Source organism: Rhipicephalus microplus, unplaced genomic scaffold (genome assembly GCF_043290135.1).
Source record: "Rhipicephalus microplus isolate Deutch F79 unplaced genomic scaffold, USDA_Rmic scaffold_15, whole genome shotgun sequence".
Taxonomy (NCBI): domain Eukaryota; kingdom Metazoa; phylum Arthropoda; class Arachnida; order Ixodida; family Ixodidae; genus Rhipicephalus; species Rhipicephalus microplus.
The window spans coordinates 20,364,910-20,509,088 of NW_027464588.1; the positions used below are offsets into that span (position 1 = coordinate 20,364,910).

Sequence of the window (144,179 nt, forward strand, 5' to 3'; positions counted from 1 at the left end):
CCACGCATGCTAATCGGTACACAATCGACACTAAAAAAATTTGTAGAAAACAGTATTCAGTCGCAACTTCATTTGGGACAGAAGTCTCGCGGTCTCCAGCTTATACCACCTGCAGTAGGGGATGTTCCTTTCTCTCAAAACAGAAACTAGTCCTCCCAAAACAGAAGTTTTTCTGATCTGCCGACAGGCGGCGGCATAAATACTTTATCGTTTTACCTTGGCCATGGCTCACTTCTTCTAACAAAGGCGAATTTCAGTCTTCCGTTCTTTCATTAAAGATGGACGCAGATATACGAAAATATTAAATGTATACTTTCTGCTCGACATAGGATTGATTGATATGTGGGGTTTAACGTCCCAAAACCACCATGTGAGATGCCGTAGGGGAGGGGTCCGGAAATTTTCACCACCTCGGGTTCTTGAACGTGCACCTAAATCTGAGCACAAGGGCCTACAGCATTTTGGCCTCCATCGAAATTGCAGCCTCCGGGTCCATGATTCGATCCCGCTACCTGCGGGTCAGCAGCCGAGTGCCTCAGCCACTGCACCACCGCAGCGGTGCTCTGCTTAACAAAAGCTATAACGAAAATGTAGGAGCAAAAAGATATTTTTGTGATCTTTAGGGGATTCGTGATATTTTATTTGAGACTGATCATAGCTTCTGGATTACAATTACAATGGTGAAATTATAAAATGTGCTCTCTATTGTGCACATCGTCAACCTAACAAAATTACAAATAACTGATTCCTAGAGGCATCACGTTTGCGCATTCGTTTAGTTTAAACGCCACAATTCTGCTCTTTTTCACGTACTTTAAAGCCATATTTCACTACGAGGCTATTTTCTATCGAAGGAATTCTAGAGAGGCACTAGTGTGTAATGCATCAACCTCAACGCACGTGATTTTCGGTTGTTGTCGAGAGGAGGCTTAGCAGAATTGATTTTTCCTCACTGGAGTCAAGGCCTGCCTGCTGGCTCCCATCGGCTCCCATAAAATCAATCTTTCGTTTTTGCTAATCTTCCTTACGTTGCTTATAGAGGAAGGAAGCCTATAAGAGCGAATCCTGCGAGGTTGAGTGTCACGTGCGAGGATTCAGAGGGTCAGCGTAATCCCTGTCGAAGTGGGGCCACGTAGAATGCATTACTCCTATTTTTCTCCAGCCTTTTATAAGCACTCCGCAACGCGTGTTTTCTTTGAAGTTAACCCTTTTTAGTGTGACACAAATTTCACGCAGTATGTTGCGAGCAAAAAATTATAAGCTGACACGCCTGAGCAGGGTGATGTGCTAGAACATAGCGTTCACTTGTTGCCTTTAAATTTAGATTTTGCTTGGTAAGTGCGGCATGCTTGTCACCTTGAATATATTATAGATTTGTGTTGTTCTCTAAAGCTCGTCTTCTTGTGGCGTCGCAGCGTGTTTCGTATACTTCAAAGCTAGTGGGTGCATACAGCTTAGCTATTGATGTATTATTCACAACGTCAATGTGATATATTTGATTAATTAACTGGCGCTAGTCTGGGGGCTACTTTATAAAATTGTTTGCATGTTTCACAAAGTCAATATGGACGGAAATAGATTATTGTGTTTCATGTTGCTTTTCGAATGCTGATTAGTTCGACCATGTGTTACTATCATTCAAGCGAGGAACAACACAAGGAGTGAATGTGTGAAGCACATTGCGAAAGGGAACACTTCGTGTTCATTTAGTTAAACATATATGAGCCTAGTGAAAAATAATAAATTACGCATCTTTGCTTGAAGACTCACCCTTATCTTACGCGATTTCGATAGACTAAATATAATTTTTTGTCAAATACCCTTACTGTAGTGGCAGAAATAATTCACTCTATAATAGTCCATACGTTTGGTGACAAAATATTTTGCAAAATAAATGTTCGAAATAATTTTTTATATGTATGATTGATCGATTTGCGGGGTTTAACGTCTTAAAATTATGATATGATTATGAGAGACGCCGTTGCGAAGGGCTCCGGAAATATCGACCACCTAGGGTTCTTTACGTCCACTCAAATCTGAGCACACGGGCTTACAACATACCGCCTCTATCAGTAATGCAGCCGCTGCAGCCGGGATTCGATCCCGCGACCTACGGGTCAGCAGCCGAGTACCTTAGCCATTAAACCTGCGCGGTGGGGCTTTATTTGTATGCGTGGAGGATGCTGTGATTGTAGAATTGAAAGTAATTACCGTCACTCAGAATATGGTGTTTTGAGAGACGCTTTGAAATTTAAAAGTAAAAAAAACGCTGTGAGAGCCACAGCTGCTCAACCTGGTATGCTGCCGAAAAGTTCTAGTTCCTACACCACACATCACTACAATCTTCGTTACGCACTTGCGTACTTTGTTCAGGATGTCCGGTGGTCGTTAAGTGCCTTCTTTTATTTAGTTATAAAATATATCGTCATACATTTGTGTTTACAAATGACACCAGTCATTTTCGTTAGAGTACAAAATATTTATGTCTAACTTAGTTTTATGAGATCTAGAAAAATACACTGCCGAACAGCCGAAGAACAAAAGCAACGTAATATAATGGCGTGTGGTTGCATCTCGCAAATGAATAAACGAGGTTCGGGGCAAATAAGCTGACTACGTATTTAATGCAGAACAATGAATATTGTGTGATGACAAGTGTGTTTCACACTCAACCCTGAAAACAAAAAGTTCAGTCAGAGCGGGTCCGTAAATGAAAAGCGACAATACGTTATCCCCACAAAGCCGATGGTGTTGGAGAGGTCATAGGAAATGACATATGAATATAAGGAAGCAAAAAGCAGCAAAAGTAATGAAGATGCAACAGATCGAACCTATAGCTTTTCCCGTGCAGCTTGAAAGGCTGCCTGGAACTGCACGCAAATGCGAGGGAGCATCCCAGACTAATAACTATATCAGAAAACGCAGAGTAATCTGTTCTTTTATTTTTTTACATATGTGGTCCCACTGTGAGATTGCTGACCCCGCTGCCATTAGGAATGGAACCCAGAAAGCCATCCTTCTCATGTCCAACGCCCAATCTCCTTGTTTTGCCGCTGTATAATGCAGGGCGAAGAGTACAGCACAGCTGAATAAGACTGTAAAAGGCGGTGGACGTTACTCCAGAGAGCTAGGCTGCTGAGATCACAAGAGTATTCGGTGATCGTTATTCAAAGAAGGTAAGGGTGTACATTATTCTTGAGCAAGCCGGAGTTTCATAATGGCTATAGCATTCGTCAAGCGTCATATTCTGCAAATTCTTTCTTTTTTCACAATCTTCCGCAACTAGGTACTTCGTAGTCACATACCATATAATTTGGTTACGCTACGGAAGGAACAAGCCATAACACTTGATAGCTAATGTAAGTCTGGTTTCCGTCGATTGCTATAATTTATTTTTTTTCGGATATATATTTATTGAGCATGAGCCTTTCGGCTCTCAAAATGCGTGACTGCATTAGAATAAAAAAAATTGACCACATATAACCATACAGTTCATTTCAAGACGCAAAAGTATAAATTTATTTATATATTTATTAAATAATTTATTTCTTTACATAATTATTTATTTAAGTATTCATTTACATATTCACGTCCTCTTAAGGCGTGAAGGCACCGGCATTGCAAACATGATTGGTATAACAATATATAATGTAACAATTTTGAAGATAGCAAGTTGTTCGATTGCTAAAATGAACAGAGGAAGGCCGCTCTAGTCCCTACTTGTTTGTGGCAACAAAAAAAAAACGAAAAAAAATGAAGGTAACCAGTGTTACGGTGGCATTTGGGAATTAGAAGTTTAATATCATGATCGAACCGTCGAGATAAGTAACCTTGGGGATAAGGAAACGATTATATTTGTGTGTTGAATTTGTGTGAAAAATTTGTAAACTATAGGCTCCGCCGGGATTACTTGTGGCGTGACTGAAGCGACGGTACACTTAAAATAGCTTTCCTAGAAGAAACTCTCATGAAGCGGGAGAAGTGAGAGATTACAAAGCCAGCTGCGTGCTTCTCAAAGGTTTCAAGGGCTGCAGTTAGTTCAGAGCTAGGTGGATCCGAAATAGAATAAGCGTATTTAAATTTGGATCTAACGATCAATTTGAGTTTTAAATTCATAAAATTTTATGAAAAGTAACGGTTTCAAAATCCAATCGCGCAATTAGTGTCAACTAATAAGAAGTCAAACATGCATATTCTAAGAAAGGTTGTAAGTTATATACCCACAAAAGTAATAGTAACCAGTAACAAGGTTAAACGTGGACCTGTAAAGGATATAGGGAAACTCTTCGATACCTCTGTTTGGATGAATTCATGTCATAAACCCACAATTAGTATTGTTTACTTTCACGAGTCACTTTTCGCATCACTCAGAAACAGTGTCAATGTCAGAATTGTAAAAGTATAAACCTCATGTGGGCTATATAGGGCAGGACAATACACGCAATCATCAGTGAAAAACCTAATGATAGATTTAATTCCAGGAATTAAATCTATATATGAATAAGTAAAAGTAATGTGGCCAATACAGAGCACACAAGTAAAGTCTAATTTAACAGTAGTTGTTTGAAAGTTATTATTGCTGTGTTAACGTTCTGTACACTGTTGGTTAAACAATAGTGAATGCAGTCTTGAAAATAAGGATCTATACTGAGCTTGTTTCCTTTCAAAACTAAGAGGGTACGCAAAACAATGCCGAAGGCTTTAGCGCAATCTGAAAAAAAAAACATGGTAGAAAGGGAAGATGAAAGTTTGATTTGATTGATATGTGGGGTTTAACGTCCTAATACCACGATATGATTATGAGAGACGCCTTAGTGGAGGGCTCCGGAAATTTCGACCACCTGGGGTTCTTTAACGTGCACCCAAATGTGAACACACGAGCATAAAGCATTTACACGTCCATCGGAAATGCAGCCGCCGAAGCCGGTATTTGAACCCACGACCTGCGGGTCAGCAGCCGAGTATAGCCACTAGGCCACCACGGCGGGAAGATGAAAGTTTGCGATGAAAAGCACGTAAATAGGTTGTGTCGAGCCGACCTTTCCACAAGCAAACTTGTCTTCGTGAAGACTAGAACAGAACTGGTTTCTTTAGCCCTAGCGTCTCTACTGCTCATACCATGAGAAATATCCGTGATGGAAATACGTCAGCACAGCCTTTGTAGACCCTGGCATAAGACACTTTCATGTTAAAAAAAACGCCAATTCTGCGCAGATTGCCCGTACAGTCAGATCAAAAACTTGAACAACGGCCTTTAGCGTATGTTAAACACTCTTTGGTTAATTGATACAAGCTGTGCAGGGATCTTACTACGCCATGAATCATCATAAAATTATATTGTTAGGAAAGCACTCGATATGCCATCCTTCGTCATGTTTCGTAGAAGCATGGTACCCGCTTCATACTTGCAAGGAAGTTTGTGCCATTTTATTATGCTGCTGGCTGATGCAGATGAAAAATTATGCCTGAAGCTTTTGCAATATGTTGGAGCATTCGGGGACACTCATCACGCCATTCGCATTGTTTGACGCCAGGTCGTTACTTTTCTGCTGTGAAACGCTTTAGTACTCATATTAACACCATTACTTTCTCGACGACAAGCCTGCCTAACGCCAGTTTACGGCTAAATTTCAAGCATCGGCGTGGCTGTCTGGTAGAAAAATAGGCTGGCACGCATGAAACTCGGGTTCCAATCCTTTTAGGTCAATGTAATTTGGCATTTAGTTTTCTTTCTTTTATTGCGCGCGATAGTGGTTAAGGACACCGGCAGCGGCGACGAACAACGATACGGCGCTCGTGACACTTGTGATCTCATAGCGGCGCTCGCTGTAAAGATTAAGATTTCAGCCGGAATAGAACACAAGAATTCTGCGTGGAAATCAGCTCTTCTATTATAGTGTCATGCAAGTTCATAAAACTGCTTTCAAGAACGGCAACATGCAGGTGAAGGCTAGTGCAACATTCGAATGTGGTTGTAGTTGAGGCTATTTAATGTTTTAAATAAGCAATAAACACTACACGGGTAAACCTACGACGCGGTCGTGATGGTGATTTAACGTCAATCGTAATTCCAATGCTAACTTCACTTTTATAGCTGCTTATAGTAACGATAAAATTCGCAAGCTTTGCTAACTGCTTCGGCTAGCACGCAGGCATGCCACAAGCGCCGTAAAATACGCCTGAAAATAGTGACTGTGTTTGCTGGCTCTATGCAACTTTACTGCTATACCAACCACAAGAGTGCGCTCACGAAAATAATTTAACAGCCACTGAGTGCTATTTTCATTGACCGCGCAGTCTCAGCTTGCCCTTGCGAATTCATTTGCAGCTCTTTGATTTTGGTACGAGCAACCAAATCAGAGTGCGTTGGTGATTTAGGCAATTCGCTTCAATTGTGTTGAAGCCGCCTGGGCAAGAAACTGAGCACTAAGCTATTTCGCTTTCTAAAATGGCTTCGCGAGATAGCTAAATATTTTGCATGTGTTTATGTTAGCATTATGTAAAAAAAGAATGGCGCAAAGCATTTATTTGCCCAGTCGGTGTCCTCATCCTTTGTGTAAACAAAAACTTGCAATACACAAAAGAGGGTGCTCTACTCAATCAATTCCATCGTCAAACTGATATTGGTTATTCTGACATTATGAATTATGCTATTACCACAAAAGTAATCCCACACATGTACAAAGCTTCTCGAAACAACACTTACGTGTTAATCATTGATGCTTGTTAAAGATATACAACATTTTCTAGCATTTCTTTCTCTACACCATGTCAAATGCTAATGTGTTGATGAACGTAAATTTTGTACACCAATACGCGATGAGACACACTAGAAGACACGTGTTGCCAGGTTACCTGAAGATTAGTGGTCGTGGTCCTAACTGCCGCTTTGCGCACCGCTCTTAAATGCCATCAGCGTAGATTTGAAAAAGTAGCTCCGAGCCAGGTGGGGATAACAGCCCGACCAGTAACGGACGGCGTTTTGGCTGCACTGAACTGTCGTAGGTAATGTTTCTTTAGCTAGTGGAGAACAACGCAATGTGACAAAAGTTTATGTTCTTGCCAGTCAAAGTCACAATGTGACTGCCTAAAGTCTTAGCAGTGTGCAACAACATGTGAAATTGACCTCATCAAGCCACATGTTCACGCCAACGCGCTGTCCGACTTCAATTCAGCTGGTCAGGTCCTCCTGTTTTACTATTGTGAACTATATCACGTTCGAGTGATGTTTAGTTTTTTAACTGAGATTGTAAAGCTACGTAGGACATTTTATTTCTTTTACTTATTTTAACACACAAAAAACCCAGGCATTTAAAACGAAAGTTGATATAAAACAAAATTGATTCACGGGCATTTCAAACAAAAGATAACTATGAATTCAAGAATACCTGGTATTGGCTAAATCACTTGGAAGTGGCATTTAGGTTAACTTGGGACAAGAATTTTCTGTAGGCATCCACCCAGTGCGTGCGTCAAACGAGCCTACCATATACACAGAACCATCTGAAACATTCTCATATAGTGCTAAAAAGCTTTTTTGTGAATTTATCATTTTAAATATTTCATATATATTTTTGTTCTTTACCTATAGCATAGGAGACAAATTTGTCGCCTGCTTAGGGGGGATCCACCGAATATTTTGGCGATTCAGAATAAGCCCCAGCTTACTTAATACTTGTGATTACTGGGCTGAGTAATGTGAAAGAAATTACTTATAGCTTAGTTTATTTGGCTACCCATCTAAGTTGTAGCATGACTTCACGCGGAAATAACTACACACTTCTACACTGTTTTAACCGTGCATGGTGTACCCAAAGTACACATAATTCACACTCTGCTAATGGTTGTATCACCATGTACGCTAAATAACCAAGACACCTATAATAAATTTTTGGCATACGCAATGCACAAGTTTTGTTATAGACTGGAGAAACGTCCCTCGCGGGACGACTTTCAAGGCAAATGCGTTATCTACTTTAACAAGCGCATTTATATACTGTATCGTACTGCACGTAACTTCAGATGAGTCACTAATGGTCTCAAACCTCTCATTGTCTTTGATAAACTGCAACAATGCTTTCGGCTTAGACGAAACCTCGTGACAATCGTCGTGCGATCAAGTTGATTGCTGGGTCCCGCCAATCAGTGATTAGGCATAATGCTTCTGGGTGGTAAACGATGGGGCGTGATGCGTTTCGTTACATTCCGTATTCATACCTTCATTGTCCCGCGCATTTCGGGAACCATTTCCCAAATAGCTCGTATCTTCAGAGTAGATGTTTGTTTTAGTCGGTGCTGAGGAGATTTGCTTGTCATGTCAGGTTATATTGCGAAGGAATACGCACGCCTCTGTTTCTCAATTAAGCCTTGGTTCGAACACAAAACATATTTCATCTATTTCATTTATTGCATCTTTAAAGGCCCGAGGGCATTACATAAGGGGGGGCAAAGAATACGCTGTGAGTGTGTATAATTCAAGTTGAACAAATTATTATAAACAGTACAGTTCTAATATGGTGGTTTGGTCAAAAATGACAACAAAAATGAATCAAATAACACACAAAAGAAACGCTTTGGCTGGGAATTAGAGTACAAACAACCGGGCACAAGCAAATTATACATACAGTACGTTGGTAGAATATATTTACAGCCACGGGTTAATGGGTGGAATCAAAGTGGGATTCCAATTTTGCGCGGAATGATGTGCGGTCAGGTGTGGCAACAATGGTGTCGGGAAGGCGATTCCAAAGTGTTATTGCTTGGGGGGAAAAAGGAGTCGTTCATTGCGGATGTACGGCCGTTGATTCGTGCAATGAGGTTTGAATGGTTAATGCAGGAAGAAGTTCTCTTTGGGGGCTGTAAAAGTTCGTGTCTTGATTAGGGTCGGAAAAAGAAACTGTGGAGGAGGCATAGGCGCGAGATGAGGCGGCGCGACGCGAGTGATGGCACTTCAATTGATTGTTTTAGGGCGGTGACGCTGATTTCTCTGGAGTACTGTGAGGTTATAAAGCGGGCAGCGCGGTTTTGAACTGCTTCTAGTTCGCTAACGAGGTATACCTGGAATGGATTCCAAATGGACGATGCGTATTCGAGCTTTGGCCGTACGTATGTTAAGTATGCTAGTTTTTTAACGTCAGGAGATGCTGATTTGAGGTTACGGCGCAGAAAACCAAGCGTACGCAGGGCGTCTGAGCAGATGGACTGCACGTGCGGTGCAAATGAAAGAGATGGGTACATGTGCACTCCGAGATACTTGTATGACGAAGCCGATATGATTATATTGTCAGCACGCTGCCACGACAAACAGCAGAAGGCTACCGAAACTAAACACACCGTGAATGGAGATGAGGAAATAAGCGTTCGTATACTTTAATGTATACAGAGGGCGTGCAAAATATGTCTTTTGTAGATGATTGCATGTTGGGGAAGAACGAAATTATTGCTAAAATGGTCGACGGTATTGTCCTTTCAATATACGAGTAAAAAATAAAACAACTTCCATTTATAAGTGCCACCACTTTTAAAATGCTATTGGGAGGATTTGCCGTTTTGGTGGTGGACAATCTTCAGGATGCGCATATCGAATGCTAACTGAAGCTAACGACGTTTACCTTTACTGTTTCTTTTGTCCTCGAGAATTCGCAAGCTTTGACAGCGTGTTTGTTTTCTCAGTAAGTAAATTATATTACGGTTCCGCTAATGCAACTCACATTGAGGAATAGCTTTACTTGATTAAAGATAAAGAAGCACCACGCATTACAACCGTGAAAATACTCGATAGTTGGTTTGTATCAGTGATTTGCATACGTAATCAATCAGGATTTTTTTTATGTTTCCTTTTGCTACCATGCAGCTACGACACAGGCACTTTAAAACTGACGGGGTTGTTGCATAACCGCATATAACTGATGATTCATTATACTATGATAGTACGTGGGACTGCGTTGCTGTATGAATATTTGTGAGCTTGCAGTATACACGCAAAAAGTGGCATTGCTAGAGGGAAAATATTGGTTTGATGAAATGGGCTCCAAGTACATCCATTTTGTTAGATGCGAAAGCATCTTAAGCTAGGGGCAGTGTCAGTTCTGCGGTGGCCACACCCATACTGCGCATGCTCCAAGTCCCCCCCCTCTCCTCGCACGTGAGGAGGGGAGAGAAGGTGGCATGAATGCTGCCTCCACTTTGTTTCGCATTTGCCATTTCTGTCTATATGCCACAGCTGTGCACTCGTATATAAGCCGGTACTACCTTGCTCCTGTTACTGTCTTTTACAACAGTGCCATGCAAGCTCGCAAACCAGAACGTAAACGCCAACGCCAGCAAGTGAATCTCGAAGCGTCGCGGCTGCAAAAGCGCGCGTCCGCTGCGCTTCTATCGTTCTCTCTCTCTCTTTCTCTTTCTGCGACAGAGTGCGAAACACCATGAACAACGTCAACGTCTCTGCTTGTTACAGCGGCAGCGCCACCACTAGGTAGCAGGGGACCCAAACGTAAACGTCAGCGTTGACAAGTGGTAATTGAAATACCTCGACAACAACCGTCATATAAGTAACATAAAAGAAACGGAAACTCGATGTGCACCCTCAGCGATGATTTCGCATCCCACCTTGGTTGCCCGTGGAAGGAGTTAATGTGTAACTTTTTTTAGGATATCATAGATACGAACTAGTTTCTCTTAATCCCCATTTCTGAACTTGCTTTTTTTTAGCTGTTGAATTACTCTAGCGTGGTGTCTTATTTCTGTGAAACTCTAATATAAATGGTCCCGGAGTTCACTGTATGGCTCGGAAGTCTTGATGTGGCCTTCCTGTTATGATGAGTGCACCGAAAGTGAGAGGCCTACTTCTAGCCAGGTGTTGCCGTTCATGTGGGAAAAAAAATCGACTGCAAAGAAAATATGTACAGCCCGAACATAAGTAACTGCAGCATACTGCTACAAATATGAAACACGAGAACCGTTGTTCTGCGAACATGAATTTTTCAACGCAAAGACAAAAACAGCTGCCCTGGTGGGAAATAAAATGCAGTGTGAAAACTTGGGGGCGCAAGCTCCGAAAGAGAAAACCTAAAAATTCAGCGTATCGCTCGAGCCGTTTGGGCTGCGTACTGATCCCCCTAATGAAAACTGTAACGACCAGCAATGTCTAATGATTTGAAATATTAATAATGTTGCGTGCATTTACCAAACTTCCGAATTGAATTAAATGTGCCGCAAAGCTCGGGCAGATTTGCCTTTTTCCTGCGAAGTGACAACATTTAGGTTCAGGCAATTGAAAGATAAAAGACAACGAAAAGAGCGAAAGCGATTAAGCCACACACGTCTGTGTTCTTATGTTACATTTTTGCGAGAAAAAAATGTCTGCATTTCACTGTTTATCTGGGTGCAATAAGTGTACATTCTCGCTCTTCAACATCATAAAGACCCTAAAACAGTCGCAGTCATTTTCGTAATCCAGATGTTTTAGTCACAGAGTTTCCCTAAATTAACTAGAGGGCACTGTGGCACTGCGATCGTTCAGCGACCATGGGAATGATGGGTAGTACACACATTTGCCTAGTCTTCGTACTTGCGGGTGGCGAATCGTACTTGCGGCTTCGTTTATTGCTGGTTACGGTTTTATTTTGAAGGAAAGAACTAACTCTTTTGAACTTAGTGACTCGATTGAAAATGATAAGCCTGAAAGAATAACGTTGTGAAGAGCAAACGCTGAAAATTGGCTATTTTATTTTTTGTGAAAAAACAGCTCTAAGCAACACGAACACACACGGAGCTAGAATCAGGCCAGAAGTACGAAAATTTGATAAATGTGTGTACTACCCATCATTCCAATGCTCGCTGAAGCGCTGTGCATTGCAGCTTCCTAGCGTAAGAGTTTCCTCTAGTGTATACTAGGAAACTCCATGGAATTAGTATCAGTTAGGCCTTGTTTCCAGTAGAGGATGCCAGTTATCTGTGCCTGAGGAGTTAACTATCGTATCTTAATTTTCGAAAAGATTTAGTACGAATTGTACTATTTATTATGTAAAATGGAACACCTTACTTTGCGACAAGCTGTTTCAGTATTGCCTTTCATTGGGTTATTCGAGAAACGGATTTATTGTGAAAAGGAGAGAACGTTTATAGCTACGTGTATTCTATTAAATCATAGCCGAAGCCTAGGCTCAGTATTAGTATCATTGAACTGATGCATTATTCGAGGGTATGGAGGATATTCATATCCTCTTGTTATGCTTGTAGGGTTTGCTTCAAACTATGTTTCTTTTTGTTATTTTTGTGAATATTCATTGTATTTCCAAACTTCCACTCTCTAGAAAGAGATTAGCAGTATGGTAAATAAACAAATAAAAATTTCTAACAGTGAAACAAACTTGGTGGATTCTGCAGGTGGCCGTCTATTCAAGTGCAAACATTCAATGTTTGTTAGCTGTAATATTGATGTGAATCGCTTCAGGCTTTTTTTGCATCGCACTGCATGAAATATAGCTGTAAGTTTAAAGTCTGACTTCAAGTCGAGTGGGCTTTATAAACTCGGTAAAGTTCTCGTGGATCAGGATGTGCCGGAAGTCCGTCATTGAAGAAGCTTTATACTGTTCGTATGAAGGTGGTGCGCGGGCATTGCTGTATAGAAATTAGGTCTTTGTGATGGTGGATTTTCCACAGGTTCTTTTTCACAGAACGGGGCCTCTTTCTCGCCAAGTATAGTAAGAACGTCAGATGCTACATGTACACTTAGCAAACGATTACTCTGTCAGAGAGTCATTCATCTCACTCGAAAACACGAGATAGTTGATGGCGCATATCTGTCAAAGTGGGACTCGCTACCCACCTTTGCCATTCCTTTTGGTATTCTGAACAGGAATCAGAATATTTGTAGCCGTATTATGGGCGTAACAACAGGGTTTTGGCTTTACGTATGCGATATACGTGACGAAACGTGAGGGGTCAAAGTGCTACTCATTTGTACTTGTGCATTTTCCCCCACATGCTCAATGCTCGAATTGTTTCGAGCCGCAGCGGCGCTCCCCTAAAGTAGAAGAGGCAGACGCATGAATAGATACGCTATTAAATGCGAAACATTTATTTGCCTACTGCAAGCACACCCTTTGTCATCTATCTATCTATCTATCTATCTATTTATCTATCTATCTATCTATCTATCTATCTATCTATCTATCTATCTATCTATCTATCTATCTATCTATCTATCTATCTATCTATCTGTCTGTCTGTCTGTCTGTCTGTCTGTCTGTCTGTCTGTCTGTCTGTCTGTCTGTCTGTCTGTCTGCCCGTCTGTCTGTCCGTCTGTCGGTCGGTCGGTCGGTCGGTCGGTTTGTCCGTCCGTCCGTCTGTCTGTCTGTCTGTCTGTCTGTCAGTATGCGGCTCCCATAGTGAACATAAGAGGCCACCTCTGGTTCAACCCACTCCCTTTCTACCATGTGAGCCATAACCTCAAGGAGGTTGCTACCCGTTACGGCTAAAGCCCCTATATTTTGAAAGTAGCGACACTCTCCTCCCTCCGGCCGCTTTCCTCCTCGGATTTCGCTCTTGCACCGGCCGGCGCGCTGCACACGGCACGCTTTGCCGCCCTCCGCGCTCGAGACGCTGCGGCAGGGTCAATGGGATCGCTTGTTGCTTCGGCGTTTTTACGTATTATTATTAGAACTTTCGCATGCAGACGCCACGATGACTATGCAAAGGTCAGACGATTGTGATGGACAGGTGTTAACCTCTTAACGAAGAAGTGGCGACGAGAAAAGCGGCGACAAACACAGAACCCTGTTATTGTATTACCAGGTACTTTGCCACTCCGTTTGTGGCGCTTGGTTTTTTCGCTTTAGCTAACATTTTATATATTGTACCATGCTTAAAGTGTTTTTATTTACTATGAAGTTTATGTTTCTGTACCCACTCCCCTCTGTAATGCCCATCCGCTTGTGACGATATTATTTATGAAAACGAATAAATACACGTTGATCAGAGCACTCTACGAAAACTCTTTATTTGTACTTCATCTTCAATATAATTAAGACATCATGATGTACCCTGAAAATACTGGACACACATTTTTGGAAGACATGTTCACGAGAATGAAAGGCGCGTACATTACATTTTAGGGTATATACATGTACTTCAAGAAGACAATCAGAAAAGAACACGAACAAGAAAGAACATATATTACTAACAAATTATACAGATTATGCACCAAATAACTTCGCACTCTCATCAAACCTCGGCAACAGCCGCCCGCAAGCCAACGCTTTTACTACCGCATTTGCTACTTTTCATCGTAGCTACTTTTGCGTCTTCGTTCCTGACAAGTATTTGGACTCGAACCTTTAGGAACACACGCAAAATGTCTTCGAGGACGTCATGGCACGTGCGAAAAGAGATGACGAAGGTAATGCTGCTTTTAACACTGGCTTGCAGTTGTGCAGTACTGACCGCATTTTTCAGCAGTGCTTCTCTGTTGGAGCAGAAAAAGTTCTCAGCAATTTTCACAGTCTCTACCGAGGCTTGTGAGGGGTTTGTCAATGACTGTCGCGACTGTGAGAAATTCTTAAGCTCAATTAACTTCGATGGTGCACAGTCCAATATCAAAGAAGCACGGCAGTTTTCACAGCGGAGCTTGGATCGTAGCTTTGATACCACATAGCCCGCCAAGTAGATTACTACTTGCTACACTAATTCAAAACGCCAAGATAACGCATATCGATTGTAAATTATCAGTAGAGGTTATTGTTATTCCTGAGATCACTCACCTTGGTGCAAGTGTGTGCGAATTTCGCATCTTTTGGCGGGAGGTTTTCGTTGCTTCGGAGCCGGCCGGTGCGAAAACAAAGTTTGAACGGTGTTTGGTTTCAACTTCTTTTTTCCATACTTGTGCAGTATCAATGGTTTGAACTGATCTTCAGTAAAATGGAGCTGCAAAACAATAATACGATTATTTGAAACTGTGGTATCTCGAACACTTCTCAAGTATTGGTTTTGACCCATTCCGATTTACAAAAAAGAAAAAAAAAAAGAGCTGAATGATAGCCTCAATGTCCTCCTGTTGTGATTTAGAAGTTTATATTTGCACATGAGCTCTAACCGGTACCTCACGAATGGGCAACCCAGGTAAATATACAAAATACAAATTTAAATACTGCAATATTGAAAAATTACGTGTTGCTGGACATGACTAACATAACAGTAAGCGGCTTTTTGTTTACTATAAAAAAACTTCTTTACAGCATGTTTAAAACAAAATACAGCTGTGCAGCAGTTCTTTAAGACACGTAAGAAAAAATTCTACCGAAATACCATGTCGTTACAGACCAATAGAGAGGGGAAAATAAATGTATCTATTTTTAAGAAAGGTATCTTAAATCCGCGTTAAAGTTGCAATCGATGCAGAGGCGCGCATTTTGCTGTACCTCACTTTGCGGTGTCCCAACCCGCTTCTCCGCAAAAAAAAAAGAGAAGCCTGGTTTCGCAAAAATTAGAAATAGCTGTGAATGTGAAAGAGCGAATTCACCACATTCTATGAACTCCTCGTGCCGGCGGGGAAATACCAAAAATTATAGTTTACCTCACACAAAGAAGTCCTTCTGGTAGGCGCAAAGTCTTTTCTTCCGATATTGTGCAGCCACTGCTTCTTGCGCTGGACATCTCTTTTTTCCCACGGAATGTTGAACAGCGAGAATCCTTTTTCGCTTCTGCTATTACATTGATAGGCGCAGCAGAGCGGCATTGCGATGATAAAAACAAGCGCGAAGAAGCACGTGCGCGCTGAAAGTCGCCGTGGCGACAGGGCGGCAAATGGCGACCAGCGGAAAAAAAAAGAAAAAAGGCAAACAAGTTTGGCTCCGCTCGACGACGGGCGGAGACGTCACGGTGACGTTTTGCTCACCACAGCCAATTAGGGCCCGCGGAAGCCCTGTCGTCTCTCCTCCTAAGAGAGTGTGCGAGGAGGGAAGTGGCGGGTAAGGGAAACGGCGGCAAAGATGCAAGAAAGTCGCTACTTTCCAAAATATAGGGGCTTTAGTTACGGCTTCCCAGGCATTTTTTTTCAGCTTCCAACAAGCTGGCTCAATTGTGGCCGCACATGCGATGAGCCAACGGGCCGCCAGAAGGAGCACAATGAACTTTTTAGGCGCTGGGCACAAGGAGTCAAATATGAGACACCCCTAACCTGCGGCAAGTCCTACATAGGTCACACGGGACGTTGCATCAATGACAGATTGAGGGAGCAAGCTTGTATTTTGGACAAAAGTGATCATGCGCACCTTGCTGTGCACTGTGAAACGTGCGAATGGGTGGCTTCCTCTGAGCATATGGTTACTCTTGGTAGGAGTAGCAACCGAACAGCTAGAGAGCTCTTGGAAGCTTTTTATATAAAAAATTAAGGACCCCATTGTATCAGTGATGCATCTATAATGTTGTATTTCTCAGAAGTTCAGGTTTTCAATAGCTCATTGCCTTGACCATGGCACAGTACGAAGTTTGTTGGCTGTGCATGCAAGCGTGAAATTGTTTTCTTTTTTTTCTATGAGTTTCGCAGATTCTCATGAAGCAGTTGGTAGTTGGCGATGTTCTTTTTCTTTCCTGGTTTCTACGTTTTACGAAATGTATTTTGCGCCTTACTCATTTGCGCCAAGTCTCAGCAGGAATTAAAAGCAGTATTCTGTGTCACAACCAAGTATTCTATCACAGAGCCAGGCTAGGCCTCACAACTGCTTTCCTAATAGACCGTGATTATTGTGAAGCGTCATTTAGGGATCCTGTGGCGGCTGTTCGATTTTATAAACTATACATATTTACTCCAACGATAGAGCCTTGAAGTTGGGTCAAGACCAACTGTAGTTAAGCGCAATACACTGAAACTGATTGAGGGTTGAAATCAACCAAAGAACGGCGTGAGGAGACGTTGGCAATCTCATTTCGAGAGTGTTGAGAAAATTAGGGCATATCCAAGACGGTAATGATGATGAGTGGGGGAAGCTATAGAATATAAGGCCCATAATGTTTACGTTGAAGTCACTGACTAGTACAAAGGACGGACAGATGAAATAACCGGCTCATGGAGGGATTCTCAGGTGGTTGTATGTGTGGGTACGCGGACAGTTGAACCCACGAATGAGCAGACGAAGAGAGGCACGAATGAACAGATCGATGGACGATTAGATGGCGCGGGTGGTTACGTATTGAGCTGTCATATAGTTGCTTACACGCAAAATAAGTTGTTCAAAAATATTTCTTTTGTTTTAAGGGGCGAAACTTATGGCGTGGCGTGTGCGTAACCTGTGACACATACACGCATGCCAGTGGCACACATCCGCCTTCAGGCACATACACGTATGTTCATTTGTTACGAAAACTTCAACGCATATCCACGGAGTGAATGTTGATGAGTGGGGCGAAGCGCCTGTAAGCCCGTCCGTGCTTCCGTCCATCCGCGCGACCAATCGTGCGTCCATTCATACGTCCGCCCGTCTGTTCATGCGTCCGTTCGTGAGTCCGCCCATCCGTCTGTCCGTCCCATTCGTGCATCTTCTAGTTTGCCTGTCCGTCTGTCCGTGCGTCTATCTGGTAAACACTCCAAGTACCACCATATCGCATCCCCTGTGGCACATACCCACTCCGCGCGTCCGTCCTTCCATTCGCCCATCTGCTAGTCGGTCTGTCCATCCGTCCATGCGTCTACCTAGTGAACACTCGAAGTACCAACATCTTCCATCTCGCATCCCCTGTAGCACATACCCACCCTAGAGCAGGTTTGTGCCACCGGTGGCTACGTACGACATCGTAGTATGTACAAACCTACGCCTTAAGGAGCTTCGCCTCTAAAACAAATCACGGCGTCGTTATCACGCTGTCGGTGTTAACAAAGCGTGGACAGCAGAAAGTGGTACGTACTCTCGTTTATTCCTTGTATTGTCCACTGGATGGCGGTACTTGTAAATGATAATTGTATGATAAAAAGAAGCCATATGGCAGTACTTGAAGTGTTCATTAGATGGAAGAATGGACGCACGGACGAACAGACAAACAGACAGACACACGTCGGACGCACGAAGGGACGCACGAACGGGCGCTCGTACGGACGGACGTAAGCACAGACGGAGTGACAGACACTTCGCCCCACTCATCATCATTCATTCTCTGGATATGCTGTGATGTTTTTGTTGTGTAAGTCTTCGCTTTCAGTTTGTGTTCCGTAGGGCGTGATGGGGGCCAACTAGGTCGGCACCTACGAGGTTCACCCCTAAATGCTGGCACCGGCAGCGTTGACCCAAAGAACGCATGGAATACAAGGTATGGTACCAGCAGGGAACCAGCTATATCATTTTGCGTGGCCTTCAAGTATTCTGCCAGAAAGCCATGGTGGGTCTCGGTACTGAGTTTAAGGAAGACAGTAATATTCGTGAAACGTCAATTGTGGTTGCCGTGCTGGCCATCCAATCTTATAAACAATACACACGCACTCCTACCATGCAGCTGTCACGTCAAGTTAACAGCTCAAGTCAAGCGCCATCTACTGAAGCTCACTTATCTAGCAGTGTCCAACTCCGCTGTCCTCGCTGGCACAAGTGCTACATATCTGCTTATTGCTTGTCATCATTGGCGACTTGAATGTACACGATTCAAAGCACAACTAGACCTGGTTCGCACAATACACGAAATACATTTTTTGTGTACAGAGAGCCTGCCAAGATCTCGGGGTCATGACTAGGAACAGATGTGTCATCGACCACTTCCTTATAACGGATATGAACAATTTCAGTCAACTAGACTGTACGCCATACTTCTGTGTACATAGGCTCCTCCTCTCCGCCTTAACGGGGAATGAAAGGAACAGTTATACTTTTGCTTATAGTGCTGGCATTTCACAGTGAGTTGCCCAAGTTAAAGAGGTGATACCAACCAACTGGACGTGCCTATGAATCACCCGTTGACACATGGAAGCTACAGATACCTTACAGATGTACTCGTATTCGCAACGTGTGCACGCGTAACCACCATCCTGTGATAATGAAACATTTCAGCCTACCCCAGCTGATGCTGGTAGTGCGTGACTGCGTGTAGTGTTTGTAGCTAACGTCCATCCACCTGCACGCTTCACATTATTATTAAGGTAAGTGGGATGTTATCAAGGTACGTGGGACTATCAACGTACGTGGGATCAAGGTACGTGGCAAGTCGTACAAGTACATATGTATAAGGTACCCACTATGTCAGAAATAATCGAAACTTTCAAGAAGAAACCAAGCATTCAAAGACGATTACGACTGCCTATATAGTCTTACAAGGCAGCAGTGGAGTTGTGTTAATGGTCAGTAGATGGTCCCGGTCTGGGCAAGACGACTATGAAGTGTGAAGAGACTGGTTTCAGCCTGTTATTGTTGCAGCAATTGGCTGGTTTATTGGCCAATTCACCATGGTGGGTACGAGCCAAGACATATAGAAACAAGCAAGCAAGCAAGCAAGCAAGCACGGCAACCATTATCGACTATGCTTGCTTTCATTTAGTATACTATCGCTAGCAAAAATTATGGTTACGAAAAAATTATGCAAGGGCGCAGGAGGCAATGACTTTGTCTAGCCTGCCCGCCACCATTGTTTTCTCGGAAGTATGAACGAACTCCTTAAGCAGCAACTTTTATTTTATTGGCAATAGTCTTTACCTTAGCTACGCATATGTTTATTTCGGAGAATATCTGATAAATTGATAATTTCTTCTGGCTACTCTACCAGGCAGAGACATGACCTCACCATAACCCCCTTTCCCACACGCAATAATTGCTTTAAGTATTCATTTTTTCCTCGCACCATAGTCGAGTGGAACAAACTAACTAATGCAATTGTTTCAGCACCCTCATTGGCATTGTTTTCGTCGGAATTAGAAAGTGCACTAACCAGTTGAATTGTTGAATCGTATTACATACCACTGTACATGCTTGTATAATTGTAGTCTTCTATTTTCTATTGTATGATATTGCCAGTTGAAGTTTGTATTTGCCCTATACACATTGTATAACCTGTATATATTATATGTCATTGTACTTGCCATTTGTTCATGACTAACTTCATGTACCACCCTGCTAAAATCACCAAAGGTGATTGCAGTATCTGTAAATAAAAAATAAATAAATAAATAAAAATAATAAATAGAGATATGCTGCTGTGTTGATTAAAAATTTAAATCGGTAGTCAGCACTCTTGCCATTTGTTTCTTTCATCTTCGTGTACTTGCGCTGTTTTATGACGAAGCTCTGCGAACTCGCCAATATAGCTACATTGTATCGTGACGGGACCGTCCCATAAAACGGAGGGAGGAGCATGCGTGACCATACACGTGAACACATACATTTATGCGCACAAACATTCACAAGGGCTCCCACCCCCGCTATCGAGAACAACTAGAGAAACGCTTTACTTGTCCGTTGGCGGCACTAAATCCCTCAACTACACCTTGAATTGTGTTTAGAAAAAGTGGTTAACGATTTAGAGTACTGCGAACTCTACTATGGGAAAGCGGAAAGCCGTCCTGTGGAAGCCCATGTTTCTTTACACTGCTGAAGCGAATACCTAGAGCAACGTAGGAAAAAACTTGCTGTTGAAATGTGCTCCGCGAGCCATCGCGTTTGTTCCGGCTCAATCGATCAATTTTCATTATATATTGATACCTAATACGTCTTTACCTTAATTAAACATATGGTCCACTGTCAAATGCATGCGTCAAGTATAACTTCTAACTGTAACTCGAACAGTCGATTACGTGCCAGTTCTAATTTTGAAAACACGTTTGATGAAATTAGGTAAAACCGAAAGCACGGGGTAAAAGTATTCAAGCGTATATACTTGTCGACCGGAAGTGCGCAGAAGAGAAACAAAAATTTGACTCCTTCCACGTGCCATTGATAATGTTATGGTTTGTAATGATGCCGTCACAAGTGAATCATTTCCCGAGAAGCTCTAAGAAAAAGAAGTGATGGTGATGATGACGACGTTTACATTGAAGCATGGCAACTCGCTGGGATTAGCCAGAAATGGGGCAAACTAACCCTATTCATTAAATTCCGCAATCAATATGAATCGGCAGTTTTTCTTCGTTACTACAACTGCTCATTATTTAATAATGTTGATTAAATATGTTTCAACTTTAGAGTGGAAAGGTGAATAGGAAGTTACGAAATGGGTTGGTCGCAGAATTTTTTCACTTAGATAATGCAAGGCACTTGACGTATTCAAGTTTAATGTCTACTCGAATAAATACTCACGAAGTAATAATAAAGTTGTTTTAAAATGTAGCCCAAATTTTCGAAATTGATTGGTTCAGGTGAATGCAGCTATCTATTCCTCTCAAAATTTTAGAAGTCAGTTAATAAAGGAGCTTTTATTTCATAAATAACCGTGCTTTTGGGACGGAGAGCCCCGACCATTATCACTAGTAGTAGTAGTAGTAGTAGTAGTAGTAGTAGTAGTAGTAGTAGTAGTAGTAGTAGTAGTAGTAGTAGTATATTTTGTTTCTTGGAATACAAGAAAAAGAAACCCAGTAAAAAGGCAATAATTAGGCCCGAAAAAAGCCGCACAGTGGTGGCCCAGTAGCTATGACACTCGGCTGCTGACCCTCTGGTCGCGGGATGAAATCCAGGCTGCAGCGGCTGCATTTCCGATAGAGGCGCAAATGTTGTTGGTCCGTGTGCTCAGATTTTGGCGCATGTATAGAACCCCAGGTGGTCGAAATGGCCGGAACCCTCTACTACGGCGTCTCTCATATTCATATGATGGTTTTGGGACGTTAAACTTTGCATATATATCGTCAACGCCTGAGAAAAGCCTCTACACCTGAAGCTCGCCACCAATATACATTTCTTGTACCAACAAAATTTTTCACGTACCACATATCACAAGAGCGCTAACAAAAGAATACAGCAATCAAAATGAAAAAAAAACAAGCAACACGTGATACACTAACACACTGATAAGTGCATTGACGAAATAAGCACGATTGAAGCGAAGCCTAAAGAAAGTGCGAGGAAAGAATAGTTTGAATGTGGGCGCGCGCTGAGCTCAAGAAACGACACTACTGAAATCCACGCCCTCGTGCTTAGCAGTGTGACACCTTGCCTGTCGAGCTTTCACCGCAGGCATGGGTTTGTATCTCACGTGCGGCAAGCAAGAACTTCAGCAAATGTTTTTTGCGGGCTTGTGCGAACAGCCCACGCGCAGGATACATTCAACACATGCACACAAATACACGCACGCACGGACTGACATTTTTCCATAAACACCAGCGTTTTGCGAAGGTAACAAACGTGAGCATTGAATGTTTGTGCACATATAATAATTGTTGTGGTTTAACGACCCAAAATATAGTTATCATAAAGAGAGACGTCTTACTGGAGGGCTGGGGAAATTTGGGCCTCCTGACGTTCTTTGACGTGCACAAAAGTGTAATAACACGAGCGTCAAGCATTTTCGCCTCTTTAAAAAATGCGGCTGTCGCGACCATGATTCCATCCCATTCTATTGGGTCCGCAGCCAGCTGCCTTAGCCACTAGACCATCTCGGCGATTTGCACATATTTCAGTAGCGTCTAAATTACCTATCTTTTATAACGACGTTTGTTTTCTCAAACAAACTTGGGACATTTAGGTGACGGAGATCGTGTCGCCTTTTACGGGTGAAGCTCCTCTTAGTCTAACCTTGTCCTTCGTCAAGCGTAACCAGCCAGACGGACGGATAGACGGACACACAAAGACAGAGAGAGAGGACAGACAGACACGAAAAAACGGTACGCAAGACGCACGGACAGACAAAGAGACAGATGGACCGACGCTTCAACGCACTTAACAGCATTCACTCCTTGAATATGCTGTGATTTTGTTTCAATAATTTTTTTGTTGATTTTGTTCACCAGTAGAAATGTTGAATGTGCTCTAACGCTTCCTCCTGCACAATGGGGTTGCGATAGTTGCGGCCTTCCTGGCCAAATGGGATGGTCCACGATCTTGCGTCAAGGCGTCGCCATGATTGTGGTCCGCATTCGGCACGATTTGTCTCCACGGGAGCAGAAACACATCCTATGGCGATCTGTAACATCACATCATAGGCCACAGCCGCAGTATTCTGCCCATGCAGTCATGCGCATGCGCTTTGGGGCTACCTCGTCGCCGAGCATGCTCGTCGCTGATTACGCGGTGCATCATGCGAGGCTGGCCCGACGAATTGATCGCTGTTGATAACAGCCTGAGCCACTTCCGCTCTCACATTGCTGCGCACAGCAGCGACACACGTATCTGGAACTCGACCGCTACGAACACCACGAGTCAAGGCCTGTCTGTTATTAAGATGTGTTTGTAATGGTTAGTTGGCTTAGTTGTACCAATTCAATGTTCCTCTTGTTTCTTCTCTATGTTAGTGGATTTGCTAATGCGGATACGATGAGTGGTAATTTGGACGAGCACTGTTTGCCCCAGCCTTAGTGTGAAAGTTAACTGGAAAATGTGGGTGGTGGTGCCTTTGCTTTGCGCATTGCGAGAGCCACGCATTACAAAAACCGGATGCTTTTTTTTTTCGAGCCATCGTCACTGGTAGCGTGTGTTGTGCTCGCTTGAGGCTGCAACACGACGTGCTTAAGATAAAAAATTACTAATTTTGCCTCATGCTACGAAGAATTGAATGGAGGCGGAAATGTTGTAGGCCCGTGTACTCAGATTTGGGTGCACGTTAAAGAACCCCAGGTGGTCAAAATTTCCGGAGCCCTCCACTACGGCGTCTCTCATAATCAAATGGTGGTTTTGGGACGTTAAACCCCACAAATCAATCAACGAAGAATTGATTGATATGTGGGGTTTAACGTCCCAAAACTACCATATGATTATGAGAGACGCCATAGTGGAGGGCTCCGGAAATTTCGACCACCTGGGGTTCTTTAACGTGCGCCCAAATCTGAGCACACGGGCCTACAACATTTCCGCCTCCATCGAAAATGCAGCCGCCGCAGCCGGGATTCGAACCCGCTACCTGCGTGTCAGCAGCCGAGTACCTTAGCCACTAGACCACCGCGGCGGAGCATGCTACGAAGGAACAGTACTATTGTGAGTCGAGCTGTGAAGATGAACGACTCCCAGTATTAAGTTTATTTCGATAGTTTTGCGCAATGTCCCATTTACGGCAATGGAGGTCAGGTGGGCGTGTCAAGGAATTCCAGTTATCACCGGTGAGATAGTAACCAGAAAAATGCGATAACTTTCACCAAAGTGGGCAAGCTGATGGCTTCACTCCATCCACGGTAAAAAAGATTGTTTGCCGAGGCAGCCTACTGTGTCGGTATTGTAGCATTTATAACAGTCGCGCAAGAGATAGAGAACGCCAGCTGTCTTTTTGAATTGTCGTAGGCAATTGTAACTTTAAAATAGAAGATGGTCCATCTCATGCAATGGACCGGCTTGTGTTTTGAAAAAAGACAGACGACTTGTAGGTGCTTGGGCTGAGGTGGGTGACAGCACCGAGTTGATTAATGAGGCTTTCTTTTTCAGTATTTATAGGGGGAATACTAGGACATCGTAATGCGACGTTGGTACGTCAATAAGCCCAGGGGCCGAGGAACCACATTTTAAGATTGTCACTTCCGGTGAATGTGTCGCCTTGCGTAAGATGTAACCTGCACGTACTATGCAACCGAAGTGGAATGCTCACCTTCTTTTACAAATATATCAGCATGCGCCAGAAGCAGTATCATGGTGATATTTACCATTTGAAATGACGCCAAAAGTATGCACTTAGGTTGTGTACTTCAGCGTACACAAACAGAGCGGATTCGTCGGTCGCCCGAAACCTGAAACAGCGTGTCACTTCACTCACGCATGTATCAACACTCATTCTAGCATAAATTCAGGCACTCGCAAGGATCGCGACTGAACTAACGTACTTTTGACGTTGGGAATGCAATGAGTCAAAAAACAACTAACCCATTTTGGAATGATTACATGCACCAAGGCACAGCATGTGCAAAACAAGTGAACGGCTCACAGTAAGACCATTTTAGTAATTGAAGCCCCTGGCAGTTAGAAAACTAAAAAAAACAATGACAGATTGCAATATGATGTACAGCCAAACCGTTCGATTTGCCGCACATTCGAGCAGGGTATACCGACTGCGACCGTCGACGAGGAAGGACTCGTATAATCTAAGGCGAAATTTCGCGTTCCCTGTCGCCTTGTACTTTAGAAGAGCTTTGACGGTGGGTGTAACAGTGACGACAAAATAAGGGTGGTCACGTGCCATAACCATAATGACCGAAGGTTTTCGCTTATCTCGCGTTAGTTGGTTGACGGTTATGACGCCGCACTTTCTTGCGAGCGTCAGGGGAAAGGCGAAGGAGAGATATTGCTGCTTACGAGAACAAATCTTTACTGTGGCCGAGACAACGATGTTTCGCAAAACATGAGGGCAGTTGATGTCCCGAGCCCCCATCCTTCTATAAGAAAATTGTAAAGGAAGTTCTGTATTGGGGTGGTGTTCGTCTCTGCCATCGACGAATTGATTTTGTTTGGGTCACATTTTAGACAGATGAGAAGCCTTATGATTAGTGGCGACTGAAGCGGGGTAATTGAGAATTGCAATTGTGACGACATGCGCGCTTCCGAATGCAAGATGGATAGATGACCCAATGAGATAGACAACCCACGTTCCGCTTGTGCAATGCACTGTTTAGGGGCTACATGGCTGCACCTAAGCAAGCACGAAATGTGAGCCTTTTGTTGGAAGATTATTTTTACATCTGTGCAGTGACGAAGTGTCATAACAAGCAAGAGAATCTGTCAACCTCGACTTGAGTCACCTAGTATTGAAGTGGGTAAACGGAAGCGTTTCTAGGAACGGCTGTGGGTAGAGAAAGATTTGCGAAGTGTCGTGGACAAGTCATTCGATTTCATTCCTGTTGCTGAAAGAGTTATAACTAACTGCGAAGACATAGAATATGAGGACAATTGTTTAACTAATGACTTTTTATGAAGGTCAACTGCTTAGATTTGTGGTCTCAATGAGGAAAGCAGCGCAGCTTGTTCAATGACGACGATGCCACGTGCGAGCTTTCATCTATCAACACGCAGTACAAATATAAGCATTCAGTCTGCAGAGCCTCCATTTTCATGAGGACTCAGTAACGCCATCAACGCATAAACTTGTACGAATGGAAGGCTACAACACCGACGGGAATGTGCACTAATGCTGGCAACAGAGGTTGCACGCAAAAGACAGAGCTTCGAGGACTTAAACGTTTTACGAAGTACCGGCGAGAACACGCAACAAGCGTTTATAACCCAACATGCATGGTGTATGTGTCGCTACCCGAAGGAGGATGGGCACAATGGAATTATTTAGCGCAGCACACTGCCTCTGTTCTAGCTTGTGTGCACCAAGCCTTGTCGAACTGAGTGGTAGCAGTATGCAGATATGGCCGCCCACCAATTTCAAAATGGCACATATATAGGTGGGAAGACTCATATTAACAACAAAACAGTGAAATATATTGATGCATCACCCTAAAAAATTTACACCCTAAAAAGTGTAAAACAGGTGTACGCATTAAAAGCAGCCTTATGAACACCCTTTCCACGCCCCCTTTTGAAATTTGAGGTGTTCGTAAATAAAACACCCTCAAAACACCCCATTAACACCCTTATATTTGGGGTGTAATGAGCAAGGCTACAAATAATTGAGTGATATGTGGGGTTCAACGACCCAAAACCACCAGACGATTATGAGAGACGCTGTAGTGGAGGGCAGCGGAAATTTCGACCAGCTGGAGTTTTTTAACGTGCACCCAAATCTGAGCACACGTGCCTACAAAGCTACAAATGCACGACATTTTCGGGCCGTTTTGCTTATACTGTTAGTATACGTTAACCATCTTGATACCAGCAAGGTTCCCACTACTAGCTGCTTGCGAGTCTAATAATGAATCGAAGCAGAAAGTAATGTGACCGAATCGCAGTTTTCATCGATAAAGCACGCAAACTACGATGAGATGGAAGATACAATAGGAGCGACGCTTGCTCAATAGAGTAAGGGCCAATTCTCCTGTACCTGTTCCTTTCATCTGTGTCATTTGCGTAATTAGTCACAAAGTACACAAAGTACACAAAGTCACTCACAAAGTACACTGATTTACCTGAACAAGCTAACGTTGCGCACATTGGTGTAGCGATGCATAGAACACTCCCCCCCCCCCCCGCCGTACCCCATAAGATCGAAGCTTTTAAAGCTGGAGATGAAACAACCACCACCTGCAAAAAAACAGCACAGTTGTTTAGCCATAACAAGCACGTCAGCAAGCCATCGGGTCCCTTAAAAACAAATATTGACTTGATGTATTTTTAGCAGGCACGTTTTATTTAGTTACTCTAGCGATGTTCATCTTCATGTGTCCTTAAGAGTGCGTCATATAAATTAGGAAGAGCACACCGACCATAAAGAAAAATGCAGAATAAGGACATTTCGGTGGCCTTGACGCAGCCTTGCTCAAAATGACGGGAGCCTTGAGGCCTAAATTGCGAACAGAAAGTAGCAGCAGGTCAGTATTTTTATTTACTGCGTGCCAGAGCGTTCCTCTTCTTTCTTTTTATTGCTTGCTGCATAAAAGCGTGCAGATGCGCGTATGCGCTGTCGTCTTCGTCTTCCTAGTAGTACGCACGTGGCAATATGTTCTCATCGAATAGTGTGACGACCGATTCATGCAATGTTGCAATGTATTTACCGAAATGAAAGTGCTGATAAAATATCGCCTGCGTGACCTTGAATGTGCAGTCCCTAAAAACCCATAGAGCTAAGCAAAAAGCATCAGCTTAGCTTTTTTACGTAAATTCACTACATTAGGTCGGTGAAGGTGCGCTAAACATATCTCCTGAATATTACAAATGTGCGTTCTGACTAGTAGCTCGAGCTGGCCGCACTGCACCGTCACAAAATTCACTGCGATTCAGATGCACTGTTAAAGAACGAGTATAACGCAACAAATCCCTGCCGCAAAAAAAAAGCAGCGCCCGCGTTATCAGCAGAGGGCCGGAGCGAGCATTAAACCGCATCTAGCCAGTCTGAGAGCACCAGAAGGCGCCATCAAGTCTCGTCGCCTAGACAACCTTGGCTGCCCGCCTTCCTCCGTGGCTGCCCGGTATTGCAGCGCGCCGGGCGCACAGCGCCGGAAAGGGGTCGACGTCGTCTTACATGTCACTGCGTGCGCTGGCGATAAACCCTCCCGTGTGTGTGCGTGTGGTGCGCGTGGCTTCTCGATCAGTAGAGTATATTAGTCTGTGTTTAGTTTGAAATGTGCCTGCGCTCTGTGCTCCACCAGTGTGTTCTGTCAGTGCTGATTATTGCGAAGGTGCACCATCCTGAAGACTGGACCTGTGGATTCATATTGTGGAGCACTCGAAGTGAAATAGTGAGTAGCGCTCTCACGTTGTTCCGTTCAGCGCTTTGTTAACTGCGTGAGCACGAGAATAACGCCTTCAAACACTTTTGTTTTCATCTAGTTGATGACAAATCAGCATATGTTTACTTAGCAAGAATATTTGTCCGAACTGTTTCACGCGGATGATGGCGAAGTGTGATTGTGGGCAAGTTTTTTTGTTTGTTTAGATTGTTTGGAGTACAAAGCAGAGTGAGTGTGCGCCGCTGAGGTTCAGCGAAGAAATTGAACAGATTTTTGCGGTGCCCTTTGTTGGCAGCCGTTTTTAACGGGGCCCGCTCGTGCTGCACATCAATTTTAGTTTACTATATAATACATGTGTGGGGACGGCGCCTGTTAGCTCTAAGCATCAACCGTATGTAAGACGCATATGCTTGGGCATGTCGGTAGTTCACTTTCTTTTTATTTCTTATTGCACAAAAAGACCGAGAACAGAAAACAAGGGCATGGTGTCCATGTCGTTCTTTTTGGTTCTTTTTCGTTTTGTGCGGTAACGCTACCGTGATAACTCGGGTTGATGCATCGGGTGACAACACAGCATATTGTTTCGCGTTTGGTGCACCTCGCGAAGTTTGCCTACTTGCTAATACATTCAATTTCGTTAAATTTGTCTGCACCGGTATCTTCGTTCACCCGCAACGTAGCGTGACACTGCCGACAGCCGTGTCTATCTAGCGGATCGAGCACTGAAGCTGGACTTTTGTTTGAACAGACCTTTAGTATGTGTGTGTGGTCGAATTGCCTACTTGAACAGCGCAAACGCTTGTTTGAACATAACTGCTAACGTTCGAGCACATTTTATTCAGATTGTTTCCATCATGTGTAACTTTCAAAATATTCTTGTTATTCAGAGTTTTATTGCCATCGCCTCGCTTTGGCAATTAACTTCGCTAAGTACTTCAGACGTTAAATGTATTTTCGCTATGTGAAGCGTATTATTAGTGTTTTGTAGCACAAAAACACTTTAATGTTATACATACTGCGCGGTCTCTAAGCATGTGTTCCAGCCAAACTGTAAGAATGGGCAGCACATCTATCTGGGAACACAACACGCACAGCCACTGAACAGCCTACGCTGCATCGGGAAGGAGTTATGTTTTCTCACCCTGACAGCTTGATTGAAACAAATGGCCCTAATTTAGCAGTATGCAATGGTCATTGAGTGAAGGTAACAGGGTCACTTTATTGAACATTTCCAAGCCAATTTTGCGGCTATGGCAAATGTGTTTGAAAAAAATTCTTGCTGATTTAATGCACTGAAAACAGTTACCTGCTTGAATATTTCGGAGAGAAAAAAGTTTTTGGTCATGTGGTTGCCTTTCAAACTTTGCAGACTGTTGTTTGAGTGTTGTTTGTGAAAAAAATTATTTTACAAGTTCCGCACCTTTTTTTATACCAAGTTTGGTAAAGGGGCTTATGTAAGTTAAGTAAAGGGGCTTATGTAAGGTGTTTCAAACTCAGCCCTAATAATACAAATTTTCGGCCACATACGTCTGCAAGAATTAGCCAAAGTGTGTTCTGTTTGCATTTTCTCATTGCTATACAGCACTTTGTATGAATATCTGAGCTGTGACTACTTACTTCACACAAAAGATATTTTGATGAACAATTATTTTTAGACATCTTAAGCGGTTAACCTCTACGAGAAAAGATCACTCATTTCACAGAATTGTCATTTTTGTCCATATTGAGACGCAATTTGCACCATGTGGTGGTCCAATTAAAAATCACCTTTTACCTAAATTGAAAGCAAATAAACAGTTCTTTGTATGTGACAAGTTCCATCACTACAATTTCTATTTGAAGGAATAAATTTTTTTAATGTTCCCAAACGGCAATGGGGAACTTCGAGGCGTCGGCTGCCAGATGACCAAATGGCGAATGGGGAACTTGGAACTTCAAAAATCATTCAGGGGCAAAGCTCTTAAGGCCGTAGGTCGTTCCTTCCTCTGTAGTCGTACTAGTATTATGTAGCCACTTGATGAGTTGCCCAATAGATAGCGTTAGTGATTTTGACAGCATATACACGGACAAAATCATATTCGTGAAGGGAATCGTTCGTCCGAACATTGTGCTTTCGTCTGTGCATCCATCCGTTTTGGCTTCCATGTGTTGGTCTGTCTCTGAGTCCGTCCATCTTTCTGTTCGTCCATACTGGCGTCAGACTGTCTGTCCATCCGTTTGTGCGTCGGGACGGACGAACGCTACGCCCCACTCATCATCATTCACTCCGTGGATATGCTGCGATCTTTTTCTCAGAACATAAATTTCTATGACAAAATTTGGCACATGAAAATAACTGTTTATTTGCTTCGATTCAGGTACAAATTCTATTTTAATTCAACCACCACGTGATGCAAGTTGCGTCTCATTATAGACAAAACAATTGTTTTGTGAAATTTGCGATTTTTTTTCTCGTAAAGTGTGACAGCTTGAGAGGTCTAAAATATTTTTTCCTCCAAATATACCTTATATGGATCAAGTATTCACTCCTCAAATATCCATTCAAAGTGCAGTATTGATATAGAGAAATGCAGATATAACACATTTCGGCTAAATTATTTGAGGCGTATGTGGTCGAAAAATGGTAATATTACTGAGCTTCAAACACTTTACGGAAGCCCTTCACTTAACTTGTAGACCAAATTCGGCACGGAAGAAGAGATACTTAAGAATTTTTTTCACAAACATCCAGACGAGATTCCGGGAAGTTCAGGAGGCATCCACGTCACCAGTAAATTATTTGTCTGCGAAATATTCTAGCAGTTACCCTCTTTAGGGCAGTAAAATCAGCGCGATTTTTTTAATACATTTGCGGTGGTCACCAAAATGGCTGGGACGTCTGATGTGGAATGACCCAATAGCCAATGCCATTATATAATCGTGTCAATGTGAGCCAGTTCAAGAACACTAGTATCATTTGCATCTTAATACGTAACTGTACATTACTTAATTTTACAAGTTACCTGCACTGTATACCTTCTCAATGCGCATACCGTCATGTATGTTAAGTGGCATTGTGCTTTTTTGCAATACAGATAAAATATGTATGTGTTCTTACGCGTCGTACTGTATTCCTTTTAATAAACTAATCGAATGAGTACCATGGTAGATCTGCAGAAATACACATGCAGCTGTGTTGATGCACACTTAGGCATAGAACTTGACATTCACTTAAGGCCCGCGTACTCAGATTTGGAGGAGGAAGCAACAAAAAGGGAGAAGGCAGGGAGGTTAACCAGAAGGACATCCGGTTGGCTACCCTACTCTGGGGGATTAGGGAAGGGGACAAGAAAGACGAGAGAGAAGAGAGGGAAAAGAAAAAAAAGGATGGGGGAAAGACTGACAGTAATTTCACTGCAGCGTGTAGAACTCTACCGCATGTCAGAGGCGTTCCCACAAGCCTGTCTTTCTCGGGAAACACAGCAGGGCTTGCACTGCCTTGTGGGCTGTCGAGGCATGTTGACGTTGCTGTAACAGCACCTGCACAGAAAGAGGCCGATCATCCAGTCGCCGCATGGCGTTGGCAAGTACTTGTCTATCTGAGGCAAATCGAGGACAATGGCACAGCAGGTGTTCGATATTTTCGTCGGTGCCGCAAACATCGTGCGCCGCACTGTCAGTAATTCCGATTAACGTGGTATAAGCTTTCGTGAAAGCAACTCCCAGCCAAAGGCGATAGAGAAGCGAAGCTGCACGTCGATGTAGGCCGGGTGGAGGCCGGAGTTGTAGTGAAGGGTCGAGCTCGTGCAGTCTTGTACGTCGTATGCTTGGTGTGTTCCACTCAGTCAGTGTGAGACTGCGGGCCAGTTGACGAATCTGCCTCGCCGCATCCGCTCTTGAAAGCGGAATCGGAACGCTGTTCGCTTCTTTATGTGACGTGCGAGCAGCATGATCTGCAGAATCATTGCCGTCTATACCACTATGCCCAGGTAACCACTGAAAGACGATGTCATGGCCTTTTTGTATTAAAAGATGGTGAAGTTTCACGGTTTGGTAGGTCAACTGGTCGTGGCATCCGCGACGGAGAACTGATATCAGGCACTGTAACGCTGGTTCTGAGTCAGAAAACACAGGCCATTTACCTGGTCTTTCTTCTGAATTGATGTGTTCCAGTGCATTGCGCAGAGCCTCGAGTTCTGCCGTCGTTGAAGTTGTCACATGTGAAGTCTTAAAACACCGAGTTACCCCTTGTGATGGTATAATCACTGCTCCACCTGAACTAGACGGCGTAGTAGAGCCATCCGTGTAAATGTGCACGTGGTTACTGTAGTTTTGTTCCAGTAGGAATAGACTCAGTTGTTTCAGGGCATGTGTCGGTAAGTCCGATTTTCTCCTCATTCCTGGAATCATTAAATTAACTCGCGGCCGGCTCAAGCTCCAAGGAGGAAGCACTGGCTTTTATGCAGGTGCGTATGTCTCAGCAAACGATGAACGATGCTTGTAGACAATGGTGCCGTATGTCGTGCGGGGCCTTTCAGCAGCTAGGCTCGCCAGGTGGTGAGAAGGGGTCCTGGCATAATGCCTGCGGTGCATGCGCATTGTCTCGGTAATAATATGCGTATTTATCGAGTGATCTTGAGCGATGGCAATGGTTTCAGCCGTTGAAGCACTGCGGGGTAATCCAAGGCATATCTTATGTGCTTGGGCTTGAATGCTCTGAATTGCGCGCAGGTTGGTCTTGCCGGTGTTAGATATTGCAGGTAAGCTGTACCGTAAGAATCCGATAAACAGCACTCTGTACCGTTACAGCATGGATGGTATGGGCACTCCCCCATTCTTTCCTGCAAGGAATTTGAACATGTGGCATGTTGTGACCAGCCGCTTCTTCACATAGTTCACGTGTTGAATCCACGACAGGTTTCTATCTATTATGACTCCCAAGAGCCTGTGGCTTCTGCTGAACGATATGTATTCTTCATTAATCGATATTCTCTAAGCAGACATTGGTTTCCGCGTGAACGCTACCACTGCACATTTTCCGCAGGACACCTGGAGACATTGTTTACGAAGGTAGCATGACGTCGTTGTAGCAGCCTTCTGAAGGCGGGCGCGAAGCTGAGGCCTTGTCACACCTGATGTCCAAATGCAGATGTCATCAGCATAGACAGAAAGTTCTACAGTGCTAGGTAGCTGCTCGACTAGACCGATGAGAGTTAGGTTGAAAAGGGTAGGGCTTAGTACTCCTCCCTGAGGAACTCCTCGGCTGCTGTAATAATCAGGTGTTGGGCCATTCGCTGTCATCACGTAAAATGATCTCAGCTGTAAGTAGCTGTACACCCACATATATATCTTGCCACCAAGACCTACTGTTTCCAAAGCACCAAGGATGGCTTCATGGGTGACATTGTCGTAAGCCCCCTTAACGTCTAGAAACAGGGTGGCGCACAGTCTCTCACAGGCTTTCTGGTGTTGAACATATGTCACCAGATCAACAACGTTGTCGATTGACAAAGGGCCGCGCCTGAATTCGGTCATGGATACTGAATAGATTTCATAGTGCTCTAAATACTACTCCATTCGTGTTAGAATCATTCGTTCCATCGTTTTTCCCACACAACTGGCAAGTGCGATAGGACGGTATGAGGCAATATCCAAAGGAGATTTACCAGCCTTTAGAAGTAGAATGAGGCGACTTGACTTCCATGCCTGGGGAACCGTACCAGTCTGCCAGGAGTCGTTGTATAGGCGTAAGAGTGCCTTCCGAGCTTCGTCTCCAAGATTACAACGGGCACGATAGGTAATGCCGTCAGGTCCGGGTGCTGAAGAACGTCTGCACAGAGCTAGTGCCGCCTCTAACTCATCCATAGAAAACTGGCATTCCATGCGGGGATCACGTGAGGGCGGTGGGTTGTCAAATGTTCCCGTTCTTGATACTGTGAAATTGGAATCACCGGCAATTTTTCGACAGAAAGATTCTGCGACGTCAATCTCTCTGCATCGAAGGTGAAGTGCCAGAGATGTAAATGGGTGTCGCTGACCCAAGGTTGTGTTAAGACCCCGGACAGTTCGCCATATCAGTGATAGGGGCTTTCGTGGATCCAATGACTCGCAAAGGGATGTCCAACGTCGCCTAGCCAGTTTATCCATGTGCCGCTGCATTTTCTTTTGAATGCGTCTAGCCAGCCTCAAGTCATCCATGCACTTTGTCCGTCGGTACCTTCGTTCTGCACGACGGCGTATTGTGAGAAGTTTCTCAAGCTCGATGTCGAAATCGGTGCGCTTATGATTAGTCAAATGTGTATGCGTGGTATTCTGCAGGACATCCATTATCGAGTCCTCTAGGTTATATGATAAGCCGTTGGTACAGCAGTCTTCCATTAACATTTTGAATTTCGGCCAATCGGTGTACTTGAGGCCTCTTGAGGACTTGGAGCTGGTGAAACCTTCTATACACAGGTAAGTTGGTATATGGTCACTGCCCTGCGTTTCCAGATCTTAAAACCAGTGCACTTTCCTGGTAAGTAAGCGAGAAACCAATGTAAGGTCCAGGCAGCTGCTATAGGCTGATCCGCGTAAATGCGTAGGGCTTCCATTGTTACAAACGCAGAATTCGTTCTCCGAGGCTAAGGACACCAATTTTCTTCCTCTAGAGTTGTTCCAAGAGCTTTCCCATAGGGAATGGTGGGCACTGAAGTCGCCAGTGATCACCCATGGCCTTGGAGTCGATGTCAGAATACCGCGTAAGCGCTCGCAGTCAAGGCGGCTTGATGGAGATAAGTAAGCTTCGATAATCGTGAAAGCAACCTTATCCTTCTTTACAGTAAGGCACACATACTGAATCCCTTCATCAGGCGAGACTCGGTGGTGAACGTAAGTGATGTCATGGCGCATGAATACAATAACTTTGCTGCAGTCTCTTTTAGTGGAGGACATAAAGCACTCATATCCTGACAGCTTGATTGAAGCACACAGATTGGGTTCACAAATCACGATAATGGGGAAGCGGTTCACAAATACAAACTGTCTAAAGTCAGATATGCGCGACTTCAGTCCTCTGGCGTTCCACTGAAAGACAGATGCAATCTTGACTTCCGCTCGAAACGACGCTGCCTCGCTGGCCATGGTTTTACCTTAGAGCTGCAAGCACCGGACTCAGGGTGTCCAGCACATGCAGTGCGGTCTGCGCAGCCGAAGTCTTCATATTACTCAAAAGGACACGCATGGTACTCATCAGCGATCGCAGCAAGCTTATCACTTGATCTCCATTCATCGCATCATTGGTTTGAGGGGTCGTCGAGGGCGGCGGGATTTGATGCAGCTCCGAAGTAGGTTGGCTTCGTGGAAGAGAGGGCCACTGCTCAAAAGGTGCGACTGCTGTCCCTTTCTTCTGTTTGGCAGGATCCGTCTTCAGTGAGCTCGGTGTTTGTGGGTCAGCCTCTTTGATAGAGGATGACATCTCTCTATCGGTAGAGCCGTTTTTTCGTGATGGTCTTCGCCCACGACGCCGTCGTCGGCGTATTATAGCGGCAGCTTCCCTGTGCGTTGAATTGTCCCGCACCATACGCCTGAGTACCGCGTGCTCGTTTCGCACCCGCGGGCAATCTTTGGATGAGGCCTCATAAGCACCGTGGCAGTTTGGACATCGTAGCATGGTGGCACTGCAGGCGCCTTTTGAGTGAGACTCAGCGCATCGCGGACACACAACTTTGCTCTCACAGACACCTTTTACGTGTCCCATCTTGAAGCACTTGTAGCATTGCAGTGGCTTCGGTGTGTAAGGACGCACTGAGTGGCGAACATGGCCAACTTTGACATACGAGGGAAGGCTGTCTCCCTCGAACACAAGCCTCAAGCAGCGTCAGTTGCCGAGTCTGGTAATGTGCGTGATGCGGGTGCCTTCAGTCGCTGGCTTTATTAGTATTGGCAGGTCATTAGCTGAGATGGAAAGATCCACATCATAAATGACGCCTACAGTGCTATTACAACCTGTAGCGACCATTGGCCGAACTTTCACGTTGCCGATTTCTGTTATGTGCCGAAGGCTTTGCAGTGCGCTACGGTGCATAACGTCTACAGCAAGGACATTCTTTCGTGCATTGATCCTCACGTCTTTGATCTCATTCGGTGCGGTTTCCTCGAGAAGCACAGAAAGAACTTGCCTGTTCAGGAGTCGCAAGTTATATGCAGGGTCTTCGGGCATAAACAGCATGGTGTGCGGCCACCGCTGTGGTGCAGTCTTAACGGTGGAAGTACTTGCCGACGATGCCGTCCGCAGCAGTCTTCGTTTTGTAGATCGATTCATGATGACCGTGAAGTCATCATCTGATGACTCAAAACCGTCCGAGTACAAATCGGTTGCCGCACTGTCGGTGTCGCTTGACGCGTTGCTACGCTTCCTGGACGACGAAGTCCGGCGCGACGGTTGCACGCCTGAAACATTCTCAGGTGTGTCCTGAAGCATCACCGCAATTCCAGGAAAACAAATTGAAAATACTAAGACACGGGCACAAGCGTTCTGTGAGAGAATCACTTCGTCGTCGTTCCTACTCAGCATACCTTTTCTGGCATTTCTCACTGCAGTGGAGCCCGATGCCAACGAATATGCTTGCTATGCACTCAATTTATACCTACACATATGGGAGCAGTTAGTTATGCATGGTGCACACTGTATGTTGCACTCTTTGTAAAATTTCAGTCATTCTTCCTTGTGTATTTAGTTCAGGTTTCGGGGATTGAATTTCCTGTACAGAAAAAACAGCTTCGCCCCACTCGAAGGCACCAGTCATCCTAGCAGCTGAAGATGATTGTGCAAGCAGCAGTGACGAGTGGCTTTGCAGTTAGATGGTTTAATATCAAAATTTATACTGCAAGATGTAATATGCTGTAAATGTGACTCTAGAAACTCGCTTACTTTTTCTACGTGTTTTTTTTCTATTTTATAGGTGTCAACCAAATGTCATACGTCTCAGTCGTTTGCCCAACTAGCGCAAATGTTTTTGAAAGTTGTAGAGATTTATTGTATTCAAAACAATGAATTTTTAGTATAGAGAGAAAGAAACTTGGTCACGTGACATTTCAAAATTTTGCAGAATGCCGTCAGAGTCCTGTTTGTTAGAGTTGCAGTTTTTCTATGATAAAGGCAGATGTTAGCATATGGGCTGAATTCTTTTTTGCTTCGGCGTTATGATCGAATGAACCTTACTACTGGTTACTGCTTGCACTACTGTGGTGTGGTGCGTGCGTGCGTGCGCGTGTGCCTTCCGCGTCTTTGTCGTTTACGGCCAAGTCTACGTACACATATATACACTGGTCTCATGCAGCTCATTCAAGACCATGGCACCTTATTTTGTCAGCCGCAGAGAAGGTTCATACATGCTTCTCCCTGAGAACAATTGAGGCTTGGGCCAGTTGGTGATGCACATTTGATAGAATGAAGTGCTATAAATGGCTCTCCTCAACACACAGGTCTAAGCGTCACCTCCTGTGTATCTGCTTTTGTTTCCCGTTAATTGCACTTCATTTGATCAAGTATGCTCATCCATATAACTCCAGCGTTTCAAGGGGGTTTTCAGTGTACACCCCACTCGCATGGGTGTGGCTTCATCACACACCCATAGTTTAGGGGTGTTATAAACACCTATTAAAGTAGGGTGTAACGTTTCTTTACACCCTACGGTTGAGGGTGTTTCTAAACACCTTATTGTTTAGGGTGTTCCCAGACACCCTAAGAGGTTGTTGCCCATAGGACAAAATAAATACACCCTTATGGGTTTAAAATTTAGAGTGTGCCTTGAAAGTGAGACGTGTCTTGGTTGCGTAGTTTGACAATTTCAGGCTATCCAAGTCGTCCTCATTTTGTTTATTAAGAGTGGCGTCACTCTGGTTAAGGCAAATCGAGTTTTGAACACTATGATATCATGCAGCTGGGTCAAAGATGCGATACGCGCGCGAATGCCACAGTTTGGCAGCTGTTGTACCATGAAATATTTTCTGGGGTCGTCTTTGCCTAGAAAGTGCAGTAGACTCTGCATGTCTGGTCGCAGGCCACCCTGAGCCAACACAGTTTTGTATCTGTGGTTTTGGCGTATTGTAATGATGGTGGCAAAAAAACAAAGGAACTGGCCTGAATCAGTTGCGGTGATATCTCCCACTGGCACACAGCTTTTGCGTTATGAACGACGCTGTATACTCCGTAAGTGCAGGGTAGGGTGTATTTTCCTGGGAAAGGTATACTAGGGTAGCTCTTTGAAGAGGGGCAAGTACATTTACGCAAAATTACTAATCAATTATTTGCGAATGGTGTAGAATGATTGACTGCAGTGACACACCGCCATCGAATATCACCAATGGCTCACACATATAAACCCTAGTGGTGGGTGGCGATAGGTGGTTGTCAAGCTCGGACAAGGGTTATCCTCCTCGGCATGTTTCACCACAGAAGAGTTCCAGCGTAGCAGAAGCCCATTGTGGTCGAAATGCCGAAACACTAGCATGGTCTTTTGATTTAGGTGCATCTTCAAGAAACGCCTATTTCTCTGGAGACCAACGCTGCAACTTACCTCCAGACATACTGTTGTACTTTTATGGACACTTCAGAATTTTCAAACTACGCACCAAACTTGACCTTTCTAGCTCCGATAATCTTGGGATAAAATATTTTAACAGGAGGGCCACCTCCCGCACTACATGTAAAAACTAACGCTGAATCCTAATTTACCACTCTGGATATCCGCGTTAATAAACACCCTCGCAATGCACGTAGGGTCTTGAATTCATTCTGGAACTCCCAATTCTGGGGATATGGTTTACTTCTAGAGACGTTTAATCAGTGGGACGATTTTGGCGAAGATTGTTGATGACCCAAGTGCTTGTAATGCCAGTGTAGGTAAGCTTGCATGTTTTTTTTTATTCATTGGCTCATTTTTAGTTGGCTAGAAATTTTCGGGCAGCAACGGACTCTTTCAAGAGCGGCTGCAGCATCCTGTGAAGACGTTTTCTGACTACGCGCTGAGTATATGTGATATTGACCACTGTGATTTAGTTCAGGTATCTTGCTTGCTTACAAAAATTTAGTTATTCACGGTATGCATTGACGCTAGCGGTTCACATTTTTGATCGGGCGCAAATGAAATTCCCCGCGCTTAAAGCCGAATTTAAGCTACTTTCAACTGGAACTTTGCTCATTCCGCTGCCTATTTCTGGATTCGTCAACGCCTTTCTCATGAGCGATGATTACGGTGAGTTCGCCCATTCTTTTGTTCATTTTTATTCTCTGACAAGTCTCTTGTTTTTGCTTTCAGAGCCACCAGCGTTTTTTTTTCTTTTTTCAAAGTTTACAAACCCTCATTATGCAAGTATTGTTGCCCCGCCGCAGTGGTCTTGTGGCTAAGGTACTCGGCGGCTGACGCGCACGTCGCGGGATTGAAGCCTGGCTGTGGCGGCTGCATTTTTGACGGAGGCAAAAATGCTGTAGACCCCAGTGATCTGATTTTGGTGCATGTTAAAAAAGTCCAGGTGGTTGATATTTCTGGAGCCCTCCACTACGGCGTCGCTTTAATGATATGGTGGTTTTGGGACGGTGAACCTCATACATCGTCATCATTATCATGTAAGTATTGACTTCTATAGGACTATGTGCGTGGCCTACACTGCCTGTAATGAAACCCGCCTTTGTGTTTGTCTGCGAAGTGGAAAAACTGAAGTAAGGTTTTTCGTAATACGAAAAATTGAGGACTAATACACGTGCTTGCGTTTGCAAAGTTTAGAGGTCGTGCGATGTCGGCTTAAATCGGACTGAAGCGCTTACATCAGAGCCAACATTACCTTTAGCGGCGATAATTTGCAGCGACATGATGCGGTTAGCACAGCAATTGCTAATTGTAGCCGTTATAATGAAAACAGTCACGTTTACATCAGCGAGTACTGTACATAAAAAATGAACAGTAAGACATGAAAAGTATGAAGCATTTTCACTGCATAGTATCGTTTCAAGCTTATTATCGCTATCGCTATCGCGAAAAATTCTGTCGTGCCGAATAAATATACCTTTCAGAAATACACCTTTAAGGCGTTCTCGATTATTAAGACGCCGCACATGTGAGAACCCACTTACGATTATTCTGCTTGAATACCCTTACGTAAGATAACGCAAAGGTGCTTCTAATCATCCTTGACTCAATTTTTGCACTTGCCCCGCGGTGGTTGTCAAGCAGTTATGGTACTCGGCTGCTGACCCGCAGGTCACGGGATCAAATCCGGCTGCGGAGGCTGTATTTTTGATGGAAGCGAAAATTCTGTAGGCCCGTGGGCTCAGATTTAGGTGCACGTTAAAGAACCCCAGGTGGTCGAAATTTCCGGAGACCTCCACTATGGCGCCTCTCATAACTATATGGTGGTTTCGGAACAATAAGCCCAACATATCAATCAAATAAATTGATTGTTACATTTATCAGAAAAAGTGTAATTGTCGCTGTATTGGTGAATTTCAGCTTTCCACGCAATATACTTTGTTGCCATGCATTGCCATATAAGCAGTTGCAATGCTTTCCAAAAGTTTTGCCCCGCCGTGGTGGTCTAGTGGCTAAGGTACTCGGCTGCTGACCCGCATGTCACTTGTTCGAATGCCGGCTGCGGCGGATGCATTTCCGATGGAGGCGAAAATGTTGTAGGCCCGTGTGCTCAGATTTTGGTGCACGGTAAAGAACCCCATGTGGTCGAAATTTCCGGAGCCCTCCACTACGGCGTTTCTCATAATCATATGGTGGTTTTGGGATGTTAAACCCAGAAAGCAATCAATCAATCGAAAAGATTTTTTTTCTTTCTTTTGTTAGAACCTGAACTTCTTTTCTGCTCACGGCAGTAAACACGTTTACGCCAGTAAGCACAAAAAATGACCGATGCCAGTAAGATATAATAACATCATCGGGGAAGCAATGCCATCTCTGCACACGTGAATTGATGTGAATATTAATATGCTGAAAAGTTGAGTCAAGTGCGGGGAACATACTTTTGGTTTCAGTGCGAACAAAGACGATTACGGGGAAGACTTGGGAGGAGCGCTGACTGTGCGTTGTCCTACAGCCTTTACACACATATTAGGGATTGGTTATACACTTTCAGAACTTTGACTATCTTTTCATACATGTCAAAGTTGCATGTATATATGTTTAGAAAAGCACGTCGACTGTCTCTAGGACCTGAAGTCGTAACAAACATCACTGTCTAAAAAAAGCTCAGTGCATGACTATTTCTTAAAGAGAGCCAGTGTGCCTCTCTAAGAGAGTGCCATATATCTGAGTCTCACAATAATAGAATGAGACTCAGAGAATGCTTTTTTCTTTCTTGTTGTGCAATAAAATATCGTTACTTCAGATATCGTGGGACTTGAAGAACTTTACAAGTTAACCGAGTGCTGAAATACCGATAGTAGAATGAAAACAAGGAACGTCTATTACATCAATGCATTTCGATCAATGCAGTCTGAAGTCCAGTAACTATTTTGCATATGAGCAAGGCAAATGTGGTGATTTTTGTGACTCACTACTTCGTGAACAACGGTAGCCCTCGTGTTTTACCTCGAAACTTGCTTTGAGCACAAACCTTACTATTATAAGTGCCGCTACGCACTTGCAGATAGCGACCTCACCTTTCCGCAAGGGCGCGGCCATTTAGGCTATCCAAGATCGCTGCTTTTGCTCTTTGAGTCCACGTTTGTGCCGGCTCGCACGGGGAATGCTTCGAGGATCGAGGAAATCAACGAAATGCAGTTTATTGCCACTAAACATGCAGAATACTTTTGCGAACATGGGGCACAGCCAACCCTCCGTTTTTTCCTATTAACGAGCATCGAATTAACTAGCATTAACTATAATCCAGGTTCTACGAAGAGCTTGACAGAGTTCATGTGGATTCGAGATTGAAAACACGAGATGAAATTCGAGCGCTTGTCTTGTGTACTCTTACTCCTTCGGTCCTTGTTTTGAACACATTACTACACATTCTTGTTTCGAATACATACTATATTTAGATTGAAGCAGTCATGGCAGTGGAAGGTACACGCAAAATGGAACACGGCTCTGAAAACCACAGGCGCCATAATACACAATAAAAATTTTTACACCCAGAAGGGTGTAAATGAGCTTGTCCCGTGGACGACACCCTAAGGGTGTTAATCAGCACCTTCAAAAAAGGGTGCTATACGATGCACCCTTAGAATCGGATGTACATGTAAAAAACTGTAGGGTGTTACAAAAACACCCTATAGGAAGGGTGCCTTCAATGTCCATCACTTTCTTAGCACCCTCTGTGGAGGGTGCGAGAAGGATGCACAAGGGTGTAGGGATCCCATGGCAGGGGTGGCAGTATTCTTTTAGACTGCACTAATAGATATCAGCATGCATTGATTACAAACTACTTGAAGAAAGTGGTCCTCATTATCGATGGTGCGCCACCTGTCGAGCTCCATTCATTGCGTGTGCGCAAAAATATTGCCGCGTGCATAGCTGCATTTAGCGGCGAGATAGCGACGACAACGAAGAACGCGGATTTGCTCGAGAGGCGCAGCGCAGCAGAGTGAAGACGATTATCTTAGCGGCCTTCTCTGAGAGCGTCTCTACAAGTCCCACTGTTGGTGTTTTTAAATAAACCCCCTGTAATTTATAACCCGCGACACTGGTGGAGAAGCTGGGTACTACCACCTCATGATCAGCACCCCTGTGAGAAGCCCCGAGTCCACCCCTACGAGACAGCCATGCGTGGAGACGCCTGTGCACCGCTCAAGCCGTCGCCTTCAAGGTCTTGAACCAGAATTTGACCTTTTAAAGGGAGCAACGCTTCCGACAACCACCCCTACTCAAGAAATGGCAAGGAGTCCTGCACAAGTGACGGTCCAGAATATGCGCATTCCTGAACCATTTCATTGCCGGCCGAACGAGCATGCGCAAGACTGGCTTGAGCAGTTCGAACGGGTAGCTAAATCGAACTACTGGAGTCTTGATGGAAAGCTCTTCCACGTATACTTCGCCCTTGAAGACGGTGCGAAGACGTGGTTTATAAACCGGGAGGCGACATTGACGACATGGGAGGAGTTTTGTCGACGGTTTCTTGACACCTTCGGTAACGCGGACTGACGCGAAAACGCACAACGCCTTCTGAAGGACGCACACAACAGCTGCATGAAAGCGTCGCCATGTTTGCTGAGGATATGGTGCGCTTGTGCCACCGCACGGACCCCAACATGCCCGAGGCTCGATAGCTAAGCCATCTCATGAGGGGCGTCAAAGAGCAGCTATTTGTTGGTCTTGTGCGCAATCCGCCGACAACAGTGGACGAGTTCACCAGGGAGGCCACCGCAATAGAGCGTGCGCTACAGCAACGGTACCGACAGTCTGATCGCCCGGCCACCGGCGCAGCGGCAGGTGCCACCGCACTTACCGAAAACGACGAGTATTCTCTACGCCACCTGATTAGACAGATCGTGCGTGAAGAGATCGCGAAGGAGAACGCAAAATACACATTGCAGTCACAGGCGCCCCCGCAGCAGGAGTCGACGGTAGCCTCCGTCGGGACGACGCTCACTCTGACGGGAGGGTAATGCCGCGTGCATAGCTGCATTTAGCGGCGAGATAGCGACGACAACGAAGAACGCGGATTTGCTCGAGACGCGCAGCGCAGCAGAGTGAAGAAGACGATAATCTTAGCGGCCTTCTCTGAGAGCGTCTCTATAAGTCCCACTGTCCGTGTTTTTAAATAAACCCCCTGTAATTTATAACCCGCGACAATATAAACGCGTACAATCGTGTATGAACTTGTGCTGGATCTATATATACTTCACAGTATATGCCTAATGCGCGTTACAGAAAATGAAGCCTTGCTGCCCTTGCATATTGCGTTTATTTAATAGGCAAATAAAACAAACTTTCTCTCTGCCACACAACTTTTTTACCAGATATAGGTTCACGTATACGTACACTACACATGCAACACCTCAAATGTTTATTATATTTTTTCAGTTTCACTTTATTGACAATTCTTTGCAACATACAATTACACTGGTTTCAGTATAGTATACTGCTTCAAGTACATAGAGACTACAAATAAAATACACGCTAATATATTTCTATAATTCTTTCAAGTATCTACAATCCCAGTGGTTTCCAGTTTAATACTCCTTCATGTACGCAATCGTTTAATAGGAATGAAATACAGGCAAATATATACTTATAATTTTTTCAAATATATACAATCACCATGATTTCACTATATACGCCTTCATGTACACAATCGTTCCCAAGAAGTGATGCACACAAAAATATATACAAATAGTGTTTTCAAATGTATACAATCACAGTGGTTTAAGCTTTGTATTCCTGGATGCATAACAATTGTTTATGAGAAATGATGTACATGCAAACATATACGGGTTTTCACACATATAACTTTAGCGAATACTTAAGAAACCAATACAATGATCAGAAACACAATAAGCTAAAAACGAACACAAAGCTGAGTCAGGACACAAAAACAAAAGAGGCAATGCATAAATATGGCTAATGACACAGCTGGGTAACTTTATGCCAAATGTCCCAGCCATTTTGGCAACCATCTCAAATGTATTCGAAAAACTCGTGCTGCATTGATAATAGTGAACTTCTGAAATATTTAGAAGAGGAAAAATATTTGGTCACGTGGCTGCCTTCTGAACATCCTGGAATGCCATCTAGGTGTTGTATGTGAAAAATTTTATTTTAAAAGCACCGCTCCTTCTTTCCATACGAAACTCGGTCTACGTGTTACGTAACAAGAGCTTAATTTGGGAGAGTTGGTTCATCGTGGTTGTGTGCTAGTCACAGCGCGACAACTTTAGGAAGAGACAGAAAGGACAAGAAAGAACACCGACTGTCAACTGAATTTAATGAATGTGCTACGAGCGCTTTTATACGGAGTACAAGAACCGTACTCATGCGCGACGACACGTGTGAGCACTACAAAATAATCTTAACTGTGAAAAGAATAATCCCTCTCGGAAAGGTTAAGGGAACGTGTAGTGATGCACTGATCATTGGTTTACCTGATAAAAAATACTTCTACAAACGTTAAATTGGCATTAGGTAAACGTATTCTCATGACGAATGGGGCAAGATTGACTATTCCTATCGCTATTTAGTACACACACTTTTGAAAGCTTGCAAGGGGTGGAAAACAACACGCTAACATCTTATCGGCTGGCTATTTCTTTAATTGTGAGACACGTGATGTGGTATAACATGCAACGGTTTTGGTTGTTGGTTTTTGTTGGTCCTGTCTTCTTTAACTTTACTTTCTGCAGGAAGGTTTTGCAAACGGGTGTGATGATTCTGTTGGGATACCCAGCATCTTTTAGTCTTTTATTCTGGTTTTAAGCCTGACCTCACCCTTGTGCTAACATGACTCCTGAAGGGTGGCCTGAATGCATGTGGTATCTATTCCTCTTTCTACTAATTTTGAATGCCCACTATCAAAAGGCAGAACATTCTTAGCACTCCTGGGCTGATAGCACCAGCCAATACCCCAACAGCATCATCACACTTGTTTGCGAAACCCTCCTGCAGAAAGTAAAGTTAAAGTAAACAGGACCAAAAGAAGAAGAGTATGACCAATGACCTTTGCATATCACACGGTACTACGTACATAAGGTGTCTCACAATTTTAAGAAAAGAGCCAGCAGATATGACATTGTTGTTTTCCACACCTTGCAAGCTTTCAAAAGTGCATGTACTTACAGCAACTGGAATAGTCAATCTTGCACCATTCGTCACTAGAATAGGTTTACTGAATGCCAATCTAATGTGTATGAGATACGCTAACACGTGGAAAAGTAAACATAGGACAAACTAGGTAATGCTTCAATGATCAAGCAAGACAGCATGCTTTAAATGTTAAGAAGGGCTATGGTAGTTTCATGGCCGGACACCGTAAAGAATGTAAGTGTAGTCCTAGGTGTCATAAAACACGGTTTTTGAAAAAAATCAAGCAGAAAAATGAGAGATTTTAGAACTCTTTATCAGGAAGACCAAGGATCAATGCATCAGTACACCTTCACTTATCTTTTCCGAAAAGGAGTATTCTTTTCTCGGTTAAAATTATTTTGTCATGGTCATACTTGTGTTGTTGCAGATGAGCCCTGGTCTTGTGCTCAGTATAAAAACGCTCGTAGCACCTTCAATAAAATTCAGTTGACAGCGCTCTTTCTTGTCCTTTTTGCGATAAGATTTTTATTACAGAAAGAATTTCATTTTCTTGCAGTTTAGGTATAATGATGAGTTTTCATTGTATCGCAACACGGAGAAAATTTCATCTGAATACGGACAAAAATCACGATTTTGTGAAATTCGTGATATTTTCTCGTATACTTCAGCAGCTTGAGAGGTATAAAGATATTTTTTTCTCAAAATCTACCCTCTGTGGAGTAAGTATTCACTGCTCAGATATTCATACAAAGTGCAATATTGCAATAAAAAATGCAAACAACACATTTTGGCTTTATTCCTGGCAACAAAATTGCACTAATATTATTGAGCTTCAAATACCTTATAGAAGCACATTTACTTAACAGGTAGACCGAATTTGCTTTAGAAAAAATAAGCGGTAGTTTTAAAACGAAATTTTCCACAAACAGCACACAGACGGCATGTTGCCAGGAAGTTATAAGCCAGCCACATGAACAAAACTTTTTTCTCGCTGAAATATTCTAGCAGTTCACTGTTTTAAACGCAGTAAGTCAGCAAATTTTTTTCAAATACAATTCAGATGGTAGCCAAAGTGGCTGAGACGTTTGCCATGGAATGGTCCTGCTATATTCAAGCAAAATAACTTACACAAATAACAATATTTGCTCATCAACCATGACCACACTAGAAAAAGTTGTTCAGGCAGTGTGACACTAAAATTTTCAGCGTCGTACTGCCTGAACAACTTCTTTGATAAACTCCAAACTAACGCCGAGAAAAAGCCGTTAAATCACGGTGGTTGTTAAAGGCCATGCGGCCGTAGACAATGTTGAAAATTAAAAAAAATCAACTCATCAGTGCTGTCACTCCTTCTTCGTCATTACTGACACGGAAAGTTTTTTGGTTATCCATGTGGAGGTTCAGGAAGTAGGCTTGCTCTAGGCTGGGGCCGGGGTAGACGACGCAGGACGTCAGCGGCACCCTCTCATCCTGTAATAAGAGCAAATATGACTTCTCATAAATGGATGTGCGTACTGTTCTGGCAGCACCATATATAAAGAATGTGTAGTGTGTATCCTTCGAAATGGCGTGTAATTGACATTACACTGAACTCGAAGCATACAACCCATACATTCCAATAATTTCGTATGGTAAAGATAAGAGTTTTCCAGCATACAGCAAATTCCCAAAATGAGGTGAAGTGTAAGACTACAGCTCAAAAATGGCACTTGCGGAAGCCTGAACTCACCTAAGAATCAAATTCCTTCCACGGTAGTGAGCCAGTGTGAAAAACACTTCTTAAAGTACAACGTTCTGAACATGTATCATTAATCAAAACGCACAAGAAACTTACCTCTTCATGTACAAACAGTGAAGACATGTCTGTTTTCTCTTTTACGTGATAACAAATGACCTTGGGCGTGGAAATAGCGAAGAGGTCTGCAAAAATGTAATAGATTTACTGGCTATAATCACGCCTCTAACAATCTGAGGAATTGTTACAAGTCACCAATGAGTGCAATTCTGACTACCTTTATAAGGGCATCAAAAATAAACAATTTTCTCGTTCTTTCTACCCTCACAAGACGCTCAGTCAATAGTATCTAATCCAAATTTGACGCTGTGCTTCCTATTTGCCTGTTCTCTAGACGTAGGGCTGTGAACATGTGTTTCGTGCACCTAATCTAGCACAGAAATTCGTCATCTATAACTCAATCATCTTAATTTATTATAATTTGATAAAAGATGTGATAGCTCGTCCAGTTTTTAAAGAGTTGCGGGCCTGCAATAGGCACTGCCTAGCACGTATGAAAGTATTTCTTTAAAAAAGTTTTTTCAAAGCTTGCTTTTAGAAAAAGCATCTGGCATATTTCGACAACCAAGCCCATCCTCTGATGGTAATCAGGGGCACAATATTAGCGATTATTGACCACGGAGTTCACAAACGTAACCCGTGCCTAAATACTCAGTTAAACACAATCAATCAAGCAAGTAGGAGCGCTCGAACGACACCAACGCGCGCGGACGCCGTCTACGTTGCAGCAGCCATTGCTTATGCTAGGGCTACCGCACATAGCTCCCACAGTCACGTATACTCTCTCGATTCTGTTATAACGCCGAACGTTATCGCAGATGAAGGCAAAGCACGAAAACAGCAAACAAAAACGAGGGAAAACAACGCACGGCGATGGCCACAACAACGCGCCTTTGGAAGTCTGCTAGATCTTTCCCTGTTGCTGGTTACACTTGTCCTAAATAGCTTAAAAGACCGAGGCGCACGTGCTGGGAGCATCGCGGCATGTCAGCACCTCCAACCATACCGTCTTTAAGCAAAAAAAAGCCATTTCGTACAGTGCGCCTCTGTATATAACTTTTTCTCTCTCTTTTTTTTTTACGCCCCGCCGCGGTGGTCTAGTGGCTAAGGTACTCGACTGCTGACCCGCAGGTCGCGGGTTCAAATCCCGGCTGCGGCGGCTGCATTTCCGATGGAGGCGGAAATGAAGGAGGCCCGTGTGCTCAGATTTGGGTGCACGTTAAATAACCCCAGGTGGTCTAAATTTCCGGAGCCCTCCACTACGGCGTCTCTCATAATCATATCGTGGTTTTGGGATGTTAAACCCCACATATCAATCATTTCTTTTTTACGCTTACACCTACAGAAACACGTTGCACATTTGAGTATTAATAGAAATGTTATTACGAAGTAGCCTAAAGCATAACTTAAAACAATATCAATCACTTTGAGCAGTGTAGAGACAATGTGCAATCAGCAACCAATCCCGCCCTTGTTAAAGGATCACATCACTCACTGTATGAGTGATGCAGGCACTTACACAACATCGCGCATAGCAGTGTGAGCTCGTTAGGTCACACGTTTAATCGGGCATCTGCAACAGGCCCGCGAACGCATGCTGTTGTAAATTGCTGGCAGCCTACTTCGGCAAAGCTGCTTAGCAGTGTGAAATCGTTAAGTCACACGTTTAATCGGGCATCTGCAACAGGCCCGTGAACGCATGCTGTTGTAAATTGCTGGCAGCCTACTTCGGCAGAGCTGCTGCAGGCGCCCAGCTAGCGCTGTATGATTACTACCTACGAAAACAGTACACTCACCATTAACAGGCCCACGTTGTCCGTGTCCGCCACTCCATGAATAGTCCTTAATCCGAGCGTCACTTCGAACACGGTTTCATGCGTGACCACCATTGAATATGCGCCTGTTCGCTAGAACACACACAGCGACCAAGACCCCAGACCAACGCAACGCATTTGAAAGACGATGAGACAGAGAGAGCGACGTTGAGAGAAAGAAGGAGGAGGCACTGGAGGCGGCGCCGCAGCTGTCGAAGCAGGTGTTCGGTGACGCAACTCTTCGCTTATCTACGCCGCCGTTGTGGGAGCAACGCTGGCCGGGGTGGGCGGGGGGAAAGGAGGAGCTGGAAATCCGCCAAGACGGCGCCGAAAGGCAAACGCTATGGCGCATACGGCGGACCGGACGGCCGTTCGACGCGGAATGACTCCTTGTAAATGGCAACTCTCCTTCCAGCCAGTCGCACAGCGACGCAGGTTACTTACCAGCCTCGGGTTCTTTGAGTATTTTGACGGAATGCGATTGCAGTGGGCGAAAAATTGTGAAGCAAAACTTGCGGAAAACAAAGTGCACGATGAAATGGCCAGAAACAATAATTATTTCGTCCTTGGTGGCATTAGCGGGAGAGCATCTCTACACCTTTTTCCAGAGGAATTTCTTTTCGCATTGTCTGTGTCTGGCACTTCCGCGTATGGTGCCGCAAACACTGAATGCGTAGTCGAAGCTTGAACAAATTAATCCACAGTCGCGAATGTTTAGAAGGCTTGTCACGCACCACGAAACGTGCCGAGGTTGTTATAACAAACTCTTTGCTGACCACATGATCAGCACATAATTCCATATGGTTGCCCAATGAGCTAGCTAAGCCCCTTTAGCAAAGGCAGAGCACGTTCTTGTTAAACGTTAATATAAACGATGGTTGTGCATAAGTGCAGTGACAACCTTCCGTGTGAATGGGTCATAACCAACGTTTTCGAGCGTAGAAGCACCTCAGCGGACCTAATCAGCTACCACAGCAAGTTCGTAAGCAACGATCAGGTACGAAAATGTGCAGCTGTTTTCCATGTACTGAATAGTCCATGTACAGTGCGTTGACCACCGTCATTCCTTAAGCCACCTCCCATATAGACTCCCAGTCTGAACAGGTGTGGGACCTTAAACACTTAGAAGCAGTGCCCCCGCACACACACACACACACGAAATTCGAGGGCGCACGGGTTGATACACACGCATACTTATTCACAGGCGCACACACATACACGTATACATACAACACACACACGCAACCGTAAACGCACGCATGCATGGGCGTACACACGTGCACAGGCACGCATAGCACAAGCACGGACTCGCACATACACGCGCACGCACACATGCACGGGTGTACACACAATCGCGCTTACACGCGAACACATGCGCAGGCTCACGCACACACACCCATACTCGGGCAAACATTTTGTTCCTGTATATAATCCACAGCAAACATGTAGCTTATAACCAACACTAAGGTGAGCTTTCGTAACGTGGATTGCAGTTATTTACCATTATAGATGAAACGCGATTTGCTTCTGCTGACATTCTGCTGTGTTCGAAGAGCACCTTCACACATTCTAAGTCTAGGCCGTCATTTAACGCAAGGTCCACATATTCGTGCAGTAGCTACGCTGCTCGGCCGCCAATCCGAAGGTTGCGGGTTCGATGCTGGCCGTGGCAGTCGAATTCAGATGGAGGCGAAAAGGTAGAAGCCTGTGCACTGTGCGATATCAGCGCCCATTAAAGAACACCAAATGGTCAAAATCTCTAGAGCTTTCCACTACGACGACCCTCATAATCATATCGAGGTTTTTAGACGTAAACTCCCAAGTATTATAATTATATGTTCTTCTTATGCTGCATATTCCATCTGATCAATCGTCACCTACACCCTTCTCAGGCTCAAAAGCACCCTTAGAGCCTATTTTAGGGTGCTATCGAGGCAAGCACCCAAACAAATGTGTGCTTTTTTTTCCATCGACCATTTATGGGTGTTAAAGGATGTTGCAAAGGGTGCTTTCTCGTAAAAGCACCCTTTTACACCCTTTTGGGTGTAAACATTTTTACTGTGTAGCCTCTGGTGTAGTCCATGAAAATCAAGAACAATTAAGTGATCGTTTATAAAACCTGAAAAAAAACCGCTTTTCTTTTTAATATAAAGAAGCAATTTTATGTCTTTTCTTTGTTGTAATCATATTTTGCGCACACGCTCTTGGTAAATGAACGTTTTTTCTAGTTTCCCATGGGCTAAATATGGCAGTTGAGTGCAGCATCTGTGATTTCTTGTGCATGCTGTCTCCAATTGTTTGATTTTGCGTAACGATGACTTGGTTTAATAAATAAAGTAAGCAAAGAACAAGTTCTCGTACTTTATTATTCTCAGCTGTTGTTCGACCGGACTCACAGAGGGAGAGCAGACCTAAACGCCCGATCGAAGTGTCAAGATATTTGAAAGAACTTTTCGCGGAAGGGTTCTTCGCAATGATTGTTACTGGCAGTCGAGTCAATAAACCATAATTTCTGGCGTCATTTGTAAATTACTGCTGCTTTTTCGTGTGCCATGCCACCATGTTGGTGACTGCAACGAAGGAAATAAGTTTTAGTGTGTTGTGTGCGTATCGTTGTGCGGCACCCACAGCTCCTCGGCCGGATATGAGTGTTTTGCGTGTGCTATGTCATATCAGGAGCTCTTTTAGCGCTGTTTTTCGGTACCGTGTCACCGCACCCATGCTCCTAGGGAGCAAACTAGTATTTCTAGCTCTATACGTCGCAGCCGCTGCGGCATTTTCGTAAAACAACTTTTGGTGCTTTTTCGCGTACCACCCCGCAGCACGCACGCTCGTCAGGAGTTGTTCATCAGCATCTTTTTCGAGTGCTAGGTCGCGAAGTCGACAGCTCTTTCGGAAGTGTACTTTTGTTGTTTTTTTTCGTACCGTGCCATGGCATCGATGCTCCTCGGGAGGGTTTTTTAGCGTGTTTTTCGAGTGCTTTGTCGCACCGTCCACGGCTCTTTCGCAGGAGCATTTTTGGCGTTTTTCCGTGTACCATGACATTGCGGCCATGCTCCTCTGAAGGAATTTGTTTTAGCGTGTTTTTTGAGCGCCACGTCACAGCCTCTGCGGCTGTTTCGCGGATGCACTTTTCGCGCTTTTACCGCGTACCATGCCTTTGCGTCCATACTCCTCGAGAGGAGTTTTTTCGCGTGTTTTGCAGCGCGACGTCACCGCCTCCGAGGCTCTTTTGCAGAACCGCTTTTGGTGATTTTTCCGCTCACAGTGACCGAGCGTCCACGTTTGTTTGGAGTATTTTAGCGAGTTTTCGAGCTCTATGTCAGAGCGTCCTTGGTTTTTTTGCAGAAGCTCTTCAGCCGCTTTCTTTTTTGTACTGTCCCACAGCATTCATGCTCCTCGGAAAACGTCTTTCCAGCGTGGTTTCGAATGAGATGTCGCAGTGTCTGTGGCTCTTTTTGTAGGAGCTTTTAGCGCTTTTTCTACTTACCGTGCCTCAGCGTCCCCGCTCCTCGGGAGGAAATCTTTAGCGTGTTTTTAGAGCACTAGTCACAGCCTCTGCGTCTCTTTCGCAGAAACATTTTTGACGTTTTTCTGCGTGTCGTACAAAAGTTTCCACGCTCCTCGGGGGGAGTTCGTGTGTTTTACCAGCACATCGTCACAGCTTTTGCGGCGCCATTTGCAGAAACCTTTTTAACGATTTTTCATGTAGCGTGCCAGACCTTCTACGCTCTTCGGGAGGAGTGTTTTTGGCGTGTTTTTCGAGTGCCATTACAGCATGTGCAGCTCTCTCAAAAGTTCTTGTAGCGCCCTTTCACGTGTATACCTTGCCAAAACTTCGAAAAAGCCTGGGCAGAAGTCTTTTAGCGTCTTTTTTATTCACCGTCGCAGGGTCTACGGCTGTTTTCGCAGCTGTGTAGTTTCGCAGCTGTGTGTGTTTTTCGCAGCTGTGCACCACGTCATGGGTTCTCCATAGGACCTGTTCATTTCAGCGTTTTTTGCGCACACTGTGTCAGATCACAGACGGCTGCTGAGCTCGAGTTCTCTCAGCACGTTTTCCCTCCAACGTGAACTTCAGCGGCTCCTGAACAGGAACTCTTTTAGCATTCTTTGTGCGCATCATCTAACAGCGTCGTTGCCTCCTCTGTGGCAGCGGTTGCAGCATTCTTCATTTCTCCGCGTACTATGTGACAGCACAGGCACGATTTGTTGCGGCCGCTCTCATTTGAAGCGCTCCTTTTCATACTACGTGAGAGCAGCAGCAACTAACTTGGGTGGCTACGAGTGAACATACTTACAATAGTGTTTTGCACTCGTCAAAACGCTAAAAGTATGTTACATTGGCGATGACATATGGGCTTTACAGTGCATATGTGACAGGGGACGAGGAAACAGATGGAAGCAATGTGGTTCACGCCTCTGCCCTCGAGCACAGCAGCTAGTCCCTTCACCACACAGTGTACGCAGAAGTGTACTGAGACCACATCCACCAGTTATTCAGCGATACTACAATAAAGACTCCAGCGCCAAGTAGGTTCTTCACTTCATGCAACACTTACGAAAGAAGGCATGATATTCACACTCCTACAAAGCAGCATACAAATTGACAGAACATCAATACTCTGCTTCTACACCGACAGTCTAGAACCTCTGTCCACTTTGAAACATGCTACCGAGGACAAACTTGGATTTGGTGAAGCATGCTGTAGAGCAAAATTTTTGGCCGAGATCCGCAACATTAATGAGAGGTGCATCTACAGCGCTACATGTCGTCTGTCCCTCTCGTGTGTGACTGCCCCACGTAAATTATTATTACCAACCAACTAACTCGGCAACATGTCGTAGCGCCATAAGGCAACAGTCCACGCAGATGCCGCGTGTGATGGCAAGCGTGCTATTGTGTTACTTGACGACTAGCGACAACTAGTCGTGAGGGAAACGATGGTACCTTATCGCGAAGGTTGCTTCACCACATCCCACTCAGCTGAATGCAATAGGGGTCATTGCTTGGCCAACTGAATTGGGACCCTGTTCAACGTCGAAATGTTTGACACATACAAAAGTGCTCGCAGCTTTTTTGCTGGGGCTTTAGGCAGCTTTTGCATTCACTTCATGACAGGGCCCCAATGGCTCTTCTGCAAACCCTGACAAGTCCAACTTCAGAGTAACACCTCTACTCCTTCTGGTACACACTCAGAAAACCTCTACATGCATGATTTTACCCTACGAACTAAGCATGCATCAGCGCATGGCCTCCGAGATCACGGTTTGGAAGATAGACAGTCTTGGAGGCCATGACAAATGCAAGATGCCTGCTGCTGCCACCAGAAGAACACACAAGAGATGCGGCCTGCATCTGTTTACTGCGCTTTCTTTCCGAGTACACTGGGGGCACCGAGCAGCCTGTGTGTGTTGTGCAGTACGCAAGCCTCCTTGTCTTCTTTACCGTGAAACATGGCTGCACTAATGGCGAGCCTACTGTGATATTGAGACGTCCCCCGCTACGCCACCGGTTACCAAAGAGAGGGAAGACCACTCATCCCCTTTTTATCCGGTTCCCTCTTGGATACGTGTCTCAAACACTTCTCACATACAAAGATTCGTGCTGGGGCCGGGAAGTAAGAGACGCTACGACCTGTTCCCGTTTACTGATTAATTTAAATTATTTTTAACTTAAAACATCGTATACCGCGTACATAAACAACTACACGAAATTATAACACAAGATTTGGACATTTGCTACATTCGACACAGGGCAGGCACATAAAGAAAGTAACTGTAACAATACAAGGGGATGCATATAAAAAACACGACGACACAAATGATGAAGTTATCAAGTATTAAAACCGCGCAATGTCTCAATATGCCGCATCTTTTCCCGCAAAGCTCGTTTAAGTAAGGGAGGTGAAGTTCGTCTCACAGAATGTCCATGTAGTCGGGGCCTCGGAGTTCGCTGCTCGAATCGGGGCCGAAGATAAGTTCTTGGCGTCGAGGTCTGATCTGTCCAATTCTCCAGCGTCTTCATCGTCTTCGTCATCGTCGCCTACATCGTGCCTCTCAGTGATTTCCATCTTAGCTTCTCTACCATCTCGAGCTCATCGCATCGTCTCTCTCTGACCTCTCCTCGCATCGCATCTCTGATTGCCCGTATTGTCTCGTAGTCCCTTTTTGTAGGACCCGACTCCGCCCTACCGGGGCACCAGACCAGTCGCTACTATCGACGCGGTATATTTTCTTGTAAGTCGCAGTGTATCATCTTCGACGGCCACCCCGCGGCCCGCACCAGTAGAAAACCCTCTCCCAAACAAAGCCGAGCAAGTAACGATGTACATACTCAAGCCTCAGAGAGAGGGATGGGCGAGCTGTCCCAAGACACTTTAATTACGGGCGAACAATGGTACCGATGCTTCCGGTACTTGATGAGCCGATGTCCAGACCAAGTCTCAACGTTTCCATGCAGCTTGGCGTCTACCGCGAAAATCTCCGTAGCCGCCGCTTCTTCGTCATTCAACGCCGCGGGCGGCTATCTGTGCAGAACACAGTAATGAGTCCTGGAGCCACGGAGGCTGACAGAAGTGAGACCGGACCCGGCACAAGCGCTGTGGCAGGGTCACATTCCTCGAACCAACAAAAGGTGTTCTGCTGCTCCCCCATGTCACAAATCTGAAGGGTGTGCGCGGATTACCTCCACCGTACACTTTCACACTGTCTGTAGACGACAAGGCGCCACCCGGTCCTCGCGTTTGCGCGGGAGAGCCCGTGAGAATAGTAGAAATAATCCTTTCAGGTACTCCACTCCGGAATGCCCATTCGTTACACCAAAGGTTTTCTTTTCCCTTTTTTTGTATGCGTGGCCCCAGTGAAAAAACCTATATAATTTCATACAGGATCCGCATGCTTTAATACAGGGGTTACAGGGGTTAATACAGAAGCTGTGGGAGGACCAAATGTGGTATATAGGGCTTATACAGGACCTTCGTGGTGCTACGTAGGAGCTGAATGGGACCTGGGCAGAACATATAGGGGTATTTAGGAGCTATGTAGGAGCTAAATGGAACCGGGGAAGAACATATAGGGGTATGTAGGAGCTATGGGAATGCTATGTAGGTCACATCTAGCACAATATAGGAGCTAATGGGGCTGAATGGAGGCCATTTATAGGACTTGCATAAGGCTCAATGTCACCCTTAAGAATGAATGTAGAACATGAATAGAACTTATTATACAGAATATTTAGGCAAGTATAACTTTCACTGGTATTGAAGTACCCAAATTTTTAACTTCTTCAGCTTTATTAGTTAGCTGTACAAATCTCAAGAAATCACCAATTTTTATTTGTATATATCATGAGATGCAAATATAAGCTACAGAAAATAGATAAGTATATCATATATATACCAAAGTAATTTCATTTGTGATCACCTTAGTTGTATGCATACTTACATTTGCACAATTTATGTTATGATATTTATGCAAAAGATCATTCAAATGTATTTGTGCAATGAATAATCCTTTCATTAATCTGGTAAATAGTGAATAACTTCCTATTATACACACAATACACAAAAAATATAACAGACAATTCAACCTGAATTAGATTCCGGAGAGGTACGTACACGTAGTCTCACTCACATGCTCTGGCATTGCCTCAAGGCACAAGCAGCCAGGATTACCAAGGAAAAGTGCGAATGAGCTCTATGCACCTCGGATCTTGAGGCACAGCTCTGCGCTATCTATAAGAGGGCATGACACGGTCGTGGGGCAAGGCCTCTCACTTCTGACGTAGCAGCTGCCCTCTGTGCCCTAAACACTGAAAGACCTCAATAATGCCATTCATCCATCTAAACTTCCCCTCAATAAAAAAGCACATAAACTTTATCATAAAATGTTAAAAAAGGTTTTGCAGTGCTAGGTTGTTGAAAAAAAACTACGTCAAATTTTCAGCTTAAGTTTTCACGCAGTGCTTGAAATGGTCAATCGGAGAGTTTCGTTGGCTTGCCACAAGCTTGCTCATTTAAGAACCGTACTTGGCAGTGTTTATTTGTCAGAATATGAATAAGAGCAAATAATTCTCAAACTTTTATTCCGAACTTTTGAAAACAGCTTGTTGAATGTACGTATGCATGTATGCACCAGCCAACCATGTATTTCCAACGGCACTTATGTATTAAAACAAAATTGGTTCAAATATTCAGTTCAAGTTTCAATGCATTTCTTTAAATAGTTGAATGGCGTTGTGGTGGCACAAGCTTGCTTGCTCCTGAAATGTACTTGGCTGTACTTATTGCTTAAAAGCTAAATAAGAGCAAATAGCTCTCAAGATTGTGTTTTGTGTGCTTCCATCTTAACCTTTGAAAAAATGAAGAGCCTAAAAATGCCACATCTCTTAACTCAATTAGTTTTATATATTTTTTTCTGAAATAACTCACGTAAGACATGTATAACATTTCTTTGAAATTAGAAGGGCCTAAAAAGGACCATAAGTTTTTAACTCAATTACTTTTTGGTCCTTTTACATGAAGTAAACAATTTTTATTTTGTATATGTCATGACAATAAAGTATATCCCAAAGTATATAAGATATATTCCCAAAACCTTTTAGTTACATTTATAATTAGCTTACTTGCCCACATTTTCAAGTCAATTCACAAAATTTGTGCTGTCTACAAAAGCCGATTCATACAAATGTTGTAAATGTGCTACTGATTGATGTTCCTTAATCCTAACGTAAAAGAGTGAATTACGCAACCATATCGGGCTAAATTGTGACATAGTTTAGAATACATGTGGAGGGTCTCTGTATAGGTAAAATAGCCTTCTGCCTGCTCTTGATTGGTATATATTTTAGTGTTTGTGTCAGAGTGGAATTTATGTATGTCTATGTTATTTATTATGTTTTATGTCTCATTCATATGGCATGTGAAAAGGTTTTAAAATTTGACCACTTTGTAATAAAGTTTTCATTCCGTGTAGCAAATTGCTTTCCACACAAAAGATTAAAAAACATGTTTCTTTATTTTTACATAAGAAGTGGTCAATTCTGTACGAGTCAGACTCAGGGGACATGCTTCTACTCCAGTACAGTTAATATATAAAATCTCGAAATCAATACAATGCAAGGCAAGAAAATACTAAGATAGCTTTGTACTATTGGTGCAGCATACTCCCCACTCAGTACAACTGGTACATAAAACCTCAAAAATAAACATTGACACTCAGTACAGCTACTACAGAAAACCTCCAAAAACAAACATCGCCATAATGCAAGGCTAGAAAAAATAGCTGCTGCTATTGAGGTTTTCTGCTGCTTAATACAAAATGATGCATGGCTTTAATTACATACAGGCATATATCCACATTCCACAGCAATGGAATGCAGAGCCATCATGTAATTTATTTATTTGTTCATACACACACCACTGCCAGGACAATAGTTGCAGTTACAATGCTGTAATATACAAAAGCACAAATAACAAGGCCATCAAAACGATTACCTTAAATGAAGATTTTAAAATGCAACAAAAAATGAAAGTCAGCTGTTTACAAATCATTGGTTTGCCCGATACTGAAATACACCTAAACTGTTCAGCCACCTCACAGTGTGACACAATTGCAGAAATACCATGAAATAGGTTCATAAAAAAGCAATAAAAGTCATTTACACTTGTTACATTCACATTTTTTAGCTTGATTGCATGCTTATGTTTTATTATTGCAGACATTGAAATGTGGGTGCTTACAACAACGAATTGTTATGCTTCGCAGGATCATTCACACTTATAATCACATTCAGGAACCTCTCTCTTTCATATATTCCAGTGTATGTACAATCTGACATTGCATATGGACTGTTGCTTACCGGTCACACTTGAACTGCTTTAAAAGATTTTGTTCTACTGGTAGTTGAAATCTCGAACTACTCTACATACTGCTTTTCCAAAAGTTTGTTGAGCAAATTACAGAACTACATCACCTGTTAATTTGTTTTGTATTGCCATATTCTTTCCTCAAGTTTTGTCATTGCCCTACTTTACTGCCAGTAATTCTCAACACAAACCGCACCTGCAATGTTCAAGAAGCTTTAAGACTGCAGTAGATCACTTTGTCAAGAGAACTCCCACTTCTGGAACATTGCAGAATATTCTAGAACCTAGGTAACTGCTAACGAGAATGCTAGAATAGTCGATGGCAAATGTATAAACGCTGATGCACCTAACCACTTGCCAGTTAATTAACGGCCAACGTTCTGTTTACTGCTATCAGTGCCAGTGGGAATCGCTGTAATCTGACCTTCAGTTTATGGGCCACAAGTTTAGCCAAATAAACAGTTTCATCTCGCAATCACAGTCTGCTTCCATTGTCCCCGTCACGCCCCCGTGACATCTGGTGGAGGTGCTGCTTCTTTCATTTGCTAGGCTTCCCCGTCAAGCCGTGAACTCATTCTACGTCGCGGTGAAGACGCCCACGCTGGCCACAAGCAGCCAACAAGCCGCAGGCAGCAATGTTTACCACCAGAGTACGAACCTCTGGAAAACAAGGCTCGAAAGACCATAATGGCCGTAGTGCGGGAAGAACTTCGCTGAATGTTTCTGTCATGCCAGCCACAAGTTTCATCGATCGCAGACATTGTCAGACAGAAAATCCGGCTCTCAAATATTCCTGAGACATCGCAACCGCAACCCCAAGCCATGAGCTATGCTGCTGCTGCCCGACACTACACTCCACTTCGACGTCCACGAGAAGAGGCTGCGAGGCTGCGCTGATGCATTTTTGTCACCAGACACCCCCACTGCCATACCGTCCACCCACTGGCCAGTGCTACGCTCTGGCAAAAACCGACGTGTGTTGTGCCCCCGACCTCTCTGCTACTACTGCGAAGAAACTGGTCACACCTACAGCCGCTGCCAGTACCACCAAATAAGGCTGTGTGGTTTCGCTATCGAAGCGCCGGTCCACAGTGGTGTTAAAGAATGCGCGCCATCACCGACTACCTCGCAGCCACACAGTGGACACCCCGAGAGTCTTTGCATTCAGCTTCACCTGGTCCCTACATGTCACCTCACTGCCGGTTTTACACTGGCTAGGCCTGGGGCCGGCCGTTTGGCTCATATTCGGAAAACTAAGCACAGCAACCTATAGAGGCGCAGTTGCTGCAGGACGAACAACCGAAGAACAATCACTGACGGCGACAATACCGCTACACAACTTCAAGAACCCATCACAACCTCAACATAGTTCCGACGTGGAAACTTCGCGGCCAGAAGATCTGATGACGCAACGTCGAAACAGTGGTACAAACCATCGTAGCCGTGATTTGATGCCATGACCCAACCTCAACACCAGGCAACGAACTAGCAACCTCGACGTCCTCATCAATGGCCACAGCGTCAGAGCTCTCGTCGTCATGGGAGCTGACTATTCCGTCGTCAGTAGGACGTTCGCTGTGAGGTTGAAGTAAGGGACTGGTTTCGGGGCTTAAGAGGGCCCGGAAACCTGTACAGCCACAGGTCACCTAGTGACACCGACAGAAATCTTCGGCCAAGTTCATCGTTGAGAACATCGTCCTTTGACATGGCGCTCCAGAGCTTCTCATCACCAACAGAGGTACAGCATTTACTGCTGACCTGACTCAGGCAATCCTGAGATAGAGCCAGACAAGCCACCACCTTACAACTGCATGCCACCAATAAACCAATGACTGAGCGTCTGTTTGGTTATATGGTTCATGATAAATTTGCTACCCACTTCTGCTACTTTTGTGAACAGAGACAATACTTCTAAATAAAATAAATCAGAGGTCAGAAAAAAACAAAGCCCAAAGTGGGCTACCATCCTGATTTGAAAGCAAATCACTAATGAAGACTCTGGCAAGGAAGGGCTTGCACATAACCATTGTACCATAAAACACCACCAAATATGTCAACATAATGCATGTCACATTTCATGTCAACATAATTCATGACACACCGATTGGGGATACCAACGACAAAAGACTACTACAGTAAACTCTAGTTAAACGGACCCTGAAAGGACAAGAAAAATATGTTCCATTTATTAGGAGTTAAGTTTACTGACCGATCACCAATGTTGCAACTGAGTTTATACCTAATCATATTAGACGCATTTGTTCCTTTTAAGCAGCAATTTATTTTAGGGGAGACACTGCTCTTAGATGTTTCTTAATTCTTGATTGAGTTTGATGCCACGGTCATGTCTCTTCGGATGTCTGCTGATGTCCTCTCCACATCAGGTTCTGCATTCAAGTATATTAGGCACGCTGCAGTGAAATAGAGCAAAAACAAGATAAGTATTTCACTGAGTAAATGTAATAGACATTCCTCAAGGACGCAAGCACCACCAAACAGGCGCACAAGCTACTTGTTCATGGGAAAGTGAGTACGCCACAACAACTGCCATGACAAGCACACTGCCTTCACACGTTTACTTTTGAACCTGTACCGTGTCAGCACTTTTGAAATCAAGGTAATTTTGCAAGGTGCAGCATATTGCAGTGTATTCAGTCGTGAATTTCTGTGTTCACCTTCAATGATATCTGTGATTTCCACTGTCAAGTGTTTATGTGTGCCACTGTTGAACCAGCTGAGTGTTTCTGAATTATCGTTTTTGTTTTGTTTTTTTTTTCACCGTTTGCTTTATGGCATGAATTAAAACAAAAAGATTCAAGTTGACTGATATGTGGTGTTTAATGTCCCAAAGCCAACAAATGATTATGAGAGACGCCGTAGTGAAAGGCTCCGGAAATTTCGACCACCTGGGGTTCTTTAACGTGCACCCAAATCTGAGCACACGGGCCTACAACATTTCCGCCTCCATCGGAAATGCAGCCGCCGCTGCAAAAAAGAGGATTCAAGTCAGCTTTCTAGATAATGTCCAGAATCACTCAATGAAATTCACGGATTCATTTGGAATAAATGTTCATGAACACTCAATGAGCAAAGGCGAGGTTCCGTTGAGAATGTGAGAGGGTACAGTTTCAATTTATTAAAATGAGATACCTAATCTAGACAGTTAGCTTTCATCCCCACTAGAAGCAACAAATGATGACCATCTACCACCCTCTGTTCGTTTTAACAGCAGGTGTTGGATTTTACAGATGCCGGTGGTGTTGTGAAATGTTTGTGCAAAGGTGACCATAATACCGTAGATATATGTACTATCATAAGCTATATGAGATGCAACACTAATATTACTGTTTAAACGCAGTTGGTGAGTGCAAAAGTGTTCATGAAATTGACTGCTCTATAGAGAGAAACGATATCTTTAGCAACGCCATAGTGTCACAAGTTTGATCTCAACTGCAGTGGTTGCATTTCTAGGGATGCAAAATGGTAGGGGCCTGTGTGTTCCCAGTGCAGGTTAGAGGAACATAAAATGATTGAAATTTCCACAGCCCTCCATCACGGCATCCCTCGTTTTCATATGGTTTTTTAGGATGGTAAATACTACATGTACTTATATTTACTGTTAATATTATTGCGCTTCCACACGTCACATTCACCTCTACAAGCTAGAGGGTGGAGCACTGGACCTGTGCACCATCGGCGAAATTTTATTTTGTTGTGGCACAGAACAAAAAATTACCATTTCAAAAATGTGAGTTTACTACCTTCCCTCCTTCCAAGAAATTTCTGGCTACGCCTCTGTCATTGACTAAACATCAATTTGCTATTCAAACTAATATTGCTCACAATGCGTTTTGACAATATTGGCACAATGAGCACATACTGCTCAAATGCCATATTCGACATACATTCTTTCGGTAGTACCTGCACTGACTGAATTATTTTTTTCAAATTTTGCGCACAGAGAAGACACATGTAGGTGCATTTGTAAGAATATTCACTAAATGGCAACATGCTCTTTCTTTTTTGCACTCCCACAGAATGAACGAGCAGTGAGCAACTGCAAAGTCTACTTACGCCACACAAACACTTTTCCTCATACACAACTATAGGGCATTCTCGAATTGCCTAAAAAAACACTGGTGACGATGCTGAAGCATTATGAAAGCTTGTTTAGGCACTCGGCTTTATGAATTTTTGTGCACTTACCCTCTTGGCTTTCTCCACAAGCCAGGCACCACGGGCAGCCAAAAAAGCCGTTGAACTGAACTTGGTTGCCAACTGCTGCCCTCGCCGGTGCATCAACACAGACACAGATGGTGTAAATCTTGCTGTGAATAACAGTTGAAGAGCATTTCCAAATAAGTTCGCCAGTCCTACACAAGGATTCAACAAACTTCTCCAGAAAGACCAGCATGTTGGGGTGTTTTCTTCCATACCATAAGCCTCCGAGAATAACATTCTATATCTGTAGGGCGCAGGAAGTTCATTTATTATCATTTGTATGGGCCATATTGAGGATCTAGATGATTTGTATGAAGGGCTGCCATCCGTGTTCAAGGTAATAGTCAAATCGCTCCACTTTAACACACCCTTTTCTCGCAAATTGCGGTGCATCATGCCACTTGTGATGTCACGAATCAAGTGGCACCCGACTTCTGCCTGCTGGTTCAACTTGCTGAGGTTCTCAAACAAAACACCAGAGAGACTTTCTATAGTGCTGGAAAGTTGCATTCCAACATCCAGAATGGAAAAAAATGTGCCCCCGCTTTTAACATCCGACATCTTCACAGTACTCCAGCAGACATTCAAGTCAGGTGGATTTTGTCGCTAGAAATGTCGAGCAGCTTGCCACGCTGACTACAGCAATAATGGTATTTGCTGACGGAATCGCATTTCGCGGACCACAATTTTCTCAGTAGGTATTTTGACTGCGGCAGGCCGCACTTTTTGAAACCGAACAAGGCTTCCACAAGTTTCAACAAGTCGTCCACAGCAGACAAGGAAAGGCCGTGAGCCGCTATGAACGACATTATTAGAACGATAGCGACTGCAATTGTGGTTGCTGATCCCGGAAGTGTTTTTGTTCCAAAATTCGTGACGCATCTGGCAAGCAATTTTGATTCTTTGAACGAGGGCACAGAACTACGGTCGCCAGAAATGTCTCCTTCGGCTCCAGGGTTTTGGTCTCGATCTACAGAAGCGCCATCTCCACAAAGGTAGTCGCCACTATCTTCTTCGGTTCCGGAGCTTGGGTGTTGATCTGTATCTCGGAAAGGTCGAGTGTCACCGTCTTCACTGTCATTTTCTGAATGATTGCTTTCGTTGTCAGGGCATTCTTCGGGGCTTTGGTATGCATTGTCACCTGCGCCATGCGCGCTGTTGAAGGAGTCGTCGCTTCATTCTGGCACCTATGTTCGTACTTCTATAGAACTCGTGTCAACAGAACAGCCGTCCGCGAGACATCAATCTCCTGGTGATGCCCGGGAAGCGTGAGAACTGTCTGGTGGCGAGTTCAAAACACCCGCGAGACGAGTCGTAGCGGTTGCCGAAGCACTGCTGGTCGACTGCTGGCTGTACCATCGCGTCGAACGGGGTACTACAAATTCAGTGTCTGGTCCTAAATACAGCTTTCGACGTTTCATTGCAGTTAGTTGACTCATGACTAGCTAAACAAAGCACAACTGAAGACCACGATACAATGGTGGAGGTAACGATACGGATGACGACGGATGAATGACAGCATTAACCCACAGAACACCTACCAGTTTAACAGCAGTAGCATTATAGTCGGTATAGTGCCTGGAATGCAAACGTATGAAAAATGAACATAGTGGCGGAATGCAGACAATGTAAAAGCAAAACATGTGACGATCGGCAACCCACTAAAGAAAAATTGGCGCTGTCGTCGACAATGGTGTTTAGACTCTTGCAATTGACGTGTACTTTTGCTATGTACAGCACGTAACAGGTGGTCATAAAAGTAGTCGCTTCAAGGAATGCAATATTTTTGTTATCTGCAAGTTTATCACTGCACAGACTTTTTTTAACAAAGGACGGGACCGAGAGATTGTCTGTCCGTGGTTAGAGTTTCATAAAATAATGGTCTGCTCATAACTGTTATTATAACCCCCTGATGCGGCTACCTAAAAGTACTTTCCTTCATAAGCCCATCATTGAATGCCTCTGTATAAAGAGCCAGCTCCGAAACGAGAATTTTACACCGGCAGTTGTCGATTGTCGAAATTTGTCATATCTCAACAGCACTTTCCGGAAACCTGACCCCAAAGTTTATCCGCTGAATCAACTAAGAGAGCCGGAAAAAGGAAAAAGTAAAATCACTAAACACTACCGATCGTGTGTATCCGTCTTTTCTCCATGTTTGCAGTTCTCTGAGCGCAATGCTTCAAGCCCACATATCCGCTTTCCACGCGCTCGAGCCACCCCAGGTCACACCTGCATTACTACCATGCAGGTCACTGCAGTAGCGGGGGGGGGCGGTTCAATCTCCTGCCCCCACCCCAAAAGAAATCTTTGGCTGCATCCTGGGTCCTGGGTACAAGTAGACACCTCGGATAACCTGAGATAGTAAACACGCTGGAGATTGACCTAAGAAAATGTTGCCGCTTATAGTTGTTCTCAGCGCACATGCATATATTTGCATTCATTTAACACGCAAAGATGCAGACATGATTGCTGGCCAATGTCGACATGCAACTCTTTCAATTTTAGTTATGCCGCAGGGCACCATCGAATGCTTCAGCATTACTGTTGGTCCTCCTTTGCCGATCTGAAGTACATGTACATGTTACGCACATGAGTATACTCACGGGATAAAACGGGCTATTATTTTTTTTTTGCTTTGACGACTTGTACGCGCAAATACTCAAGATAGAAATATTATGTTGTGACAAATGTGGTTTCTATGAAGGCAATGTTGGCTCTGATCTTCGCGTCCGAATCGAAACTATATGCCGATATTGCAAGACGAGCTCATTACTTAATAAACAATTGTATCGGATCAGTTGATATGAATCCATCTTAGTAGAAAGCGCAGTCACTATTACACAGAACAAACAACACAAGCGCTTAAGAAACGTTAATAATGAAGAGCCCGCCGAACTATAAATGTAAGTCAATAAACAATTGTATTGGGCCAGTTGGCATGAATCCATCTTGGTAGGAAGTGCAGCCACTATTACTTAGAACACACAACACAAGCGCTTGTGTTGTGTGTCCTGTGTAATAGTGGCTTCACTTCCTACCAAGATGGACTCATTCTTTAGCCCTAAATTAGCCTAATACAGTCCCGAAGGTGGACATTCACATGCCGTGTGGTATGTGAATCAATTCTTTCCCGTTGCTCCACTGCTGCTCCCGAAGGTCTGTGTTTGAATCCGAATTTCTAGTAGAGGCGAATATGCTTGAGGCCCTTGTACTTAGACTTCAGTGGACGTTTATGGATTCCATGCGGTCGCCGCTAAGGCGCATGTCTCATTCGTAATCGTTTTCGAACGTTAAACCACAACATTTATATTGTTATTGCGAGTGTTATCATTCCACAATTACATTTCTAATATGCAAATACCTATTGTTTCGATATTTATAGCAAGCCGTGCGCTTTTCTTTTTTATCGTGTCGTTCAGTGAATATCGCATAACAGCAGTGCAGTGGTTTATAGGTTGGTTCTTCATTAATTGATTGGCATTCTCTTGTCGCGCCTGTATATTCATAAATAAGATTAGGGGTGATGTGTAAAACACGCACGTCTACCAACGTTTTTAAAATTAAGCAAGAACAAAAAAGATGCAATCAAGTACATTTTATTTATTCCTCCAGTGTCCTGTTAAGTGGTAGATGTGGCATGTGTTCGCATTTTGGATCTGCACAAACCACAAGTTTTGTAATGTTCTAGCTGGTATCGTAACTCATTTCCTCAAACATAACGCTACCTTATAACATGTTTGCCCCACGAAACCACCAACCCCCCCCCTTCAAAATAGAAGTAAAAAACACCCTCAAGAAGCAATACAGGTGAGTAAACTAAAAATACTAAACAGACCTTTCGAGTTGAATGAGTTGTAATTACATTGTTCTACAACAGTCCAAATCATCAAAAATGAAACACAACCCTTTTTTTAAAAAACTCACTAGCATGTTGTGTCATCTAGTGACAGAAACACATTATTTTGCGCGTACATTTACTTTAAAATACACATATTATGGTATACCTTCTACAGATTAGGTGGCGCAACAATCACTAAACGTTTTACAAGTCAGGTTTTTAGCATGTTTATTTTAGCCAATCCAAGTGCAGTACACTACAGTTGAAGTACTGGATGTTTTGGATGAGTCCCATGAGACGTGCCACGGTAGTAGTCCCTGCAGTCTTTCTTTTTTGTTTTTGGAGTCAGTGTTGATTTTGCGCTCCCACTTAATTATGCCGGCAGCACCGAAGGTGGCCTACGTCGTTTACGACGACGGTTACCGGGCTATAGTGAGCGTGAAGCTCATAAGGACATCAAGCCAGCGAGTGTGGCTGACTGCCAAAAACACAAAGAAATATATTGGAAGAGCAATGAAGCAGGGCACGTCGACGAAGGGTATTATCGAGGAGACGTCATCCTCCTTGGTGGTGAGTTCTGTCTTCTTCGAGGTGCTAATTTTGGTGGCGTTTAGGAATCTGTTTTACAATACAGGAAAAATGCATGGCAGACGTCGCTGCTTGCACGTGTGTTATTCGGCGCGTATTCAAAATAAGACGCACGAAATATCTTCTGTGTTTTTCAGTGTGCCTTATTTGACCCATTGGTGGTGGTTGCGCAACCACTGCTAAGTTGTTCATGCTTATTAGCCCACGTAGCTTTTTTTCGTGTGCACGTGGTGGTCGTCTCGGGCACTCAATTTATGATTTGGAATACGGTATGACCTTGCGGGCTGCTATACAAAGAGGCAAAACATTTTTCATGTATACTCTAAATGTCATTGGAATGTTTCACCAGTCTTTCAGCCCACAAACGCACCACAATTGGGCTTAATCAAAACACGTGCGTAGCAGGAAAAACAGCGAGCAAGTGATCATTCTGTAATCTAGGAAACTACACTCTAAGCCGAAAAAGACTAAAGTGGGGTATGCCATTGGTCCTTTAGGGGTCTAAATGCGCTGCCACAGATTTTGAACCAATTTCGGACCAACTGCGGGAGTAACTCCAAGGGCTCAACTGTTACCCCAAGCACTTACTCCACTTGGTTTAAATGTTGGCCCAGTAGAATGCTCCAGTGGGACTAACAGTTGAACCGTCTGGACCAATGGCAAAAAAATGGCGACACTGCGTTTGTGCAGTATATTTTATGTTTATTTCAATTTAATCAGCACTGAAGATCATAGTATGTTATTCATGCAACACACACACACACACACACACACACACATTCATACGCACTATTATTTCAAAGTAAAACACCGCAAACACTGACGGCCCGCGCTGTACTACAGAGAACAGACTCTCGGGTATATATACCACAGTATTTTGCCCTCCCATCTAGTGCCAGTGGGCGACTTTTACTAGGCTTAAGAAAACAATAAATATTGACACCGTAACGCGAAAATTTACATGGGCTTATTCGTAGCACCGATGCGCATCGATCTTTTAATATGGATCCATCTAATCTTCAACATGCCTCCAGCCCGAGAATACGAATTATCAGCTGGTATTCGATCATGTCGGCCGAACCAGCGTTCGCAGTGCTGGCGCACGAGTCCGCAAACACAAACATAGCAGCGGCGCTTGTGCGGGAAAGCCGGCGAAGCAGCCGCAGGCGCCCTGCCGATGCCATACCGTGTCGGCTTGCCGACGGCGTCGCTAGGCTTACGACGAGTACGGCTCAACGACCGCCGGCGATCGCAACATCCGGCTCGCGTGAAATTTTCGTCGTCGTTATTTTATAGTCACAAATGAACAATAGGTAAGTGCCCCATGTTCGCTGTGTCTTACGGAGTGATGTAGATATCTGTATACTTACAGCGACGAGACCGTTCGCAGGCACGGTTCTTTCATCGTGCTGGTAAGGCACAACCCGTGTACCGCTGGCTGCACGATTAGTCGTATCTGCGATCGCCTACACGTTGGATTTTTGATAACGATTGTCGCATGGATAAAAAGACATAAGCTTGCCTGAGCTACTATTTTTGTGAACTTGTACGCGACGTTTCCTTCGCTCGTGCCGGCAATGCACTCACACCGGCAGCCCGCTTGATACCGATGACTTACGAAGCCTACTTTTCCTATATATCGCTTTGAACTTGTGGTCACTGTGTGGGTAGACGACCGCTGATGAATAGCTTACCTTTATTAGCATTGTCAGTGTTCACCGTACTTCGAACTTATTCAGCACATTAAAGCGAGTTCTCGGCATTGCCCGTGTTTGCGGAGACTTTCACTTGGCTTCGGCTCGCCCGTGCCGGCATGGTGGAAACGCGAGGGCACTTGCTGTGTGCACTGACAGCGTGTTGTACTACTTTCCTCTCATAACATCTTCTATTCGTTTCATAGTGCTTCACTTTCACAGTGGCGTATAGCCTATTTAACTCGTTTTCATGATCGCCGACCACGCCGAGCATTGCAGTGCAGCATCGACAGGAGGCGATCGCGGCGCAGTTGCCCTCCCCGTTGGTCCCTTCATTGCCGGGCGTTTGCGCAAGACACGCATTGTCACACATTTAGTCCCTGTTGGACGAACCGTTCGTCCATTGGTTTAACGACTGCAGTTAGGCCAACTTTGCCGAATTTCGGCTTAGAGTGTAGAAGACAAATTGTGCACTTATTCACAGTGACAGTCATCCTGGTGGACGCCAAGATTAATTAGAATGTCCGTGGAATGTTATAATGTGCAGCTGGTCGAGTAATTTAAAGCGTGCGGTCCGTCGACATATAGGCAGTTCAGGCGGGTTAGGCCTGTTCGGTAATGCGGGTATATACTATGTCTAGTAACAACGCCATAAATGTCATCATCTGCCTTTCAAGATCGTATTATTGATCATCTTCAACGCTAAAACAACTCTTTTTGCTTATTGTTAACCTAAAAACCCCACCCCTTATGTAATTCCCCTCCTAGAAAGGGGGGCCTTTAAGATAATAAACTGAACTGAATGCCCAACTTGCGATCAGCTGAGCTACAAATAATTTCTGATTATCTTGTTCTAGTTTGAACTTGATGCAATCTTTGCAACTAGACATTTCAATTGACAAGATCTTTGAACTGCTGCATGTTGAAGCTACAAGTATATGGCAATGCCAAAATTATTTTGACGAGTTAAATGTAATTAGATATTTTTTTCTCTGGAATAGATTGCATTGGTAATAAAATAGCACTTCAAAAAGCTACTGCGGGACAGTTAATAAGCATTCCTAAGAATGGTGTTGCTCACACAGACTGAATTACGTTCAAAAGCTTTGACTAATTGTTTTGATGATGTGTGTTCCAATAGCTCATATGTAATCACCTGGCAAATAATTGAGATTGTGCTATAACTAGCAACATGTGGTTTGTCTCAAGGTTTAAATACTTGCATAACTCTTACCATCAGCCATTGTCTTGCATCATCTAGAAGTGAATGCATGTACAGCGCAGTTTTTTTTCTGCAGAACGAAACTTTTGTGGTAGAATAGATATGTAGTTGTACTTTGCATGCATTTGTGGTCTTCATACCACATTGGTGCTTAAGTGGCCTGCTGAAATTTAATTTCGTTTGATAATTTCTGTAGCCACCTTCAGTGACCTTGTCCAGAAGATGGGGAAAAAACGGCTGTCGTTTCCTGACACTGTATTTTATGACATAGACAGTGAAGAAGAGACAACTGAAAAGGTAACACACATGAAACTTTTTGTTTTCTTAAAATCGTCCGTGACCTGCATCAGGCACCTGGGCAAGAAGTGACTACATTTTCAAATATAGGTGTTAATACTATGCTGCCAGATTTGGTACTTATAGCACTTATAACTGTATTAAAATGGCATATTTCTAATTTTCATGAAGCTGCAAAACAAGGACGAGATGTTCCCCCGTGACTGTGTTTGGCCGTTTTATAACAGTGGAAGCTGCTCAGAAGTTCTTTGAAAGGACAAAAGTCTTGGAGGGCTCTTCTTACGGGGCACAATGTGTAGATAATGCAGCTAGTGTACACTGAGCATCAGTTTTGAAGTGGTGATAAAGTTACAGTTTCTTGAATAATCGCTCTCCCAGTGGACAATTGCCATTTCGCGGTTTTACATCGAGCAACAGTCTTCTGATGTGTACGGGACACAGGAGATGCAAAGTCAGGGTTGCAGCACTCTTGCAACCGATAGGTGGCAAAACATACTGAGAAACTCTCCCATTGCTTTCGAACAGTTGAGAAGGCCTTAAGGAAAGGAGCATGCATGTGCGGTCTGTTGTGGCCATTGACTGGCAAAGAGGGGAGGGGGGTCCTTACAGGGTATTAGGACAAAAAGTGCTGTAGAATACTGGTTATAACTTGATTATTTATGAAAAAAGTAAATGATAACTGGTAATCAACGACCAGTAAACCTAATTGAGTTACCCATAATGTTAGTTTTGGAAAAGTAATTGATTACTTAAAACTCTTTGTATATAAATCTGATCAGTGTACAGTAAGCTAGGTAGGCATAATATGGCTGCTTGTTACACAAATAGTAACTTTGCCTTGCACAGAGTGACTTTAGAGAGAATAGCAGGCACAGAGCAGCAACATGTTAAATTTCACAGATATGCATTTGTAAGCTTTTTAGATGACATCGTGTGTTGGTGTTGTCGCTTTTATCCTATTATGTAGCAAAAGTTGGTATGGCATAGTTGTTTTTGTTGCAGTCACGGTAACTATGTGTTTATTGATTTTGTGATGCAACTAAGAATTTTTCTAGACAATTTAGCGCTAGTCTGGTGGGGGGTGGAAATCGTACTGTTTGAAATCGAATATCACTGCAACTGTGGTGGCTGTGGTGGTTATCGGGACGCCTTGCAATGTGAAAGATGTTATACCCTTGTCACACGGCAAATTCAATGCCATTCACAACAAATTACATTGAGCGGACATAATTTCATTTTACCTGCGTGCTGTCCCATGACAAAAACAAATGTCGTTTTGAAATGATGACCCCGACCTCAGCCCTCCTGACCCATGGCTTTGGGAAAAATAAACATATAATAAAACTTGTATGTAACATGCGTGTGTCCACAAAAATAATTTTTATGGGTGGAAAGGTGCACCTATAATAAAAAAGTGGCAGTTTGAAATAAAACACTTGCCACAGCTGCACGACACACTCGAATATCGTTGGCCGATGGTATGACCGGGCATGAGTACAGTCAACTGAAGCAGGGTGCACAACCTACTCCCCCGCTGCAGAAATGAGACAGCAGCAACGATTTCGTGTAGTCACCACCTTAGTCACCACATGATTAATATCCACAATACAGGCAATAATGACAACAGGGAACAAACAAAACATGCCCTGCGTTCAGCTGCTGTCATGGAGAGTAGCTTCTTTTTAACGCTATGGCATTAGAAAGCGCGATTTGCAGTAATCCCGGCATAGGCATCATTGGTTGTGAGCGAAAAAATCATCTTATACGCTACTGAAAAAACTGAGAATGATGCAAATAAAATAAACAATAAAAATTCTTGAGACGTAGTTCATTTGCATGGCAAACGGATGTTCTACCACACGGCCACGCATCTGTTTGGAAATACAATGAACGAACTTCCTCTGCTTGGAAATGCAGTGAAAGTACCTTTCATACTTAACAAACACACACGTCCTGTATACATGCTTTACAATGCAACATGAAATATAGCAGTAATAATGCGTGGTACAACTTGCCATTTCTAGCGGGCGTCATAACATGTCATTATCATAATGGCTTGAAGGTTTAAAACCGGTCACCCACTTCCAAAGGCACACGCGCTACTGTACCTATTTCCTTAAGGCCTCGTAGTGGATGCGTAAGAAGTTCAAAAAGGTTTCATGCACCAAGTGTTCGATGCACGTAGTAGCAACAGGATATCCTTATCGCCTTCAACTCCTAAAAACAAAGCTTTAGGGTCCCTTAATTTGTTTTTTTTTAACTTTTGCACCTGCCATTATGTCATCAAACCAGTAATAAGTTGAGCTATTAAGGAACAAGATCTTCATAAATTATAAAATGTATATATATATACATATATATATATACAAGTATATTTCCCTAAAAGTCCCTGACATTGAGACTACTCAGTCAGAAATCGAATGCGATTGCGTTGCAGGAACTCGTTCCACAGAAAAGGTCGTTTTCATCAAATGGCATTAGTTTCCCCGTGTGACAGCAAAGAAAGGACATTGCAAACGAAGGACTTAGCTTTGCCGTGTGACAGGGTGTTACAATGCTCACTAGTCATGGCTGGAATATGCTACATATCATTTTAACATATGGTATAGTAGCGCAAATTTGATGGGAACACTGAGGACAAGAAAACACTGCACTCGCTAATCTCACAAACAGTGGCGTGTTTTCTTGTCCTCCGGTCCCAGTCGAGGTTGCGCTACTATACCATATGTTGAAATGATATCTCACCAACTAGCCCAGCTTTCAACCTTACTGAACTTCATACGCTAGGTAGTTGCTATAACCTGAATTATGTTTGTATCAATGGAGCGTGGATGTTTCCTGGCATATTTGCTCGTTTTCGGCTTCTAATCAGTGATGTTGTCTTTGGGTTGATGTGTTTATTTGCTAGCATTCAAAAAAGAAAAAAAGAAAAAAATCTGCAACCAAGAACAAAGAGGCGCCGAAGCAGTGCGAGTTCCGAAGAAGAGCTTGTCGAACTGAGTCGGCTCGAAAAAGAGAGGAACCTTACGAGGCAGCTCAAGAAAAAAAAAACAAAAGACTAGAGGAAAGAATAGAAATACTTGAGAAGAGAAATGACAAGCTGCAAGACATGCTGCAAAATGAACACAGTAAGTGATATTTATTCCATGCTGCCTTGTCAAATGTAAAAAAATGAATTTTTATGCAGTCAGTGAGTGCTGTGGTTATGTGTACCCTAACACATTTTCTTTGGCCTCTTCATGGTATTTCAATGCTTTTTGTTCCACAATAAGGAAGTGGTACCTGAAATAGCCCTTTGGATTAATGTTCTACAGTCGACATCCGATTTCGTGGACACTCAACGGATTGCGAAAGGTCCGGAAAATCAGACAGTCTTGAAAAACGAATGAAGAAAAAATACACTTTTTCAATAGGTATTTTTCACTGACGGAAAGGGTCACGGCAGGAGTACAGGATTCTCGTTGCAATTCAGCAAATGCATCATTTAGGTGTCCTCGAAAAGAGCCGTTTGTATTATAAAAAGCGAAAAGAAAACATTTGATGTGACCGACGCTACTGCATTTGTGAAAATTAAGCGCTAAAAGGACTCGCTTATTTAAGTTTGCACGGAGTTCCACTTGCCCCGAATATGTTTGCCTCAATATCAGTTGATGTCATGCTGTCACTGTACACCTATGACGATGTCATGCTCGCGTCAACACCGAACTTGTTGCCCGTGTAGGCTCTGCCTCTTTGATCTCTGTGTCGGAGTTGTCGAAACCTTTAGTAACTTGAATGATTTCGTCACCGGTAAATTCCACACACAGCTCAAGATTTTCGCTAGCGTTGGCAAAGCCCTCCAAGGTTATCCCGGCTGAAATCGAAACACCAGCACCGTGTGGGTCGTTGAAGCAACGACCACAGTTGGAAGTTCTTTACACACGCTGACCTCTCTAGGTGAGACTGCCGTCTCGGCGTACATTTTAAAGCTGGCGTGGCGAAAACAGTTCCTGGGAGTCTGTTGCGCTACCGCCTTCTATTAGCCGGGAAGCATGCCGACGGCAGACTATAGTTCAACAGCGTAGCTTTCCCACCGGAGCACAGCCTTATAGTAACATTAGTAACAACATCATGCAGTTGTGGCCACAGGTTTGTCTAAGCCACGGCTGGCTACAAATTGGCGTGCGCTAGATTCTGGCATTTGCGGTGTCGAGGGTACGGCAGCCACGTCACAGTGGGTTCGAGGGTACGAAAAGAACCGAAATAGTGGTGCTGATAGTGACTTCAAGTCCGCTGTTAGCAGTAAAAAGTTAGCCGTGAAATTGGACGGTGAAAGCTATAAATGTCCGAAATTTTGGACTTTTTAATACATTGACTGTATGGGGAACTTGATGGTGCCACAGATCAGTCCGGGAAATCAGGCATGTCCAGGATTTCGGTAGTCCGAGAAATCGGACGTTAACTGTATGATCAGAGTTAAAAAAACCAAGACAATGCAGTCCTTTATGGAATTAGTTTTTTGTCAGAGAGTGGCCACTTAGAATGAAAACAGCTGTGATAGTTGCTGAATGGTGTTTCCTTCTGCGACAGTGCAGTGGTTACAGCAGCACTAGTAGAAAACAGCAGCCAGCAAAGCATTTGTTCTCTATGAATGGACTCCGCTCCTCCTACCCTTTTTCACCAAACTGTAGACGGCTCCAGCAAGGTAACAGATAAAATTGTGGCTTTAGGCACGATGCCATCAGACACCACCCATCAAAGTGCATTCTTTCTCATTATATTGATATGTACCTGGGGGGGGGGGGGGTCAGGCGGCTTAGCAGAGGAGGAACATATAACGTCACGACCCACCCTGCTGGAACTATTACCTTTCTTCAAAAAAAAACTGTAACCAAAATGCATCTCTTTAGCAGGAATCGACCATTAGAGAGGACTGCCTTTGAAAACTATAAGGAACAGTTTGAATTGTCTGACACTTAAAGGAGTTGTTAGTGTACAACTGTCTCAAGAGCAGGGCTGGGCGGTATTGCGATAGTATTTCAGAGATACTTTTCAGTGTCTGTACTGCTGTATCGAGATACTTCTTAAAAATGTATTGGTATCTCAGTAGTGAAATACTTTCACGATGTATCGCCCGTATTGCAATACTATCCAGGGCATAGGTATGTGGTTACTTTTTTTCGGAAATGAGCTTAGACGTGTTTACAATGGCAAAAAAACATATGCTGTGACCTTAGCATTGTGTGGCGAGATATGCACCCACCATTTCTACATTTATTCTCAGGGGGTAACTGACTCCAACCTTCTCGATAGTGAGCTAGTTGCTTTTCTACCTGCATTTCATTGTGCATGCAGAACTGGAATGTGTTTGAATAATCACCTGCTTGGGAGCTTGCCAATAATGTTATACTGCCATTTTGAATACCAGCAGTTAGGAGCATTGAATATGGCACATTGGGCGCCAAACAACAGCGTCGTTTTTGAAATGTATTTCTCATGCCAATTTAACGAGCAGTGCTTCTTTTTTCTCGTTTTTTGTGGCATCCATTTTAAAAACGGAGCTTATCGAGGAAGCCACAAACTACCCAAAAAATTTGGTGTGTGGTGCCGTGTGCCATCAACGATACTTCTTTCTCCAAAGCATTTCTGGAAGACAGCAAGTGCGGCCACACGCTTGCTAGTCCTAGTCAATTGTGACCAGTGCAGTTTGAAGTTTCCCGTCTACAGAAAAAAACACACAACATCAGGTACCGGCATTGACTTGGTGCAATTGACAAACCAGAATATATCGGTGGTTGTTTCACTTGTCGCTAGAACCAATAGCATCTGCACAATGCAGACTAGCAGGGCTGCTGACCTACAGCAAGTGCACAGAGATGTTTTAGCATCCGGCTACTCGAACTCTGGTTAAACTCCAGCTCTTTCAGCCGCAAAGATCTGATCGTGTGTTCTCAAGAAAACGTGCCGCTATACTGTACGTGTCTGATGCGTGCGAGCCAGGCACTAGTTCAAAAACCATTACGATGTCCAAGTAGTTCCGTTCCTACAAATTGCATTATCGGCTGGTAAAGATGAAGGACAAAAACGAAAGGTATCTTGATGCCTATTGAGTACCTTGTAGACTGTGATTGTGTATATATCAGTGAGACTGGAAATTTCGAACATAAGGTCAGACAGCATGTCAATGATGTCAACGAGGTAAAGGTGTCTTCCAATGCCTTGGCAAAACACCCTGAAAACATGAGCAACAAAATAGATTAGCATAATGGCATAAGCTTAGAAAAAAAAACTCTTCAGGACACCACTTGCAATCAATGCTGATTCAAACAATGGATACACATAACACATGGAACCATTGATAACACATGGAACATTCTTTCTTATCTACACTCGTGGTTTTGTGTCACTTGTGAAGTCCTCATAAGCATATTTTCACTCCATCTAGTTGTCACTCTGAACAAGACTCCCATCATGAGAGCTGAAATGTCTTATTTGTATTCCTTTTCGTGGTTGGTGTCATTATTTATCATGTTCTCACCCTAAGGGGCTTCAGTGAATATCTACACTTCACCCATATTTTTGAGTGGAATGTATACTACACCATGGATGTGATTAATATCCTTTTGTTTATAACACGTTTTCTAGATAGTAAATTGGTAAGGCAACTTGGTTGGAGAAGTTCAGAGTATGAAAGAGTTTTATGGCACCCGAGGATTTTAGCAAAAAGCACTCCGGTAAAATCGGAAAAAATATCAGCCTGACGCGCTGGTGTAGTTTTGAGCAAATACAACATAATTATGTTTGTAATAATCAGGTTGTAATAAATTGAAGTTCTGAAAAAGCAATGCTTCGTTCAGGACGCAATTAAGAAATGTGCGCTCTTTATTTTTCACATTTGCTCTCTTACAGAAACATTGGCCAGCCGTTCCTGTTGCGGCCACCAATGCAGTACAAGCACATCTACTAATCATGGTGCCTATAAATATGAGGCCACCCACAGGAGCATTCAAGAGAAGGTATGAGCAAATGACAACGCATTAGGATGCTTCATCAAGTTCGAAAAGTGGCCGTCAGCTACAACAAAAGTGACAAATTTTACCTTGTGATGCCATCATCGTGGCATCAGAAATAAGTTTCTCAAATTGGTCATGTTATCACGACGTCACATGATGTCATTGCTTTTTCTAAGGTTGCCTATCCCGGAGGTATTTGCGAAACAACTGGGAGTGCAGAAAGCTGTTGGGAGTCGTGGCGGGTCAATACAATCGACTTAAAAGAAAAAGATTTTCGTTATCTATTGTTTTAAAGCAGCCGTGAAGAGGAATAAAGCTGTGCCCAATTGTTATTTTCCTGCTTCAGTAATGATTAGACACGCCGATTTCAAAACATTTCGATGCAATATTCAGTCAACCATGTGCATCATCACACATTGCTGCACAACGTATGAAAGAGAAAATTTCTTTATGGTGGCACAATCGAACCAGTATGGTACTACAAACCTCACTCAACTATGGCTTGGCAAACATGGCTGCGCTGCCATGTTTTGTTAACGGAGACTTCTCATAGGTCGACTTGAAGTGATGTCAGCAGTACAGTTGAGGCAAATGTGCGAGCTGGAGAATGAAAGTTGCCGACCTTTATTGTTGGATTACTGGTCCAGAAACCTCTTGTGCCAAGGAAGTGCTTATTTTGAAATGAAATTATGTTGTAGTGGTCTGCGTCAGGTAGCGCACTTTAATTTACCCGCCTCTAGAAGCGGAAAGTCTCACGTCACTGTTGCTGTGCACAACGTTGCCCGGCTTTTTACTGTACGGTCGCCGACACTACTAGCGAAACTAAAGCACCAGGAGCCGCATCAGCAACAGCGGCCATCGACCAATTTCCTAAAATAGGTTCCGAAATGGCAGACATGTTTTGGCTCAATTGGGCCCCGCTAGATGGCACGGCCTGTTTAGTTTAACCAGGAAAAAGTTGAATTTTCTAACATCTTGTGCCATTCTCCATTGTAACTCCCGGCGGTTCTTTTTTCATGAGAAACAACTCAACAAGCAGCATTTTTTACGTTCTTTGATACTTGCAAGGTTCTTTATTTAGTGAGCTAGTTGGATTACTCGTGATTATTTGTAGGCAGTTTGTCTGACGTCATAAGGATCATTTCGCGAACGTCCTACTGCAGCGCATTTGTTCCCGTGCATTTACCTTAATTTCTCGGTAAGTAGGGCACTGCTGTTGATAATACTGTCGTTTTAGATGACATACATTGAGCTTTCACTGTCCCGTGAATTGTTATTTGTCTATTAAGCGTGTTTGAGTTAATGAGATTTCACTGTATTGCACCAAAAACAAAGCAACAAAAGCATATTGGAGTGAGTTTAGACAAGTTAGATCCAATTATAAAACTGACAAAAAACAAATTCGATTCAACTTGCAAAAAGAAAGCTGTATGCTTCAAAAGTGTAATACAGATTTTTTTTGCATTTTCAGGCAAGGCAGTTGCAGTTCATGCAGCCATCGCTACACGCATCGCCACCGTCGCCACCACCACCGTCACCACCACCACTATGGCCGTGCTCGCCATTGTCTCCACAAGGGTGGTCAGCAACGCTGCTTTTGCCACCGCCGCAGCGCTTACTGCCTTCGTCGCCTTCTTCAGAGCAGCCACGGATGCAGCAATGCCCATTGATGCTACCGGTACCACACCCTGGAACAACGTCAAGTGGTTCTCAAGAACCTACCAGCCAGGTGTGTACTTTATAATTGAAATGGCTGTTTGTTTGTTTTTTTTTCAATCCGATTTAGGGGTTATATTGTCAGGCTAGCCTGCTGTACCTTTTCAGTTTGTTTGTTTAATCAATATACATCTAGTCATTTTTAGAGGTATGCAGACAAGTATTTTAATGTTGAGCAAATGCAGTGTGAACATCTGTCAATGTCGAATCGCACTGGTTGAGCAGCATAAAAATTTTCTCGCCGGGTTCTCCTGGTCAATTCGGAGCAATTTCCTGCTTTCTACTGGCATATTCAGAGCAAACCACTCCGCAATGGGGCTTCCATGTTGTTTCATCTGGCAAAGGTAGACTTTTCTGGAACTCCGGCAATGCGGGGCTGTCATTTTTGGTACGAACGGGGAATAAGGTTGTCTTTACCGTTTTTTTAGGTGGTGTCTCATCACCCTATGGATTTCTTTACAATCTAAAAATGGCATCGTTTGACTTTGCTGGATGAACTGGCGGTAAAGTTTTGACAGTTGTAGCAGCAGCGACCACAAACCGTGTGTGGAAGTGATTTTTTAAAAAAAGTTGCCTGACCGGCTGTGCAGATGCCCGAAGATCATCGGCTACGTCGAAAAAGTTCGGGAGCCGGTTTAAGTGTCGTATGCATAAACAGTTTCTGGACACCTCATGCACATCATTCATGTGTTCCAGTGGTAGATTTGGCTTGCTGTAAGACGTTTTTAGATACTGTCAGTTGGGTAAGCACGTGCTGCCGCAGCCGCGAGTACTGCCCCCTCTTGTATCCCGCGGAGGCGGCGCTGCTATCGCTTTGAGATTGGTGAAGGAGCGTCATCTGCTACCTCTGAATGTGAAACAGCAGGAAATTAGTTTCTAAATTGCGACAACAGAGGAGAGGATGCGGCGGAAGGGCGACCTTGAAAACCAAAACGCACGGGAAGGAGGCAGGTTGGGTAGCTTGCTTGATAGGTCCGCGAAACTCGCATGTAGAAAAACTTGGAAAGAGTACCTGCGCGCGCAGATGTCAAAGCACGGCCGCCTGGATCAGTGCGCGGGGGTGTTCGAACAATCGGCGGCCGTGGTCAAAAAATCTTTTTGTTGCGCCGGCGAGTTTGCGTGGCATCACAAACTTCGATATTTCGTGATTCGTTCCGCGCAAATTAACAGCCGTTTTCGCGCTTCCGCACGTGCGCAGAAAGCATGCCGAGTCGAGTGCGAAGCGAGCGAGAGAACAAGTCCTTAACACGAAACGAACCACAAATTATCAGAGTAGGTGGGGTAGCGTACACCCGTGCACTAGACGCAGACTATCGGATACAGTCGGTGGCCGACGATGTTGGCAAATGGTCTGGTCACTCTAGGCCGGCGATGCCAACGACAGTACCAGCGAATAAAAACAGGGTAGATGGCCGACCGATCTTCGAAAGATCGGTGGCAGTGTGAAAACACGGACCTCGTCTGGCGATGCGGGGCGCTCAGAGTAGCGGGGGGACAAAGGGCGGAGGGATGCATAACAAAAAGCAGTCGGCACTTTCCTTTCTTCATGGGTTGGGGAGCAGCAACTAGAGGGTCGCGGAGGTAGGGTCAGCGTTTAACAATAAGAATGTATGGGCACCTCGCCGATGCCTGATCGGGGGTCGAAACTGGCTTCCCGGGAAGTCGGGAGACCGCTAACTGTTCGCTGTAACCGATCAGCGGCGCTCGGAGACGTTCGTTGTAAGTGCGATTTTGTGCCAATGAACCAATATATATTTTCATGGTCACGCGGATATTGTTCGTTTAAAGCGAAAGTTTGTTTTAAGTGGGGCCGTTATATGTGGGCTCGACTGTACTACTTAGTGATAAATAAGGTTCGGGCCTGTATCTAAGAGATGTATGATTATTTATGTATGTTTTGACCATTACCTGCAAGGCTTTTCATGGAATAGCAGCTGTTCAGTCCTTGAGAACTGCAGGGTAATTTGGGGGTTTGAAGAAGTACTGCTGATCACAAGTGTTTTCCTCATAGGCATAGCCACTTGACAGCCCGGCGCACTGAAGGTCGGCATGTTTACTGTGTTAAACTGCTAATTCACTCAAGCTTGCTTGATTGTTGTGTACCATGTGAAATACGATTTGCGTGACAGAAATCTAACCTTCAAGTTCCCGCCTCTGTAATCTGAGCAAGCAAACTAATAGGAAAAAACAAATTCAACGCTGCCGCGGGAAGCCAGCGGTAGCTCGTTCTCAAGGCTACTTTAGCACCACGCCCCTCGAAGCGTGTACGAATCGGTGCCGCCTCCATAGTGGGCTTTCCCAACTGACAGTACCTAAAAACGGTGTAAGCCGTGTGCTCGCTCCAAGACTTGGGCGGCTGTTCCAGATCTCTCTGTCGAATTCTACATAATAATAGTTGTACACGTAGCTTTACTCACCATAAAACCTAAATGTAAATTTAGAAAGATTTTTAGGCTAATTGCATATGCTTTTTGCATGAATAAACATTCTTGACAAGCTAGATTTAGGAGAAGAAATTCTTCAAGTGTGTGAAGTAAGTCCTATAATTTAATCACTGTAAAGTAGGATGTCATTCTGCCATAGTTGATGTATGTTTAGGTGTAAGGAAGTTGTAAATATGGGCAAACTTTGCACAATTATTATTTTTGAACATTTTATAAAAACTCGGTTCATACAAAAGCTAGTATGAATACCGTTATGATTAAGTGATAACAAGTCAGATGCCAGTAATATGAAGTTAGCCTAGACAAGGCGAGCAGCATTAGAGTAAATAGAACTCTTGGTAAATATGTGTATGCCCCGATTCTGAATGTTCTCTATTGACAAAAGATTATTGTTATGCATATTTGCCCATGTAATAATGCCATAGGTGATTTGACTGTTTATGAAAGCAGAACAACAATAAGGCATCATAGGAGATAAATAAAGAAGATTTAATGAGGGCTCGTACACCGAAGGCAGTTTTTGTTTAGCATAAGCATTATGATGGGTAAACTTCACGTTAGGCTCAATTTTTCGGCCTAGAAAACACACCAAATTGCAAGAATTAAACTATGGTAGTCAAATAATAGGGAGCTTTGTTTTAGAAACTGTATAAACCATGAACTTAGTTTTAAGTGGGATTAAAATTAGGTTGTTTTAAAAACACAATGTAGAACACTGATCAGTTCGTTGTGCAGCTCAGTGATTGGGCTTTTAACAATTTATGGAGCATAAGCTGAAAAACAATAGGGATAGAAGTTTCAGCAGCTGTTATTGGGCTGAACAAAGCACAAATGAGGACTGATAGTTATGTTGTGTCTGAAAATAAAAAAAAAGTTTTGGAAATGATGCATAACTTTCATACCTGGAAGCCATGCTGGCATATGTGTGCCTAATATTTTTTATAGCTGATCGACTTTTCCTTTGTTCTGCCTTTTAGGGTATGGGCGCCAGTGATGAACTGCCGCTGTTTTCTCAGGTTGACAATCAAGTAAGTAGCTTTACAGTAGCTTGGATGGTTAGGCTAGTTGGTATTCGTTCTTTTTTTTACTGAATAAGGGCACGTACAGACACTTGAACACCGATTATGTTGTGTGGATTTTCTTTTTCTAGTGTCCGTCTCTGTGTACTTGCCTTTATTCAGTTGAACGACGAGGTAGCTCTACTTTTTGTAAATTTATGTTTATTCAGTGCAATACTTTCACTACTGGGTTGAATACATAGTTATGCAACTTGCATTGCACTTTCACTTCTTTGTATGTTTATGCCCAGTTTATTCATCTAATACGGATAATTTTGTAAATTATGACCTGGACTGGTGCATTTAGAGATTCAGGAGGTTAATTCACGAATGACCAGTGCAATCTTCTGCATTACTTTTTTTTGGAATGTCACGGCATTCAGTACAAGCTTTATACATATTTTTTTGTGACAAGTCCTAATGTCAGGAAAAAGTGGAATGAATTTTTGATTCCCGAGTGCCTCATTATTGGACTTGAAAAAAGAAATTTTCATCTGCAATGTGCCAGAGCACTTTTTGTCAGTGCCAGCTCTAAGTGCTTTTTAGGGTGTCTGGTGGTCTCTTCTACTTTAGTAGAATATTATGGACTCAACATTACTAACAACTGTAACGCAACTGTAATATATGTTACATAGTTGTTAACTTACCTTCCACACATATCTAGAGCACTCTAAATTGTAAATATTTTTCTTTTTAAAATGTCTTACAGTTTCTCACAAACTGTTCAGGTGAGACTTAAAAACAGCAATGATGTATGTGATTTGCTTTTCATTGATCATTGAAAGGAATGCTTTTTTGTTTCGCTGGAGCCACATTAGTGTAAAATTTCTAAATAGGGATTGTGTTGATGTTTTTCTAACTTAATATGCCACCCCACTTTTTGCCCAGTCTTTTAGTATATAAAAATTAAGGATTCTCCTTGTGAAGGCTGGTGTAGTATTGCCATTAATGAGCAATATATGCATCTGTAGACTTACATACATTCTGTGAACTGTACTTGCTTTAGAAAAAGAATATTAGGATAACGTTTAGTATGCCAGTGTTATACAAGTTGGCATGCAGTTGCAGAAGTGAAATGTAAGATTCATCAGAACTATTTGAATACATACGAGCAAAACATTACTCGCACGACCAAAGAGCGCAACTAACATTTTCAAAAACAAGATATCTCTTGTGTCTTTTATTATGATTCCACATTTTTTTAGCGCAGATTCACCTAACAAACGGCATATTTCTGGAGCAGGAAAAATGGGCATGGCTGCTTTCGCGTCCGAGAGACAGCTTGTTCTGTAAGGAGGCGACCAAGTTTCTGTGGGGTGTGAGTGCCCTCCACAACAGGAGCATCACAGGAGCCCCTTGTCGGCGCTACGTGCGTTCGGAAAACCAGGCACCACCCAGAAGGGCACTCACGCCTAAGAAATTGGAGGCTGTCGGAAGTAAGTGTTTCATGCTTAGTATATTTGGCTGAATTTAGGGACAATAAAATTTATCAACTATATAAACCAGTAAGTTCCTAATTGCTACATATTCCTGCTCATTTTTACAGATGCCTTCAGCAAGTACATTGCTGGGAGACCAAGTGAAGTGGCAGCAATTGAGAGGGTAAGAAAAATGAACAGATTCATTGCTGAAATGTTGAACGACCTAAATAAATGAGTCGTCAAAACAACTCTAGCCTTATTGTGTTTATTTGATATAATTGCAGCGTACCTACATTACATTGTTTATTTTACTGTGTGCTTCATGAACTGACATGCCTTTCTTAATACATTCTTTTACTGCATGTTAATTTTGACCCAAATAGCTAATCCAACCCATAACACCTGCATAACCTGTAATACCGATATATTCGTTACACTTATACCACCTATATGAGCCGTACCACCTGTATGACCCACACCACCCCTATGACCCGTACCACCCGTATGACCCGTACCACCTGTATGACCGGTAACACCTGTATGCCCCGTATCCAATAACATCGTATGTGCATGTCCTGTACATGTAGGAATTTTCAGTAGAGGGGTTTGAGAAACGAGCGAAAAAATCTTGAAAGGACCGGGGTTCAGTCCGTGTTTGCGGGAACGTCACAGTATATATTTGATACACTTGGGCCGAAAACATACCTGGGAGGTCGTGCGATATGTATATTTAGTAACTAAGCTGCTGGTGGGCCACCCTGGTTGGCTATATGGCCAACCAGGTAATGCAATCTCTCTTCACCGCACCAAAGAAGGAATGGGAAAGAGCGTGGCCTTGTTGTAACGGTAATGGATGCAATATCCCCCACGGTACTTCTTGCCGCCCGTAGCACATACGTCTGCTTTACGTTGTGTTGAGCTTCCGAAGAGTTCGGCCTGTCTTACCGGTAGACGGACGGCGGTGTGACTCTTGAAAATCGGTTCTCGACATTCAGCTGACAACTATTCGAATATACTGCCAAGCAAGCTCATTCCGCGAAGATACTATGCAATGTCTCTTAACTACTCATCTGTCGCTTCGGGAATTTTGAAGCTTTTGCGACTTATTAAACAGGCCGCAACATCTAATTTGAGTTCACCACCCCACATCATATGGTCACGTGGTGGCCAATACAGACCCGGAACAAGGCTATAAATTGCCAACACCAATGCCAAAAAATTAACTTTATAGAAAATAATACAAACTCCAGAAACAACTAAAATATAATTCCTATAGTTCACCTATTATTGCGCCTTCAATTATTCAATTTTGTGGCAGCACTGCAACACCTTTCAATTAGCACTCTAACAAACTAGCCCTAATAGCCGCTCTTTGTAGCGACAAAATCTTTCGGAGACATCTGGCTAATACGCTAGGCAAGAGAAGACTCCACCACCACGGCGATCTCTCAACAGCTAAGACAATATTTAGGTTGTACGCACTTCTGCTGGTTTTTGGACACGTGACGCTACTTGAAGAGATGATCTAAAACAGAGCCACTACATACGTAATAATATTTCCGCAAGATTTTGAGAGGAGGATTGCCTATGCGAACAAGGCGGTGGTATTGCAAGCTCGAAGGCACATATTTCGGCCAGAAAACAAAAGTGATTCGTAATCCCAGAACAGTGTTCGCGCGAGCCCTCATAAGGCAGGAGCACTTCTTTGGAGCAAGAGTAATGTCCTTGTAATGTGCATCATGAAGCAATTAAAAGTATGTTAAAATCGGTCTTCATTAAGCGGGCTTTTATTCATTTTACTTAAAAAGAATTCCTTAGTTCACCCTACCACGAGCACATACTTCGTCAAATACACTGCCATGGCTACGCCCTGCTTGAACGTTTTGATACACTACAAGTGAAGGCTGCACATTAGTCGTCTTCAGGTGAAGTGTGAGGTTCTAGATAGGGGGTTACCCAATATTCTTTCTCGCAGATTATCCATCGTTTACTATGCTGTCTGGGATAGGTTTCTGCTCTCCCATAGTATGAAGTACCAAGTACTCTAAATTGTTTAACACTTCTAAATACATTTACTCTGCAGAATCAACTTCGGCTCACTTATAGAAGTGAAATGTGTGTTTCATATGCATTCCGATTTTTATTCAACAATAGCAGATTAACCGTGAGGCGAGGATGCCTTCTCAACTTTCAATTGAGATGGCGCTATAGTAAATAGCATGGCGGACGAACCTAAGTTGGAGACCTCGGAAAGTATTACAGCGCGCTCAGATTATTCATGTCTTAAAGCTCAGCAAGGTACTATAAGAATTAAAACATTTTTACACCGACTATATATTAACAGGCACCTCCGAAACACAATTGTGTGTGATAACCTGCCGTGTGCAATATTTTAGCGTATTCTACTTCCCACCTAAACTCGTAAAGCATTCATAAAAAATCGGTGTTGCCTTCTCTACTCGCTACGGTGTCTAGAGCACGGAGCAAGAAGTGGTCTAGAGGTTACGGCACTTCACTGCCGATCTGAAAGTTGCGGCGAAACCTTGCTGCAGCGACTGCCTTATATGTGATAGTTAAAGTGCTCGAGGCTGGTGTACATATACTTATGTGCACGTGAAGAAACCCCAGATGACCGAAGTTTTTGAAGCCCTTCAATACGGCATCCCAAGTATTCATATAACCGTTTTGGGACGTACAAACGTACTTCAAAAATTATTCCTGTATAATGCGTGGGTTTAGCACATATTGTTTAATGCGTCCCTCATAATCATATGGTGATCTTGCGACATTAAACCCCACATATCAATGAATCATTAGCACATATTGTTTGCATTCGTCAGATAAAACTCGTTCGGACTCCATATCTCATCATATCTGTACACTGTGGGCTTTATATCGCATATTCGGAAAGCCTCGACAAAAACTGCATATCTGTAACACTTTTCAGAATGCTCTTTTCCCGCCTCGAGGAACGTCTCTTTTTGAGCACATTAGGCATAACTGCAGCGAAGTTGGCGACAAATGTAGCGTTAACACGGAATTCAAGCACAGGGATCCCTTTTCTCTGTTATTACTCTTTTTTTCAGCAGGCTTGAATAAGTGTCAAGCGGGTTCAGCTTCGTCGGTACAAGTGGCTACTGTACTCGGCTGCTGATTCAAAGGTCGTGGAGTGAAATCCCGATCGCGGCAGTCGCATTTTGATGAAGGCGCAATGGAAGATTCCCGTGTATTGTGGAATGTCAGCGTACGTTAAAGAACACCAGATAGGTAGAATTTTCGGAGCCTTTCACTAGGACGTCTCTCATAACGATATCGTGGTTCTGAGATGGAAAGCCACCATTATCACTTTCAAGCGCAGCTATTGTTGTGCAGTCGGCCTTCGTATGCTCCGTATTTCTGCGCTTAGCCGTATCATCTGTTCTGGCAAACTATACCGGAACCACTGTGAGGCCACGGACACATTTTCCTGGTCTGCCACCCATCAGTCTTAACGCAGTTATACACTCCCCGCTATGACGATGTATCACTTATAAGGCACGCGAGAAAAATGGTTGCAGCCAACGTCAACAAATGTGACCGAGTACTCTTATGGCGAGCACTTGATATATTTTCTTGACAATCATCGCAGTTTGATTATTTTAACTTGACTGATTTTCTTCTTGCTCAAAGGTTGTGTAACTATGCTAAAGTACATGGTTCGAACTGAGCGCCTTTGTGTTGCTTTCATACTATGTTATTCCGCCTATTTGCGCTTTAATATTCTGCCGTTTATTCATATTGGATTCTTTTTAGTCACCCTTCATTCTTCTATTTTTCATTTTAAGTTATTGCGCACTGAAAACTTCATTACCCACTGTTTATAAAAATGGGTTCAATCGTGAGAAAAACGTTACTTGTAAGACGGGAAAACGAGAAACAAATATACGCCGTTCCACAGTATTACAAGGCGCATGTTTTCCTAAAAGAGTCCTAACAGATTCTTAGTGCGGGCAGCATGTTGACTGTGCAGGGTGGTTCGTGAGCGTTTTCTGCGCTTTCATAGCGATGAATGCAAGGCCGATTGGAATAAGCATCTAAATACGAACTGCGGGACGCCAACAAGAGTGTGGTGCATTGAGGAATATAGGTACTTTAGTAGAACCTATTGCCCAGCAAAATATCTGAGATATCGAATTTTCGTTTTATTTTCACTGACGTCGTGGCACTTGTACTATTACACAAACTTAAAACGACGGCCTTCATGATAGGTCGTCTCTGTTATGTTATCACCCTTTCGTTTATTCTTTCGTTGGTTGGTCTTTCTATGCCTGGCACAACGCACCATGGGAGATCGGTCATGAAACGAATGGTATACCTTATCTTTAAACAACATTGGTTTACCAGTCAAATACATTTTAGTTAGAAAGCATTGGCCTTTCTATGTCTGGCACAGCGCCCCATGGGTGATCGGTCATGAAACGAACGGTATACCTTATCTTTAAACAACATTGCTTTACCAGTCAAATACATTTTAGTTAGAAAGCACACTTTGCATATAGTATTGTGGCAGACATCGTTTTCCTATTTCGGCGCACAACTAGGGTCCTTAACTAGTAGTGGTGACCTCCTTGAAAACGAGGAAGTAGTTGTAACACTAGCGTGGCTCAGGGCTTCAGTCACACGAACACCTTTGATGATGTTTGAAGTTACCTTAATAAATTAAAAGTTCACCTCTAAATGATAGCTCATATATGTATTCTTATAACATAAACTAGCAGAATGCAAAAATAATTTTCGTTTTGGGGGATAATGCGGTAACCTATATTCAAAATAGAAACAATACCTTCTGGTCAAAATTGTGAAAAAAATTGATCGAGTATTTTTGCAGAGTACGTACTGTCCTCTTTGGATACAATAATATATTTCACTTCAAAGACCTCAAAATTTATATATATACTTCTCCTATAATCCTCAGTGGGTGTGAGTGATGATTGACGCATTATAATCATTTCAAACGGTGATGAAATAATAATAAATCACTGTTTTCTTATATCGTGCTTAGGAGTACATAAGTGACTAATGTTTGTGCAGGTAACAGGCTCGTGTTATGCAACACCTTCATACTTGTCACTTTTAGGCAAGAAATGCGGCTATTCCAGTCTACATTTTTAGCGGCTTTTAGGTGACCGTGAACACAAAGCCAGTGCCATTATTCAGGCACTCCAACGAAGCTACCGGCCACCGCTGCGAGAACTAAACGTGAACGTCCGGGCACTCAGTCCTTTAGCCTACTTTGTTTAACTTGGCTTTGACTAAACTCCCTTCCTTATTAGAATAGATTCTTAATATCTCGCATGCCATCTCTGCCGATGATATTACTATTTGGGCAACGAAAGTATAAGACGGAAACATTTAGGACGCCCACCAGGAAGCTGCATATGTTATTTAGGACTATGCTTCGGCTTGCAGCCTTAAGTGGTCAGTGGAGAAGTCGTAGTTGTTAGTGGTACACAAGCCGTGCCACAAGACGGCTGATTCTCCTTACAGTTCACTTTGATTTGATGGCCGTATGATCTCCCAGGTGCTTCAACTTCGTATTATAGCCTCTACGTTCAGTATGATGGCAAAGCGTCAGATACTACACGCCTTATGGCTCAACAGATAACTCAAATTACACACATGATCCACCGCATCTGGAATCGCAGGAGAAGACTCTGTGAGAAGAATGTTCTCCGCTCAGTACAAGCACTCATTGTCGGCTCCCCTATCAGCTTCCCTATCATAATCTAACACTAGCTCAAACCAAAGAAGTTGGACATCTCTTCCCTGTCAGCTCTGAAGACGGCTCTCGGCTCGTCTCCACACACATCTACGCAACGCTTCCTTCAACTCAGTGTGCCAAACATCGTAACCGAACGGCTCGAAGCCCAGCACATTAGTCAGCTCTAACGGTTCAGGCACACTCGTCAGGGCTGCGCCATAATGCCTCGTCCGAGCTACCCTATTTCCGCAACACCCACACAATTACCGCAACATAAACTTGCCGCTACTCTTCATACTCTCATGAAAGTGGCTTCGATTCCGCGCAACTAGAATCCCGCGTGCCACGCCGGTAGTCGACGTGCCCGAGGTCAAGCCATGAGACGCGTTTTTTGTGATGGTACCGCAGATTTCCAACTGCTCTGCATCTGCACTGATGCAGCATGCTACCCAGAGAATCCAGTCATGTGTTTAGCCGTCTTAGATGACACAGACGCCATCGTAGTGTCTGCCACACTATGCACTACGAACAGTAGTTCCACAGAAGCAGGAGGTCTCAGTCTAGTCACTGTTCACGCTAAGATATTGTCACATGACTCTCTTGTCACTATAGTGACATAAGCTGCTTACCGCGACTTCACTCAAGGACTTGTGGCTGCACACACACACACAGAGTCCTTCTCTCTCGCCATCGCCCCGTCGCGGTGGTCTGGTGGCTAAGGTCTTCGGCTGCTCACCCACAGGTCGCGGGATGGAATCGCGGCTGCGCCGGCTGCATTTCCGATGGAGGCGGGAATGTTGTAGGCCCATGTGCTCACATTTGGGTGCGCGTTAAATAACCCCAGATGGTCGAAATTTCCGGAGTCCTTCACTATGGCGTCTCTCATATTCATATGGTAGTTTTAGGACGCTAAACCTCACATATCAATCAATCAACCCTACTGAAAAATCCTATACAGGTAGGACCCGTATTATACGATGTTATTGGATACAGGGATTACGGGCCATATGGGGGATACAGGGCTTATGGGGCATATGGGGTATATAGGCCATACAGGAGTTATAGTGTTTGTGGGTAATCTAGGTGATAGGGGTCCGAGGAATTCTCCGGTTCCTGCTGAAAATCATAATATAGTGCAAAAAAGAGAGAACAGTCGCACAAAACCACACACCATATAATTTTAAGCAAGCATAAACTAGCCCAAAAACAAGTCCTTCAGCAGAACAACCCCGGTTACTTTGGGCAAGTAGTAAGGGTCATAAGTAATGTTTGCCTAAGCATGGTAATAAGGCTATGCCAGTTTATAAAGTGTAATAAATATGAATATGCCACAATGGGCAATTTAATGGTGCTTCGAAAGTGCAGTGGATTAAAGGGGTGGAAGCGTTGTATGTAGTGTAGTGTCGGGACATTTGAGAAAAACAAGACAAATATTTTTGCATCCTCAAATTTATTTATATGATTAAACATTTTGCAAGGCAGTGTGTTTATCTTTCTCAGCCTGCTATGTGCATGCATATCTGCTGGCTGATTCACAAATTTTGCAAAACCATTTGCACAGTACTGGGCAAATACATGTAGCACTTACTAAATACTTTACTTATTTGTTTAACTGTAAGTTAAACATAAAGCAAGATACCTTAAAGAGTACTGACACAAAATTTTGTGGCTACTATAGCCTGCGACATAAATTCCCTTGAACATGCGTATATCTACAAATTGGATGAACAAAATATAGCTCAGATGACCCAATTATATGAATATTAAAGTTTGCGTGCCTGAACCAGTGCTATATGCCGCATCTCGCATCATTGAATCACTGAAAGTTACCTGAAGCTGAGTTCCAACTTTCAGGTGCCACCATTGTTGCCGAGCTCAGAGTTGGCACAGCTACATTATTGACATCATAGTCGTTGTTGCCTTTTGGCCCCACTTGTTCTAGCAGGCTACTATTCAGTGACTGCTGTGTCCATGCCTAATGTAAACATGTGAAGCGTGAGGATGCCCCAAGAAAATCTTTGCACCCAAACGAGAACGATCAACTTGACGACAACAACATTGTGCTGCATATGCAGCAGCAAAAAATGTGAGCACATAACGCAGGCAGCACGGAAGTGCGTCAGTGTTCTGTGTTAAGGAGGAAGAACAATACGCCATGGTGGGCCATCTCTTAAGCCAGAAGCGCCGAGCTGGAGCTGTTTGCCCCAGCGCCTAGATTACTGTGTCGGTTGTCACCGCCCACTTTCACTATTGATAGACCTGCTGTGCAAGTGCTTACACCTGGAAGCCCCGTTTTATGTGTACCATTTAGTACACTAGCTGGCATTTGTTGCATTCCGTGGCTCGTGTTCTCAGAGCTGTGCCAAGATAAAACTAGTCTGTATTAAACAGACAGCAATTGTCCATCTGTCCCATGCTGCAGCAAGCAATCCGCCACATTGTGACTAATAGGCTGTCAACAATGTTAATACTGCAAGACAAAAATTTGCTTCAGTACCTCTTTAAGCAATAATCACTAGCCACAACCTCCAAATTTCTCACTGTCAGGGCCCCGTTCAGCGGCACCTGTTTGTCCTCTTGATGCACAAACACTCCAACACGGGGCTACTATGAGGCTCTTGTTCTGAAGCTGAAGGACACTCCACAGGAGCTTTGTGGCCTCCTTGCATCACGACCGCAGCCAAGCCCACTGCTCCTCCTTCTGCCTCTCAAATGAACCTGCAGGGGTAAAATGTCTCTGTGATCCTTTTTTCTTGTGTGGGAGTTAACATCGTTACACTCACTCTCAAATTTTTGCTTTAACACTTAAACTTTACTAGCATAACTACTTGAAAGAATAAAGTTTCGATAGTGAAAATTGATCTAAGAGGTTTCACAATTTTGAATTCAAACAGGTAAATAGAAGGTCTCACAGAAGAATATGCGTGGAGCTCTAGGCACGTGCATGAGTTGTGATCTGTGGCCTTAGCACAGCATTTAGAAGGGCACATGTCTTTTCTTTTGAGAACGAAAAATGTGGTGAAAAATGTGAAGTAAACAGTGAGTAGGGGATTTGCAAATATTCATATTTTTGAGTATCTTTTGAATAATCTTTGCTATTCGATTCAAATCGTACTGCAAATTTTGCTATTTGAACTATTATAACTTACCAGAGACAAAATCGGGTCAATGTCTGACTGAAAGGGACCCTCCAAATTTTTAATGTTTCACCTCATCACACTCGTATTGCGTGAAAGCTGCCTTTCTGGCTCTGCTACGGTCACAAATGTACTGACTAGAAAAGGCTGATTCTAACAAGGAGATGATAGGTGTGGCAGAAGCAAGGGCTTATTTATAGTGGTTTGTGACCTGAAATTTGATCAACTCCTCGGCTGCGTGAAATCGTGCATATAAACACATTCGAGCATACATAAATTCAATTGTGCATTGCCTTATTCTTTATAAGGCAACTACGAAACGCCACCCTACCAACACTTATCAATTTTGCCAAAAGAAAGACTTTCATCTCATAAGAATAAACTTTGGAAGCCCCTCCAACTTTTGTCTAGAATTTCACATGAAGTATTTGAAAAAAATTCTAGAAGTATTCAAGAAATTTCAGAAAATTATTCAATTTGCACACACACTTCATTATTAGAATTCACTTTGGCACACATACTATAACAATAAAGTTCAAGAGAAGTGGAAAAACCAGAAATAGTTGAGCATTTTATCGCACACTCGTGCCACAGAGAATTATTCTTCTTGTTCTTCAAGCACTTTGATGATGTTGAAGCAGGCAAAACCGTATAAAGCATAGCCAATTAAGGGCACACTTGCACCAGAGAGACCTTTTCCTCCTGTTTTTCGAGTGCCTTGACGGTAACATTTAATGTCCAGCAATTTAAGGGCCTCGATCATCTACTGTCATCACTTAAATTGTTTTCAAATTGTTCTTATAAAGTGTAGCAGATGGCAGATATACTGGAATTAGGCATGCTAAAATGGGCATTTCTTTCACAAATTCAGTATAGTATACACAACACTCTTCATGAAGCAATTTAAATGGCCCAGCAACCCTTTTCGAGCATGGTCAGAAAATGCTGCCGAGGGTAGTCGAGGCACCTTAGAGCATGTGAGACAGACATAATACAGCAACAGGCAGCCTGTTATTCATAATTTATTATCAGTCACCTGAAAAACGCTGTTTCCCCTGAACAAATAAGGCTCCAAATTCAACTGACTGCGCTTCAAGTGCAATGTGTACAACCGAAACCGGAGGCTGCCAAATGCCCGTGCACCTGTTTGTGATTACACTGAGAAGAAGCCCCATGTTTGAAGAAAAAAAAGGGGGGGAATAAAAATAAAAGAGCTCAAGTTCAGAACGCACGTTGATAAATAGGCATTGCTTCTTGACCCCCAGTCATGCCCTCCTGCGTGGCTTTGAGTGAGCTCACTCGAACGAAAGGTGAAAGAAAGCACATAAAGCATGTGACGAATTCCTGTAGGTCCGCTAGTACTTCGCAGATTGCAAAATTTTTTCCAACAGTCGATTTGGGATGAATAAGTTTCTCTAATGAAGACATTTGATGATTATTTGGAAAGGCTTTTCAGGGCTTCTTCATTACAAGGCAATGCGAACATGTGCCTGTAACATGAAGGTAGGAACTCTTCAACCTGATATGGTTTTGTTATGACACAGCGTAGTCATCACAATTCCAGCTTCCAGTTTTCAATTTAGTCGACCTGTTCCAAAACTTTACCCACTGTACAAACCACACCTTTAAATCAGTAAATTATCCAAAAATGAAGAAAATGCAATTATTATGTGAGCAAATACAGTGCATGGATATAAAAAGATAAGTGCAAGCAGCAGGAGTGTAAATGGCATATTCAAGCTGCATGAGGAATGTCGTGGAACTGGTAGAGATGAGTATTAATACATCAACAGCAAACAAAAATTTTCAAAACAAAGCACAGCTGCCTATTTTGTTATTTATGAGGGCCAGAACTGTAAGCGGCAGTCCCCCCACTGGGTGCTGCCCCCCGAAAAGCAAAAAAATTTGATAGTTAAGTCAGCCATAAGATAAGGTGATTCCACACAAGCATGCAACCACAGCTGACACAAATGAGCACTTAAACAGCATTAAAAAAGAAGCGCCTAAGCACAGCCCCTAATGAGCCATTTGCAGCCACACGAGCTATCTATAGGTGTTTCTCTGAAGCATGCATGCTCCTGCACCCTCCTCTGAAAGAAGGCACCGCACAATGGCCAGCATGCTTCACACCAAATGCTGGTGCAAAAGCCCCCCCCAAAAAATGAGAACTCAGGACACAATGTCATGTGGAAGCCGCTACAGTGCTACGAGAAAAGCATGCAAGAAACTTATTCATTTCAAGGCTTTGCCTTTGTTTTGCTATGCATGGATGAGTCATGTCAATATTCCTCGAACCAGGGTGAAAATGGCAACTATTGGCACCCTTGTTCAAGAATTATAGCAATTGAGAATCGATATTAGCAGTTACCTCTTTTGGATTCAATCTAACTTAACTCTACAAAACAAAACGCTGGTTAAAGCAAATGTGAGTGCTCCCAAGAGTGAAGGGTTTTTGTGTTGTTAGTGACCAATGACGAAGTCTGGTGAGTCAACTTACGAGTCCGTTAAAATATGATTATCTTTTTCACCTATAGTTTCAGTGGTCCATAAAAGCAATATATTGCATAATAGGTGCACCAGCTGGCACCTTGCAGTGTCTCGTGGCAGTGTAGCGGCCTCTCTGCACATGGAATTGCGCCTTGAGCTCTCAATTTTCACAGCTCACACATATCTCAATGCACAAGCATTTGTGCACCGACTCAATATTTATAGCTGAGAGGCCAGAACTACAAGGAGGGGAGGGGTGGTGGGAGTCGAGGTTCTTTGACATGCCCTCCTGTGAATTTCTTCCCGGGACATTCTCATAAAATATCTGAGGAGCCATCTCTTTGAATAGAGATTACCTTACTGGGTTGCAGTCACTATATAAAGGTCTGAGATTGAAAGGCTGTAACGGGAGCACCAATTATGCAACACATTGCTGTTAAGAAGCATTGAAACCATGTGTGGAAAAGATCATCAACTAGAGCACCGATTATACAACATATATCTATTAAGGAGCATTGAAACCATGTGTGGAGAAGATCATCATATTTTAACGAGCCCGGAAGTCGACTCACCAGACTTGTCACACTTGCATTAAGCTGCGAGTCTGAGTCTACTAGTAAGGCCTAAAGAAAAAATATATTTTATGAGTGAGTGTGAATGATTCGCAGATTTCTTTTTAACCTATGCAGGGTGCTGCTCAATATAAGCACGCAGAGACAGGGTAAATGCAGAAGTGGTTCAGTTGGTAAGGCAATGTGTTATGATATAGAAGAGTTCTTCGGTTGTCCAGAGAAGTGTTACATTATTAAGTAGTACCATCGATCATCTTACATCGCTGCCGAGAAAAACACTGGCCAGCAAAAATTTGAAACAATGCAGTGTGATGTTTAGCATACCAAACAGCTCCTAATAGCACCTTATTAGGGCATCAGTCAGTCAGTCTATGATGAAGATTTTATAGATGATGCTGTGCAGTCACTGAGGAGGTGTTTTGAAACAGAGTCTCACACAGTGACACTGAGGAGTAACAAGTATTCACCGACTGCAGCAGGAGAGCCCCTGGTCAATACTGCAGTCTACATGGAGGGACTAGTCGGGGTGGTGATGAAATCATTGCTTGAAGGATTGAATATTCTGGAGTGCCTTAGCTTCATGCTTGTGATGAGCAATACTTCATTGTTTCACAATCATTGTTAAACCCATTTGAGTTGTCCAGTGATTTAACTAGCCATTCATTTAGAATAAAATATTGCAATGGCAATTATATGAACACTTTCAACAGCTGCTACCATTGAACATAAGGGCGCAGTTACGAGTGCTGGTGTGTGCTATTTGGATAAATATCGCTACACGGCTTGTTTACGTGGTGTGCTCTCAGCACTTTCTATTCGTTGAGACTACCGACAGCACAAAAACCCACTCACTCTCAGCAGCACTGACATTGACTTTAAGCAGTGTTTCGTTTTGTTAAATTGAATCTGAAGAGTTAAGTGCTAATCTTTGTATAGCATTCCAAATCGCTCTTATTTCCTTCATTGTTTCATGCTTGTAACAAAACTCTGAGCTCAGACTTTATCTTTGGACTCCAACCGGCATTTGCTGGCGTGCTAAAACATGGGTGCAACAGCCGAAATACCATTTGGAGCAATTTTTGGAGCAGCAAAATGTAACTTTTGGAGCACTAAATTCCAAGTTCGGAGCTGGTTATGGAAATAAAGAACATGCATTTTTATCATGACATAGCGAATTTGGAGCACTATAGAAAAGGCGGCTTACATTTAGAGAAAAAACATGTATAAACAATTCAACATAACCTAAATTATGTAGTGTGAGCATAGTATTTACTACTATTTCAATGAAGGTAGTATTTTGAACCACCTCGCTAAGGAACCAATATAATGTCCATATTAGCGTTTACTGCACCTGTTAAATCAATTGACAAACTCTGAGAATTTCAATATCAATCTGCCGATATTGTGAGCTTGAAATTTGGAAGATTAGTAAAAACGAGAACTAGAGGTGGTGAAAAAAAATTGCGCACAATTTAGTTTATTTCTGTAGAGAAGCCTAAATGTCACACACTGCTTCAAATGATTGCCAGTGGCTTATTTATACGTCGGTAATTATACTGGTACTCAGAATTTAACGGTGTACAAATGAATGAGTAACTGAGCAAAATATGAAGTGTCCCAGTATCACGAACAGCCCCTTGTAAATCTCAACACGATTTTTGGCGGGCACCGGTCTAGCGCGGCAAAGGTGACTCAAGCAGCTTTAGAACCAAAGTCAACAAACTTTCTAACCACTCACCACCCCCCTCCAACCCACCTTTTTCAGCCAGGGGCTATGTGCCGCTTCAGCTACCTTGCAAGACGAGTTTGACCAGATAAAGTAACAACGGCGCACGCCCGTTGCCCCGGCGACGGTACTAGATATCTATCGCCAAGACCGTGGCAAGGACTCAGCTTCCAGCCAAAATTTGTTATGTGCCACTGCTAAGGTAATCAACGCCGGCATTTGCAGCACGTCGAACTTGTTCGAGCCTTAATAAGCCATAGCCGCGTTTCTGGCAAGAGAACTTACATTTTTCGCGAAGGGTTGGTGGCTACACCAACACATTTTTGTTTTAAAGTTCTGCCGTCCCGCCGATACGTATCTGTTGTGGTCAGCAGACCGATAGGCATGCAGTGTTGTTACTTTATCTGGTCGATCACGTCTCACGAGCATAGGGTGGGTGGCAAGATTATTTTAGGTATATTCTAGGCACATTACTTCGGGTCTGCGCGCTTTGACTGATGGCGCAAAGCTGCAGGTGGCCGACATGGCCTGCATCGCTCACCACAATTAGTACACCTGAAAAAAAATTGAGGCTGGCTGGGCATTTTGGCGCAGCGTGGTGCAATTTTAACAATTTCACGGGTTTGGCGCAGCTCGCTGCAACAATCGGGAATTGTATCAAATTGGCGCGATTGGCGCAGCTGTTGCACCCCTGCTAAAAGGACCTGATGTTAAACTGTTCAAGTTTTAGCAGTGCATTTTGGGGGCTGTTAAGTCAGCCATTGCAGTCTACCCGGTTACTGCCTCCAATGAAGGGGTAGCGACAATAACTTTTCTGCACCATGTATCTACTTTGCCATTATTGAATAAGACAGCTCTGCGGGTGTATGTAAACACTGCCTTATTTCAGAGCACTGTGTCGATTAGAGAAGACCGGCTAGTCCCGGACTTCCACGTATTTTTTACCCAATTGTAATCATTTTTAAGCATGTAATAATGATAGCAACGAGAAGTTTATACTAATTTGTTCAGAGCCTTGTGTTCTATTGACCGAACCAAAGAATGGTTTATTTTATTTAAAAAATTGCATTTTTTGCTCCTGTACAAGATTTTGGACATTTTGCACACTTTCTTTTAGATCGAATGAAAGTTATTCTAAAGGATCAAGTTCAGTTCAGTTCACCACCATGTGTTGCTTGAGTATGTGCACAATCAGCATGACATCCTTTGCCATTTCAAAATTATCATACTGACATAACAAAAATGCCATTTCGAGAAGATGGAGCTCTACTTATGCAATGAAAATTGCAGTTTTCTCTGTGCTGACCTATTTTTTTACTGTGCCACCTTATCTATTTCACTGTGTCTGACTTTGGTAACTGCGTAAACATTGCTAGTTGGACAGCTTTTTCTAGCTTTTTCTTTTCGCTAAGAAATGCTAAGCTTCATGCTTTTCGTCAGTTTACAAAGAAAATAAGCTACAAGTATACCATATGTAAAAGGGCCATTTGCTTTCAGGTCGCTTTTTTCAGTTGAATAAAAAAGATACGTAGGATGAGGACAATAGTGTAATATCTCAAGCAAGCGCCCCCACCTAAGCGAGTTCCATCCTCTCTTTTTCAAGATATTTAAAACATGCATGAACAACTGAGCAAGCACTCCCCCCCCGCCTTCCTGCCATTTCTGCAGTTTCCTTCACTTTCTTTATTTAGAAGCGCAACGAGGTTGCAGAATCATAGTGAATTCATGCACATTTATGAAAGTGTATCAGTTTCGTTGGAAGCACATGCGACTTTTTCACCACAATCTTGATTTTTGATGCAAGACCGAGAAAGAACCCCCCCCCCTCCAACTCTCGTCACCTTCACCATAGTGGGAGCACTTGCTCAGGATTGCATAGTACATGAAAATTGTGGAAAAAGAATCTGCTTTCATATCTAGTAAACAATGAAAAAGTACTTTCTTCTAATTTTTGCTTGCCCTGCTTCCTTCATACACAAAATTAATAACATAACCCTTACAAATATTATTCAGTTCTGCACACCATTTCGCAATGGAATATGCTGCCCGCTGATATTGTGAACTCCTCATTTGTCAAATTTATGAACAGAATTCAAAACTTATATGAACACCTTGCTTACTGTACAATGTGCATATTTATCGCTCTTACCTGCTTTGTAGATAAGGTCTATTTATTTTCCTCACATTTTTGTGTATTCAAGTTCAACCCATTCCTGCATGGGCCCGAGAAGGGGCCTGCAATATTGTAAAATAAAATGAAAATAAGCTACTTTGAAATTCACCTACACTTGGTTCCCTACACTGACAGACACACGTAGGTTCAACCCTGTTCAAGAAGCATGAAGTTGGCAGACTTGTCAATATTTCTGCCCATTGAAAACATCAATGCTATTGAAAGCTAAATTTCTTAACAGTACACACTTGCCTGATAGCTTCCTTTGGAAGCATGTGAAGCCCTGTCAAAGTGAGGCATCATTGGGAAGGACTGTGGTAGTGGCTCAGAAGTTGTAATACTGGTTGTGATGCAGCAATGGCTGAAGTGAAATATTGGCCGTGGTGGTGGTAGCAGCAGCTGCAGTGTTTGTGCCGAAGGAGCCTGACCAGTAGGATATGACTGAAACCTAAGGGGTGACAGATAATAGGTATTAAGAAATCATGAAAAAGAATGTTCACTACATTATAGAAATTTGCAACTTAGAGTGATGGACAGCTGAGCTTGTTGGTAGAGATTTATGATGGACTTCTGTGAATTTAATAAGCGAGAAGCGTAGCATGTAACGGGCGTGTCGTCGGTAGTCCTTACATTCATAACATAGCTCAGGGGCTAAAGAAAGTGATAAATAGACACAACATCAATGCATTATGGCCACCAATAGACTAGGTACTAGGCGAGATATAAAGTAATGCTGAAAAACAATGAGAGGGGACAAAAAGCTGGACTCACATTTGTTTCGTAAACACACCAAAAAATTTGTTGATTACCATACAGGCGTAAAGTAAAATGTTCCTTTTAGCTTCGGCCATACCTACATAGGGCAGATCGACCAGTGTTAACTATAGATGAATGAAAAAAGAAGAGAGCGCGAACTACAGGCTCACCGAAAATTCTATCTTTAAATTGTCGAAGGTGTGTTGAAAGCAAAGGCCGACCAAAAAAAATGTGAAGCTCACTCAATCACAAAATGTATTTGCACATATGGCTCATTCAGATTCTCATTTATGGCCCAATCCGAGTTTGAGTGACTCGGCTTGTGAGGGAGTTTGCCGACCTATGGCTGAGAGGGGTTCTGAAGTCTGCCATTCCTTTCCTCCAAAGCCTCTATTAGTTGCTCAATCCACTCGTTCCATTGTAAAAATTTTCTGGAGGAGGCTCAATCAAACAAGCTTCTAATTGCCAGAGCCATCTTACAGGGCTCTTTTTCTTTCTTGAATCGCTGCCTTCTGCGACTTTTTTTTGGAGGGGTGAGGTGGGGGGGTCTTGGGAGTGTATATATAAACCCAAAATATTACCACTCAGTAGAGATGGTCTAAATGCCATAAAATCCAGAGTAAGCACTCCTAACAGAGCAAGCACCTCCCTACTTTCTTCAAGAGATGGTAAATAAGTAGCCTCTTCTCCTCTACCACCATCTTCACTGTTTCTATTTGCCGAGTGAATGCGAAATAAAGCCGTGTATGTATGGGCATTTAAGAAAGTGCTTAAGTAGACGCACAGATGTGAATTTTTTATTCTCAGTGATTCGTCCACTTTCACGTTAAATATTGACCAATGACTGAGCAAGGGCCTACTTTTCAAACCTTGTCGAATTATCATTCACACTCCAGGAGCACTTGCTGAGAATATTTCGATAAACGCAACATACTACGATGTCTGTACTTTCCAGTAACACGTACCTCAAAACTAGAGTGGCATTAACTACCTTACTAAGTCATATATTACTTCATAGGTAGCCGTGAATATTCACTTGAATATCATACTGTCTGCTGTGTTGCTGACCGCAACAGCTGCATGTGCTCCTTAATTTATAACTATGCAATAGTTGCACATCATATTTGCAGACTGATGTTTATGCAGCGATTTAGGCACATGAATTTATGCAAATCATTACAAAATTAACTGCTTCATGAACGTAACAAACATACAGTCAGCATGAGTATAACTTGAGAAGCTTGCTTTGGAATGTTGACACTCCAGAGATACATTTTTAGCTCATAAAATACAATGCCTACAATTTTCAAAGTCAAAATGGCCCCCAAATAAAAAGCAATTAAAATTTCATGATGCCACGCATATGTGTTGTACGATTTCTTTAGTGTGCCTGTCTATCTATGAGGTCACAGCTTTCAGTTCTTGACACAAAGCACCCATGTAAGCATGCCTCGGATAAGTGTGAAGTGTGAGCTAGAATTTCACTTCAGGGTGCTGAGCAGTGCAGTGCAGCTGAAATTCATCGAATATTGAGCAATGTGCACAGCACCACTTTCAATACATGACAGCAAAGCACTGCAATAGTGTAGGAAATTAGAAGCATGATGCACAATATTTACAATGCAGACTGACTGGGAATGAAGCAAGTGTAAAACAATGATTTTGTTCACTGAACGGATCAGATAGTTCGGGAAAATGATTGGGTCAGAATTTTTGGGCTGAGTAATTCATTTCCCAAAATATTGCAGTCAGCTCAATACAGCACAGATGGTATACCATGGTTGGACACAGAGTGAGACTCTAGTGGTGCGAACGGCGTGCAGTCAGTTCCTAAAATGCTGACTGGTCATGAAAACAAAACGATAAACGGGTGTCATTTTGACATTTCTCTGGCACTACCATGATGTACTCCAGAACTGAAGGTGCAATACAAACAGTGGAAGCATTCCGATGAGCGCAAAGAAATTCAAGTGAACCTTCTCCAAGAAGAAGTGCATGGCTGCTATGTTTGGGGAGATAAATGGTGGTGTTTCCTTCATGAAATAGGTGAGGCATAAACCTACAAAGACTCATGAGATTTGCCATCTGTATTGGCTCCTAGTTAAAGATATCCATGGCACGCTGTTTCGCTGGCCACGCTTTTGGAGACGTAGACAGGGCTTTTCTTTCAATTGTGTTGAAATCTAGTCATTGGCACAATCATAGTCGGCTGTGCAGCTGTCGAAAATAGTGCCGAACGGGAAAAAATGTTCAGATTTCCTTGGAACAAAGATATAAAATTGAAGTGGAATTTGTGGAGAGATATGGTGAGTGGTATAGCCTTTGGATGCCTAGCGTAAGGTAAGTAATATTTATCGACAATCCTGAATGGATGGTTTCGTTTGATACATTCGGTATTTATGTACAGGCGCTCCAAGAAAAGATCCATGGCAGGTTGACTACGTGCCATCAACATATTGACACGTCAAAAGAGAATCTAAGGCGCCAAGACTGAAGTACAAAAGTCATTTGGATGTGTAGTTTTTATCATCACAACCACAATCACTATCTACACAGCTACGACAAGCATGCGGCATTTGCTTTAAAATGCACGGCCGCTATGCAACGTGCAGCCAGCTCTGAGCTTGATACAGAAAATAACAAGACAGAGCAGCCAACAGCCACACAATATCATGCCAGGGGTGACACCGTGGAATCCACGGCACCAATCGCAGTGATGTATACACAATTAGTAGTGGTTAAGAAGGCGACGACTTTGCACCAGTTGGAAAAAATGATGTGTCAGTAATGCTATGCAGACAAGAAAGGGCGCCCTACTATTCTATTTATAGAACAGGTATACAATGTATTGCTAGTGATTTCAACGGTTTCTCCAAGGATTCATTCCGTAGTAGTCAATTTATTCATACCTGATCTGGTGCACATGCGAGCAGGACAGGTAACAAGGCTTAACAAACACGGTACCTGACTGTGAGGTGAGCATCGCCTAGACCAGCTTGTTCACCAAAACGATGCAATGCCGAAACGCCTAAGAAGCTCGACTTTACTAAATAAAAGTCGCTGTCATTCATGCACATTTGAACATTTTACCAGGCCGTCACCGCTGAACACGTAGTTTTAGTAACATATGATACTCATTGCACATGGTGAACGTTGATACAAGATACTATATATCCAACAATCTGAGACAGCGACACAGTGTTTCAATTGCAAATGCAAAAACAGCTGAGCGCCCTCACTGAAGCAAACACGTAAAAATAAGCACATTAGTCGGTGATGTGCATTAATATGCAAGTGTAAAATTAGTTCAAAGACGTGAAAACCAAGGCCACGCCACTTAAAAGAAAACAAATAATTGTGATAGCACATACAGTCGGTCGTTCGCCACTTCAAATTAAAATATTATTTGGCAATCACAGCACATGCTTCTCTTTTGTGGTCAGTCGTAGGTGCGGCCGTGCTATTGTTTGCTAGAAATTTGCAGCATATGCGTCGGGTTACCACGAAGAAAGCGAGTGACACGGATAAATGCCAATACTCAAGGAGTGATGCAGCACACTGAGAGCCATTGAAATGGTAGCTGGTGCAGACTGCATGCATCCCATGAGCCTTTGCAAGTTTATGCTTCACTTATGGCATGAGGGACATGGCATGACCCTCACTGCAGTATTGTAGGTCTAACTCTCAAATGTCTACAGAACACAATTAAGAATAAGCAAAGAGAGATGTCATAAGTGACACTGTCTTTTTTTTCATGACAACATGGGGCCACAGAGGAAGCAGCGGGAAGTTCAGTCGCCCAACACCATACAGACCTAACTTAGCTATCTATGATTGCCATATTTTTGCTAACATGAAATGCTGGCTAGGAGGCCTGTGCTTTCACCCAGTCCTGTTCTTCGCTCTGCTGCTTGATGCAGACTCGCTTACTGAACTTCTAGGCGGAGAGTAAAGGAAGTTGCAAGGCAGACAGTTCTGATGAAGCCCTTGATCAGCATTTGTTGGGCTGAATACTAAATCACTGTGACTCTTACATTACTAAGTCAAAAGTGTGGTTGCTAACTATTAGTGCTGTTCTTTTTCTTTGTAAGAATCATCCTGGCAAAACTGACCTATTTACGTGTGGTGCCAGTATTGTTATAGATTATTTCTGTACCATTCTCCTTTCTTGTAATTCCACTGCAGCTTGGGCTATGCTAGGCTGCAGTATTGTGAATAAATAAATTATTGAGTGGCTGCTACACACTGACAAAAGTCTGAGTCAAAATGGCAAATATGTACAGATGTAGCTGGTATAAGTACCTAAACGTTTCAAATGAAGCAGTCTTCATTTTCGCTCTGGTTACTACTTTACGACCGAACAGAACTTGGAAAAAAATGCAACATAGAATGAGTGACCCTTGCCTAGCCAATTAGCACAAATGTACTTGAATGAGCGACTATTGTATAGACGTGCGGCTAGTGAAAGCAACCAGGACATTGGAAGTTAGCATTTTGTATATGTTGTTACAATCAGTTTTACTATTAAACCACATTTACCTTCCAAGTTCGGACGTTCCTTTCACAGTCACTCTGGTAGAAAAGATTGTGTTGCACGGCGAGTCGTTTTTTTCTCCATCTGCACGAGGTCAGTAAATATAGTTTAATCAGAGAACCCATAAAGTTGGAGAGCAGGCTACTATAAATAACCACACAAAAATGAAAACGTAGAATGCGTGACTATTACATGCGAACAATAAATAAATGCAATGTAGTGCAGGTTGGCCATCAGGAATAGCGACGTCAACTTGTTCATATAATAATAACTCTACCGGTGTCACACCGGACATTTCCAGCGCCATCAGGGCCGACCCGAATGGGGTTTTTGATCGCGATCAACAGTGCAAGCTACAACTTATGTCACTCTGCAGCCGCACATAATACATTTTAATCCAGATCGGTCATGATTGCGATCGAAAGATCCCATGGGACACAAGCGTGCGGTATCAGCTGCAGCATGCCAACATACACAACACACGGATAAAATGTGCCACATAAAAAATAAAACAGATACGCACTCAAACATGTTTTCGTTGTGCCTTCCTTTGTTCGCCTAAACGCACGCCAGCGAAAACGTCATGGAAAATAAAATGACACTCACCTCAAAGAAGGTGGACATTCCTGTAATAGCAGCTCTTTTTGATGTCCTTACCCGGCTCACTTTGCCGATAAAGGCCTTTTTTGCCATACCGGCAACGCTCAGCGAAATGAAGCATTTCTCGAGGTTGTCCACAACGGCGCGGTAACCGTCTCCGCAAACGACGAACGTGACTTTTGGTGCACCCCGCATTTCAAATGACTGTTCACGGTTTTACTGAACCACATCTGTTTCACACCTGCCACACAGTTTGAAGAGGCATAAATACTGCACACAGGAAACGTCTAAACCCAGTAGCACAAGACAAGCAACAAACTCCATCGCACAACTTGCAAGCGCCATACTGACGACGAATGACTCCGAAATGGGCTTGTCTTGGCCGCTTGTCGTAAACCGACTCTCCTGAAGTTACAATGAAAAAAAAACTCGAAGCTGGCGAGAAAGAGAAAACTCGTTGACACAATTTCAAAGTCATAAATTCACGTTTTTTTGCGCGCATAAAAAGCATGCAGTAAGTTTTATTGGTCTCAATATTTTTTTTCGCGCAACCAAATATTTGTATTTTGGCTTCCGTATTGCGGCTGTCAGGTAGCGTTGACTTATGGCTCGTAAACATCCGGTCGCGCAAAAATGCAAATGGCAGTTAAGCATTCTGCAATGATCCCGTTGATTCTCATCGACGCAGTAACAAACTGGACCTACCTACAGCGGAGAGCATGTGAAAAAAAAAGCTTTTTTGAACTTCACTAAGCTTCCCAGCGGATTATTGTTCAGCAGCATGCCGTGACGGCATAAGTTAACTGGCGTACATAAGCAACATAATCGCCAAAAGAACACGACCAGTACATCCAACTTCGAGGAGACCAACAGAATAAAAAGCACATGAAAGATAAAATTTATCCGTGTTATTCTAGATTAACGACTAAACCATAAAGCGCAGATCTGCGAGATGTTGACTATTTTTTGTTCAATACACAGGGTAATGGTAGAGATATTCTCGTCTGGGCCCCGTAATTAGTGTGTGGTGTTCAGAACTTTTTCACGAGCCGTAATTGTTACATAGATGAGTATTCAGCTGACCTTACTGTATCTGTAAGCATTAATATATTCTTTATCTTGTATATGCATATGCCAGAATTCAGCGTAAGTAGTAGTGTAAAAACAGCTGAGCTGTGGAGAAGAATTATCTTTGGCTAAGTTGTAAATTATGCGTAAAGCTCTGTTTTGAATAACGTGGAGCTTCTTTAAAGTGCTGCTAGTAGGAAGAACAATTAAAACGTGAGACAGCTTAACGCACGAGACTGGCCTGCACATCCCTCAGCAACTTTTATGGCAACCGAACACCGAGAGTTTTACATGGCTGGCACAATTTTAATGTTTCTAGAGCTGCAAGTCAGTGATTCCTGTCATAGCACATGCTTTACCCCGTGGCCAAAAAGGGATCCCTCTCGTATTAGCCACAACAATTTCTAGTGCACTTTTTCCAGACACGCTCCATTTTTACTAACCAAAAATTCTACGAAAGTACGATATTACTTAACGCAAATTCTACGCACAGCTTCTTGTTAAAGCAATGCTAACTGCAGCCACATGCACTTCGCAGTTGTAGAAACATAACATTCATTCGCTACATGTTGCCACTAAAACTGCCAGTGCTTAAGCTTCACGCACACCACTATGTGCGTTCAAGGAGCCGCGAACTAAGCGGAACGCCTTCAGCCACTTTACGACAATCGAAGCCTGCCGCACTGCATGCGCACAAACTTCACCCATAAGGAACGAAAGCGAGGGGTGGGGAGACAGCCTGCGTGACTGAGGAAGAAAACGAGGCTGCAGTCGCTCTTGATATCTACAGACTCCGCGCTTACTCTCTCGTCTTCGATCTATCGGTTACGCCTCCAACGCAGACAGCGAAGCCGCATGACCCAGGAGCACGTGCCTTGAGATCAGCTCTCACACAAAACTGTATTATCGGTGCCATAAGTGCATGGTCATCGGCAGCATTTTCTCTTGAGCGGTGCAAATGGCTGGTGTAGGGCGAAAGCACTGCCATAGCTTGAGTGGGTGCAAGTGCTAGTAAGGCTAGCGGGGGACGACTACCCCATTTTTCCCCCTTACTGATGCCCATGCATAAGTGTGCAAAACAAAATGAGTAATAGATACTAACAATCTTGGTAATAATAAGTTAAACAAGAAACAACCCAGTATGCTTCTCTATGTGACTCCTAGCTGGCGTAGGATCCAGTTTTTCTCATGAGTGCTAATCAATATTAACATGCTGATGTCGAAGCGACGCACAAGAATTCACAAGTTATAAGACTCGATTGCCATCATAATACGGAAATACAAGCTTGAGAGAAAGTATTTCTTGGTTTTGTTTTATAAGTGTAAGACTTCCTTAAAGTAAATAAAGAGGGCTAACACTAGACACTTTTCTTCAATTCATGGAAGAATGAATTCTCTCAGCAGTTACACTACACCAACGTTTTTTTTTAAACCATGCTTGCATGGCACTGCAAGATTGCATCCCTCAATAAAATGAGAGAGATGTCTTCAAATGACGTTTTCTAGGCCTTTAAAGAAAACTCAAAATGGGCAAGCAGAAAATGCACAAGTTTGTGTCACACAATTACTCAGATAACACATATCAAACAATGCACATTCATGCACCATATCATTCGAACTGAACAGCTAATGGTCACAATACTGTTGACTTGCAAACAAGAGGGGCTCAAGTTGTTTTGAGCTTCCATGCATTGCTTTGAATGGTTTATCAGTGTGTTTGGTGGCACAAGCTCTCTTCTTCCTGATACTTGGCTGGGCTATCTCAGAGAAGGCGCACAATAGCAAATAATTCTACACGCTTTGTTTTGTGCACTTCCATCTGAACCATTGAAAACGGCTTGTTGCACGCTCTCGTGTACAGCATCATCCCCATTAGATAGCTATTTGTAACGATACTCACGTCACAGCACATGAGCATCTTGTGCACAAAGCAAAGCGTGGAGCATTATTTGCTATTGTGCACCTTCTCTGTGATAGCACAGCCACGCATCAGGAACAAGAAAGTTTGCGCCACTAAACACTCTTGTCAACTATTTTAAGCAATGAGTGGAAGCTCAAAACAACAACTTGAGCCAATCTTGTTTGCAAGACGTAAGTACCGTGACCATTAGCTGTTCAGTTGGAATGATGCGGTACATGAATCCGTACAACAAGCTGTTTGCAAGGGTTCAGATAGAAGCACACAAAACAAAGTGTGGAAAATATTTCCTCTTGTCCACCTTCTCAGTGATAAACAGAGCCAAGTATCACAAAGAAGAATACTTGTACCTCAAAAACATTCTCATCAACCATTTAAAGCAATACGTGGAAACTCAAAATGAAAAATTGAGCCCCTTTTGTTTCTAAGACAAGAGTACCGTTGCAAATAGCTGTCCAATCGGCATGATGCTGTACATGCAAGCATACAACAAGCCGTTTTGAAAGGTTCAGATAGAAGTGCACAAAACAAAGCATGGAGAATTATTTCCTCTTGTCCACCTTCTGAGTGATAAACACTGCCAAGTATCACAGACAAGCACTCTTGTGCCAAAAAACACTCTCATGAACCATTTCAAGCAATATGTAAAAACTCAAAATGAAAAATTGAGCCCCTTTTTTTGCAAGACATGAGTACCGTTACAAATAGCTGTCCAATCAGCATGATACTGTACATGCAAGCATACAACAAGCCGTTTTGAAAGGTTCAGACAGAAGTGCACAAAACAAAGCATGGAGAATTATTTCCTCTTGTCCACCTTCTGAGTGATAAACACTGCCATGTATCACAGACGTGCATTCTTGTGCCACAAACACACTCTCATGAACCATTTCAAGCAATACCTAGAAACTCAAATTTGAAAAATTGAGCCCCTTTTATTTGCAAGACATGAGTACCGTTACAAATAGCTGTCCAATCAGCATGATGCTATACACGCAAGCATACAACAAGCTGTTTTCAAGGGTTCAGATAGAAGCACACAAAACAAAGTGTGGAAAATTATTTCCTCTTGTCCACCTTCTGAGTGATAAACACTGCCAAGTATCACAGACAAGAATTTTCGTGCCACAATAACATTCTCATCAACCATTTAAAGCAATACGTGGAAACTCAAAATGAAAAATTGAGCCCCTTTAGTTTGCAAGACATGAGCACCGTTGCAAATAGCTGTCCAATCAGCATGATGCTGTACATGCAAGCATACAACAAGCCGTTTTGAAAGGTTCAGATAGAAGTGCACAAAACAAAGCATGGAGAATTATTTCCTCTTGTCCACCTTCTGAGTGGTAAACACTGCCAAGTATCACAGACAAGCACTCTTGTGCCAAAAAACACTCTCATGAACCATTTCAAGCAATATGTAAAAACTCAAAATGAAAAATTGAGCCCCTTTTTTGCAAGACATGAGTACCGTTACAAATAGCTGTCCAATCAGCATGATACTGTACATGCAAGCATACAACAAGCCGTTTTGAAAGGTTCATACAGAAGTGCACAAAACAAAGCATGGAGAATTATTTCCTCTTGTCCACCTTCTGAGTGATAAACACTGCCATGTATCACAGACGTGCATTCTTGTGCCACAAACACACTCTCATGAACCATTTCAAGCAATACCTAGAAACTCAAAATGAAAAATTGAGCCCCTTTTATTTGCAAGACATGAGTACCGTTACAAATAGCTGTCCAATCAGCATGATGCTATACATGCAAGCATACAACAAGCCATTTTGAAAGGTTCAGACAGAAGTGCACAAAACAAAGCATGGAGAATTATTTCCTGTTGTCCACCTTCTGAGTGATAAACACTGCCATGTATCACAGACAAGCATTCTTGTGCCACAAAAACACTCTCAACAACCATTTCAAGCAATACCTGGAAACTCAAAATGAAAAATTGAGCCCCTTTTGTTTGCAAGACATGAGTATCATTGCGAATAGCTGTCCAATGGGCATGATGCTGTACATGCAAGCAGATAACAAGACGTTTTGAATGGTTCAGATGGAAGCGCACAAAAGAAAGCGTGGAGAATTATTTCCTCTTGTCCACATTCTGAGTGATAAACACAGCCAAGTATCACAGACAAGCATTCTTGTGCCACAAAAACACTCTCATGAACCATTTCAAGCAATACATGGAAACTCAAAATGAAAAATTGAGCCCCTTTTATTTGCAAGACAAGAGTACTGTTACAAATAGCTGACCAATGGGGATGATGCTGTACATGCAAGCATACAACAAGCCGTTTTGAAAGGTTCAGTTGGAAGCACACAAAACAAAGCGTGGAGAAATATTTGCTAATGTACACCTTCTCTGTGATAGCCCAGCCAAGTATCAGGAAGAGGAACGCTTGTGCCACTAAACACTCTTGTCAGCCTTTTTAAGTAATGCATGGAAGCTCAAAACAACAACTTGAGTCACTCTTGTTTGCAAGACATGAGTATCGTGACCATTAGCTGTTGAGTTGGAATGATGTGGTATATGAATGCGTACAACAAGAAGTTTTCAAAGGTTCAGATGAAAGCACATGAAAAAAAAATCTTGAGAACTATTTGCTCCTATTTAGCTTTTGAGCAATAAACACAGCCAAGTATTTTCACGAGCAACCAAGCTTGTGCCACCCAAACACTTATTCAACTATTTAAAGTAATGTGTTGAAAGTTAAACTGAATATTTGAATCAATTTTGTTGTAAGACAGGAGTAGCATTAGAAATACTTAGTTGGCCAGTGGTGAAGATACTTTCATGCAGACGTACAATAAGCTGTTTTCAAAGGCTCAGATAGAAGCACACCAAACGAAATTTTGATAATTATTTGCTCTTATTCTGATTCTGAGGAATAAACACAGTCAAGTACCGCTCACAAGTGAGCAAGCTTGTGCAAAGCCAACCAAACTCTCAGATCGACCGTTTCGAGCAGTGCATGGAAAATTGATCTGAATATTGGATGTAGTTTTGTTTTAACAACACCAGTATTGCAAAACCTTTTTAATGTGTTTGTATGTAATTATTTTGTACTTGTACAGATTAAAGACTTCATCGATATCTTTCAGTGTGTGTGTTTAGACCAGAGAGCGCAATTGCTATGTCATAACAGAGACGCCTTGCCCCTCGACTGTGTCGTGTGCACTTTTTCCTCGAGGTCCAAGCTTCGTAGAGCTCATTCGCACTCTTTCTTGGTAGTCCTGCATGGCCCCTTGTGCTTTGTGCCTTGGTGCAATGACAGAGCACGTGAGCGAGGCTTGGTCTATCTCTCCTGAATATAAGGATTAATTGTCTTTTATCTTCTTGTGTATGTTCATATAATAGAAAATTACTCACTCACTATTTCCTGTTAGAGATTTCTCATAGAAAGATTATTCATTGCACAAATACATTTAAAATATTGTTTTTTTTTCATAAATTGAACAGCAATATTTGTGCAAATATAACACGTGTACAACTAAGGTGATCAAATGAAATGAAGTACTTTGGTAATTATCTTATATACTTATCTGGTATACTTTTGCACATATTTGCATCTCATGATATGAACTAGTTAAAATTGGTTATTTCTTGAGGTTGTGTACAGCCAACTAATGGAGCTGAAATCTGAGTATTTTAGACCTTTCAACACAAAAACAAGAAAAATTTTATGCATGCCTAGGTCTAATAAGTTTACTGATGTACTACATTGACTATCAAGGTTGACATTGAGCCCTATCAAGTCCTATGTATGGCCCCCATTCAGCCCCATTAGCTCCTATATTGTGCTAGATGAGAGTCCTACATACCAAACCCATAATGCCTATATAGCTCCTACATACCCCTATATGTCTTGCCCAGGTCCCATTCAGCTCCTACATACCACCATATAGCTCCTGTATAAGACCCATCTACCCCCATTTGGTTCCTGTACAGCTCCTTTATTAGCTCCTGTAACCCCTGTATTGAAGCATACGGATCCTGTATGGAATTATATAGGTTTTTTCAGTAGGGAAACCTGTCTCGCCATCAGCATTACGCCCGATGCGTATCGTCTGGACTCCTGGGCACGCCTCTCTTCATAATAATGAACGCGTTCTTGTGGTTGCCCGAGGTTTGACCAGCCGGGAACCACTGGAAGAGCTGTCCAACTCAGATAATGCTCAAACACAGCTACTAGACTAAAACAGGACGCTGGATTACTATGAACAGCGCCCCTATACATATCCTCATTATTCACTTAACACAGCAAAATACCGCACCCCTCATCGTCGGTGACAGCCGAGCTAGCAGCGATTGATGTCGCCCTTCAGTACGTACAAGAAGGTTTACCAGCATCGAAGATTGTCATCCTCACCGGCTTTCGTGGTGCCCTTAGCAGACTCACCAGCAAGGAGACGAACAGCCGTATTCTGAGCCACATCATTGTATTCATTATTATATTCTGTCACGTGGGGTATGCCTAGCTGCACAGTGGTTACCTTCGCACGTGGGTATTGTGGGCAATGAAGAAGCGGATCGCCTTGCTTCGTCATGCAACCATGATGACTGTGACTGTCCGAGAGTTCTATGGACGATGGACAACGCTGGTATGCTATTACGCCGATACCTTCTAAAGCAGCACCCAGACTAACGTGTGGCGAATGGATCGTTCCCTCCCCGTGTTCATGGCCATGGCTTGTCTCGTAGTTCCTGAGCGCTGTTGTGCAAACTCAGAGTGGGCTCTGTGCTGGTGCGTGAACGATTACACCGTCAAGGGCGTGTGGACAGCCCGTTGTGCGCAGCTTGTCGCTCCTGCGAAACACTTGAGCATCTATCCTGTCCCACACTTTCTACGCAGCAGTCTTTGCTGAATAAGGAATATAAATTCCTAGGACTGAAGTGCGCGACCCTAGACAACTAACTGTTGTGGAGTAGTAGTGCTTTCTGACGCGACCAGGCCCACCGAGCTCTCCTTACATTTATGAACCAAATGGACCTGGCCACCCGTTCATAGACAGTCTTTTTTATTCTTTTTTATTATTTTTATTTATTTTTACTCACACTTGCCAAAGTCTACGTCATTTTTTTTCTCTCTTCCTCATCTTTCCCTTTCTCTCATCTAATCTTTGTTTCCTCTGTCTCTTCCCTTCCCTCGAAAGAGTGTGCAGGCGTTGTGCCCCTCCAGGTGGCAGTCGCCAGCTTGCTCTCTCTCTCTCTTTCCTCTGTGTCCTTGTGTATCCATGTATGCAAATCAAGTAACAATATTAATAAATGTGAGGAATAATTTTTGTTCCTTTGAAGTTTGGCGACCTGACCATCACGGGCCTGACTGACGTGCGTGGCCACCCCGCTGCCATTGCTGCCATCAAGACTTCGGTTGAAGCCTCTGGACACTGCCGTCCATTACGCTCTGTGGGTGTTGCTGGCCCAGGAGAGTAATGATGGATTTATCGAATGCGTAAGGCTAGCTACGCCACATCTGCACATAATCGGCCATTGCCATGTAAAAATTCAAGGAAAATGACTGTACAAGGGTACAAAAATGCAAGTCGGAGGTGAAGTAGAGGAAGATTGGAAGAATCTAAATAAATGCGTGACGGTAAACTACGTTTGATGAAACACTATATTTGGTGCAGTCGATGACAGGTTCCGGAAGACGCGGAAAATCTTCTACCTCACACAGCAGGATGGCCACCCGCTTATTGCAGGGTACGAACTGTACGGCGATAACTGTTGCGCGCCAGAAGTGATGACGACAACAAGCCAGATCGAGTCTATCGCCACCAGCGCCCGACAACCAATCAGTGGCGTCATCACCAGAAGTTCTGTAAAAGAATATTATACCACACGCAGAGTTAGAAACTTGAAAAAAAAACTTCACGGCAAAATGTCGAGCCATTCCGACGCAATCGTCAATACGACAATGTTGTCGAACGTGCTTATTCAGTTTACTATGTTGCGAAAAATAGAGCTGCGGCAGACACAAGCACTCTTAACGATGCTGACATCATCTAAAATTAGTCATATAACATTAAACCCAGACACTTTTGATGGTAGTTCAAGTGTGGATTATGTGTTGAAAGCATTTGAGTGTGCATGCGAGCAGAATCTCTGGTAGAGATTGCGACAAAATACGAAATATGTTGGCATGCATTTCTTGTTGGCATACCAAAAATATGTTGGCATGAACAATGACGGTTTAGCTTGCAGTTTGCTGAACACAAACACGATGCATGGTGATTGATGGAAAGACAGCTTTGTCAGTGCGTTCTAAAAAAGTGCAGTTCTAAAAAAAGTGCAGTTTTAAAAAAGTGCAGCCCAGTGGAATGCGGGGAGCCATCAAAGAGGATACGTGGTGTTGATGATTCGTCTCGTTGCTTGGTGGAAACCATAGTGAAAACGTGAATTCACGCGCAAGTCTTCGATGATTACTGGCTGCATCGGTCCGCGAAAGTGGTATGGCTTCTTCTCATGTTCCTTCAAGAGCTGCCCGCACGGCAGTATAGGCCTGTTCATTCCCTATGACGCCGCAGTGACTTCCTAGCCACTGAAACGTCACATGATGCCCCTTCTCGTGTGAAGTGTAGAGAAGGCACCGAACTTCAAAAACAAGCTGTTCTTACGGCCCGCGACGCAGTGTTGAGAGCACAGATTGTAGGGCAGCCTTTGAGTCGCTGAAAATTGACCATTGTTGCTGTAGTTCCTGATTGACCACACAAAGTGCAGCGCGCAAATCAGCTAGTTTCGCTTCTGTAGATGCTGTGGAGTGGTCAGTCCTAAAGCTTATGGTAACACCTCTTGCTGGGACAACTACCGCACCTGACGAACACTGGCGGTTCGTGGAGCAATTGATATATATATGTACACTGTCTGAATATTTCTCGTGCAAAAGAAGAAGAGACCGTTATTTATGCGCGGGCGATGAAAGCTCAGATTTTGATCGGATCCCTGGTAGACTAAGATGCAGTGTGGTTAGAATAAGGCACCAAGGGGGTATCGATACTTTAAATGCAGGAGTGAAGCCCGAGGGTATCATGTGAATGTTTTTCATTTAACTGTATGTGATTTTTCATCCATTTCTGCATTGACCCTTGTAGGGTTAACCCTCCTAATAGGCAAACGAGGGTGCTGAGTTTCTGTTCCAGTCGCCATCTGCGTCTCATGTTTGAGACAGTCTAGCAGCAGGTGACACACATCCTCGTCACCTTGGGCGCACGAACATAAATGTTCAGAATGGTGCAGGCTGAATACAAAGTAAGTCCTTTGTGTGAGCAGTTGCTAGTCTTAGCCGATGTATGAGAGTCGCAAATATAGTTTTTTAACCTGTACTAATAGTGCACAACACAAGCATCGAGCATTCCACCTGTATTGAAGTACGTCGTCAGAGTTCAAAATGCGACCGCTGACCCGCGGTCTTTGCTCCAGCGTGGCTTACAGGGACACATATTTGAGGAAGCATAGGGTTTTCATTCTTTATATTTAATATGTGTTTATATGAGATGCTGTAGGAGGGGGGTGAAATGTTTTTACGCATGGCTGTCAATGCATGCTCCTGAATTCATTCACCAGTATGTGGAATGAAAATGTTTTTTTTTCACTTTATTATCCAGATGCTCAGATTTATTGATTTTTATAGACGCTATCACTGACATCTTCCATATAAACTGCGCGGAAATTAGTAACACAATTTAAACTTTCCGACTCCTATTTTCTCAAATATAGTCTCATGAAGTTACAAATTTGATAGGAGACATAATGCCACTGATCGCGTTCATCAGTGTTACGTAATGCTTTGCAGAAAAATAGACACTAGAAGCTAATCGATGAAACACAATTAGCAAAAAATATACCAAAAATTTCTATATGGCACCCGCGCGGTCTACAATTCACAATAATAGTCATGAATTCTGGAAAAAAGAAAAAAAAAACGTGGCGAGCGCAGTGAATATAGGTACACCTTAAAACCTAAAAAAATAACAGCATATCCACGGAGTCAAGGATGATGTGTGGGCGAAGCTACGGAGGGAATCTTCTGTAAACCGGAAATCCTCCGTGTAATTCGCCGAGTCGATCATCATCTAGAAACGTGGGGAACGCTGTGTGTGTATGGCGTGCCGCATGGGCCCCCCGCTCTCGTACGGCAGGATCTTGGTAGCGAACGAATTTTGTTACAACGCTCCCCATAGCCTACGTCGCCGCACTAAATCGAAAGATTAGCTTCCACCAATGACAGGCGTCATATTAGACGTCATTTCTACTATAACATCTCGCATCTTTCATTATCAACTACAGGTACCGCCATCTAGTGAACAATCCAAGTGATGTCATGTAGTTTTTTTACATGGCCTCCGAGATTGCGGGTGCGCCGCGTTGTTCTCTCCGGCCGTTCCAATTACCGCACTGCCCAGCAAAACCAGCGAATCTCGCCTCACGTGCCCGGCTACTGCTAGAGGGCGCGTTTAATGGGGGTTCCCCGAGCAGCAGAAACAACGGCAGAAAGCAGAGCGTGCGAGATGTCAGCGTGCGTATCTTTTCTTTTTCTCGCGTGTGAGCAAAAAATTAACACCAACAAATCTTTTGGCTGCACTGAGGGCAAGTATTTTTTCTGTTGCTGCTTTTATTTTGGTCAAATCGGCGACTAAAAGCATGGCAGCTGCTAAATTTTTCTTGTATAGATCATTGTAAGGAAGCATTGTGTCGCCTGTGACAGAAGCATTTTTGCACTTGTCCTTTCTGGAGACGCTTATATAAGCGAAATCTGGGCTAATTGTCGTCATTGAATTACCTTGCCTTCCTATCGTTTGTGGTGTACACGTATCCTGAAGGAGAACGGCCACCAGCGTGGGTCCGGTCTTAGCGAGCCGCAGGGCACGCGTTAACCGTCGCCTTGGCGAGAACACGATATTGCTCAAAGTCGCAACACTTTATTGTGGCAACACCAAACGCAGTACAGCCCGTTGCAAAAAGGCGCGGTGGGACAGCAAGTAGGCTTATACACGCCACGGGCACAAAGAACTACACAGGGTGCCACGAGCACGTCTCCGCGGTAAAGGTGATCCACGGAGACACCGGGACCAAGGCCCGGTTGCTCGAGCGAGGGCAAAGGCGCTCGCGTTGGCTTCGAAGGGAGACGGGTCGGCGTAGCTAGGCCACGCACTAGGAAACCGTACCACCCCTCGGCCGTGCGTACGCAGCGGGGCAACAAAAGGTGAGCGTTCGCCTCGGGCGCGAGGCGCCGTCAGCGAAGTCCGACGAGCCCCTAACAACGGGAGTCGACGGACGGAAAAGATTGCGTGCTCACCGTTTGCTGTCCCGGAGAGTACTGCCTGCCCCTGACGCAGCGCGCGAAAACCTCGAGGCCCCCCGCGCGGCGCCACAGTCAACATCCACTACCGGGTGAGGGAGTTAAAAGCCACTCCGCCCTTTCCAGCGCGGCAGACAGCAAAGCAGGGCAGACATGTCGGGACATGAGAATGGCATAAAAGGCGGGAAAGCCCGCGCAAAGGCAGCGGGCCAGCCTCAATTCTGACACGTTAGAGGTCTTATTACTATTTTATTGCGTATAGATATTTATCAGGTGGTCTACCGAATTCCACCTATGCTCTAGATAATGAAGTGCCGTGATTGTGCCGCATATTATTGTGATAACTAGTTTTTCCGGATTATTGTGAAAAGCTACGTTAGCCGACCTACATTTACTCCCCACGTCCTTCACAATGAAAATGCTTGAGTTATCATCGTTCCGTTTTTTTGTCATCTGTCTTTTATGTTTTGGTAGCACAACGTCATTATCAGTATCGTGTTCATTTACAGTAATCTTGACTGCATTCAAATCAAAAGAACGCATATGTGGGCGAATGGCGTCTTTCAGAAAACCAAGTATTCGTCGAGATAGACTACTGAAGAACAAAAAAGTATCAATTGTCACTGCTACGCAACGCGCAGCGTTTCATGCCAGATACATAAAACTCGGAACGCGTGCGGCGTTCTTCTGCAACAAGCGAAACACCTCGATGTTCGTTTTTACATTCCCCGACATATCCACTGAACACCGTAGAACTCGCAGTGCAAATGGCCGACCATAAATGACCAAAGCGTTTCTGTAACCAGACCGTGGTCGTCGCAGAGCCGGTGACGTTCAGTCTAGACGTAATCTAGACCTCCTTTCCGTCACCTGCTTCTGCAGCCCCTCGGGAGGTAGTTGAAAAGAGAAACAGGGGAAGCCTCGCGGACGTGTGCGAAGCGTTGTACGCTTTGAGAGCACGACTTTGGCGCCAGACTTGACGGCGCCGGCACGTTTCGAGGAGAGAGCAAGACAGTTACTTATGCTGAGCGCCGAGTTTGGTCGGCTCAGCGACCGTTTCTCTAGAGCAGGTAGTATTTCTTACTGATGCGCTCATGCTGCGGCGTTCGCGTGGTTACCTTGCGTGCATGCGTCGTTGGCCATCTGCATAGAGGAGAGACGATTTTGGAGTGGAAGTCAAAATTAATGTTTGATTCAATAGTAGCGATCTATTAATTAATCGCCGACCGGTTACGGTTTATACAATTGATGCTATGTCAATGCTTTAGTTTTTTTTTTCTGTTAGAGAAAGTGACGTCAAGTCTTCCATGGTCATAAGGGTTGCAGCCCAAGCACGAAGGTGCTAGAAGAAGCGTGAAACGAAAGACGAGGCAAGGAAAGCAAAGAGGACAACACGAGCGCTGACTACGAACTGATTTTATTTTTCGCGGCACACATGATAATATATACAACAGGCAACCTTTTAACAGCAAACGTGAGCAAAGTGACATATGCTGGGGGCTTAAGTTGTCGGTAAAAAGAAAGAAGGCACAATAATAAAATGACTAACCCCTATCTAAAAGCGCGATCTTTTTGTTATGCAAGGCCACCGAAGGCTGGCTCACGGATTTGTCACCACGTTTTCTAATATGATATGCCTCAGCTATTTCACGGGTTAATTTGCCCACATGGCGTACCAGTGCCCTCACGCCCGGAAATCGAGGCTGGCACCCGCAGCTTTTACAGTGCAAAACAAGGTTTGAACTTATTCCTTTGCATAAATCATTCATATGCTCTCCCTACCTTTTATCAATGCACCGCCCAGTTTGGCCTATATAACAGCGACCACACGTTAAAGGAAGCATGTAGACAATATCAACTGGACGCTTTATAAATTTATTTATAGAGTGTGCACTGCCCTCGTTACAATGTGTTTTACGGCGCATGTGCAACTTTTTGTAGTGATTCCACTGAGGCACTCCTCCGTCATTCTGCAAATCTGGTCTACTTTGAACGGGGCTGATAAAACTACATCCCCACAATATCTCGAACCTACCTATTTCAAACCATGAGATATATTGTGGAAGTATGGATTGACAGCAACTCTTTTTTGCTCTTTTTTTCGACCTGCCTTTTCTTGTTTTTGTTTGATTTTCTGCAGAAACGTTTCGCACACTGAAGAAAAAACAAATTTTGGAAATCTCTCTGACAGAAATCTGTTAATCTTCATTGTTACGCTATCAGTTATCTTCTGTAGGCAAGATTTAGATAAGCCAGCACTTACAGCCGATGAAGCGATAGCTCTCTTGACCAGTTTCGTGTGGCATGAAGCATAGGTCAACAAGGGTTTTACACTTTGCGGTCGGTATTCCCAGCATACGTGATTTGAAAACAATGTAATAATATTATCTTAGAACCTCAACGATCCTTGTTGGGGAACTTCGCAAGTGAACTCTAGCCCACCCCTATGTGTTTTAGAAAGTTATGGAAGGCTGCAGCAAAATTAAATAGTCGTCGACATATCTGAAGGCAGTTTGTACCAAATCTACGAGCTTTTTTTGAGGATCGTGTCAATCTTGGCAAGAAAAATGTCACTCAGAACCGGGGCGACCCTTGACCCAATCAGACTCTCTTACGTTGTCTATAAAGAGAGCCGCCCCACGAAACAAAATTGGACCTTCGTGCTTGCACACCTTCGTGCTTGCGCTGCAACCCTTATTACCATGGAATTTAACCAACTAGCTCAAATGGTTGGTGCAGAAGATTGAGGCGCAAAAAACATATCGTGAAGCAGGAAGAGCAGAAGCTCTTCCTGCTTCACGATATGTTTTTTGCGCCTCAGACTTCTGCACCAAGTATGCACCAACTAGGCCAAAAAACAAGTCCTTTTAGCCCAAATAGCCGTTCTACACCACGTCTTGTTTCTTCCTTTCAACTTCAGGAAAATGTCACAATGATGCGTGCCCTCCTGCACATTAAATGAAAAGAAAAACTTGGACAGAACATGCCAGCATGCACAGTGGCAGCGTCAATGGCGCCGCCGACGCTTGATTTGCAGTCTAGGGTGATTAGAAAATGCTACACATTTAAAAAAACACACAACCCACTCCACAAGCGAAATCAGAATGCCGTAGTCTGCGCTCACGGCTTGCATGTAAAAAAATGGCAGCATCTCTACGGAGTGAATGATGGAGAGTGGGGCGAAGCATTCATCCGTCCATTCGCTCTTGCTTCCGTCTACCCATGCGTGCGTCTGTGTGGCCGCCCATGCGTCCATCCGCCCGCCCGTGCATGCGTCTGTTCGTGCGTCCGCACGTTCATCTGTGGGTAGGTCCCTGCTCTCGTCCATGCATCCGCCCCTGCGTCCATCCATGCGTCCATCCGTCCGTGCAGCCATCCGTGCATCCGTCCATGCATCTGTCTGTGTGTCCGTTCGTCCACCTATTCAACACTCCAACTACCACCATCTCTCATCTTTTCATCATATATTCCTCATATAGAAGCACCGCCATCCAGCGGACATTCCAAGGACTGAACGAGAGGAGGCACACGCACACTTTCTTGCGGCTTGCGCTTTGTATCTACTTCCCACCTTTAACCATCTCGAGTTCATGGTATATACTTGTTCACTGCATTCATGGCACTGCGGCCCAACGCTCGCTAAACTTTTCTAAAGCCTAGGAGGTTACGCCCAGCGAGTATAACGTAGCAACCCTTTCTTGTAAGATAGGGCTCAATGTACATTCCAATGGCTGCTAAGGGGGAATGAAAGACAGGAGAATTCGGCTTTTAGTTAAGGCGTACACTGCGAATTTTTTATTGTTCAACAACGCACAGAATAAATGTCTCGCCGGCACTACCTTGGAAGTCAAAATGTAAGACTGGTTACACACTGCGATTAGTACTGCTACTACGAGGGACGAACGGGTGCCGCTATAAGGAGCTTCGGCGTTCCAGTCTTCAACGCGGTCAGCGTTCTGGCGGCGTTGCTGCCGGGTGTCCACTCGCGACTTCGCCAGCCAGTTTTTTGAGGCCTAATCCCATCGTCGTCAGCGCCTGCCGGGATCGTCGTCAGCGCCTGCCGGGACCAGCGAGGATGGCGTCAAGGCCTGCGGCGCTCCCCCTCAAGGAGCACTGCTTCAACTTCACCGTCCCGGAGGGGACGGCATCTGTTGACGAGATCATCGATGGCCTCGAAGACGTCATGGGGAGGGAAGGGGTGCTGTTCGTGCAACACCTTGGAGCTTTCGTAATTGTGGCTTGGTCGGCTGCACAAGCAACCAATTTGGTGGTAAACCAAGGATTCAAGTTACAAGGTCACAAGGTACAAGTTGAAGCAGTCGGGGCGCACAGCGTACAAGTCAGTGTGTTCCGCCTCCCGCCGTACGTGTCAGATGACGCAGTTAATTCAGCTATTCAGCCATACAGAAAAATGAAGGGTATCACATTTGTTACCTTTCAAAGGCATCAATCAACGTACACTGGTACCCGCATCGTCCAAATTGAGATGGCCAAGCCCACCCCTAACTTCCTACCAATTAAAGATCACTGCGTGATCTCGAGTATCGCGGTATGCGCAGAGTGTGCGCAGGGTGCAGCAGAGAAGGTCCTGTTGCGGCTACTTGCACAACACCCTTCTGTCAACGACGTGGCACCTTCGGCCATACATCTGAGGATTGTGTGTCCAAGTGTAAGCGCTGTAATGGGGACCACGCGACGAAAGATTGCTTCTGTCCCAATTCATACGCAGACACAGTGCAGAGCACCTCACAGTCACTGAAAAAATTGCCCGAACTTGGAGAGTCTGCTTTGAAGAGAACAACCCAAATTGCAACCTCCAGACACATGAAAGTTTTGCAATGCAAAACCAAGCCACGGCAACAGAAGATTCCAGATTATTGGTATGAAGACAGCGCAACTGACACAGAATTTTATGACGCCAGGACAGAAGATGCCAGCGGCGTTGATGCCGCGTTGCCATGCACAACGAGTGACAACCACGTTTCTGCACTGACTGGGGACACCGCAGCGTTGTCTTCTCCGACAACGTCGTCAGAGGAGCCCAGCAACGCTGTGGAGCGCCGAGTTCGTCTGCTACGTCTTCATCAGTGGAACTCAAGGTCACAGAAAACGAAAAATCCTCGAACGCATCACCACTGGAGGAAGCGGCTCAAGCATTTCGGGGCGCTGGCCAAACGGGAAAATTGCTCCGACCTTCGGAGGCAACAAGTGCAAGTGACGAGCTCCACGAACGGCTACCTGTGGGCCTGGAAGGTAGCGTGAAGACGACGCCCATGAAAGAAATAATGACCACGTCTTGAAGGAAACCTAAAACGCCTCGCACACACACTGTACAGGCCCAAGAAGAAGCATCCGACAAGACATCTAGACATCGTAGGAACCGCTCACCATCACGAAAATTAAAGAGTGACAGATTTCCGCAAGTCTCGCGATCAGTATCTTTGTCTCCTGAAATACGTGTTCTCCCGACAAGTTGTATAGAGCCACAAACTCTCAGCGTCACACCAAGCCTGGTAGTTCAAGCAGTGGAAGTGATGTCACCACATCCGGAACATCCGAAAAGCCCCTAGTGGATTCGCCGAACCGAGATCGATCACCTGATGCGGGTGAGGACTCAATGTTTTTTTTTTCAATTTGTGCTGCACACAACCATTCTTTCCGCTTCCTGTTGCCTGTATCATTGCTATGCTTGCTTCCCAGCCGTACAACCACTATGCATTTGTTGTCTCAGATGCATGCAAACTGTTTAGCATTTTATATGTTACTGTCATTCACAATGGAGCCTTCATGTGCCAATATGTGAGTGCTATGCTGTGGCGACTATGCCCTGTTATAGTAATTGAATCATGGGAGTTACTTTGCATGCTGCGTGTACTCGTTCTGTTATCATTGGGGTTGCTTACTGGGTCGATTCTGTCTTTGCGCGTGAGTAAATCTCAGCAGCAGTCCTTCGAGTGTCATCACGTTGACTACATCTACTGCCGCTTGACACAGGAGAGGCCATGCCATTCCCTTACACATTGCTGTTTAAAAAAGAAAAAAAACTATTGTTTTGTTTCCCCCAAAATTTATTTTAAATGGATAGGCTATCTTTCATGACTTTCAATGTTCGTGGATTCAAAGATGTTGTAAAACAACAGGAGATAATGAACCTTGTGCGCTCGCTCGGGGTCGACGTTCTTTTCTGCAAGAGACCAACTATCGAACACGGCAAGACGTCATGGCCTTCCATGCTAGATTTTAGGTTGAAGCCTTCTTCTCCTTAACGCAGACGAAGTCGCGTGGCACTGGTGTCGTGTTTCTCAATCCGAGGTTCAGGCGGGGGGCACATTGTCTCTTCGATAATGAAGGCCGTGTTATTGTGGTGGACATGTAGATAAACGACCAGAAAATCCGATTCACCAACTTTTACGCGCCCGTGGATAGGTCTCTTGCCAATGACTTTTTTAGAGGTGCCAGGTCATTCCTGCTAAATTCAGCACCGTGCGTGTTGTTTGGTGTTTTCAACTGTGTTTTGGACTCAATTTGAGATGTCAGAGGCCCTAGTCAAAGACAAAGCACATACCATTCGAAAGAGTTGCAGAAAATATGCAGAGTTGAAGCTGGTCGATGCATGGGCAACGCTTCACGAAAACACCTTTGAAGCCACGCGCGTTCAGAGTACTTCTCAGAGCAAGATTGACAGAGTCTATATCCCAAACGAGCTCGTTACAAGTTTAGAGACATGCGATGTCACTTCTTTAGCGGCTGGGCAACGCAAGCTCAGCGACCACATGCCAGTGCTGTTCACCTTGAAGGCTTAGCTAGAAAGGCATTGCTCCAAGTTGTAGCGAATGGATTCATCAATTTTAAATGATGAAGTTTGGTACCTGAAATGCGCATTATATCTATGCATCTTTGGAAGACACACTGCCAATAACGCCGACAGCATGGGATCTCTTGAAGGCCAGATGGCGTGTGATTGCGCCGAGGCTGGTAAAATGCGCCATGCACGTCTAACATCACAAATGAATGAAACATTGAGGCGTATTCAAATCTTTGAGCGCACAGGTAATGTAACAGGCGCAATTAAAAAGTACAATGGGGCCAAAAAGGCTAAATACGACTTCTTGTTGAGGGCAAGGTCCGGGGCTTTTAAACGCGGAGAGGAACTGCACCTGCCTACGGATGAACTAGGTAACTTGGCATACTCACAGCGAGTAGGGGTAAGAAAACACCAGCCCAGTATTATCGATGCAGCATGGACAGAGTGTGGGAGCATAGTCACAGATATCAAATCAACCAAGGAAGTCTTTAGGGCGCATTTTGAAAGGCTCTGCTCTGCAGATCATCGCTCCCAAGACGGCAACCAGCATCAAAGAATCGCAGACTTTTGTGAAGGTTTGCCCACGCTTTGTCCTGAGGCGTCTGATATGCTCTGCGCTGAGGCGACGAAAGATGAAGTTAGGCAAGCCTTGAGGAAAATGAACACTAACACGGCTCCAGGTCGAGACCGAATACTGACGGGGTTTTATATAACTTTCTTCGACGTCCTAGGCGACGCACTTACTGACATGGTTAACGGGTTCATTGTTGATGGGCAAAAGCAAAGGTCTTTCAGTGAGGGCCGTGTAGTCTTACTGCCAAAGGAGGGTGTGGATCCTGACGATCCATGGTCATGGAGGCCGATTACCCTCCTTAACACGGACTACAAACTTGTAGCTACGATCCTTGGCTTTAGGCTAAAACCTTTTCTGCCCGATATAGTCTCACCCACGGAAACGTGTGCAGTGCCGAGTAAGTCAATTTTGCAAACACTTACTCTGATAAGAGATTTGTTCTACTATGCCAACGCCAAAAACGTTACCGGTGCTTTCGTGTCATTGGATCAAGCTAAGGCTTTCAACAGGGTCAAACATGACTACCTCTACTGCGTACTTAAAATGTTTGGTTTGCCTGAGCAGTACTTTCGCTGAATTAAGCTTTTATACACCAACATGACCAGCCGACTTCTCGTCAACGGCGTGGAGACAGCAAACTTTCCAGTGACAAGAGGTTTTTGCCAGGTGTAACCATAACAAGCGTAACCATATCAGTAACCATATCAAGCGTACAGAGGTGCCTGAAGGTCAACGATAAAGAAAAAAACGAGCAACCAAAGACTCCCTAAGTGCGCCATTTCTCCTCCTCTCGAAAGCGTAGTTCGCCGACTAACCTTCTCACATCGTCGGCCGAGCAAGCCCTGAAAGGTTCTCGTGGGAAATGGGCGTGGTGATGCAGAGTTGCGTCATGTGTCGCGGACGGCCCTCGAAAGGTCTCGCGCTTTCCCCAGCCTTCGCTGAGCATCGCGCCGACGGAAATGATGAGAATTTTCTGGAATCTAGCGCGTAGGGTATTTAATCGAGCAGCAGAGATGAGAGATCAGGAGAAGAAGGGATTTCACGCCAGTGTGCGTTGGGTGTTTCCGCCGTGTCTGTCGGCGAAGCCTTTTGTCCTCAGTGACAAAGGAGGAGAAGAAGAAATTTCGCGCCCGTGTGCGCAGGCAGAAGATGAAAATTTTGCGCAAGTGTGCGTAGGGTCTTTCCGCCGTGTGGGCGAAGCCTCTTGTCCTCAGTGACAAAGGAGGAGAACTAGAGGATTTCCACCTGAGGGGTGAAGACTGGTGCTACAGGCAGAAGTGTGTGTCTACCACCAGCGAGTGAAGACGCGTGGCAACAGCTGTGCATGGGAAGCCGACGTGTTACCGGCGAAGAAGTTTGGTGCTTGGGGAGCAGCCAATTGAAGACGCGAGGTTTCCTGGAAGAGATACTTCGGGGGCAGTGGAACGACAACAGCGCTGGACTTTGAGCGTGTGATTCTCGGAAGAGTATCATTCAGACTTTTGTTTCAAGGACTTTGGACTGAAAAGGTTTTCAAACTCTTTAGTCTTTAAGTGTCTTGGTTGTTCGATGCATGCGACTGCATATTAGTGCATATTGTTGTTTGTGTCCGTTGTTTCGAGTGTGGCTGATTGTACTGTGTAGTACTTTGTTTGATTGGTGACATATCGTATTCAACTATTGTCGAGTGTGAGTATATGAGTAAGGTAAAAACGCAGTATACTATACTAATGGGAGACTTTAATGAAAAGGTAGCGAAGAGGCAGGCTGGAGACCAGGCACTAGGAGATTATCGTATCGGTTCTAGGAACGCCAGACGAAAGCTTCTAGTAGAATTCACAGAACGCAATAATTTACGGATTTTGAATACCTTCTACCGAAAACTAGAAAAGCGCAAGTGGACATGGAGAAGCCCTAATGGCGAAAATAAGAACGAAATAGACTTTATAATGAGTGCACACCCACGCACTGGGCAGGATGTGGAATTGGTTGGCAAGGTACAATGCAGTGACCATAGAATGGTACGGTCTCAATCTACCTAGACTTGAAGAAGCAACGACAGAAACTGATACGCAAGAAGCCAATCAATGAGCTAGCACTGTGAGGGAAAATAGAGGAATTCAGAGTCTCACTTCAGAACAGGTACTCGGCTCTTTGTGAGGAAACCAACCTTAGCATAGGTACAATGAATGATAATCTGAGGAGTATCATTATGAAGTGTGCAGTGGAAGTTGCAGGCAGGGTAGTTAGACAGGATACTGACAAGCTTTCCCAGGAAACAAAGAATCTCATTAAGAAGCGTCAAATCATGAAAGTCTCAAGTACAACAAACAAGATAGAACTGGCAGAGCTTTCGAGGTTGATTAATAGGCGTACGCTATGCGATGTAAGAAGGTATAACATGGAGAGAATTGATCATGCTGTGAAAAACGAAGGAAGCGTCAAAGCAGTGAGGAGGAAACTTGGGATAGGCAAAAATCGGATGTATGCACTAGGGACAAAGAAGGCAAAAAACCACCTATATGAAGAGGATCGTTAAAATAGCGGAGGTGTTTTACAGAGATCTGTAAAGTAGCCGAGACAACCACGACCTGAACACTAAAAGAACTAGCAGTAATCCAGTGAGACACCCCACCAGTAATGATAGGAGAAGTCGGAAAAGCTTTGGAGAGCATGCAAAGAGGCAAAGCTGCTGGTGAAAATCAGGTAATATCAGATCTGCTGAAAGAGGGAGGACAGAGTGTGTTGGAAAAACTACAGGTTTTCCCGCTCAATTTAATCCAAGCGCCAGCCAAATTAATCTAGGCGCCAGTCAATTTAATCCAGCCGCCACTGAAATTAATCCAGGTGCCATTCATTTTAATCCAAGTGCCACTGAAATTAATCCAACCGCCAGCCGATTTAATCCGGACGCCAGCGAATTTAATCCTGATGACATTGTGACTTCAAAACGACCCAGAATTTTCGGGAATGCGTGAAGTGAATAGCTTTGGAGTGAATTTAACAGGGAAAAGCCATGAATGAGTCACTGCATAGTGACACATTGCGACTCGCGCGACTTTATCACGCCTATCACCCGCGTAAGCACTATTCACACCTTCGACATGCATATCAAAGGTAACGCCGTCCACACAGTAATAAATTGATAATTATTAACCAGGCCAATGATCTCATCACGAGTGACTTAGGTGACGTCCTCACGCATATCACCCACGCACGCACTGTCTTAACCTTCCGTCACGCATATCAAATGAAACGTCTTTGAAAGGGCGGGATCTTGATACCTAAAACTCGGCCAAGTCACCTGATAACCAGTTCCTCAGGGGACGTCATCACAAATATCACCCGCACACGTAATTTACTCGCCTACCGACATGCATACCAAACGAAACGTCTTTGAGAGAGCGATAACGTGTTACCTATGACTCGGCCAACTCACTTGATCACTTGTGATTTAGGTGACGTCATCACGCCTATCACCAACGCACGCAATGTCTAACCTGCCATCATGTATACCAAACGAAACGTCTTTGAGAGGCTAATAAATTGAACGCTGTCAGTCGGCAGAGTGACGTGATCACTAGTGACTCGTGTGACGTGATCGCGTTTGACACCCACGTACGCAGCGTCTAACCTAAGTTCATACATATCAAACGAAACGTGTATGAGAGAGTAATAACTTGAACGCTGTCACAAGGCCCAGTGACGTCATCACTAGTGACTGGCGTGACGTCATCTCGCCTAAGACTCACGCAAGCACTCTATTATGTGCCTTCATGCATATCAAACAAAACGTCTTTGAAAGGGTAATAACTTGAATGCTGGCACTAGGCCGCGTGACGTCATCACTAGTGACTCACGTGACGTCATTAAGCCTATCACACGCACACGCGGTGTCTAAACCTGTCTTCATGCATATCAAACGAAATGTCTTTGAGAGAGTAATAACTTGAACGCTGTCACAAGGCCCAGTGACGTCATCACTAGTGACTGGCGTGACGTCATCACGCCTATCGCACACGCACGTGGTGTCCAAACCTGTCTTCATGCATATCAAACGAAATGTCTTTGAGAGAGTAATAACTTGAACGCTGTCACAAGGCCCAGTGACGTCATCACTAGTGACTGCCGTGACGTCATCACGCCTGACACCCACGCACGCAGTGTCCAAACCTGTCTTCATGCATATCGAACGAAATGTCTTTGAGAGAGTAATAACTTGAACGCTGTCACAAGGCCCAGTGACGTCATCACTAGTGACTAGCGTGACGTCATCACGCCTATCGCACACGCACGCAGTGTCCTAACCTGTCTTCATGCATATCAATCGAAATGTCTTTGAGAGAGTAATAACTTGAACGCTGTCACAAGGCCCAGTGACGTCATCACTAGTGACTGCCGTGACGTCATCACGCCTGACACCCACGCACGCAGTGTCCTAACCTGTCTTCATGCATATCGAACGAAATGTCTTTGAGAGAGTGATAACTTGAACGCTGTCACAAGGCCCAGTGACGTCATCACTAGTGACTGGCGTGACGTCATCATGCCTGACACTCACGCACGCGGTGTCCAAACCTGTCTTCATGCATATGAAACGAAACGTCTGTGAGAGAGTAATAACTTGAATGCTCTCACTAGGCCTAGCGACGTGAATACTAGTGACTCATGTGACGTCATCACGTCTATCACACACGCACGCGCTGTCCTAACCTGTTTTCATGCATATCGAACGAAACGTCTGTGAGAGAGCAATAATGTTATACTTATGACTCGGCCAACCGACTTGATCACTATTGACTCACGTGACGTCATCACGCCTAACAGTCATGCAAGCACTCTCTAACGTGCTTTCATGAATATCAAACGAAACGTCATTGAGAGAACATTAACTTGAAGGCCGTTGCAGGCAGCGTCTGCTAGTAAAAAACTAACTTCTCGCGCTGCACAGCCGTTCACCCGCTAACCGGTATAAGTAGGCACCAGATAGCGGGTTTCGAATTCAGTCAAAGGCGTCTTTACATGGCTTTTGTTTGACGTGACGCTTTTCTTGACTCGTGTAGATGCGATGGAAGCAACAGTACCTTCAAGCAGCAGTGTGGCACAACCCAACAACAGTGTCACATCGCTCGTTGAGGGCAGCGCTTCTCCTTCATTCAATAAATAGAAATAATGAAGTCCAAATGACAATTAAGCATTTTACAAACCATACTCAATTACGCAACATTCAACCGATACCCTCACCTCTCTGCGACACGTTTACTCCAGATCGTCGTGTGGGTAGATGTACGCGTCTTTTTTGTTGCTTCTCGTGTTTCGTAGAATGCCTTGAAAATGCGGGCAGCCAGGCCGCAATACTGTGAACGGACAGGCGTTCTACACTAAACAGGCACGCTTATTCCAAGCACACTAACCTATAAGAAACGGCGTGGCGTAGAATGTAGAAAGGAAGGCACGAGTAAGCCACCGCATTGAATGGCGCATCAGCAAATGGCCAGTTGCAAATAGCAATAGTATATATCTCAAGTATGGGGACTGCCCTCTATTACAACGAATTTGTTTCCCAGGGTAACCAGATGAAATAATTGTTGAGCCGAAGGAGTGGTAGACAAATCTTTTTGTAGCAAGCTTTGGAGCAGGCATACCGTGCGTCTTATGCTTGATTAAGGATATACACTGTTATGACTATAGCTGAATTATATGCAAACGCCTGTTTCGTTTCTTGTGCTCATATCGCGTCATTTTGACACGTGAGCACAAATTAGAGGGCGAGGAGAGCTTTTATAGTGCTTTTATAGTGCCTATATATACCTATTTCGGGCGTTGTAGCCTCAATTCGTATAGGTGCCTGTAAATGTCTGTTTTCAAAATCGATGCCTATATAAACGCTATTTAACATGAAATTTTGCTTTCAAGTACCACTGAGCCCGGTATTCATGTTACCGGGCAAAATATAGGTTTCGGGACACTGTGTGGTGCAAACTACTCTTTATTTCACGAGTTACGTTTAGAACTGTCAAACTCAGAAGGCATTTTAGCCAAGAGGGAGCTAGACTAGCCTCTACACATGTATACCATCCATGTCGCGTCGTCTGCTCAGCCTCTTTCCAGTGTGCGCTCAGATGCGTAGGGAGCAGCAGGTGCCTCTGTGCAGCGGCAGGAAGATGAAGAATGAATGCGAAACTGTGGAGAGTAATCAGGGGAAGCAAGGAAGTAGAGTGCAGATAAAAAAAGCAATATCTATGTAGTTTTTGTTTTTTGTTTGTCATTTACATGTGGTGCTTCACTGGGTCACCTGAAAATATTTATTTAGGCAGTGGAAAATGTTGCCTGCCCAATGAAAAGGTTTGTGTCACTAGAAATTTTAATTTGATCATTAGAAGCGGCGAAAGCATAATCTCAGGAGGTGAGCTTGAAACCTTCGCCACTAACTCTAAGAAGACTTCGTAAGGCCAATTCCTTCCCCGCTATTGGTATGAAATTCACTCGGAGCTGGAGCATCACACGACGTGCATGAGCACGTCATGCGCGCGTAACCTACACTCGCATGAGATGCCCACGTCAGCCCGTGCGTGCAAGCGGTGTTCTGCCGTCTCGATGTTCTTTTGTATTGTACTGCGAGTTTTTGTGGGATGGATCCCTATCTCCGCGCACGTTTGGAGAGGCTGGCTTGGATAACGTATCCTTACCCCGATACACAGCGTCACACCGCTGCATCTTCTGCTAGGGACGATACACCAAAACCACGCCCAGCGTTGTGAATGCTGGCCCCGACACAATGCGCAAACTGCGAGAACACCAACGCAAACAAAATGGAGGCACCTTAGTCTCGCGTCTCTCTCGATATGAAATTAAATAAATAAGGCGAATAGATTTCGCCTGTGTGTTCTAACATTTTTGTAAACTTTCATGCTTCTATTTAGGCAACAGTTTGTACAAATTACACACGTTGTCTCAAATAGTTATCGCAGTCTCACGTACTACTTTGACATAGGCAGGACCATTCTATCACCTTCATCGTGTTGGGGCGCACGCCCATGAGATGAAGGTGAAGCCGTGTTCAGTTTGGCCTATCACCTCTTTATGCCACGCGTAGTACTGGAAATCTTGGTAAATGAGATCTTGAGCACTCAGTGCATTCATTCCTTTACGCTTCTCAAAACTCTTAAGTTTGTGTAACGACCCTTAAAGTGTTCACAGACAGAGGAAAAATTGAGCCTGTGTGGTTAGGCCAAGTTAATACGCCGCAAAAAAAAATCCTTCTGGCGCCTGGCACTCTGACTATTTGCGCATGTATAGCCCTTCTTAGCTATGGCACACAGAAAGAGACCCAGAAGCATATTTCTACGATGGTGCACACTTAACTGACCATGCTGAACTAGAAATGGAGAGACCGTATTCTGCGAATCCTGCGGAAAAACGCATGTTTATGCTAAATCATTACCCGTTTGTACAATTATAAACTAGAACATTTTTGCTTGCTTTCATGTCGTAGAGACAGATACCACACCTGTTTATTGGAAAATTTGAGTTTTGTCAAAGATTATTCTGCCTATATTCACAATTTTGGAAGCCTGAAAGAGTGTTTTGGGCACCTATTATTGGTGCCTAAATCCCGGTTTTTCAGTGCCTATAGAGCTGGCCTCTATAGTTGCGACCTACCTGACAAAATTTCGCAACGCCGAAGCAAAGATGATGCCCGCTTAAAACATCTACCGTACCTCAAGAAAAAAATTGTTGTTCTGATAACGTCGAACTCGTCAAATTGGTTATGAAATGGGTGATGAAAGAGAACTGGGGCAAGTCCGTGCGAAACAAAATTTATTATTATACAGGCAAAGCAATTTTCATAAACACGCACCCATAGATGTGCTGCTGAGCAGTGTTCTACATATCAAGGCAGTCGAGGGCAGCTTGTACAAAAGTGTAATTGTGCCTATCATAAGCGGCCCAGTCCACACGCTGGATGTGCTGCATAGAGCACCCCGCGGCCTCAACCAGCAGAGCACGGCGATGTTCTTTCTTGGAGATCCCTTCCGGTGTCGTGAGGAGATCATCCCTCCGCTCGCTTAGGAATCCCTTTACACCTGCCTTGAACTTTGAGAAGAGCTGCTCAATCAGATTGAAGAAAGGGCTGTATGGCGGTAGCCACTTGACTGTGTGGTCGCTTGTCGCGAGGACAGCCTGTTCGGCGCGGCGGTGCGCTGGTGCGTTGTCAAACAGGAACACTACCTGTATTCCTGGTTCCTGCTGTGAAACTTTACTCGACACTTCTGCAAGAAAGTCGTTGAAGACAGCCCAGTGGACCTTGTCGGCCATTGTCCAGTGGAGAAGGCCATTTGCTGACATGCAGGCTATAACATTTACATTCGCCCCTTTCGCACTAGTTGACAAACGGCATGCTGGAGCACCTCGTTTCGCCCTACCGAAACTGCGCGAGCACCATACGTTGAAGTTGGTCTCGTCGATGTAGTATCGTGTTAGCGTAGTTCCCTCGCTCTGAAGCCACTGGGCATATCGGCACCGCAGCTGTTTCACGTCGGCGCGATTTCTATCTACTGGGCTCGGGGTCAGCAGCTTCACCGAATAACCATGGCCATCGAGAAGCCGATCAATCGTCGACGTGCTCACTTCAATGTTAGACATCTCATCTTTGAGAGCTCTCTTTATTTGTTCCAGTGTGAAGGATGGGTTTCCCTGTACGATTCGTTGCAGGGCGTCCACCACGTCCGGTCCAAATTTCCTCGACGAACCACCACGTGTTTTAGTTGTGTCACGATCACTAGCGGCAATAGAACGCACGGTCTTTATATTGATTTTGAGTGTTTCGGAGAGCACTTCTAAATCGCCTCCGCGCTTGTGAACATCTATTATACGGCAACGATCTACAGGAGAAACGCGAGAGTACTTTTTCTTCGGTTCATCAGGCGCCTTCCGTGGCCTTCCGGGCCGCCGAGAGTCTCGGTCTTCCATAGCACCAGTAGTCGAAGCGCAAACTTTCACTTATTCTCGGGACTGCAAAAGCGTTCACCTAACGATGACTTGGCCGGAAACTTGAAAGTACGCCGTCTTGTCGCTTGCGTCGCACAACGTCGTCCTGTCGTCTGCCCGAAAGACACTCGCCGAAAACAGCTACGACACAATGTCGTCTGCTTCAGTTTTACTTAGAGCAAAATTGCTTTAATTCATAAATAACCAGCATTAGGATATTGTAACACGAATTAAAACGTATCTTCAATTCTTCGATTCATTATTTCGTGGGATTGTCATCTGCATTGTAGAACGTCTGCCCGTCGTCATGCAGACGACGGTGCAGACGACAATCTGACGGTGCAGACGACGCTGCAGACGACGACAGACGACGGTGCAGACAACGGTGCAGATGACATAATGAATCGAAGAATTGAAGATACGTTTTAATTCGTGTTAGAATATCCTAATGCTGGTTATTTATGAATTAAAGCAATTTTGCTCTAAGTAAAACTGAAGCAGACGACATTGTGTCGTAGCTGTTTTCAGCGAGTGTCTTTCGGGCAGACGACAGGACGACGTTGTGCGACGCAAGCGACAAGACGGCGTAGTGTCAAGTTTCCGGCCAAGTCATCGTTAGGTGAGCGCTTTTGCAGTCCTGAGAATAAGTGAAAGTTTGCGCTTCGACTACTGGTGCTATGGAAGACCGAGACTCTCGGCGGCCCGGAAGGCCACGGAAGGCGCCTGATGAACCGAAGAAAAAGTACTCTCGCGTTTCTCCTGTAGATCGTTGCCGTATAATAGATGTTCACAGGCGCGGAGGTGATTTAAAAGTGCTCTCCGAAACACTCAAAATCAATATAAAGACCGTGCGTTCTATTGCCGCTAGTGATCGTGACACAACTAAAACACGTGGTGGTTCGTCGAGGAAATTTGGACCGGACGTGGTGGACGCCCTGCAACGAATCGTACAGGGAAACCCATCCTTCACACTGGAACAAATAAAGAGAGCTCTCAAAGATGAGATGTCTAACATTGAAGTGAGCACGTCGACGATTGATCGGCTTCTCGATGGCCATGGTTATTCGGTGAAGCTGCTGACCCCGAGCCCAGAAGATAGAAATCGCGCCGACGTGAAACAGCTGCGGTGCCGATATGCCCAGTGGCTTCAGAGCGAGGGAACTACGCTAACACGATACTACATCGACGAGACCAACTTCAACGTATGGTGCTCGCGCAGTTTCGGTAGGGCGAAACGAGGTGCTCCAGCATGCCGTTTGTCAACTAGTGCGAAAGGGGCGAATGTAAATGTTATAGCCTGCATGTCAGCAAATGGCCTTCTCCACTGGACAATTGCCGACAAGGTCCACTGGGCTGTCTTCAACGACTTTCTTGCAGAAGTGTCGAGTAAAGTTTCACAGCAGGAACCAGGAATACAGGCAGTGTTCCTGTTTGACAACGCACCAGCGCACCGCCGCGCCGAACAGGCTGTCCTCGCGACAAGCGACCACACAGTCAAGTGGCTACCGCCATACAGCCCTTTCTTCAATCCGATTGAGCAGCTCTTCTCAAAGTTCAAGGCAGGTGTAAAGGGATTCCTAAGCGAGCGGAGGGATGATCTCCTCACGACACCGGAAGGGATCTCCAAGAAAGAACATCGCCGTGCTCTGCTGGTTGAGGCCGCGGGGTGCTCTATGCAGCACATCCAGCGTGTGGACTGGGCCGCTTATGATAGGCACAATTACACTTTTGTACAAGCTGCCCTCGACTGCCTTGATATGTAGAACACTGCTCAGCAGCACATCTATGGGTGCGTGTTTATGAAAATTGCTTTGCCTGTATAATAATAAATTTTGTTTCGCACGGACTTGCCCCAGTTCTCTTTCATCACCCATTTCATAACCAATTTGACGAGCTCGACGTTATCAGAACAACAATTTTTTTCTTGAGGTACGGTAGATGTTTTAAGCGGGCATCATCTTTGCTTCGGCGTTGCGAAAACATGTCAGGTAGGTCGTAACTATAGAGGCCAGCTCTATAGGCACTGAAAAACCGGGATTTAGGCACCAATAATAGGTGCCCAAAACACTCTTTCAGGCTTCCAAAATTGTGAATATAGGCAGAATAATCTTTGACAAAACTCAAATTTTCCAATAAACAGGTGTGGTATCTGTCTCTACGACATGAAAGCAAGCAAAAATGTTCTAGTTTATAATTGTACAAACGGGTAATGATTTAGCATAAACATGCGTTTTTCCGCGAGATTCGCAGAATACGGTCTCTCCATTTCTAGTTCAGCATGGTCAGTTAAGTGTGCACCATCGTAGAAATATGCTTCTGGGTCTCTTTCTGTGTGCCATAGCTAAGAAGGGCTATACATGCGCAAATAGTCAGAGTGCCAGGCGCCAGAAGGATTTTTTTTGCGGCGTATTAACTTGGCCTAACCACACAGGCTCAATTTTTCTTCTGTCTGTGAACACTTTAAGGGTCGTTACACAAACTTAAGAGTTTTGAGAAGCGTAAAGGAATGAATGCACTGAGTGCTCAAGATCTCATTTACCAAGATTTCCAGTACTACGCGTGTCATAAAGAGGTGATAGGCCAAACTGAACACGGCTTCACCTTCATCTCATGGGCGTGCGCCCCAACACGATGAAGGTGATAGAATGGTCCTGCCTATGTCAAAGTAGTACGTGAGACTGCGAGAACTATTTGAGACAACGTGTGTAATTTGTACAAACTGTTGCCTAAATAGAAGCATGAAAGTTTACAAAAATGTTAGAACACACAGGCGAAATCTATTCACCTTATTTATTTAATTTCATATCGAGAGAGACGCGAGACTAAGGTGCCTCCATTTTGTTTGCGTTGGTGTTCTCGCAGTTTGCGCATTGTGTCGGGGCCAGCATTCACAACGCTGGGCGTGGTTTTGGTGTATCGTCCCTAGCAGAAGATGCAGCGGTGTGACGCTGTGTATCGGGGTAAGGATACGTTATCCAAGCCAGCCTCTCCAAACGTGCGCGCAGATAGGGATCCATCCCACAAAAACTCGCAGTACAATACAAAAGAACATCGAGACGGCAGAACACCGCTTGCACGCACGGGCTGACATGGGCATCTCATGCGAGTGTAGATTACGCGCGCATGACGTGCTCATGCACGTCGTGTGATGCTCCAGCTCCGAGTGAATTTCATACCAATAGCGGGGAAGGAATTGGCCTTACGAAGTCTTCTTAGAGTTAGTGGCGAAGGTTTCAAGCTCACCTCCTGAGATTATGCTTTCGCCGCTTCTAATGATCAAATTAAAATTTCTAGTGACACAAACCTTTTCATTGGGCAGGCAACATTTTCCACTGCCTAAATAAATAATTTCAGGTGACCCAGTGAAGCACCACATGTAAATGACAAACAAAAAACAAAAACTACATAGATATTGCTTTTTTTATCTGCACTCTACTTCCTTACTTCCCCTGATTACTCTCCACAGTTTCGCATTCATTCTTCATCTTCCTGCCGCTGCACAGAGGCACCTTCTGCTCCCTACGCATCTGAGCGCACACTAGAAAGAGGCTGAGCAGACGACGCGACATGGATGGTATACATGTGTAGAGGCTAGTCTAGCTCCCTCTTGGCTAAAATGCCTTCTGAGTTTGACAGTTCTAAACGTAACTCGTGAGATAAAGAGTAGTTAGCACCACACAGTGTCCCGAAACCTATATTTTGCCCGGTAACATGAATACCGGGCTCAGTGGTACTTAAAAGCAAAATTTCAGGTTAAATAGCGTTTATATAGGCATCGATTTTGAAAACAGACATTTACAGGCACCTATACGAATTGAGGCTACAACGCCCGAAATAGGTATATATAGGCACTATAAAAGCACTATAAAAGCTCTCCTCGCCCTCTAATTTGTGCTCACGTGTCAAAATGACGCGATATGAGCACAAGAAACGAAACAGGCGTTTGCATATAATTCAGCTATAGTCATAACAGTGTATATCCTTAATCAAGCATAAGACGCACGGTCTGCCTGCTCCAAAGCTTGCTACAAAAAGATTTGTCTACCACTCCTTCGGCTCAACAATTATTTCATCTGGTTACCCTGGGAAACAAATTCGTTGTAATAGAGGGCAGTCCCCATACTTGAGATATATACTATTGCTATTTGCAACTGGCCATTTGCTGATGCGCCATTCAATGCGGTGGCTTACTCGTGCCTTCCTTTCTACATTCTACGCCACGCCGTTTCTTATAGGTTAGTGTGCTTGGAATAAGCGTGCCTGTTTAGTGTAGAACGCCTGTCCGTTCACAGTATTGCGGCCTGGCTGCCCGCATTTTCAAGGCATTCTACGAAACACGAGAAGCAACAAAAAAGACGCGTACATCTACCCACACGACGATCTGGAGTAAACGTGTCGCAGGGAGGTGAGGGTATCGGTTGAATGTTGCGTAATTGAGTATGGTTTGTAAAATGCTTAATTGTCATTTGGACTTCATTATTTCTATTTATTGAATGAAGGAGAAGCGCTGCCCTCAACGAGCGATGTGACACTGTTGTTGGGTTGTACCACACTGCTGCTTGAAGGTACTGTTGCTTCCATCGCATCTACACGAGTCAAGAAAAGCGTCACGTCAAACAAAAGCCATGTAAAGACGCCTTTGACTGAATTCGAAACCCACTATCTGGTGCCTACTTATACCGGTTAGCGGGTGAACGGCTGTGCAGCGCGAGAAGTTAGTTTTTTACTAGCAGACGCTGCCTGCAACGGCCTTCAAGTTAATGTTCTCTCAATGACGTTTCGTTTGATATTCATGAAAGCACGTTAGAGAGTGCTTGCATGACTGTTAGGCGTGATGACGTCACGTGAGTCAATAGTGATCAAGTCGGTTGGCCGAGTCATAAGTATAACATTATTGCTCTCTCACAGACGTTTCGTTCGATATGCATGAAAACAGGTTAGGACAGCGCGTGCGTGTGTGATAGACGTGATGACGTCACATGAGTCACTAGTATTCACGTCGCTAGGCCTAGTGAGAGCATTCAAGTTATTACTCTCTCACAGACGTTTCGTTTGATATGCATGAAGACAGGTTTGGACACCGCGTGCGTGAGTGTCAGACATGATGACGTCACGCCAGTCACTAGTGATGACGTCACTGGGCCTTGTGACAGCGTTCAAGTTATCACTCTCTCAAAGACATTTCGTTCGATATGCATGAAGACAGGTTAGGACACTGCGTGCGTGGGTGTCAGGCGTGATGACGTCACGGCAGTCACTAGTGATGACGTCACTGGGCCTTGTGACAGCGTTCAAGTTATTACTCTCTCAAAGACATTTCGATTGATATGCATGGAGACAGGTTAGGACACTGCGTGCGTGTGCGATAGGCGTGATGACGTCACGCTAGTCACTAGTGATGACGTCACTGGGGCTTGTGACAGCGTTCAAGTTATTACTCTCTCAAAGACATTTCGTTTGATATGCATGAAGACAGGTTAGGACACTGCGTGCGTGGGTGTCAGGCGTGATGACGTCACGGTAGTCACTAGTGATGACGTCACTGGGCCTTGTGACAGCGTTAAAGTTATTACTCTCTCAAAGACATTTCGTTTGATATGCATGAAGACAGGTTTGGACACTGCGTGCGTGGGTGTCAGGCGTGATGCCGTCACGGCAGTCACTACTGATGACGTCACTGGGCCTTGTGACAGCGTTCAAGTTATTACTCTCTCAAAGACATTTCGTTTGATATGCATGAAGACAGGTTTGGACACTGCGTGCGTGGGTGTCAGGCGTGATGACGTAACGCTAGTCACTAGTGATGACGTCACTGGGCCTTGTGACAGCGTTCAAGTTATCACTCTCTCAAAGACATTTCGTTCGATATGCATGAAGACAGGTTTGGACACTGCGTGCGTGGGTGTCAGGCGTGATGACGTCACGGCAGTCACTAGTGATGACGTCACTGGGCCTTGTGACAGCGTTCAAGTTATTACTCTCTCAAAGACATTTCGTTCGATATGCATGAAGACAGGTTTGGACACTGCGTGCGTGGGTGTCAGGCGTGATGACGTCACGCCAGTCACTAGTGATGACGTCACTGGGCCTTGTGACAGCGTTCAAGTTATTACTCTCTCAAAGACATTTCGTTTGATATGCATGAAGACAGGTTTGGACACCGCGTGCGTGTGCGATAGGCGTGATGACGTCACGCTAGTCACTAGTGATGACGTCACTGGGCCTTGTGACAGCATTCAAGTTATCACTCTCTCAAAGACATTTCGTTCGATATGCATGAAGACAGGTGTGGACACTGCGTGCGTGGGTGTCAGGCGTGATGACGTCACGGCAGTCACTAGTGATGACGTCACTGGGCCTTGTGACAGCGTTCAAGTTATTACTCTCTCAAAGACATTTCGTTTGATATGCATGAAGACAGGTTTGGACACCACGTGCGTGTGCGATAGGCGTGATGACGTCACGCCAGTCACTAGTGATGACGTCACTGGGCCTTGTGACAGCGTTCAAGTTATTACTCTCTCAAAGACATTTCGTTTGATATGCATGAAGACAGGTTTAGACACCGCGTGTGCGTGTGATAGGCTTAATGACGTCACGTGAGTCACTAGTGATGACGTCACGCGGCCTAGTGCCAGCATTCAAGTTATTACCCTTTCAAAGACGTTTTGTTTGATATGCATGAAGGCACATAATAGAGTGCTTGCGTGAGTCTTAGGCGAGATGACGTCACGCCGGTCACTAGTGATGACGTCACTGGGCCTTGTGACAGCGTTCAAGTTATTACTCTCTCATACACGTTTCGTTTGATATGTATGAACTTAGGTTAGACGCTGCGTACGTGGGTGTCAAACGCGATCACGTCACACGAGTCACTAGTGATCACGTCACTCTGCCGACTGACAGCGTTCAATTTATTAGCCTCTCAAAGACGTTTCGTTTGGTATACATGATGGCAGGTTAGACATTGCGTGCGTTGGTGATAGGCGTGATGACGTCACCTAAATCACAAGTGATCAAGTGAGTTGGCCGAGTCATAGGTAACACGTTATCGCTCTCTCAAAGACGTTTCGTTTGGTATGCATGTCGGTAGGCGAGTAAATTACGTGTGCGGGTGATATTTGTGATGACGTCCCCTGAGGAACTGGTTATCAGGTGACTTGGCCGAGTTTTAGGTATCAAGATCCCGCCCTTTCAAAGACGTTTCATTTGATATGCGTGACGGAAGGTTAAGACAGTGCGTGCGTGGGTGATATGCGTGAGGACGTCACCTAAGTCACTCGTGATGAGATCATTGGCCTGGTTAATAATTATCAATTTATTACTGTGTGGACGGCGTTACCTTTGATATGCATGTCGAAGGTGTGAATAGTGCTTACGCGGGTGATAGGCGTGATAAAGTCGCGCGAGTCGCATTGTGTCACTATGCAGTGACTCATTCATGGCTTTTCCCTGTTAAATTCACTCCAAAGCTATTCACTTCACGCATTCCCGAAAATGCTGGGTCGTTTTGAAGTCACAATGTCATCAGGATTAAATTCGCTGGCGTCCGGATTAAATCGGCTGGCGGTTGGATTAATTTCAGTGGCACTTAGATTAAAATGAATGGCACCTGGATTAATTTCAGTGGCGGCTGGATTAAATTGACTGGCGCCTAGATTAATTTGGCTGGCGCTTGGATTAAATTGAGCGGGAAAACCTGTAGCCACCCTGTTTACGAGGTGTCCTCTGACGGGAAGAGTACCAGAGTCTTGGAAGAATGCTAACATCATCTTAATACATAAGAAAGGAGATGACAAAGACTTGAAGAATTACAGGATGATCAGGTTGCTCTCTATAGTATACAAGCTATTTACAAAAGCAATTGCTAACAGAGTAAAGAAAACATTAGAATTCAATCAACCAAAGGAACAAGCAGGATTTCGAACGGGCTACTCAACAATCGACCACATTCATACTTTTGATCGGGTAATTGAGAAATGTTCAGAATATAACCAACCACTATACATAGCCTTCATAGATTACGAGAAGGCGTTCGATTCAGTAGAAATATCGGCCGTCATGCAGACACTGTGGAATCAGGGCGTCGATGAAGTATACATAAACATCCTGTAAGAAATCTACAGAAGATCAACTGCTACCATAGTGATCCATAAAGAGAGCAATAGAATACCAATCAAAAAGGGTGTAAGGCAGGGGGCGCAATCTCCCCAATGCTATTTACCGCATGCTTACAGGAGGTTTTCAGAAGCCTAGAATGGGAACGGTTAGGAATAAGAGTAATTAGTGAGTACCTTAGGAACCTGCGCTTCGCTGATGACATTGCATTGCTGAGTAACTCAGGGGACCAATTGCATCTCATGATTACGGAGTTAGACAAGGAGAGCAGAAAGGTGGGTCTTAAAATCGATCTGCAGAAAACGAAAGTAATGAACAACAACCTCGAAAGAGAGCAGCTCTTCGAGATAGGTAATAAAGCACTTCAAGTTGCAAAAGACTATGTCGACTTAGGGCAGGTAATAACCGTGGAGCCGAACCACGAGATAGAAGTAAGTGAAAGAATAAGAATGGGGTGGAGCACATTTGGCAAGCACTCTCAAAATATGACACGTAGTTTGCTACTATCCCTTAAGAGGAAGGTATATAACAGCTGTATCTTGCCGGTACTTAGCTGCGGAGCAGAAACCTGGAGACCTGCAAAGAGGGTT

General features: G+C 44.0%; 1 protein-coding gene and 1 long non-coding RNA gene across 5 annotated transcripts; one reads left to right on the forward strand and one right to left on the reverse strand.

Annotated features, from left to right (window-relative positions):
* Positions 1–28,117: 28,117 nt before the first annotated feature.
* Positions 28,118–115,422, forward strand: LOC142761752 (uncharacterized). Of its 4 annotated transcripts, XM_075883193.1 has the most exons (11): positions 28,302–28,435; positions 39,780–40,013; positions 68,054–68,238; positions 71,369–71,469; positions 74,378–74,597; positions 78,358–78,464; positions 79,933–80,190; positions 83,599–83,649; positions 84,923–85,115; positions 85,226–85,281; positions 115,120–115,422. In XM_075883193.1, the coding sequence occupies exons 4-11, from the start codon at positions 71,395–71,397 to the stop codon at positions 115,255–115,257; spliced, it is 1,098 nt and encodes a 365-aa protein (XP_075739308.1). In that variant the 5' UTR covers positions 28,302–28,435; positions 39,780–40,013; positions 68,054–68,238; positions 71,369–71,394; the 3' UTR covers positions 115,258–115,422. The 4 variants fall into 4 exon arrangements, with proteins under 4 accessions (XP_075739311.1, XP_075739309.1, XP_075739308.1 ...); XM_075883194.1 differs by lacking the exons at positions 39,780–40,013; positions 68,054–68,238 and having other exon boundaries at positions 28,300–28,435; positions 71,379–71,469; XM_075883195.1 differs by lacking the exons at positions 28,302–28,435; positions 39,780–40,013; positions 115,120–115,422 and adding an exon at positions 93,388–94,094 and having other exon boundaries at positions 67,594–68,238.
* On the reverse strand, positions 101,024–115,051 carry LOC142784699 (uncharacterized). Its single transcript, XR_012888734.1, has 3 exons — positions 106,832–115,051; positions 106,231–106,309; positions 101,024–101,383 (listed from the first exon to the last, which is right to left on the reverse strand). It is a non-coding gene; the product is annotated as an uncharacterized LOC142784699 (long non-coding RNA).
* Positions 115,423–144,179: the final 28,757 nt, after the last annotated feature.

Bases quoted from the DNA above. Each gene is read 5' to 3' on its own strand.
- LOC142761752 (XM_075883194.1), top strand. From the start codon at position 71,395: ATGGGGAAAAAACGGCTGTCGTTTCCTGACACTGTATTTTATGACATA. The intron at 74,598-78,357 runs GTAAGTGATATT...GCTCTCTTACAG, and splicing joins CATGCTGCAAAATGAACACA to AAACATTGGCCAGCCGTTCC. The intron at 85,282-115,119 runs GTAAGAAAAATG...GTTCCTTTGAAG, and splicing joins AAGTGGCAGCAATTGAGAGG to TTTGGCGACCTGACCATCAC.